Source organism: Cygnus olor, chromosome Z, assembly GCF_009769625.2.
Source record: "Cygnus olor isolate bCygOlo1 chromosome Z, bCygOlo1.pri.v2, whole genome shotgun sequence".
Classification (NCBI taxonomy): domain Eukaryota; kingdom Metazoa; phylum Chordata; class Aves; order Anseriformes; family Anatidae; genus Cygnus; species Cygnus olor.
The window spans coordinates 53,991,946-54,133,436 of NC_049198.1; the positions used below are offsets into that span (position 1 = coordinate 53,991,946).

The 141,491-nt window shown below is 38.1% G+C and overlaps 2 protein-coding genes across 4 annotated transcripts; one reads left to right on the forward strand and one right to left on the reverse strand.

The window, feature by feature from the left end:
- Positions 1 to 19,408: 19,408 nt before the first annotated feature.
- On the forward strand, positions 19,409 to 35,846 carry RGMB (repulsive guidance molecule BMP co-receptor b). Its single transcript, XM_040541584.1, has 3 exons — positions 19,409 to 19,794; positions 20,876 to 21,384; positions 31,195 to 35,846. The coding sequence occupies exons 1-3, from the start codon at positions 19,644 to 19,646 to the stop codon at positions 31,861 to 31,863; spliced, it is 1,329 nt and encodes a 442-aa protein (XP_040397518.1). The 5' UTR covers positions 19,409 to 19,643; the 3' UTR covers positions 31,864 to 35,846.
- Positions 35,847 to 54,970: 19,124 nt separating this feature from the next.
- On the reverse strand, positions 54,971 to 109,670 carry CHD1 (chromodomain helicase DNA binding protein 1). Of its 3 annotated transcripts, XM_040541183.1 has the most exons (37): positions 109,242 to 109,670; positions 107,207 to 107,410; positions 90,320 to 90,524; positions 89,177 to 89,281; positions 87,812 to 87,879; positions 85,539 to 85,688; positions 84,975 to 85,246; positions 83,270 to 83,495; positions 82,328 to 82,428; positions 81,900 to 82,078; positions 80,652 to 80,779; positions 79,879 to 80,095; positions 79,163 to 79,252; positions 78,160 to 78,350; positions 77,107 to 77,295; positions 76,635 to 76,797; positions 75,192 to 75,344; positions 74,708 to 74,779; positions 73,219 to 73,368; positions 72,482 to 72,630; positions 72,121 to 72,217; positions 71,937 to 72,032; positions 70,809 to 70,985; positions 70,486 to 70,646; positions 69,089 to 69,130; positions 68,246 to 68,376; positions 67,700 to 67,838; positions 66,788 to 66,938; positions 65,669 to 65,791; positions 65,173 to 65,313; positions 62,693 to 62,956; positions 62,149 to 62,289; positions 60,626 to 60,804; positions 59,023 to 59,119; positions 57,964 to 58,021; positions 56,716 to 56,926; positions 54,971 to 56,505 (listed from the first exon to the last, which is right to left on the reverse strand). In XM_040541183.1, the coding sequence occupies exons 2-37, from the start codon at positions 107,257 to 107,259 to the stop codon at positions 56,142 to 56,144; spliced, it is 5,433 nt and encodes a 1,810-aa protein (XP_040397117.1). In that variant the 5' UTR covers positions 107,260 to 107,410; positions 109,242 to 109,670; the 3' UTR covers positions 54,971 to 56,141. The 3 variants fall into 3 exon arrangements, with proteins under 3 accessions (XP_040397117.1, XP_040397118.1, XP_040397119.1); XM_040541184.1 differs by lacking the exon at positions 62,693 to 62,956; XM_040541185.1 differs by lacking the exons at positions 84,975 to 85,246; positions 85,539 to 85,688; positions 87,812 to 87,879; ... (2 more) ...; positions 107,207 to 107,410; positions 109,242 to 109,670 and adding an exon at positions 83,944 to 84,028.
- Between the last annotated feature and the right edge of the window lie 31,821 nt (positions 109,671 to 141,491).

The window sequence follows — 141,491 nt, forward strand, 5'->3', positions numbered from 1 at the left end:
GAGGCCTGCCTGTAAAGATTCACATATAAATGTACTATACAATTCTAATGACCTGTTTTTAAAATGCTAATTATTTTTCCTTGGGTGCATTATGTATTTTCTTGTTGTGTAACTCAAATAAGTTTCAACATCCAGAAATAAGTCTTTTAAAATATCAGAAAACCTGAAAGACATTCTAGGTCCCTTTCATAATGGAAACAGGTCTTATCTGGTGCTATAGATACAGTCATGACAGGCTAACCTTAAATCACCGAAGCATTTCTGAAACCTGAAAAATTGCAAAAGAATAGTAATATATATATATATATATATATATATATATATTAACTTAGACCATAAAATGCTAGAAATATTCATAACTGGTTACCTGAAGCTGGCCATATATGCAGGTACCAATAATACCTTCTAACTTCTCTGACACTACAATCTAGACAGGTGTGAGCCACCTCTGACCAGGTGATTGTAGCCATGTTGGAGCTGTGCTGTGCCCTGCAGACACTCATTCTGGGAGCTAGGTTATATTAGCTTGGCTCAGCATTGCAATGCCACAAGAAGCTAGAACCACTTTGTTTCCAGTGAGCGAGGATTATAGAAGGGTTCAAGGCTACAAAATCTAAGCAGAGTTAAGTACAGCCAACCTCCATATCAAAATCATGTGTTTAACATATTTTGAGTGTGATTGTTTATGCTGTGTGTGAAACCCTCAGTGGCTGGTTTGTGAAACCCATCTTCAGATGCCCCACTTTCTCCTTTACATAGAGAACTCTATTAATTCCAGTAAATGTCAGGTATTGATGTCCTTAGTATTTCAACTCATCAGTCTGTTCTCAGCCTAGTTCAGTGTTTTTGGGTGCATTCATCTCACTTAAATTTATGCATCAAAAAGATAGGTGTTTAATCCAAGTATACTTTTCAGCTCCAGTGGAGAGAGATTGGCCACTCCACAGGGTGGCACGAATCTTCTGAAACAGATATCTAACACAGAAAGAAAAAATGATCCTGTAATATCTGCTGTTTGACTTGGCTATAGAAAGAGTTTCAGAGATCAGTTTTATTAGATATACTACTTTAGGTGCCAAAAGTCAGCCAAGGTGAATCCTACTTTCTCTATCTGCTGTCTTCTGCTGTCACTAAAAGTAGGTTATTATTAACCTTTGCATGAAGGTATTACAAAGCCAAATATACAGCCAAACAATGAATGCTTGTCGTACAGTGATGGGACTGGGAAAGAAAAAAATGGTAAAAGAAATAACTGAACATGAACAATGTTTTTTCTATCAAAATGTAATCAAGAAATATACAGTGGGCCTGGACTAGGATCGTTTTGGTTATATCAAGGATGATGCTACAAATTGTCAGATATTACCATCTAGCAGTCTTCTACTCTCATTCCTTGGGATTTGTGTTCTATTGGTCAGCAAGATTCAGTCTCAGTTGTTTATAATACTGTTTTATTTATTATGGGTGGTGGGCTAATAGCTGATGTGGGTGGTGATTTTTTGAGTACTGAATGCCACATTTTATGAGACATTTAAAGTGTCCCAAATTTAGATTTAGATTGCTATTTAGCTTGATATTTGACTGATTTTCAATCTGGTGGTGAGATTTAAAACCATGGAATACCAGCAATTCCAAATCTTTCTATTCTGTGTTTAATGATTACTGGAGTTTGTCAGATGCTTAGTACTTGAATCTAAAAGAAAAAGAGGTTCTGAGGGCATGTTGTGGATTGATTTAAATGCACTGAAATAGGCTTCAACCTTTTAATTTTCTTTAGCTAGGAAGTGGTGAGATTCCTCTGAGCTTGCCCATGGCAGTGTAATCAAAACTATATGGATAGATTAGCTGATTTAAAATGAGAAGAGCTTCCCACTCTCCGTAATGTTGTTACATTACAGAAACACAGTAATTGAGGTGGTTGTGTGTGACTGGAATTTTGAGATAGAAATTGGTTTTATACCTAGGTCCATGCTATTGGTAATTAAATTGCTTTTGCTGAATGCTATTTACTTGGTAGATATGGAAAGAAGATAACATCAAAATCCAGAGATATAATTTGCTAAACTATTAAACCAATATGAGGTTGGCAACTGAAGTTGCAGGAAAACGGGAATATAAAGGACTGATTTAATGACAGTTGTATATTATCACAAAGGAAATGCTTTGAATATCAGTGTCATTTATAATGACATAAACAAAGCAGTGAGTGAGGACAATAACCCATTATGGCATACATTTGTACCTCTAGTAACAAAACTTATCATGCTTTGTTCTCTTTTATTTTGTCATTCACTGCCTGTGATACCAATACTAAATGGAAAGAAAACATTGGAAGACAAGGTTATTTGATCATGCACAGAGTCACTGTGGTTGTTACAATACTACTAGGGTTAAAGGAATCTGTGGTGGTAGTCTATCATGTAACTCAGAAGCTGTTCTCTTCTTTTGTACTATACAATCATTTCATACAAATGACCATAACACCAATATCTTCACATGAGATCAGATAAACAGTGAATAGAAACTCAAGCAAAATGCTCTCACAAATGAAATGAATAAAAAGAAGGTTATCTTTAGTCCAGATCCTCAACCTGCAAAAATATAGATAACCATGGGACATTTCCTGAAGTAAATGTCAGAGACAATCACTAGGTTGTTGTGATCTATCTAATTCTCTTAGGAGCTAGATCATTTTCCAATGGAATCAGATGTTTTGATACCTAATTAATCAGCTTGTCACACTCGTTTAGAGTTCTGTGAGCTGCAGAAGGTGATTTCACTTTCTTTAATGCCTAAGCAAGCACAAGGACAAAAGTCAGTTTCCCAGCTGAAGAAAGCCGTGAAGCAGCATTTCCAACACCACAATCCTATTCCTGTATGCTCATTTTCCTGTGGCAGGTATCCATGGTGATTATGTCCAAGGGAATCACAATAACAAAACCACATGGCTTGCACATGAATTATGTAAATCTTGCATGGGTTTATACTAAGTTGTAAGTGCAGGGAATGCACAACAATGATGAAGGACACCTTTTCCATGCTTTGTTTGCTTCCCATCCCTCAGCTTTTCTTTCCACTCTTTGCCTGTCCTGGCTGCATCTGCTTTGGGCTTCTGTATATAAAGCCCTTTAGTATTACAACTAGCTCTGTAACGACAAGATGAATCCTTGAATCCTTTCCCACCACCTTTCTATGCCATTGAACACCCTAAATTGTGAATTAACTTCGTTCATAGGTGAAGAAATGCAAGGGACAGTCCACACTTAGAACCAGAAGCTATACAAGCAGTAAAATGATAACAAGATGGTTTCCGACAGATTTGAGTTTCCTGCTGACATCTTTAAGTTGATCTTGTCTAATAAATGAAGATTTTCCCACTGTCTATGCCATGTCTCCCTCTCTTCTTCTCCTCTCCCCTCCATAAATATTCTCCTGCACCTAATAATAGTAAAACTAATCGCCCAGTGATTTCTTACTTACTTTCTTCCTTTCTAAACATCTGCTTTGTTCATTGCAGTTATAGGAATTTGTATCTTTGTGACCTGTTCCCTTCTGTTAAGTAGATTGAAACTGTCCAGGAAGGTTAGAAATAAAGTGGGAGGAGGGGCAGATAAAACTATGCATACAGGGGTAATCATGTGAACATTTTCCTTAGGAAACATGAAATGTTAAAATATTTTAGAACAGTCAGCAATTTTGACTGTTTTATAAATTCTGAAATATAAATTTAAAAATTCTGAATTCACCACAGAATTGGTGGTTTCTAGCACTCTAGATTGCAGAGTACGGGAAAACCTTATTCCTCTTCACCAAGACAGTAACTTAATGCTCCTGGGTAATATTAGGATGCCTGACAGCAAGCTAAATAGGATGCAGTGTGACAGCTGTGCATACTTCACGTGCTGCACCTGGCACTCCCCACCCCCAATCACCCCCAGGTCCCCCCCAGAGCACCACTTCCATAGCAATTTGAAATGGATATGCCTCCAATAAACCAGTGCTGCGCTGAGATCACACCATCAAGCCTCTGAAGTCTGTAGCCAGTTCAGATGCTGCACTGTGATTGCATCCATCTGGGTTTCATACAGGATAGCACAACTGGGAATGTGAAAACAAATGCACCCAAGAGCAGGTCTGAAAAAAAGCCACAAGACAAGAATGGCAGGAAGGGATTGGGACTTTAACTAAGAAAGCAGTGGAGACTGCAAAACAAGGAACCAGAAAAAAAAATAAAGCCTGCAAATAGCAGAAAATAAGTGATGCAAAATGGAAATGAGAGGAACGAGAGGGAGTTAAGGGTACAGTGGCAAAACTAAGAAAGAAATGTGAGGTTAAATGTAGGTGGAAAGGGGAATTCTTGCAGGTGAAAGAGGATTTGAAAGTAAAATAATAATACACAATTAAAAGGAACCTTGAAACAATTTGTAGAAGTATTTGGTTAAAAATCACTCTTTCGATATTCTTTGCTATAAAGAGAACAAAAAAATTTCCTCAAGAGGTTTATTTTTTCTACCAAAAGGTGGTGGGGGGGGTGGGAACGAGGTGGTCCTTACAGCCTTATTATGTATGAGAACTATACTATCCCCATACTTTCCCTGACAAGCCACATCAAAAGAAATATAGAAATATGGGAACAATGAGAAAATAAGAAAGTTACAGACAGGGGTTCCAAATGTGCCAACAAAGTGGTGACCTCCAAAGATTCAGAAAACTTTTTGCAGGATGGTTCTTGGCTCCAGTGCAAACAAAAGCCTGAATGTCAGGCACAAGGAAGCTTCGGCCCTTCCGCAATTCCAGGATTGCACCAGTAACCGCAATGGGAAGCTACAACTTGACCCTTCAGGCTGAAAACTGCACAGTAGACAGAAGGAAAACTGCACAAGGCAAGGTCTTGTTCCCATTTCAGATTCATCAGCCTAGCCTTAATGCCCTTGTACTTCACAAGAACACAGGGACCTTCAATTTATTGATACCTTTCCAGGTCCAAATACTGCAACATATGTCGAAATTGTGACAAGTGTAGCCTAATCTTCAAAATGATCTATCCTTTCCCATATGGTTGGGGAATAAACTAATTTGCAGTGGGGAAAAATATTCTTTCCAGATCCTTAGACTGACAAGCCTTTATGACACCAAAGATGCAGCAATTCATGAAGGTTGTGGATAAAATAAGAATCATAGAATCACAGAATATCCCGAGTTGGAAGGGACCCATAAGGATCATCAAGTCCAACTCCTGGCACCGCACAGGTCTACCCAAAAGTTTGGACCATGTGACTTAGTGCACACTCCAATCGCTTCTTAAATTCAGACAGGCTTGGTGCAGTGACTACTTCACTGGGGAGTCTGTTCCAGTGTGCAACCACCCTCTCGGTGAAAAACCTCTTCCTGATGTCCAGCCTAAACTTCCCCTGCCTCAGCCTAACACCGTTCCCATGGGTCCTATCACTGGTGTTTACAGAGAATAGGTCACCTGCCTCTCCACTCCCCCTCGCGAGGAAGTTGTAGACTGTGATGAGGTCCCCCCTCAGCCTCCTCTTCTCCAGGCTGAACAGGCCCAGTGAACTCAGCCACTCCTCATATGTCTTCCCCTCTAGGCCCTCCACCATCTTCGTCACCCTCCTCTGGACACTCTCCAACAGTTTCACATCCTTTTTGTACTATGGTGCCCAGAACTGCATACAGTACTCGAGGTGAGGCCGCACCAGCGCAGAGTAGATTGGGACAATCACTTCCCTCGACCAACTAGCAATGCTGTGCTTGATGCACCCTCCTGGCTGCCAGGGCACACTGCTGGCTCATATTCAACTTGCTGTCAACCACAACCCCCAGATCCCTCTCTGCGGGGCTGCTCTCCAGTGTCTCATCGCCCAGTCTGTACGTATAGCCAGGGTTGCCCCATCCCAGGTGCAGGACCCGGCACTTGTTTTTGTTAAACTTCATGTGGTTGTTAAACTTCATGTGGCTGGTGATCGCTCAGCTCTCCAGTCTGTCCAGATCTCTCTGCAAGGCCTTTCCACCCTCATCCGAGTCCACAACTCCTCCAAGCTTGGTGTCGTCGGCAAATTTGCTCGAAACAACTTCTAGTCCTACATCCAAATCATTTATAAAAACACTGAAGAGGACTGGCCCTAAAATGGAGCCTTGGGGGACCCCACTAGTGACCATCTGCCAGCCAGATGTGGCCCCATTTACCACAATCCTTTGAGCCCTGCCCGTCAGCCAATTGCTCACCCATTGTATGATGTTTTTGTTTAGCTGTATGCTGGACATTTTGTCCAGTAGTATTCTATGGGAATCTGTAGGATCCTATGGGAAAGCATGTCAAAAGCTTTGCTGAAGTCCAAAAAGATCACATCAGCAAATCAGCAGACCACATCAAAAGATCACGGTGCAGCCTCCAGTCACATCAACACGTGCAATAGGAGCCCATAATGTGACTTTACCATGGTTTCAGTGTCCACTGGATCTGAATCCCCAACATGTTACACTCTCCCACTGACTTGTACTGCAGGCAGAGAGTACAGAGGAGCACCAGAAAGGGAGTGAATTTTTATAATAATGCAACTAAGCAGTGTCCTAGGCAAGTCCCATGACACTGGTGGAGCTAAAGGGAAAATCAGGTTGCATACTTCCCATATGTATAAAATAGATTTCAACTTTCTCTCTTTATACAATCTAGAGAAGTTTGCATATCCACTTCTGGATTTTGTGCTCAGAACTTCCAGGTCCATAAGGCTGGTAGATATGCTAGTGAGGTGAGGAAAAAAAAAAAGCCCCTTAATAATGGGGGATACATCATGCCTCCTTGCGTTGCCCCCTTTAAAGTGCACACATGAAAGTAAACCTGGAAGAAAAGAAATAGAAAGGACAGCATCTTTTATTAAACAATTTTGTTGCTGTTACCCAATCCTGAAAGCAATGCCAGAGGTGAGAATTCCGGTTTCGGTTCTCCATCCAAAGACAGCTAAATTCCCTGAGCACTGCAAAGCACTGCTGAAAAGACAAGTAAAGCCTGGGCTGTTCATCACAGTATCTTAACAGTTGTGCAGGCATTATAGGGGTGTTGTGGGCAGGCCTGGAGCTCCGCTTGTTTCACATCATCTGCTGCACAGAGGAGGGTCTGTGAGTGTAATGTACCTGCTCAGACAATATCCACAGCATCTTTCCTTGAGTGATTACTAATAAAAGTACAGACGGTGAGAGTGATTAAAAAGATCTCTTGGCACAAACTCAACAAGATTGGGCTGTGCACCCTGTTAGTGAGGTGAAAGGAAGCCAGCAATGTTATGCTTGGAAGAAATCATTCAAACTTACTGTAAATGTAAGGCCTGCTTTAAAAAGCATCAACATAAAAGAGAAACTATGACAGTGAAAAGGACTCTACAGTGACTACACAGCAAACACTAACATAAGCTTTCACAATGGCTGGGTATTCAAACTGTGCCCTCTACCCCTCCCCAAACAGATCTTCTGCCCTATAAGGATTCTCTGATGTCTAATAAGAGTTGGTCCAGGCCTGCATCTGTCTCTCTGCAGCTGCAAAGACAATGGCTCCTTGTCTATCTTGGTCTCTTTCCATGAAACTTGCAAGTTCACATTTTTGCACTATTTCCTCTCTGTCAAATTGGCTTGGCAATACCAAGCGAGTTCCCAAGTTGGTTTGGAAGAGGGGCAGATACACACATATTTCTCACACCAGCTATGGTTGTGTAAGCCTTTCTTCCTCAGAAAACTAGGCTAGATGAGACCATCTGACACTTTTGTTTCCTCATACAAAGAGGGCTCAATTAGCCATTTCCAAGACAGTGATAGAGAGCTGCTCTTTCTGTAATCTGGTGGGAGTTGGATACCTCTCCTCTACATATGCCCTTAGAAATCTTTTCCTTTCTCAGATAAATAAACCAAAAACAAACAAACAAAAAGGACAATTTTCTTAGTTTCTGGCACTGAGTTTATGATATAAATCACTTAACACACTCAGGTAACAAGTACAGAATGAATACATAAAACATACAAGGGATGTTTTTTTATACATATATATGGAAGTACGGCTTTTCACAGATCCAGCTTCCTACTAGGAAGGAGCAGGGTCTTGAGGAAGTTAAATGGCATTTCTTTATCACATTCAGTAGCAGACTATCAGACTGTTACATTTCTTCATTTTCTTCACAAGTATCACTAGTTTTTTAAGATGTCCGTAAACTGATCAAAGTCAAAAAGCAAATATTTTTGTAAGCATAAATTCAGCAGGAAATCCAGAGACCCTAGCACTGTAATTTTGACATAAAAGGCAGTGGTTCCTATCCTGTGCAGCTGAGTCATTTCATTCCTAGCAGGAAAAAAATATTTTTTCCTGTGGGTTTAAGAGTCTGTCTTGAGTCAGGAGTGGTTTGCTGGCAGGGCAAAGTAGGCCTTCCATATGAATGCTTACAAAATGAAAAATTAATTGATCTCTTTCCATCTTCTCTGGCATTCCCAGCATGGACTTTGGGTCTTGCACTGCCCTCTGACGATGCCCTTTCTATCTCATGGATCAGAAAAGGATCCGACTCCTAAATTAACTACTCAGAAACCTAATGTCAGGCAGGAGCAAGTATTAGAGATTCATACTGCACTAACAGGAAAAGTGAATTAGATCATGTTTGTCAGTTTTGTGTGTGAATTAGTGTATAGTCAATTAGCTAGTGAGCCTACAGAAATACAGCAGTACTGGACTGTGGTGTATGCTGGGAGCAGGAAGCACTGACCAGCTCAAACATACTGGCACTGCCCTGCCAGTTCCTGCTAGAACGAGATCCAGGAAGTACCAGCTGCAGCCTTCTGTACTTATAGGTGGCTTATAAAAAAGCAGATGGAGAGCAACTTTTTACATGGGCAGATAGTAATAGTACAAGGTGAAAAAGTTTTAAGCGAAGAGAGGGGAGATTTAGATTAGATATTAGGAGGAAATTCTTTAATCCAAAGGTGGTGAGGCACTGTCCCAGGTTGCCCAGAGAAGCTGTGGATGCCCCATCCCCGGAGGTGTTCAAGGCCAGGTTGGATGTGGCTTTGAGCAACCTGGTCTAGTGGGAGGTGTCCCTGTCCACGGCAGGGGGTTGGAAACAGTGGATCTTTAATATCCCTTCAAACCCAGCCATCCTATGATCCTATGAAGTATTGTTTTGCCCCAACACTCCTCTTTTGCTGTGGAAAATAAGGCCAAGCACCATTTTCTGGTTCCAGTGCAGTCATTTATGGCTGGTTAAAAGGCTTTGTGGAAAGCCTGACCATCCATGTCCCTTGAGGAAGGAAGCAGGGTCCATCCATGCTAGCGGACCTGCAGTGATAACACCAGTGATGTGTGAAGCACATGTTCCCTATTAGCTGGACCTCTGAAACTCACCTTTGCCAGCATGATCCATTTTCTCAGAAATGGCAGTCTGAAAACAGGAGAAGAGTGTGCCAGCATGGAGCTGAAACTGAGGGCTCCCAGCCTGAAATCCACCCAATATCACCTCCCCCTAAAAAATCAATACTCCAGCATCTGCAAGATGTTGGCTCTTATGTAGTTTGCATATACTCTACAGATCAGTCTCAACAGCATGGAAAAAAAATCCTTTAGTAATGTTAGGAAAAAGATCAAGATTAGAAGCTGCATGTGGGACAGGGCACCAGTGCCCTTACCTCTGTGTCCAACAGAAGAAGATCCAGGCCTGCCAGCAACTATGAACAAACTAGGTGGGATGCACCCACTGGAGCCAAAGCGGAAGGGTAAAAGAGACATATTTTGAAGTGCAAAGCAGTCCTTTTTTTGCTATGTGTCACTATGTCACACCTCCTCAACAGGATCTTATTCTTCCTATTAACGATGTGATCTTCAGGGACGGTAGCTGCTTTCAAATATCATAACAGGTGAAAAAGTATTTTGCAAGCTGTGCCAATTTGGAATTCAGATTGAAAGTTTAACCTCACAGTTTTTGCAGTATGAAATCTTCAGGTAAGTTAGTATTTACTGATCAACGATTTGTCAGTATGAAGGACAGCAGGAGGAATTTTGATGTTTAGATTTCCATCTGAGCCTGAGTGCAGACTAGGAATTGCAGTTTGGTTAAATTACTGTTTCTGATGCAGTGATCTGTCCATGCAAGCTCTTGAGTCTAAGCAAAACCTCTCTGAAACGCAGGCAGATACACTCACATAGAAGCAGTTGCCAGGGTACAGGCTGAAGGGAAACGCAAGCAGCAGTAGTAGATCTACAGTTCTCTAATAACTGTATAAAAATTAGTATAGCAGAACCTATAGTTCTACTTGAAACCACCTTGTAACAGATCCTTAGATTTTTCAATAAATTTGCAATAAAAAGAGGAAGACAGAGAGGAAGTTATGATGAAATAAAAACAAATTATTCCATTCAACCTGAAGTTGAATGGCAGCACAGTCCAATACAGAACTCCCTGCCCCAGATGCTGGTCACCTGAGCTCAAAGCAAGACAAGAGGCTTCCATGATCAATTTTCCAAATGGAAATTTCTACCACATACCAGACCTTAGTCAATTAATCTCACCTATCAAGGATATCCTTTCTTCCTAGAGAGTCATATTCTTTGTGCTCTCTCTATCTCTCTTTCTCTTTCTCTGTATTTTGTTCTACTTTATTTCTCCAGTCCGGTCTACTCTCTCTTTCTCCTTTCTTCATGCTTTAATAACCTTTACAGTACAATGGGGCTATGCTTATAACTGGAACTTTTAGAGACAAAGCAGTGCAGGCAGAAAAAAATTGTAACAGCATAATTGTTTCAATAGTTCCACCAAACAGCAATGATAAACACATCCAGATTTTGCTTCCCTCCTCAAACTGGTATTGCTCCAGGAAAGCTGGTTCAGCAGCTTCAGTATAGGACTGGCATAACTGCAAGGAGAATCTCAGCCATAATGCCTGACCTGTCTCAAACCTGTTTGTGAAGCCTATTTTGTATTTAATCAAAAGCTATTCTTTATTTGTGCTACCGTTACTGCTTTCTGCTTTAATATGATCCAGTGCTTGTCCTGGCTACATTTTTTATAGTAAAAGCATATAGTATGAGAACCTGGGTTTTGGCAGTTCATTATTCCTGCAAAATAAAGAGAAAAGTCCAAGTCCCAGTGGTCACTGAGAATTTAACCTTGAGTTCGAGTTCTAGGGCTGAATCCAGAACCGTCATCTGCAATCACCGAAAGCATCTAGAGAGAAACAGATAAAACAAGCAAGCTGGCTGTGCTGAGTGGAAGAAAGAACTGAATACTGGGATCATGTGACTTCGAGTCAACATTGTAAATGGTCAGAAGAGAAAGAAACAAAGTGCAATACTATATTTGACAAGTGGTTTGTGTGTCTCTTTGATAGTGCCTTCTGTTCAGACAATATCTGATTGATTTATTTTTTATAGCTTTCTTTTAAATTCAACAGCAAACTGGAGACATTTTAGAGAAAAACAAAAGGATTGAAGCTTTGGACAATTATAAAGAGAAGTTATTCTAAGCAACAGAAACCAGGTAATCTAAAACCAAGAAGGTGGAGTGGAAATAACATTAATCTCTTTTATAGCCATATAAAGATGCTAGCATGTGTTTGGGATTGGGATACCTTCTCTCAATGACAATAGCAGTAATGAGATTTAGGCTACACTAGTTAAGACTATGAAAATCAGAGTTATGCAATGGAGCAACTTACCAATGGAGGCTGCAAAATTTTTGTCTGTGCACATATTCAAGGTTATGCATGATACTTATCAACTAGAAAAGTTTTAAGAACACAGTAATCAAACACACTACTGTACAGAGGGGAAGACTGGATGACCACTCCAGGTCTGCTTCCTATAAAGACTTTATGTATTGCTTCCACTTAATGAATACCGTGTTTACTTTGTTGCATAGAAAATATTACTATTCATTGCTTATCTGACATTCACAAAGTACCGTTTTCTGAAGTTTATCAGTCTCTCCAAGTGCCTGGAGTAGAAAGAGTGGTTGCAATGTAGTTCGGAGAAGAAACTAAAAATGACAAATTCTAAATGGGGGTTAAACAGTATGTCATCTGTCTTTTTAGGTCACCTGTCATCACGTAGCTTTCAAGACAAGACTGATCTTGTCACCTACAATGGAAAATTATTTCAAGCTTCACTGAAAATATCTCATTTAGACAAACAGGTACGGAGAAACACAAGCAGCAGCAGCAACACTCAGGGGTGTTTTGAATGTAACTATTTCTGTCTCCTTCTAGACCATTTTATACCTTCCTGCCCCTTTTTTGCTCATTTTTGCCTGCCAGGTTAGCCAAAATCTGGTTCTTCACAGGTTGTTTCTCTGAAAAGGAGGTGGGGTCAGTTAATTCTTTGATGTAGTCTCCTTTATTTACAAGGAAAGTACACAATACCTGTTTCTCTAACCATGATAGGCTCAAACAATAGGAGAATCTGGAGGCTCTCATTCCAATTCAGAGGCCTTCTGACAGTTCGCTTTCTTTTGGCTTTCTGTCAGGGCCACACTAGTTGTTGATTGTCTTTCTCTCTTCTGGTTTTCTTGTTGCTCTCTGGTTTGTTCTCCCACCCACAGTCAGAGAGATGCAGCTAATGCTACCTCAGCCTTTGGGAACAGTTTCCACATAATTAATTACTGCCAAACGAAGGGTCATTTTGTTGTTCCCCCATTTAATCTCAATGGCAGTTGCCCAGCATTTCTGTCAGGATCAGCACGCTGAGGGATCAAGTGTATGCTTTCCATCCAATTGCAAGCATAGCATTAGGGCAAGGTAACTTCAATAGCACGAAAAGCAAGTTTCCCTCAGGAAAACAGAAATCACACAGCCTCTGCCATATCTTGAAATGTAACTCTTGGAGGTACAACAGTGTTTCCACCTATGTATAGTAAGGTGCAGAAAAAGCCTCCTAACATAACACCTGGCTCATAATCTCAGGTCAACAGGCTCCCCCTTAATATTTAGTTCGAAAGACTGTATCCTTCCACTTAAGCCTAAGGACAGGAAGGATTCGTAACACAATTGCTCAAAAGGAGTGTACGATGTTTGCTGTTTACCTATCATTAAGGAAGGTTTACCTACCATTTATTTCACCACACAGCATTTCTTAGGAGATACTTTTAACAAACTAAGGGAATGAAGATCTTGCATTGTCATAATCCAAAGCAAATTGAGGTGTAACTTTCAATCACCTTCTTATTATATTACATTTTTGCTGGAAGTTCTTTGAAAAACAGATGCACTTCAGAAGTGTATAAGTGTAGCTACATACCAAAATGCATTTAATAATGTGCAATAAATAAGTATGTAGTGTACGTTTGACCCCAAAAGTGCTTTCCAGGATTAACAGCTGAGAAAGAAGTGACCTGAAGTTTGAAATAGCTTCCTACACTGCTTTGCCAACAACAGACTATCTCCTCCATCCTTTTGTCACACTTCTCCTATTTACAGTCACATTTTTTATATGAGGAATTTCTTAATGTTCTCTTGGCTCCCTTTACTATGCTGACAACAAGCTCTTATATGATGTTTATAAAGCAAAATAAGCAAAACTAAGAAGTTTGACATTTGTATAAGATTAGACTTCTCACACATAGATATTCAGCTCTCATGTTGCCACAGGAGTTGTTCAAAATGATGTCCAAACTTATCATTCTACTCCAAGCATACATTGCTTGACTGCTACGAACAGGTACCGTAGGATTTGTTTAAGTTTACTCAGACATATGGCCTTCAGCACTTCCATCACACATCATATACATCATTCACTAGACTATATTTACATAGCATGCAAGACTGGCCTGTAGACACAATATTGACATGACTACTGATTTCTCTACTCATGAAAAGACATTAGTCAACCGTGGCAAGGAGAACTTTCCTAATGCCCTCCCATTCTGAGTCTCTGCACCTAGGACAAACAGAGCACCAAAATTGTGGAGTTTCCAGATGTGCCTGCAGAAGCTCTGTTGGTTCATCACACCCCTACCATTGCCTCAAGAACTTGCTCTTTGCTTTATGAACATCAAAATTATTACACTGAATAGTGGAAAATGATTATCTTTCCATCCACAGAGGAAATTCTGGCCACACAATTTATCCTTTCAGCATACCTCTTATAATAATTCATCATCAAGCTCCAAGAATACTCTAGGTGACAATCTGAGAAGTCATCTGTCAGGTCTCAAAGATGACTCTTAAGAACTGTGACCCACAAAACACCACAAGGTCACAATTGCACGTGTCCTATAGTGCCTCTGTGAGCTGACAACATCGATACTGGCATCGAAGCTCTCAGACTTTCATATTCCAGGATCTGCTACTTTGACAACAGACTCAGTATCCTAAGAAAAAAATATAATTTTATAACTTTAACCTAGCTTCCTTCATACTTGTTATGGCATCCCTACAGAAATAATGTTTCTCTGCAGTCCAGATCATTGTATTCCATGTTGAAAGAAAATCTACTAGAAAAATGAAGTATTTACATACCGCCAATAGAAAACAATTTAGGAGTTTGGACACTAGTTCTATCTTGAGATCTCAGATATCTATCATCTTGGCTTTCTAAACCCTTAAAAATCCCTTAGCTGTGTAGTTTTTTTTTTTTTTTTTTTTTTTTTTCTCCAATCTATCTGATTATCCTTCTCTGCACCTAGTCCTTCTACTGGAAGTCATTTAGTATTTTGCCATCTACAGTCACTTAATTGCAAAAAGGCTTTCCTCATGTTTCTTCCTTCACTGCAAGAACAAATCTTGCAAAATATGACTGGATATATTACTGGGTCCCCATTTGAACCGCATGCAATATATAAAACCTTTTCTGCTTTTGGAAAGAAAGAAAGGAAAAAAAAAAAAAAAGGTCAGCTAATCAGCAAACAAGAAAAATACCCAGAATGGCATATATCCACAAAGATAGCCACAAATGCCAGTGGCAGCACAGTTATGTGTCACGTCCCAGAATATTAAAACACCTTTTAGGTCACAATCTAAGGTGTGCATAGGTCACATCCCTATCTGAAGTATCTGCAAGCTTACATCTATATTAAACACCTATCCAACATGTTTATCATGCCCATATTTCTATGGATGAATACTACAAGCCTTGGATGTTGCAGGACCCTAACATTTAACACCAATAAACCAAAACCCTTCTCACTACAATCTCCTGAAGGAGTGAATTTACCATATTCCTTACAAATGAGGGGTGGTATTTTAGAACTTGTTCTGAGCTCACTGGAGGTTGGCGTTATGCCTTTAACTGTCTAGCTTTGACTTAGAGGTGTCAGTCCTCTGCCAGCCATAGCGGATTTCTCTCCAAGAGCCACCGAGGCCTTTGTACTAGCTGCTGGGAGGCCATTATTTGGTACTTCTTTTGGCAGGACTGTGCTTGTGTTTGACTCCAATCACACATCTTCTCACACCAAAACATTGTCTGAAATTCTCAAAAAATAAACCATGGAAGTAGATGCACTCAAACAAGTAACTTTTTATTATCTGATGGTAACTGATGTTCAGAAATGCCTTGCCCATCTCCATTTAGTCTGTGTTCAGGTGTCAGTGTCAGCCCTGAATTCTCTGGTGGCAACAGGACCTTGATCAGCATTAGGTATGTCTGTCATGTCCGCTAGCAGAGGGATGCTCAGGATTAGTCTCTGCAGATGCCAGCCCTGTATGGACTGTCACTTCAGTGACAATAATTAACCACCCTCATCTGGATCAGTTTTCTTGGGCTTGTCCTCCACAGGAGGTGGCTATATTGATTCTGGCTATCAAGCTGGCCCAGCTGCCACTAGCTCTCACCCTCCAGGTTCATGCGTCAGAAGACTCTGACACACTGCCTGGCTTCAAATGCATTGGCTGCCAGGCACAGAGCTAGACCATTTCAGAGACCTCCATCTAATGTAAAGAAACTCCTTAGTTTTAAGCCTTCCTTTAACCTTTCTCCTTTCATTTATTACCCGATAGGACTGGGTGCAACTCTAACAAAAGTATATCAATGTAACTGATGAGGAAATCAAGCTGTTCAAGGAAAAATGTGCTTTGCATAGGTCTATGTCAAATAATAATGTCCATAATTTGAAAATCACTGCACCCTTAGCAGCTGCCACTACAGTCGTGGAGCAGTGGGATTTCTGTAGAGAACAGCATGGATTAAACAGTGACATTATTCAGCACAGTGACTACATTAGCAATGTGGCAATGAAGGATGCCCACCTTCCACCTTTGCCTACAAGAACACCACATTTTCTTTTGCATTTCTTGTCATTTCTTCCATATTTCAGTGGCATTTAGGAATGCGTTAAAATTACACTCTACTAAAATCTTTTCTATAAACATTGATATTTTGAGGTATGCTCTGCTTCCCTTTCATACACCCTTTGCTGACAGCATGAATGTCACGGTATGCTAAGGTTCTGCTCTTGCTGTCCCAACAATTGATGCTTGTTTAGAGACAGCAGCTTGAGAGGAAGGAGGCTGTGTGAAACTGATGGCACATATGTTATCGGCAAAGATCCTTCCTCTTAAATGCTCTTCTGCATAACATAAAAGGAGTTTGCAGGATTACAGTAATATTCTGAGTTTCAAAAAAATTGAGGGGAAAAAAAAGGTTTTTTTGTTTTTCTTTTTTTATTATTTGATGTTTTCCTCCACAGAATCTTCAGACTATTTTGTGTTCTCCCATCTACAGTGTTTCTGTCACAGCAAAGAAATGCAGTTCAGAGCAGAAGCTAGATGGGATATTTCACTTTAAATTTTAATTGGCCTTAAAAAAAAAATAAAAGTTTTTTTTTTAATATGGTCTTTTTACATCAAAATACAAAGTTTCATCAGAAAATTTGAACCTCTCTTTTTGTTTTACTTCCCTCCTCCAGCTTTGCCTCTTAAAAAAGAGGACAGTTATCACTTTCTTTGTGTTGCGACAGTGTTGGCACAACAGTGTTTCTCTACAGATAAAATGTGTAGGGGACATGTCTCAGAGAGATATTCCAAAAGCCTGTTCCTCCTTGGGAAACACTTTAAATATCTGTGATATGGAGTTGAAGTATCACTTCCACTGTCACCCGAGTCATGGTCCGAGGCACTTCTCAACCTGCTAATAATGAGCCTCACATTGAAACTACAGAGATGCTGGACTGCTAGGTAAATGATACAATACAGTCACCTCTGAAATGTAATGAAACCAAACAGCTGTCTACTCTTGCTATTTATTTTCCCTTGTTCTCTAGCACCTGAAAAAACCTGCCCTGGAAATAATAATGCTTCTTGGTGTCAAACAGCTTGGGAATCTGACAAATGTCAGAGGTGAAGAGATGTTTCCCCTGCCAGGCCCCTTGCCTTGATAACAGAGGAAAGGTCTGTTTCAGCCCCTATTCAAAGTGTTTATTTAATTACTGCATTTCTTCAACATCGGACAAGCCGGCTTCTACAACACATTGACTAACACTTTTGGAAAGAAAAGAGCCTTGTCTTGCTAAATTATGTTTGTTGTGTTGGAACTTATTCAACAAAGAAGAATGGTAAAAGGCTGCAATTGCATTAGAGAACAAATCTAAGGCCAGCTTTCTGGGATCGCTTTGAACTCTCACTCATCATTATTTTATGCATCTGATCTCCTTTGTGCTTATAGAAGGAAGGGAAGAAATGCACATGAATCTTGCCTTTAGGGCTTTTAATCAAAGCTGCAACTTTCCTGATTGCGACAGTGGATTTTCAAGCTCCAAAGCACTTTGGTAAATTCAAATCCCATGATCCTGTGGGCTGTGAACAGAGCTGTCTGAAGCACTCTTTAACAAGATGAGCCTGCTCCCACTGTCAGGAAAGGGAAGTAAGTTTTAGGGCTTCTGGGCTCTCATGGAGCTGCCCAGTGCACGGTGACAAGGCACCGCAGGCTGTGGGTACAGACTTGTGCATGGACCGAGGCCTCCCTCCTCAACCAAAGTGCCCGTGGCAATCACAAACTTCTCAGCAGGCTTTCTTCAGATCCATCTACTGCTGGACCAAGTAACAGAGCAATTTGTGACAGATGCAGCAAAAGAGGCAAAGGGCTGGTCATCTCAGTATGTCCCAACATACAGCACGGCTGCAGCCTCCCAAAACATCAGAGGCACACCTGCTCTGAAATTGTGGGTACCAAACTCAGGCTGAAATTGTGATGAAGCATAGAAAGAGTAAAAGGTTGGATTTGTAGCTCTAGCAGTAACTCAGCCAAGACTTCATTGACCACAAGGCCAAGTTTGGAATTTTTTCCCCCTCTCTGCTACCCTTTCTGCTCCAATGCTACACACTGCCTCCACATTTGTGAGTTTAGATCTCCAGTCAAATGTTGCATACTGATTTGTCACTGTTACTGCTACAGGGACAGCCTCTGCACTGGCTGCCAAACATAAACAAAAGACCCCCAGCAAGCACAGAAAGAATCACAGAATCACTCAGGTTGGAAAAGACCTTCAAGATCATCTGGTCTAACCATCCCCCTACCACCAATGTCACCCACTAAACCATGTCCCTAAGCACCACGTCCAACCTTTCCTTGAACACTCCCAGGGACGGAGACTCCACCACTTCCATGGGCAACCTGTTCCAATGGCTGGCTGCTCTTTCTGAGAAGAAATGTCTCCTAATTTCCAACCTGAACCTCCCCTGGTGCAACTTGAGGCCGTTCCCTCTAGTCCTATCACTGGTTACCTGCAAGAAGAGCCTGACCCCCAGCTCCCCACACCTTCCTTTCAGGTAGTTGCAGAGAGCAATGAGGTCTCCCCTGAGCCTCCTCTTCTCCAGACTAAACACCCCCAGTGCCCTCAGCCGCTCCTCACAGGACTTGTGCTCCAGGCCCTTCACCAGCTTCGTAGCCCTGCTCTGAACACTTTCCAGGGCCTTGATTTCCTTCTTGTAGTGAGGGGCCCAAAGCTGAACACAGCACTTGAGGTGGGGCCCCACCAGATCAGAGTACAGGGTGACGATGTCAGGCAACCTGTCGCGGGCAAAACCCAAAATCGGGCCTGCACCCTATCCAGCGGTCACCGGGTTGCACGTGGGGCGATGTGTCTGCTCGTGTGCCTCCAGCAGCACCAGCCGGCGCTCAGGGACACCAGCACCGCACCCACTCACAGGCTTTCCGCCCGCGCAGCCCGCAGCCGTTACGGCTGTTGGGCGGCGGGGGGTGTGGCCGCGCCCCCGCGGAGCGGGCAGGGCCCGCAGGCGACCCCTCACGGCGGCGCGTGGCAGCGCGGGCGCGCGCGTCACGTTCGCAACGGGGACGGGGCGCGTGCACCAACGGGAGCGCGGCGCGCGGGGAGGCCGGGGCGGGGCTTCCCTGCAGGGGCGGTGCCGCGCGGAGCCGTTGTTCCTTGAGGGACAGCGCGGGCAGCCAATGGGAAGGCGAGAATACAGGCGGCGCGGGGGGGCGGGCGCGGGTCGCTATGGCGACGGGTGGGGGGGGGCTCCTCCCTTTGTGCTGGGCCCGGCGCGCCGCCATGCCGCGCCGCGCCGACAGCGGCACCGCCACGGCCCCGCTGGAGGAGGAATAGAGGAAGCAGCAGCAGCAGGAAGAGGAGGAGGAGGAGGAGGAGGAGGAGGAGGAGGAGGAGAGGCCGCCGCCGCCGCCCGATGCCGCCGCCCCGTCCCGCGGAGCTGCATGGACGGGCATGGGGAGCGCTGCGCCCTCCCGCGCCGCCGGGGCTGAGCCGCCGCGCCACCCGCCGCCCGCCGGCCCGGGGCTGCCGCCGCCGCCGCCGCTGCTGCTGCTGCTGCTGCTGCTGGCCGCGCTGCTGCTGGCCGCGCTGGCGCCGCGAGCAGGTACCGCCGGACAGCGCCGTGCCCGGGGGCGGCCTGCGGGGGTGCGGCGGGGGCTGCCCGCCCGGTGCGGGCCCGTCCCGTGACGTGAGCAGGCGGGGGAAACGGGGCGAGCCGGGGGGCGGTGTGCGGCTGGGGGGCGCGGGGGGTACGTGCCCCTAACGCCAACCCCTGCGCTGTCACCCCGGCCTCCCTCCGCTGCTCACGGCCCACGGGTTCGGGAGCGTTTCAGTGAGGCTGCTGAATCAGCCCGGGGTTATCTCGCTTCGACGACCCCCGCAAAAAGTGGGAAGTGGTGTGAAGACAGCGGTCTCTGAGGGGAGGGGAGGGAAGGGAGTATGCGCTACATATATCGCGTTTTCCCTCTTGGGAAAATATGGTACTGGCTTTTTCTCCCCTTTGTCTTATTATTGAATTACACCATAAGAGGTATTGCTATTGCGGTGTATGGATCCCTTAGCCAGCAACTTGAAGTTCAAACTCTGGGTTTTCCCACTCTTTAATCCCAGAAAGCAAGCAGTGAAGCTATGGTAGTGCCAGACAAATAAAGCAAATCGAGCCGATGGCTTGCCCGCTCCCCCAGGTGTGTTATGTGTGTGGGGGGTGCTTCGTTCAGTCCGTCTCTGTCTAAACCCGGATCTCTTGCCACCTTTACCACATCCTTCTCAGGCGCAGGATTCTGTTTAAAAGGTTCAGTAACCATGTAAACAACTGAAAAATTAAATGGAGACTTGCATATTGACTAAGTGATTAACTTAAGCACAGTATTGAATCATCACCTTGATATCATCTGGAAAGAAATGCTGGGCTCGTACTTTGCTGGAGTTAATGCTTTTAATCCGTTGTTTGCTATTGTCTAGATGGAAATGAAGTCATGCTTGGGTCATCTCAGCCTTTCAAACCTCTTTATTGCTGTCTTTCTGCCTCATAACCTTTTTTTTTTTTCTCTAATACAGTGTTTTCTCAGCAAGCAAGCACTGTAATCTGTCTTCAAGATGTTTTCTTCAGCTCGTGTGTGTGTAGAACAAGATTTTGCTATGCCAGAGGTTTGCTTGAATTTTTCTACCTTCTGTTTTGTGCTTAGGTGACTGCCAGCTGCAAACACCTTGTCAAATTCAGAAGTGCACCACTGATTTTGTATCCTTAACTTCACATCTAAACTCAGCTCTCGATGGCTTTGATTTGGAGTTCTGCAAGGCCCTGCGAGCATACTCTGCCTGTACTTATCGCAATTCCAAAGTATGCCGTGGAAACCTGGTCTACCATTCTGCAGTGCTTGGGATCAGTGACCTCATGAGCCAGAGAAACTGTTCCAAGGATGGACCCACGTCCTCCACCAACCCCGAAGTAACCCACGATCCCTGCAATTACAGTGGCCACACAGGAGCCAGTGAACATCCTGGAGGGGAGAAAACTACCCCTACGTACCTATTTTGTGGCTTGTTTGGTGATCCTCATCTGAGGACTTTTAAGGATCACTTCCAGACATGCAAAGTAGAAGGTGCTTGGCCTCTCATAGACAATAACTACTTGTCAGTGCAAGTGACGAATGTGCCTGTGGTCCCAGGATCCAGTGCTACTGCTACAAATAAGGTATGGATTGTTCTTAAACACTGTGTATGCATGCAGAAGTAGAAGGCCAGGACAGTAGAGTAAGTCACTCGTAACAGTTAAAGGAGTGTTGCAGCTTGAGAATCTTCAATTAGGTAGTCTGAGAAATTAAAACTGCTAGGCTCCTCTTCTGGAAAAATTGCTTCTTTTCTCAGAAATAAAGCAGCTCCTTTTCTTCCCCAGGCTCCACCCTCCTTCCCCCTCTCCCCCCTCCCCTCACCCCCCCCCCCAGATTCACCGTACATATCACAATATAAACATTTAAGAATAATAAATTTGATCTTCAAAACAGGTGTCAAATTGCAGCATCTGTTTCCCTGCACTAGATAGAAATTTTAGGCAAGGAGAAGGGAAAGACAGTCTTTGCTTTTCTTAAACTCTGTAAGTTGTATAGCCATAACGGTAGAGAACAAAAAAACATTGACAAAGTGGCAAACATATGATTACCAAGATGTTGAGGATTCAGAGCAGGGAGAAGGAGGGGAACTGCAGAGAACTGAGAGGAGGTAGCAAAAAAATTACATTAACGCCAAATGGTTGTTAAAAGGTTTTAGTGCGCTGGCTCTAGAAAGAAGCAGCAGCCTGAAAATCCTGCCAAGAGTATATATACCTTTTCAGACAGGCGAGGCTTAAAATGGCTATCAGCCGAACCACTTCAATTGGCTAGAGAAGGAAAATGTGTATTGATAGCATATGTCATTTCCTTCTTTTAAGAAGAATACTTAGCTAAAATACTTAGCTCTTTCTGCCAAAGGCAGATAACAGATATACCTACAGAAGGAAGATGAGATAGAGCATGAGCCTTGCTGGGATGTCCTTAGATTTACCTTGAGTCTGGGGTAAAAAAAATGCTCTGAACTTTTGAAGGTAGCTTTCCATTAGTAAATGGAATGACTTGAATGTACGTTTGAAGCTGATGCTGCCACCTGCCTTGTTTGCTTTTTGGAGTGAAATAGCCTTTGTTTCCACTGTGGTAGTGTAGCTCTTAGAGCCTAATATACCTTGATCCTGCAAGTACAAGATTATTTCAAGACTATCTGTACTGGGGAGTTTTCACTGTATTGTTAAGTTCAGAGGTAGGTGGGAGGGAGCACATTTTCCAAGGAGATGACTGTGCAGTATTATTAATCAGTGAAAATCAGTCATGTCACTGCATTTCTGTTGGGTTCTGAGATACTGATGTATGTAATGCTTATATCAGTGAAGCAAATTTTGGCATTTGAGGGAGGGCAAAGGTTGGACCGATACACTACTGAAATTCAAAATCACCTTTTCCTAACTTGTTATTGTTCTGCAAACAGTCTGTATTGTAAGTGAGTTCTTAAGGACTGTAAAATGAAGGAACGAGGCTACACTGAATATGCTTTGCAAAAGAGACTTACACTTAGGTCCCTTGAAATCTGCTGTGGCTTTTTTTGCAAGATGCTGAAGTACAAGGAAGTTCCATTTCATATCTGCAGTAAGCTTCTTCTCTCAGTTTTGATAAGTTTTGCAGAAAGTTCTTTATTTCCTTACTTGTAAAGGTAAAACTTGGGAGCCTTTCTGTGCACAAATAGTGTGGCTGGCCAGAATGGGATGGTAGTAGATACATGATGATATCTTAACATTTTACTGGCTACATTCTAGATGTGATTGACTACAGTAGCATGCTATGCTGATAAATGTATTCTCATGCAGATAACTAAGAGGAGAACTTAGGGAGATAAATACCTGTACATACTGAGGAGAAGTACATGTATCAAAGAATCTATCTTCTGTCTTTGCTTCTACTCTCAATGGTTTTTGTTTTATTTTTGATCTGGCATTCTGGAAAAGGTGATAATATATATTTTTTTTTTCTTATAATCATGGTTCAATATTCCTGCAGGTGTACAGATACAGCTGACTACAGAAACAATTAAATGAAATAAGAGGTATGACATAGGATATCAGAAATGTGTTTAATAGTAGCCTCTGTTACGTGGTATACAGTCCTTGAGTATTTCCTTTCTTTGGCAGGTAATCAAAATTTTATCAGTTCACCTGTTTGTGGAAAATGAAGGTTTTTGAATGCACAAGTAATTTAGCAAGATAAATTTCAATACCTCCAATGCATTGTCGTCTTAACTCCTTGATTTCTTTATGAAGCAGACTATTATAACATATACAGCAAAGGCTTGTTAAAATTGCACTACCAGTATTGCACTGATGCCTGTAACATTTTCACTGCAAGTGCTCCACTTGGTGATGGTGGAATGTCTGCTGCTGGAAGTACTTTCCTTATTTTGGCCGTGGGTACATAGCTTAAGGTATCCTTAAAGAGCTACCAAAAGAATTTCAGTGAATTTTATTTACAGAGTATTTCCTCCTAGCTTAAAGCACGCAGATCCATTGTTTGCCTTCTCCATAAGAAAAGCTTCCAGAATGCTGTGCATCATTAGTCTTGTTTTCGTCATAGCCATTATTTGGATATGTCTTTAATGGGAAATAATAACAAAGGTTTATACTGATCTTAAATTATGCAGAAACCAAAGCAAATACTAAACTGCTAACTAGCCTACTTCAACCACCCTAGAGCAGACTTAATGAAAACAAAGACAAAAAGAATAGAGGTTTTAGTTTATCCTGAATGCCCATTTATTAGGGAAAGTAATTTAAGCAGCCATAGGAATGAAATGTTGTATCCTCATCCTATATACAGTATGCTTGTGAAAATGGCTTACTATCATTTAGCCTTATAGGTGGTTATTGCGTTCAGATTTATCATAGCTTTCTGGTGTACCAAGTTTTAAGGAATCAGCAAAAATTTGGCAATTTTTTGGTAGGTGTTTTGCATATTTCTGTTGCCCATAGTAAGGACATCTGTTTATCCAGAGTGAACAAAGCTATTGTATATTCTGTGGTCCAGATGAAACTTGCAACTTTTTTGGGTTTTGTTTGTTTGTTTTGTTGTTGTGTTTTGTTGTTGTTTTTTTTAGCTGGTCTGTTCTGTTTATGTCTCTTGGCATAGGATTGCAAGGCCTTTCAGAATGATAATAAGGGATTGTCACCAAGTAACTGGACTTAGGTCAATTTCTTTCTGGCAGACTTCTGTATGAGTTTTGTGTAGGTTGTTGGCATTTTTATATCTGACTTCCTCCAGCTGTAGACACAGAGCTCTGCAGACTTTGAGAGGCTTTCTGAGAATGGATGTAGGGGGCTGTAGAGGGAGCAGGTAGGAAGTATGTTGGAGAATGCGTTAAATAAAACACTTTATTGTGTGCTTTATATAAGGGCTACAAGGCTTCCATCAATATGACAGCTGTTCTCTGTATCACTAGTGCAGTTGTCCCAAATAGCAAATGGAGCAGGGATACTTGGGCTTCCCTACCAAAAACTTTCCTTGCTTGCAGTAATTGGAAATTAACTAGTTTTTCTTATCTAGGTGCTTTGTAGTGGATAGATTGAGAGTGAGAGAGTGAATGGCAGGACGGAGAAACTAAAACAAATTGGCTGTGGAAAACAAAGAGCTCTTACTGCAGTGGATTTACTGAGCGTACAGATTTTAACCTGAGGATCGGCTGTGTTAGTCGGGAAGTGTTCCTTTTCTCAGAGTCAAAACTCTTAAATAGTTCTTTTGTACCATGGTTTCTGTTGTTTTTCAGGAGAGCAGTGCAGACTGAATACTTTGTACTTACTTTTCAAGTAATATTAAAATGCTTGCCTTCCAGTTACCCTTCAGTTGTTCTTAAGTGGGAACATCAGATAACCAACCATGTGTGATTAATTCTTTCATCTTTATAGACATTCTTCCTATTGGTAAGGTAAAGTTGAATTTGGCTTTATTTCTCAGAAGTATGTGCTTCAGTTTTGTTGGAGGACATCAGTTAAAAGCTGCTTTGTCCATGAGGTGAAGCTGATTCCACTTCCTAGTATCTTACAGTGTTTCATTTCAGTGATTGAAGAATGGAGAGGACTGCGAGCGGAAGGGGAGAGTGAAGGGCCTGGGGTTTTGCAATCCATGCAGGGTAGAGCTGTTCTTGGGCATGTAGTTGGGCATAAGCCAATCAAATGATTCAGCAGGTAGCTGTGCACAGCTTGAAAATGCAGGTGCAGAAGCACCTGCAGTGGATTTGGGATATTTCTGAAAGGTAAAGGCCTGACAGTGCCTTTAAGACAAGCCCTCTGTTCTCATGGCAAGAGCCTCTTGCCTGTGCCTCGACTAGACTCTCCAAACAGTTAGCTGTTGAATGTCCCCTGAGCTGTGTCTGCACTGCAGTTAGGGCAGACTGAAACCTCCTCTCAGGTTTAAACAGTATGACAGGTTCTAATTCAGAATCCTTTTCATGCATTACAACTATAAATCTACACCTGTTGGTGTGCTTTATTTTTCTGTACCTGTTTTTTTTTTTTTTTTTTTCCATGAATAGTCATCTTCATAGAAGACAAGGTAGAAGAAATAATAAACTTCTACTGTGCAACTGTGGTTAGGGCAGATTGGTGCTTTGTTCCTAGTAATCTTTTGACCATAACCAAATGATGGTTAGTTCACAGCATGTGAAAAGAAGTAGGGTTTTTTGTTGTGAATAACGATGGATGATAGAGAAGCTCATGAGAAAGGGATGTTGGCACCATCCTGGCAGCGAATGTAGTTTTGAGGTTAGCTTCTTAGGCAGAGGCTGCAGAAGAAGATACTGTCTGCTGGGTGCTGTGTTTTTTGGTTTGAGGGATTTCCTCCATGCTGTACAGAAGATGCAGATGAGCTCTTTGGTCTTGTGTTTGCTCTTGGAACTCAGACTTGTCAGGGAAATGCAAAGCTTCATTTCTGACACAATTTCTTGCATCTATCTCAAGCCTTAGCTCTGTGCTTGTGTATTCAGCACATTCCTTGTGATCCTGTCCATCAGGAAAGGTCATTTAAATCTGTCATGGACACATTCCCTATGTGCGAAGCTTTCCTAGGGTTACTTTGATGTGCAGCACTGTTTGGGACAGTCTCAGAAGAACAACACAGAAAAACAGCCACAGCTTTCCTGGGCTTGTTACTCTCTCACTGCAGTGGAGGGAGAGGTCCACTTGAAAAAAAGAGGTAGAATGTTTTAGCTACTGTTCACATTGCTGTAGGAAGTAAAATTGTGGGTAATTCTGAAATCAATTAACACTAGGTGTGAAATGGTTCTTCAGTGATTTATGAACAGTAACTTTGAGAAATGCTTTCCTAAGTGATCTTGTCTTTCTTCTTGGAAATCCAGTGCTGAACTACGTCTTGTATTCAGATCGACTTCCTTTTTATTTCCGTTGTGCATGGAATCCATGCACCTTCTCCTCTGAAGTAATCAACATGTCACGATAAAATGTTACATGGTGCTGCTGTGGGTGACCAGCAGTCTGAAGAGGGATTGCAGTATTTTGCTTTGTAATATCCCCAGCCCTCATTGCTTCCAAGAATTTGGCCCCAGCAGCATTCCTGAAGCAGTCCTTAAATCTTTCCTGCCCTGCCCCAAGACCTCTTGCCTTCACGTCCCTGCACCCCAGTATGCATGAGAGAAGCAAAATGTCTTTTGGACTTGCTGATGTCCTTGAGCTACAGCTACTTCAGCTAATGGTGCACCACAGAACATGGGTATATGGAGAAGAGAGCTTCTGCTGCCTAGTGCTGTCTGATGGGCTGAGCAGTTATTAACATTTGGGAAGCACCTTTTGGTTTTGTTTCATCCAGAAAGGCATGCCATGCATCTTAAAATGCAGTAGCATGTGATGTAACCTGAAATTAGGATGTTGAATCCAAATTTTACAATGAATCCTTTCGGGTTTACTTTATTAAATCTCTCTAGTTCTACCTTTTGGCATGGGCCATTATTCAGGTGGTTTTCTTTGGGTGATAGTTGGTTTCTGAGATCAGTGCACATGATTCACACCTGTTGCGGGCCTCAGGAAAGAGAAGCTGTGAAAATTTCAGTTGCAGATTGGAAGGTTATTTAATGCACTGGGTTTTAAAAAATATATCATTTTAATTATATGTATATATGAACTCTGAAAGCTTTTGGATGTCATTGCAAGAGCATTTCAGAAATGTCTGGTACACTAGGGAGTTGTCTACCTACGAACTCTTAAAAGCTACCTTACACATATCACATAAAGTCCTTCACTGGCTTCCCAGGGATATTTGAAGACCACTGATCTAATATCATAAAACTTTCTGCTGAAACAACATCTACCTATTCTCCAGTGCTTGATGAAATTATTACTAAGCCATCGGGGCTGTATTTTTCTTGAGTTTCCTTCAGATCTTTCCAGAGTCACTGCTTGCTCAGTAGGTCATGTCACCTTCTTGCATGTGATACTTCATGTGTGTTTTCTAATATCTGGATGAACTCTCTTTTTTCTGTCAGCCTCTTTCCTGAGGAATTTTGCCTGCAGTAGGCATACAAATAAGCACATGCTAAACTCGTTTGAGAAAGGAAAAAATATGACATAGTCAAAAATGTCACATTGAAAACTTAAATGGGAAAAGCTTTGCAATTAAACTTGCCTCATCTCCTTTTGCAACAAGCTCTTCAATATCCCTCGGTACCAAGTTATAAGGTTGAGGTAGGAACTGGTGAGATAAGGGAAGGACCTTAGCCTGGGCAGAGAGAGAATGGGTTCAGAGCAGCCTTGATGAGAAGCAGCTGGGGCTGTTTGTTTATGAGAAGCTCAACATGAGCTGTCAATGCGCATCTGCAGCCCAGAAAGCCAACTGTGTCCTGGGCTGCATCCAAAGAAATGTGGCCAGCAGGGTGAAGGAGGTGATTCTCCCTGCTCTCGTGGGACCCTACCTGGAGCACTGCATTCAACTCTGGGGCCCCCAGCACAAGAAGGTCATGGACCTGTTAGAACAAGTCCAGAGAAGGGCCATGAGGATGATCAGAGGCCCGGAGCACCTCTCCTATGAAGACAAGCTGAGGGAGTTGGGGTTGTTCAGCCTGGAGAAGAGAAGGCTCCAGGCAGACCTTACAGCAGCCTCGCAGTACCTATGAGAAAGCTGGAGAGGGACTTTTTGTCAGAGATGTAGTGATAGGACAAGGAGTAATGGTTTTAAACTGAGAAGGTAGGTTTGGATTAGATATAAGGAAAAAATTCTACACTCTGAGGGTGGTGAGGCACTGGCACAGGTTGCCCAGAGAAGCTGTGGATGCCCCATGCTTGGAAGTGTTCAAGGCCGTGTTGGATGGGGCTTTGAGCAACCTGGTCTGGTGGGAGATATCCCTGCCCGTGGTGAAATTAGATGATCTTTAAGGTCTCTTCCAACCCAAACCATTCTGTGATTCGATGACCTTACTGATCTCTGGTTGTATTGATCTGGCTGATGGATTAGATCAATATGATAGGACAGAAAATACAATTTCCAAACTTAATGTCTTGAGTCACAATGTTTAAATATGGTTGTTCATGGCAAGTCTTAATGGTCTCTTTGTTGATTCTCTTTAGGAGGCATCCGGCATCCTTGCAAAGTATGTGGGGACCTTTGTTCACTTAGGTGTTCATCCCTCATTCAGTATGAAGCATTATTGCTGATTTTGCCTTAGGGTGAAAGCTTGTGTTCTCCCTCTCTGTCTCTGAAGTTGTTTGCATTTTGTTCTTTCAGAGGTAGGAGTTTTGGAGAGAAGACTTAGATGCTTCCTGGTAGATTTTGCTAGGTCCCTTGCTTAACTGTTCTATGAAGTAGCCAGTTCTGTCTGTCATTAAAACCATTACCTCTTGTTAACTCCAGATTTGCTCTGTTGCTAAGCAGACGTGGAGCTTTACTTCTGTGGAAAAGTAAATCATTCTTCCTTTGCAAAGCAACACAAAAGTGTCCCAGAAAGTAGCTTCTTTGTCTGAGCAGGCTGAGATAGAAATCTGTTTAATTGAAACTGTTATATAAAATACAACACCTGATTTACTTCATGAGGCCCTGGATTATGTGCAGAAGTACTATTGGCTTTTCAAATCTCAAGTATCTCTTCTCTAGGTTGGTGAGTTTACTTCAACAAGCATAAAGATGTGAGGTGGTCTTTACAACAAGAAGTGTGCTTGAACATTTTCTGAATCTTGATCGTAGGCATTCAAGCTTCACTTAGCTGCGGCTCACAGATATGTTTACCAGATCACTTGGCTGATGACAGTCTCGAACTAGCTGTATAACTGATTAAAGCAAAGGAAAACTGTTTGAAAATTCCAGACAGCACCAGCAAGAACATATGGAATGAAAATAGCTAGTGCTGTCAGTGTGGGTGAGAGACAGACACAGACTGAGTGTGTCAACTAACCAGGACGTGCCAAATACTGAAGAACAATGCAGTACTGTTTAGAGTACGTCTGCATACTCCAAAGGAGGAATTATTGCAGTGGAAGGAGGGAAAAGGGTAGACTTTTGTCTTTTACAACTGGCATGGAGGGGTGAGGCTAAAGAGATTAGAGGTTTTATTCAAATTGTCTGTAGTGCAGCTGTTTATTTAACCTCTAGCTCTGACTTCAAAGCAGAGTGGTAGGAAACAAAAGCTGTTGCGCAGAAGTGTGCAGGGTAAGTGAAATTATAATGTGAGGTTGCTATAAAGTAGATTTTAAGGAAAATTGTAATGTTAATTTGAAATACCTTCTAATGTGTTTTGGAGTACTCTGAATCTTGTGGCACAGTGCTTAAATGATAGACTAAGTAATTTTGATGTAATCAATCAGTCAAGGATGAAAATAATGAAAAATATTTATTTTTGGTACAAAATATCCTTTGACCTTTTCAAGAAATCACTATCTCGTCTGCTTCAAAACTGTAAAGGAAGAAGCATCTCTGTTTGTAACATTTCTATGTGATTCCTCAGTGTACTTTTATTTTTGAAAAAGCCACTAGGCACTCTGAATTTGGTCTGCCACATAGCCTGTTTATTCCCTTCAAGTAAGACTGGAGGACCTACTCTTTCCTTTATGGCATATTCAAATAAGTGCTAAGGTTTGAAAGGTCAGTCATAATCTTAAAAGACTGAGTAATTGCTTTGTACTTGTGGTTTTTATGTTGGAACTCACCCTTCAAAGGCATGGCTTGGAGTATCTCTCAGTGTTGCTTTGGTTCTCCATCAGCACATTACCTAGCAGCAGCAGACTGAAGTGTCAAATCTCCCAGCTGCTGGGACTGATGAATCCAGGAGCCATAAGCACTTACATGACTAGTTGTTCTTCCTGCTCGTGCATCTCATCTCAGTGCATGTAGCGTTGGTGGCTGATACAGCACCAAATACATCCATGCCTTTACAGCAGTCTCACCCTGCTAATCCTGGCAACACCTCCAGGAAGTGACAAGTCCCCGTCAGAGGTCACACAGTCACTGTGAAAGAAGTGGTGAGAATATTGTGGGTGAGGGAAGCTGAATTCTTGTGGTCCTTTCTGTGCTTTCATGCAGTTCAGTCCAGTTCTGCTCTGGCGGCTAGTAGTGCAGGAATTATTTGGCACATACACTCCACTGCGATTGCAGGATGCATTCCAAAGTGTTAAGAAACCATCAGGCAAGAGGGAGTTGTGATGCTTGATTAAATACAAGCTTTTTCCTTTCCTGACCTTGTTGCAGTTACCACATGCTAATAGTGTTGCTTCCAGGCCAAGTTAAGAACAAATTTAACAATTGCCACCTGGGAAAATATTGCTTTAAGCATGTGTGCAGGCTGTTTTCTGCTTAGCATGAGTGCGGATAAGTGTCAAGGTCTGGACTAGTGGGCAGTCCCAGAAAATCTCAACTGCAAAATGGAAAAGTGATTCAAATGACTTTTTTTTTTTCCCATGATCACTAACCTTTTTTTTTTTTTTCTTCTCTCTCCCCTCCAGATAACTATTATCTTTAAATCATACCAAGACTGTACGGATCAGAAAGTATACCAAGCAGTGACTGATGACTTGCCTGCAGCTTTTGTTGATGGTACAACAGGTGGAGGCGATGGGAACACCAAGAGCTTGCAAATTGTGGATAAAGTCAATGGCAAATACATCGAAATGCATGCCAGATATATTGGGACCATGGTGTATATACGTCAGCTTGGGCGCTACTTAACGCTGGCCATTCGCATGCCTCAAGAGTTGGCCATGGCCTACGAGGAGAGTCAGGATCTGCAGCTGTGTGTGAATGGTTGCCCTTCAAGTGAACGTATAGACGATAGTGGCCACTTGCCTTTACCCGTGAGGGGCCAGTTGCTCCCTCAGGTAGGCACTGCTCATCCCCGGTCTGTGTACACACTGGAAACTGCCACCACCAAATGCAACGAGAAGATGCTGGTGAAGGACATCTATTTTTACTCATGCGTGTTTGACCTGCTTACCACTGGTGATGCTAACTTCACGGCTGCCGCTCACAGTGCCTTGCAGGATGTGGAGGCATTGCACCCCAGAAAAGAGCGCTGGCATATCTTTCCCAGCAGCAGAGGTGGTGCTGTGGGCAAGGGTAGCAAATTCTTTGTCAGTCTTGGACTTGTGTGCTTGATCCTTGTTGTGTTTTTGTAGGTGGTGGTGTTTTTTCTTTGTCTATTACAAAGTTTTGAAATATATATTGTCATAATATATTGAGTAAAGATGAGTATATATGTATATACAATGTATATGAAGGGATGTTTTGTCTTGGGACACCCACCAGATTGTACATACTGTGTTAACTGTTCTCATGTATGTTGGATGTAGTATTCTTTGTATCTATTTGTTTTGCAGTTGGTGAAATGTTTTATAATGTCCCTGCATTGGGACCTGATAGAAAGCACTTTATTTTTTATATATTAAATATTTATGTGTGTATCTGAGTAACTATATTATACATATACAAATGTACATACAGTACTCAGTGCTCTGCCTAGCTACTGCTTGGTTTAACAGATTTTTTTACTGTATTAATTCATGGGGATATTTTCTACACTTTCTCTTACTGTAGAGACAGCACCTCTCTTGTCCTGTAATGATGTCCGTATTTTACTGGGTTCCCTAGTTAAAATAATTTAGAAAGGAATCATGTTTGTCCTAATGGTCCTCCCTTCTTTGGAGGGAGAGAGTGAAGTGCTTCCCATTAGCTCAGAAGACCATCTTGTACAACATGATTTACAGAACCTTCTATGTAATTCTGACATTTCCTACTTCCATGGCATGAGTTTCAAAATAAGCTAAGTGAATGTGTTCGAGTGAGACTTACGTAGCTTTGTAGAGCCATTGGAGAGATGATTTTGAAAGATACTAACGGTGTACTTGTGTAAGCATGTAACATTTCCTCTTCAAAGTAGCTGCTGCAGATGGTTCTGCCCTGGAAGGTTAAGTCATTCTGCACTTAGGTGTTAATTATATCAGTATATTAAAAAGGGGGGAGGGAAATGAGGCACCTGACTGCTGTTACTGAGGAACTAGGAGAAGAACGATTTGGTGGCTTAAAGGCTGGTTTTACATAGTGCCTTAATCTGCTGCAAGAAACTGCAGTGTTAGTGCATGCTACAGTAACTCCAGCTCCAAGACAGGCTTGTTTCCCTCTTGAAACTATTCATCTGAGGTTCGTTGGACTGATGCATTAGCCTTGCTCTGGGAATAAGACCCAAGTAGCATTTGCCTTTGCTAAAAAAAATTGAGCTTGTGTTTGCTTTGGTGGAGGGAGATGGACTTCATTCATGCAGCGAAAGCTCTTGTTTTTTATGAAGGCTGTTCTGGCAGGGTTAGGGGTTATTGACTGGTATGGGCAGCAGTTGTCTTCTCAAATGAACTAATTTATTCCTTTTTTGTATGTGTAACCATGTGTAGGTGTTATTCTGGGAATACTTGAGATGGAAATAGTCAGAACTGAGTTAAGACAGAATGTGAAAATTTGTTCTAGGCTAGATCCATTGGCAGCTTGTTCTGTCTGTCTAACTGTCTGATGTTTGAGCTGATGTCTGTGCTGTTTGAGCTGAGTTAGACTTAGGGTTTTATGCTGTGTCTGATTATGCGGTTCCCAGAGTTGCATCTGGTGGTGACAGGCTTCTCGCTGTTTTGTGTGGCTGAGCTTCCTCATCACTGCACTGAATTTAAAGGTCACGTGGCTGAGAGCTGATGGACAAGCCCAGCATTGCTGCGGTGATGCATGTACTTTTGGGGAAGACACTATAAACTGAATAATTCCTCTCCCTAGGTCCTGTGTGTATATACATATATACTATATATGTATATGAGCATTGAGTTGTGAGCCTCTCAGGTAAATAGTATTTCAGAAATGTAATACTTCCCCTAAAGAGTTTTCAATTTTCTTCTTCCTGCTGTGGGGATTTCTTGAGAAAATGTTATTTGCACATGTTCGTTCTTGACGTCTGCCATCGCCAAGAGAACTTTAGTTAATGCCAAACATGGATATTTTGAAGCTAGTGGATGTTCTCTGGAGAGAACTTAGGCTTACAGGGAACATTGTGGTGTGTTTTTTGTGTTTTTTTTTTTTTTTCCACATATGCTCCAAATGGTTGTCTTTTAGAAGGCTGCAGATTTTATTTTCATGCTTGGAAACCCCAAATTGTGTCAGTCTTTATAAAGTCTTTTAGATACAGTTCATAAATATACCAGTAAATATATGTTAGCGTGAAAGAGTGACTGTGCAGTGTGTAAATACTTTAAATTATTATGATAGAAGAATAAAGTTGCCTGCCCTGCTGAGGAATGACTGTGATGTGGTGTTAGTGACCCCTGGTGGGGTGCAGGTAAACTGGGAATATGGGTTAACCCACTGGGCAGGCAATCTATAAGCAAAGCCCTGATTTATTTCCTAGCCATCCTTTGTTGCACAGGAATGTGGTGAGTGCCATTGCCATACTGCCTGGCAGATGCCTGTTCCTCCTCTGCTAGATAAGCTGCATAGTGAAATCTATGACCAGCCACTGCAGTCCATGCCAGTTTATTGAGGGCACTGTGTGGGAAGCCAACAGCAGGAACCATCTCTTCAGGATCCCACTTGCACACTTTGCAGTGTTTGCAGAGGTACTCAGAAGAGCTTTTAACATGGTGGTCCTGATACTGAGTTCATCTTGATGGGTCTTTAAAAAATCCTCTTTAAAAGTTACTGGAGAGCTCTCAGATCAGAATAATCTTGGAAGAGAAAATTATCTGCTGTGAAACTGAAGAGGAAACAGACATCAAAAGCATGAAAGGTACAAAAGAGTCCATAAGACTAGATAACTTTGTATAACAAGATGATTTGGTACATGGAGCTGTAATATTTCAGCTGCGAGGCTAATCACAGTTTGAAGGAAAACTGAAAGCACCAAAGCTTGCAAAGTTGTATCAGACGCTAAGAATAAACACAATGAATATTGTTTTGCTAGGCTTCTGTTACAGTTAGAATTTGAGGGGTACGAGGTAGATAGGTCTTTGAAATGCTTTGTGGAAACAATGGCTGTAGGAAGCAAAGGGAGCTTAAAATATGTTTATGTTCAGTGTACATGAGAGAAGGCCTTCATATCTGTAAGAGCTTATTTTCAAATGTGTCGTTTACCACAACAAGCTCTGCAGAAGACAATATAGCTTTATCGTCAGTAATTTAATACAACAACTAGTAAGCTATTGCTGAAGCTTTCTTTGTCTTTAAAAGTGTAGCTGATGATTTGGATGTCAGTGGCTTACTTAAAAGATTATTTTGAGTCTCTTCTAGAACATTTTTAACCAGAGTATTTCCTAATCCTGTGCTAGCAGAGCTCTTAACAGCAGCTGAGGATAGTTCTCTGTAGTTGGGACTGATGACTTCCCTAGGAAGCATGTCACAGAACTGAGCAGAGTACTGGGTGCTTAATCTTTCATTTTTGTATATACGTATGGTTTCTGAAGGAAGCCTCGCCTTACGAAAGGAAATGGTACACTCAACTGACTGTCAAACCAAAAATTGTCTTTTTCTCTCCCACTTTTCATGTCCTAGAAAACCTGGTTGGAAGAATAGTCTGCATAGAGCACCTATTAAGTGGGACACAACCTCATGAAATGCACTGTCCGAGAACAATCTGTCTTTCAGCTGAGTTAGGCCCTCCAATATGTAAGCGCATTAGTGCATTTCCTTTGAAATTGATGCTGTTCTGCCAGAAAATAGGTCCCCAACTATTTACAGTCGCTTACCTTAGTGTTATGGATACCATGTGTTTGTTTTATGGGTTTTGAGGATGTGGAGTGGCTATTTGCTTACTTATACCCTCACTGAAGCAAGCAATGTTGCAAGCTTTGCCCCACCTCATGAGTGTTTTATTAGGGGACATATTTAAGAAAACAAACAAACAAACGGCTTGTGGCTTTCCTCTCTTGTGAGACTCATAGCACAGTTTGAAATCTTGCATTCATTTTCTTCTTCATGTAAGTATAGCTGAAGTTTTACAGTGAAGCTTTCATGCTTTGGGTTCTTTTAATTCCCATGTGTGTCTTGATTGATACAAAGTGTATTCCTTTCTGTCTTTCCCTATTCTGTCTATTCCCTATTCTACAGCTATTAAAGACTGCTACATATAAAAAGCCTAGACGTGACTAGTAATGACTCCTTTTTTTTGAAAGGTGTTCTATGTTGTTGTTTACAAGCTAAACTTTCTTCTGCGTCATGCTGTTAGTTCTCTTCATCCATATTCCAAACAACTGAAAATTATGTGGGCCAGTGTTGTTTATTAGATTTTATCATTCTTATTAATTAGCTTGTTTTAGGGAGCAGCATAGCCACAGATCAAGTACAGGTATGCAGGTAAATTTGTGATGTTGCTGGAAAACAATTGTAGCTGATCTGGTTCAGAATTCTTTTAATCTGGCTATGTTTGTAAACCAGACTTCATTGAATTAAAAGCTGCTGATTAGTAAGTCAACTGACAAATAAGACTGATTAGAGACTTTGGGTACATCATGCCGGGGTAATCTTCAGAGCTGATATCTAGCTATAAAAAAGACTTCTACCACATGTGGATTGTCAGTAGTTTTATTTATAAGAATTATTTTCATGATTATTGCAGTTTTAAAGTTTAATTTCCACTTTTTTTTTTCTCTTACACCATAACAGTAGAACTACCCTGTATATATAGGCAATGCGTAGTTTTTATTGATTACAAACATGTGATGAAGGCTGGATCTACAAAAGATTCTATACACCTAGTTGGTGTGTGAAGTATTTAAATCCAAAACAGATTCACAGCCTTCTCAGCTTGAATCCAGAGGTTTCTCTAGGTTCTGTACCTCTCTGTTTTATTAATCCAGTAAAGTCCCTCGGGGTGGCTGTATTTTTGCCACCAAGCAGAGTAAAATAACATAGTCTTGAGGGTTGTGCCTGCACCCTACCCAGATTCACGTGGTTCATCTGCCTAGTTTACTTAACAGGGCTTTTTTGGCAGGTAATTGACCTGCTCACTCCTCATGCTTGGCAGATGATGGTAGGAGTTGCTGGCAAGCTGAAATTCCTCCTCTGCCTGAGCATGATATGATCTTTCACATTTTACGGTAGTGATCATGCCCTAAAAGCCAGGAGCTATTCTCAAATAAATGCTATTCTGCTTTGCTTCAAAGTGACACCTCTGTCAAAACAAGGCCTTAGGTGCCTTGAAAGAGGCTTGACGCATACAACACTAGGTAGTTATTTCACCTCAGTTCAACAAACTTAACGTACTCAGTGGAGTCAGAGGCACTATTACAGACTGGCTTGAATTGTCTGCTGGAGGTGCTCATGGGTATCCTTCCATAGAGGTGGAACCTGGACATGCAGTTTTTGAACAGCTGATGTCAGTCAAAGTGAATCCAGGCCTGGTATGTAATGTTTAGATTCCCACCTAGGTCTCTACTCAGGGATCTACTTTTGCTAGAGACAAGCTAGATGACCCAGCACTTCCCGCCTGGCACCACACTGATCTCCCATAAGTGAGCGATAAATCTTGGCCTCTGCAATCTTCACAGCTGTCAGGGCGCGAAAACCCTGATTTCTCTTCAAAACACACCTGAGGAAGGCAACAGTGGCACCACAAATAAATAAATAAATAAGCAAACAGATAAATAGAAGCAGCAGCAGCAGAAGCCAGGGCACAAAAAGGAAAGTAGAGATTGTGAGCAGGATCATGGTGGGTAAGGCTTCTAATCTTGATTTTGGCCTTCAGTTCCCTGACCGCATTTTCCAATGAACAACACAAATGCTGTAACAGAGGTGTCTGCATAGGAGAAAGGGCTCTGTTTTCAAATTAGTGTGTTCTGTCTTTTAGGCTGTCCTCTGGTGTTTCTCATGCTGGCTCTGCTTTCTGCAGTTCAGCACTATATAACTGTTTTGCAGAAATAAGAACATTTTCAGTAAGTGAGATAGCCAAAATCCTTAAAAGCCCTGTAGCCAAATTGATAGAGGATTTGCCTAAGGGATCTGTGCTGGGATTCCCAGTCTAAATTATGTAGAGAAAACATCTAAATAAAGGTTTTCTTCCTGTAGTGATCGTTATGCTATTGCTTCTGAGAGCAATAAATGGAGGCCCAAACTCACTTAGCTGTGAGCTCTGGTGGAAGAGGGCACTACTTCAGAGCTGGAGTTGCCCAGTCCCGTGAGGAGTCACCCTGGCATTTCCTACTGGACAGCTTAAAGCTGCAAAGCCCTGCTGTGGATCCTGACCCTCAAAGTATCTCAGTTAAATGTCTGCTGGATAGCAGCACAAACCAAATCTCTGCATGCTATGCTTAAATCACTGCAGTGCCTCATTTAAGTGATTTTATAAATGTATGATACAAGTGATTTTAAAAGCCAGTACAACCCTGGAATCATCGGAGATGCCTGAAATACACCCAGAGTAAAAACTTGGTACCTGGGTTACACCTCTGCTGTGGGCTAACACCAGTGGGTGGCTGAGCCCCACGCAGCCACTTGCTCACTCCCCCCAGTGGGAAGGGAAGGAAAATTGGAAGGGCAAAAGTGAGAAAATTCATGGGTTGAGATAAAGACAGTTCAACAGGTACAAAAAAAATAATAATAATAATACAAAAAAAAAATGGTGCACAATGCAATTGCTTACCACCAGCTGACCAATGTCCAGCCAATCTCCGAGCAACAGCAGTCTTGGCCAACTTTGCTACAAGTTTGTATTGCTGATAATGACACCACATGGTACGGGACATCCCTCTGGCCAGCCTGGGCCAGCTGTCCTGGACGTGTCCCGTCCCAGCTCCTGGTGCACCCCCACCTTCCTTGCTGGCAGGGCAGCACCGGGAGCTGAAAAGTCCTGGGTTCTGTGTGACACTGCTCTGAAACAACTGAAACAATCTGCAACAACTGAAACATCGGTGTGTTATCGGCACTGTTGTGGCCACAAATCCAAAGCACAGCACCATGACAGCTACAATGAAGAAAATAAATTCCAACTCTGACAAAACAAGCACAATCTGTATTTGATAAAAGTCCTTTAACTTGGCTCCCTTTCATAAGTCTCCCAGATGGCTGATCCAGCACCTGTCCTTTACCAGAATTACCACCCAACTTTTCCATACCAGTCCACTTGGAAATACTTAAGACCTACATTCAAAGACCAGTTTAGTGTTACAGCATATCTCTCCAATTTTCTGTAGGTGGGATAGCATCTCATGTTGGAGGAATAATTCTCTCTCTAACCCTTAGTCTTTGGGTACTACTGTATCAGGAACAGCTGTGTGCAGGCTCTGAGGACTGCAGTATTGAGTCTAGGTGTCTGAAATCTTCAGTGATTAAAGGATGTAATCTCCATAAATCAACAAGCTCAACTTTGCAGATGGGTCTAGATTTTTCTCCTTGGTGTTCAATGCTGGCGGTTAGTTGGCTGGTAAAATTAGTTGCGGTACTTTTTCACTATGCAAGTTTAGATGAGTCATATACTGATGGCAGGATTTAATTAGAAGATGATAAATGGAAATGAAAACAATATGGGTTCAGTGGATGATTTCCCCAATCTGAAAAGTTTTCACAAAACTTTACTATTATTAAAGGAACAAATCAAATATTTATTTTGGTAAAGACATATAATTGCATGTAGCTTAAATAACATTAAGCAATGATACCACAGGCTAAATATGATCTTGATAGAAATGTATTTTTCCTGTTTTCACACATTAATTTCTCAAATTCTGAGTTGGCCTTATCCAACATAACTTCTTTTCTTGTCCTAAGATTAGAGAATTGTGTTTAAACCATATTTGCCAGCCACTTAGCTGGTAATTTTTTTTTTATTATTTTTTTTGCATTACTTTATTTACCATACCTGCATCTCTTTCACTCATTTATTAAAGCTAACTTCTGACAATAGAAGCCAGACAACCACACAGTGCAGCAATGATGCTCAAGACTGTAGTTCTGAGAGTGTTGTTCTCGCTGTATTCTTAATAGCTCTGTAGAGCATGCATAATGAGAAACTTTGAATAACTGTGTGAAACAGAGTTAGTTAAAGACAGGTTGGCAGCCATCCACCTGAACTTCCTTGCTTTTGACCACTTAGTAGAATATTAGAGTGTGTCCTTGGCAGTCTTCTAAAGCAACACCCAGGCTAGTAATCAAAAACAATATATCTATTGCCATTTTGAAGCTGGGATTTCAAGCATGAAGGAAAACCTCCAGTGAAGGCTGACAAATTCTTCTGAGGGATGGTGGCAAATGAGCTGTAAAAGATGACTCCTCCTCTTGGGACAAGCTTTATTCTGTTAGGTTACTATCATGTTGGGCTTGTTAATTTAATTTCTCTAGGGAATTTACAAAATTTGCAACCGTATACAAAAATGTTTAAACAAGAGCTAGGAAGATCCAGAGATTGTGGCCTCATCCAAGGAATCACCTGAGATCCCCGCCACCCATCTTCTGCCCTTACGCATGGGCAGTTCAAAGTCTGAACTAACCATTAAGTAATTTTTGCAGCATCACTTCCACCACAGGGGTGACTCAGCTGGCCTTCTTGACACCTTGTCCTCTAGAGAAAAGGGTTTGCTGTGATATTCAGGTGGCTGGTGGATTCGAAAAGCCTCAGAAAGATGAGGCTGTTGCACAAACCAAATTCTGTCTCAGATGGGGCTGGCCCTGGTCATGCCATTACATTAATGAGGTTAAGCTTTATAACCAAACTAATTTAAGATGATTTTGTTAAAAGTAGTTGAGAAGAAAAAATAAAATAAAATAAAAACGTACTGGAACAAAACCAAAACAAACAAACAAAAATTAAAGAAAAGAAAACTTTGCAGTTTATTAATTAATTTAACAATTTTGTTGATATGAGAAAAAATGACAGTATGAAAGGGGGCATTGCTTTGTAGAAAGCCGTGGAAAACAGGGTGTGTCAAAATATACTTTTTCTGAAGTGCCTAGTGACACAGTGGGCAATTCTAATAAAGTTAACTAAATAATTATAAGGTAATGGTAAATGTCCAAGCTCAGGGAGTTATCACGAGTGCATGCGTGTCCTGCACTTCTGCCCTTCCAGAGGGTATCGGAGGGGCTCAAGTCCCCGATGGGGACCAGAGCTTATGGCTGTGAAGCTCATTTCTGTTGTCTGAATAAGGATTAATCTACTACTTACTCCTGCTCAGATGGGCCATTACGGATATCCACCACAATATCACCGAGGTTGACCTGCCTACTAGCCTTGGCCCATAAAATCATCTGGCTCATCATCCATCCCTTGGAAGAACTCCATGCATCCCCACAGTTCCGTTATGTAAAGGACAAATCCCCATCTTTACCTTCTCAGCCTGTGCTTTCCAAAGAGCCATTATCCATCCAGTGCAGCATCAGTCATACGAGCTATCTCACCACATCTCTGTGTTCCCAGTCAGAACACACACCAGCAATCAAACACAGATTCCTCTTAATTCCTCCTGGTTTTTCCACATGCTGCATGGATTAGTGTACAGAATGATGTCATGATGATTTTCCAGATGGTGTAATGATGATTTTCCAGAAAGCCTGTGAGACCTGTCCCCATCGTTCTGGCCTCTTGGCACTTCCTTGTTTGTGTGTATATGTTCGGACTGAGCACCTTTCTTCTGTTTTGTTGGTGTAAAGGTTTCTCCTGTCCACATCATCCTGCACCTTTTCTTCACCAACCCAGGCCACAACTTCCTCACTTGATTGTGTCATCATCTCCCTCCCTTGCTGTTCCTAATCTAAAGCTCTCCTCACCAGTTTGGCCAGCCTTGACAGACCTGACAAGCTTTTGCTACATTAAGTTTTGCTACATTAAGTCAGGAGGGTCTTTGATCCTCAAAGATGGTCCTGCAGTCATGAAAGATGAAACCCTGCTGTTGACACCAGCTGCAAAACAGCTGTTGACCTGCAGGGTCCATCCACTTCTCCTCAAGCTCTTCCCTGTCACTGGCATGACAGAGGAGACACCACTGGGCCATGGTGCCCTTACCTTTAGAGCCATAGAGTCACTGGTGCTGTGCTTCAGGTCTCCCCGACTGCATCACTGGTGCTCATGTGGACAGGCAGCAGGGGAGAGCAGTCCAAGGGCCAGACAAGCTTTGGTAGCCTCCCCGCAATGTACCAGTCCCAGACTTTGGCAAAGAGCAAACCTCCCTTGACCTTGGCCTAGGCCAGGTCAGCAGCCAGGGACCTCTGCCACCAGAGCAAGGAGTTTCCCACTGTGGCCACCTCCTGCTGGTGCTGCTCTGGGGGGTCAGGCACAGCCAGCTGTGGCTCTTTGCTGGTTACAACTCTCAGCCCCTCATCTGCTACCAATGAACCTCCTCTGTCAGTGCAGACCTGCAGGTGGGGCAGAAGACCTCTCCTGAGACCTAAAAGACACCAGTTTCTAGACTTTGCCCTCTTGGGAGTCTCTATTTCCCACACCAATCTGCACAGACTCTGCTTGCCCCCTCTGCATCTCGGAGAAGCTGTCACATCCCTTATGGCTACTTGGACGTGTGATTATGTGAAGTCAGGCAGAGGCTAACATGGATGAGAGGCACTGCCCTAGGCCCTAAGATTTGTAGATAGCTGGAAAGACTCTCCTTTTCTCTTTCTGTCTTTTGTTCATTTTCAGATACCTTAAGAATAGCATGGTGCTATCATGATGTTATCCAGATCCATGACAAAAGCTCCATCCACTTCCTTTAACCATGAGCTGAAACATTCACTTCAAAGGTCTTCTCCTAGACTATTATTCTTTGCTCTCTCTTTTCTTCCTTTTTCCTGATGCTGTAAGCTTTCCTAGAAATATGCATTTTAAGCAGTGCAGTCAGAAACAGCCATGATGACCTCCCTGTATTTGTTCCATAAAGATCATTTTAGAATCTGATTATTTTTTCATAGGGAAAATAAAACATGTGTCTCACATCATAGACTAGAAGGATCCAAAATTAATTGTGCCAACTGTCTCATTCTCAAATTTTCAATGCTGGAATTAATTTTGGGAAGATTAGTCCCTTCTGAAACTCAAAATTGAGCTAATATATGTAATTTACATATAACTTAGATTTGAGAGAAATGAACAGACCACAGGAAATATCAAAATATCACCTGTTAAACTGAACTACTCACAAAGGTGAAAATAAATACAAAGAACTTTATGGCTAATCATCAAAAATGTTTAACATCTAATAAACAATCAAGCATCCCCAATGCTTCAGAAAAAAAAAAATCATCCTCATTAAAAGTACTCATGGTAGTGTATTCTTCAAAATTACTTAGCATTGACAGTAAGTTTAGAAAAATCACTATTTAACATTTATGTATGATTGTTCATGCAAAAGTCTGTAGCAAATTTCTTTTAACCATTAAGTTTTCCCACCTATGCCATCTTAAAACCTGGAACCTTGATGCAAATTTTCTGTAGAGAGCATTTCAGCTCATCGGCTGCCTAACCCAGCTGGCCGTTCACCTCCCTCTAGTGACTCAGGCTGCTTCCCTGAACGTCTGGCAAGAGATGGCACATCCTCTTCCCCCTCCATCTTCTACACAGGATGAAAAATGAAGCCCTGATTATAAAAACATATCTCTAATTTATGAGAAGATTGAATATCAGAATAAGTGAGAAAAGAAAGTATGCACTGTTACATAGACTACATGATTCAAAATTAATTTATAAAATAAAATGAAATGAAGCTTAATAAATAAAACAGTTTGCACTTCAGGCAGCACTTTCTGATTAGCAAATAGTGCAATACTCTCTGTTCACTCACATAAACTCTCCATATTTTCATTTTCTAAAATCATGTTAAAAGACAAAAGTAAGAGCAGCTAGTATCTAAAGAATGATTGCAAAAGCTACAAAGTATTTGAGAGACCTGAAACTACAAGCAAACATTTACAGTAGCCTCCACAGGGCTGTTTCATGGTCACTTTTGTCAGGGGAAAAATGACTGAAGAAATGAGAATCCCTGAGAACCTGTCTTTTTAGACATGTTCCAGTTAATCAAGCTGACATGCTTTATACACCATATGCATAATACAGTAACTTGTACTTATTTTGTCTGAATTGACTGTCAAAGCAATTACTTTTAATATAATACAGAATATTTGGTGTAAATGGAGAGCACCTCACTATCTCATTAAAATTCTTACTCAATAAGCTAAAAGCTCCTAACACAGCAGGTACCATGGCATACCTTTTTGTACTCCTGTGTGGGAGACACGGATTGACTCTGAAAGCACTGGAATTGGCACAGAGAGGAGAGGTGTGGTGTCCCTGCACCTGTGGGAGGCAACAACATCACAAGACATACGCAGGCTTGAGGGTGAAAACTTTCCAGTGCAGCTCTGCACTCTGTCACTGCTTTCCCTAAGGGAGAGAAAACTATGTCTACGTTAGCAAGTCATGCAGCATGGTAGGAGTGGGTTTGCAGAGCAAAACCTCTGGAATTGAGGACCCAGCATCCATACCTCACACCTTGAGGGAGAAGGAGGTCATATCTGCCAGGTTTTGATCTGGTCTGGTGGCTTGTCTGCTCAGAAGGTGTCTTCCCCTTTGGCTGCATCTGCAATGAACCTGTCCTATGCAGAGGGAAACTGCTTTACAGCGTATATCAAAGTGCAGAAAATGAAAGGGATCAGGAAATCCTCTTCAAAAACCCACGCCTTGCCAAGTTAAAATCTGTTGTAGATGCATGGGATGCGTACTGAGTATTCTCCATTTTCTGGAATCTTCTGTACACCCACAGCAGAAACATCAGGCACCTGGCTCAAAAGAGTCTGAGAATGGTGACCAAGTTTATGTGGTTAAATGGGTATTATGTCAGTATAATTACTAACTTGTGGGTGTTGTGGATATTTATCTATCTGAGTGCTAGACTTTCCATCGATGACTATAGAGCAACTTCTTCCATGGATAGCTGAAATTCAGGTTTTACACAGTGTCTCTGGAACAATTATTTTAGTGCTAGTTTACCAGACTTTGTGTCTGCCTTACAAGCAGGTTCAGTGTTTGGAAAAGGTGGAAAGATTTGAGGCTCTACAGGTTTACCATGTCATCACACTCCCAAAGCAGATGGAAGATGCACTAGAATAGTCAGCCACAATGTTTAATGAGACCACAACTAACTAAGAAAATGTTTTCCACAGATGATAGACTACATAGCCTCGAAGTTACTTACTCTATCACTCTGTGTAGTTGTGTCATCTGGGAATACCAGGGTGTATTTACACTATGTGGGACACTGACAAGGCCAGTACCTGGGTGCTCTTGTGTTTAGTTTTGAGATTACATTCCATTGTGTTCCTTCTTTACAACAGACAGGAAGAGAGAACCAAGGGATGTTTGTGGCTGTTTCACATTTGCTCTCTCACAGACACTTGCGCAAGAGCTTGAGTTGTCCTCATGACCATGACAGGTGCTTCTGTTCAAAAAAAATTGCAAAAAAGAAATTTTGTCTGAACAACACTGGTGCATTGGCATTCTGAAGCTGAATTCTAAACTTTTTGTTTAATTTAGTGCTCAAATTTTGGTATGCATGTGAAAAAGAGAGGAAGACAATTACACACAAGTCCCTGCCATGGAGAAATAAGACCACATCTGTCCCAAGTTGTTCATTTCCAGAATTTGCAAACTTATGCATAACCCAAACAGTTCTCCCTTAATATGCCTGCTTTTAGCTTTCTCATTTTGCATCTCACTTCTGCTGAAAAAAATTATTTTTAAGCAAAGAACCAGTGAAAAGATTTGGGTTAATAATCGGAATTCCCACAAACTAGCAATTTTTCAGTCAATCAAATGAGCACGTTCCACCTCCCTGCCTACCAAGTAGGATCCCCTGGCATCAGCTGTGCTCATCTTCCTGCTGGAACCTGAGGCCCTGCTTTGAGAACTCTTAAATGAGCTCGGATATTAAGTGAGAAGAGCCAAAGTAAACAATAAGATACCCACATTAAAGTATTTTGGTGCTCAAAAACAGTGGTTGTTAATGACATTTCTACTATCTAATATGTGTCTCACGACCCCTGCTGTTATCTTGGAATAATACCAGCTAATCTCACAAAAAATACATTTTTAAGTGTTTGCAATAGTAAACTGAATGCATCATAGTGTACCTGAGAAAAAAAATGATTAGATTTGAATTCAGTGATCATATACTGAATGATGATAAAATAAAATAAATAGAAATAAAATAAAATAAATATAAATAAAATAAAATAAAATAAATAGAAATAAAATAAATAAAATAAAATAATAAAATAAAATAAAATAAAATAAAATAAAATAAAATAAATAAAATAAAATAATAAAATAAAAAATAAAATAAAATAAAATAAAATAAAATAAAATAAAATAATAAATATATATCATGTGGTATTTTTCATGTTCTCTCCATCATGAATGAAGTGGACTTCCCTACAAAAAAATAGTTTGGTACTATTTGGTCATTAAATTTGCATCATGAGGATTGTATAGAAGACTCTGAATTAAGACTCTGCAAGCACACTTAGTTCTGGAATGTCCAAACATTTGAGTTTGGACATTTGCAGTTATGCAAATGTCAAGTTACTCTTACATACCTGTAAAAGAAATTGAAAATATTCTTATCAAAAATATTCTTACTTCAATTTTGAGTCCTTACTATGTAAAAGAAATTATTATTATTATTATTATTTTTAAATGCTAAGTTCTCAGTCCACAATTTTTTATTCTATATGTTTTATTACACTACAAACCTCTATATAAAATCTTTGGATTACAAATGGAAAAAGAACTTACTTATAGTTAATGTAAGCAAATTTCAAATAAGTAATTTCAAAGTATTTTTGAAATTATGGAAATATCACTTTTGTTTTTAATAATACGGTATGTTTTGAATTTTATACTTAAATAACATCATGTTCTCCCTAGTAGAATAACTTTCTACCTAACTGCAAGAGTGATCCTTACATACAAATGGAATATTCAAAAATTTAAAAGCAAATTGGATAAATTTAAATGCAATCTTTAAGATGTATCATACTTTTTTTTTTTTTTTTTTTTTTTTTTTTTTTTTTCCCCCAGTACTGTAACTTGAAAGAACATAAATAAACAAAAATCTAGTTGCTCTGTTATAGTTTAGGAGACACAATGGGAGAATATGTGGAAAGAGTTTATTTTCACTTGCATTCAAGATTAGGGTGTTTCTCTAGACTTTTAAAACTGCAGAAAGACAGTCATCTTTGTGATTTTCTGCAGCTACATCATTGGACTTCACAAAGGTAACTATTTCAAAAGATGATAGACATACCTGCAAACTGATATTTTGGCATAATGTCCCTTTTATTTAATTTTATATTTTTTCTAATAATCTTGTTATACTCTTGTTGGAGTGTAAATATTATCTCTCTTTTTATGAATTCACTTATTCAAAATAGTATGTGGAAGTCTGCATTGTCAAAAATATCACACCAGATAAAATTGCTCCATATACATTAAAATCTTGCCTTGAACATGCAGGACCTGCAGGGCAAACTATCTGTTAGCTAAAGGATGTACACTCTGAACATCCCTATCTCTCTCTCTCCAATTACTGGCTAGAGATTGTCCCAGTGGAATATATTTGAAGGGAAAAACATAGTTTTAAAACACTAAACTGAAGGAAGCAGTGATTCATTTACATTTTATTTTATTATTTTATTATTTTTATTTTATTTTATTTTATTTTATTTTAATTATTTTATTTTTAATTAAAGCTCATAATGAGGTATCTCTTTCCTGAACATGTTTCCTTGCATCAAGGTTAATGAATGACTGGTTCCTAACTTGTCAGATATAATTATCTGGAATTTGACATGACTTAGTGAACCCTCAAGATCTTGGGAGGTAAGGTTAATTTTCTAGCCCTGATTACTTTCATGAGAAAAAAAAAAAAAAAAAAAAAAAAAGAAAGACTGGATTAGAACTCACCTTTCTAGGTTTATGGTTTTGATTAACTTCAGTGAGATAAAAATACGGTTTTCTATGGCAATCTTTTAAAACTGATATCCTCCCTATTCCATTCTCCAAAGAGAATGTATCTGCAGATTTCATTACATGAAGAACAAGATCAAATCCCCCAAACCTATTTTTTATATTAAAACAAAACAAAACAAAACAAAACAAAACTGTATTTTGTATCAACAGCTTCTTTGTAAACAGTGCCAAAAAGGGAAGGAGCAGACAGTTCCAGAAAAATGAACTGAAAGGCCTTGGACTTCTGACAGCTTTATTATGGATGCTCAGCATCCTGGTAGCTGTGTGTATTGCTCAATCATTAACTACATTTTGTGGTCCCCAAATTCACAGGACCTAGCTCTTAATTTTGATACTGATAGACATAGTTTCACAGAATATAATCTTAAGTATTTCAGAACTTCTAAAGTAACATTAAATTGAGCTTCACTTAAGAGAACAATGATTTGATAAGCTCACAAATACCAGAGCTTCAAAGTTATTTTTTCCTTCTCTGTGGTGTGCAAGCAATGTTAAAGAAACATTTGATAATGTTAATTGGGCTGTGCACTACAGGTACAGTCACCTATCAGCACCAGGGTTAATACCAACCAAAGACAGTAGACAGTTTTAAATGATGAGCAAGAAGATTCTTTTCCAAATGTTCCAATTACTTCAGCAAGTACTAAATTTATTGCAATTAAATCTCAGTGGAGGTCTTTGAGTGCAGGAGTACAAAAACCTCTTTAATTCATTTATTGCATGTGATCAGATCTGTTTTTCTGACACAGGTTGTTTATTTTCAGAGAAGAAAGACTTAAAAACTGAGCTTGCTGAAAAACCTGTGACAAATAAAATATTCACCTTTTGCAAATTAATAATTCCAAGTATGTTCTTTGGGCTTCACCCTGAGTGTATGAACTCAAAACAGATGTGTATACCTTCTTCTAACAGGACCTAAAGTTTATGTTTTAAAATCTCTTGAACTCTTTCATCAGAGATTTCCGTAAGGCTTTAATAATTATTCGTTTTTTCAGATCACTTTCAGTGAAGGTCAGGAAACATACTTTCACAGTAGCTCCTCTTACAATGACAACATTCTAATTTTAGTATTTCACCCATCATCAAGCTACTCTGATAGTCTGCTAAACTGTCAAAAACAGGGCTATTGCAACATCCTTATTAAACCTCTGTGCCCTGGAGCACTCTGGTTTAACCAGTTCTAGCAGTTTTGCCAGTTGCTTATTAACAGCTTAGGAACAGACTTGCAGTACACCACATTTTTAGCCTGACAGATATTACAGCAAGCCCCCATCTTAGCTGTATGAACTTAGATCCAAGCTCTTCCTTAAGCATTTCCCAGGAACACAGCACACAATCCAGAATACATGTTCCCTTGGGATGTCCTCTTGTTCTCTTTGAAAACTTCCTCAGTAGCTTTTGGGAAACAGCAATAAGGGTTTACAAAATCCTCAGGGAAATGAGAACTTGAACTTGGGCTTTCATTTTACAGGGATGCACAGGTTTTGCCAGCTGCAGCAGCCAGCCTGGAGTGAAGGTAGGAGCTGGCTAGTGATAGAAACAGCAGCGTGTTCCAAAAATGAAACTGCAGGCTATGAAGACGAGGGCACTGGTTTGGAGGCTTTGGGTAAAACCAATTGGAGTGTGCAGTTGGCTTCTGTAGAAAACTGAAATAGAGCTGGGGGCAGATCGCCATGAGGATAGCTTTCATTCTTTGTCCTTGGTGTGGACTGACAAAAATATATGGTGAGGAACTCTGAAGGTGAAGCAGTGAGCTGAGGATTTGGGCTGAGAAAATCAAGGCCATCAGTGCCAGACTGGGCTGGGATACTTCAGGTTGGGACAGCAGGGTCAGAGGGGCTGGCAGTGTCTCAGGGCACCATCTCTGGGCTGGTACCCTAGAAATACATGCTCACCAGACTCCTCTCCCCCACAGAGTATTGCCAGGCCCCCCAGCCTGGCATGGGATCATCATTCGTCCAGTAATGCCCTCCTTTCTGTTGTTACGAACATGGTACCTCTAGCTATGAGAGAACAATTGTTCCCAGCTTCCACAATTAGAAACACCAATTTGCTCAAATTTACGATTAATATTTTTGGCAGAAAATACTAAACAGGAAAAGATTTCATATGGCCTTAGTCACTAAAGCGTATTTTCACTGGCTTTCATTTGCAAAATTCACACAAAAAGGCACTATGTGGTATTAAAGGTTTGCAAATCAATTCCAGAATAGAAGTACTGCTAGGCTGATTTTCTCGGCAAGAATGTGACATTCTGTGGTTTGCCAGCCAGATCTGGCCTATGGTCCATTCGCTGTAGAATTCTTTACCAGATGCCCTTTAAATGTGGCCCAAGATTCATCTGTACATAGTATGATTTTTTTTGTGGCAGTCTGTGTCCTGCTGTCCTTTTCCCAAAGTGCTGCGGAATCTTCTGCAGCCAAGTGGTGGGTAAATCTATCCATTTCTTCTTTATATCATCTTCTACAATCATTGCAGAAGATAACATATGCTCCCAGGAACGCTTTAAGAGGATTGGGTAAAATAGACATCCATTGACTGTCTACTGATACATCTTTTGTATGTACAATGTACATCTGTGGTAGTCCCGTGATGGAAAAAACCCAGGTGTACAGAAACTTCCACATGATGCCACATCACTGACTGTGACTGAAGGTTGTGGAATGCTTGTTTCAGAAATGTTAAGCAGCTAACCAAGGTTCAGCTACTTCATATACAATTTACAGATATTAATGTAGACCGTTGCATAGCTAGCTGTACTACTACTACTACTACTAAAGTAGTGTAACAGATCAAGATTGGACTAAGTAGGTTGGGGTTACAGTTGGGTATCAGGTGTTGACTAAATACAGAATTATAATTAATCACCATCCTGGTTTTGTCTAGGATAAGAGTCAATTTTCTTCTCAGTGGCATGTGATACTTTGCTTTGGATTATTTTCAAAACAGTGTTGGTAACACACCGATGTTTTGGTTGTTGCAGAGCAGTGCTCACACAGAGCCCAGGACTTTTCAGCTCCTGTTGCTGCCCTGCCAGCGAGGAGGCTGGGGGTGCACCAGGAGCTGGGAGGGGACAGAACCAGGACAGCTGGCCCAGGCTGGCCAGAGGGATGTCCCATGCCATGTGGTGTCATGGTCAGCAATAAAATGGAGGTAAAGAAGGAGGAAGGAGGGGTGTTCGGAGTGAACATGTTTGTCTTCCCAGGTAACAGTCACATGTGATGAGCCCTGCTTTGCTGGAAATAGTGAACACCTGCGTGCCAATGGGAAGCAGTGAATTAATTCCTTGTTTTGCTTTGCTTCTGGTTGTGGCTTTGGCTTTACCCAGTGAACCGTCTTTATGTCAACCTGTGAGTTTGCTCACTTATTTTTCTGATAATCTCTCCCATCCCAGTGGTTGAGGAGTGTGAGCAAGTGGCTGTGTGGGGCTTAGCTGCCTGTGAGCTTAAACTGCAGCAGTACTTTTTGTTGCTCAATGTGAGGCTCGAAGATGGGCTTAAGGGGCTTGAGATGATGACAGTTTTGATTGCAGTGTGGAGTGTGCTAGACAAAATTTATATATGTTGTATGTGCTAGTTGGCAGGCTCCTGCGCTTCCCTTACTGTAATTAAGAGTCTAGTGCTTGTTAGTGGCTGCGTTTGCTTCTGCTGTTTGCTATACTCCTTATAACCCACTCTGTTGCATCTGGGAACCTTTTGATAACAGCCAATGCTTTGCACTTGGACTGGCGGACTTCTTCCTGCTGCGGGACAGTGAGTGAGCAGCTGTGTGGGACTGAGCTGCCTGCCAGGGTCAAGCCAGACCAAACCCAACACCTTGAAAGTTTCTTCATAAAATTCACATAAAGCATATCTCAAAGGACTGTTGCTTGTTTTACTTTCCATGAATGATTAAGATTCATGAAGATAAGACATACTATAGAACAGAAGAAAATAAGTTCGAAACACAGTCTTGATAAACTGCAATATATGCATGCAGATTTCATTATCAGTGTAGGTATATAACGAAGTTCTGGAGTAAACTGAAAGGCAGATACTTATCCAGGACTTACTACTTTTCAAATACAAAAAAATACACCCTACTGCTGCATTTTTTTTCCTACAACATGTCATACAGAATATGAACAAACATCTAAGATCTTTTAAAAATTTATTCTCCTTCTATATTTTTGTATCAGTGCAATTCCCACTTAAAATATACATTAAAGGCCTAATGCTTTCTCAACTTTTAAAACAAAGTAAGCAGCTTCCACATTAGGTTTATAAAAATGCTACAAATAACATCACATAAAATAAAAAAAGCAGAATTATCCTTTTTGCATATTAGCTATTCCTGGTCCTAACATTTTCTTTTGAAAACAGCAATGGAGTTTCTTTTTTAACGAAAATAAACAATTATCACTAAATGTCAGTATTCACCCAAAAGTAATTTCTCATTTGTTTGTAGCTTTCAAAATTATTTAAAAAGATAGTTAGAAATAAGTTTGTAGGGTTAGCAGGCTGCAAAGACACACCAGAAATAGCCATTTGCTTTAGTATTAGCCATGTACACAGGGAAATCTTTCACTGACCGCAATCAGTGTGCTAGCACAGGGATGAAGGGACCAGAACATGCTCCTCATGACTCCGTTATTCTCAACTTAATATCTTAAGATGAATGACTGGACTACAGAGGAAAATGAAAAGGATAAGAAACATTTCATGAATTCCAGGAGTCTCTTTTTCTTTCTGCTGCTAGCATTGCCTCATATAATCAAACTTCTTCACTACCTCTTCTGGAGCATTTCACAAATAAAAGCTTGACCAGAAACTTTTAAGAACACAGCTTAAATTGCAGGTGTAACCATGCTGGTCTACTGCTTGTTGAAAGAATGAGCAGAGATACAAGTGACAACATTGTACATTTTTCATAACAAACTTCAACCAGTACAAGTGGCTGATTCATACCAGTTACCCGTTACCAATTAGAATAATAATACTATTATTTAATAGAGATAATATTATTATAGAGATAATATTATTAAATAGAATATTAATATTATTTAATAGCAAGAGTCTTATTTCTATGAAGGTAAAATAAATAAATAAATAAACCAGATGATCTCATTTCAGCCTTGGTACCCAAGAGGGACTAAGATTCAGTTAGTTTTCTGTTCAAATAAAACATGATCACAGAGATACTAGTAAGAAAAGGTCTCATCAGAAAGAAGAAAACCAGCATCATGACGTAGTATCTTTAGTCTTTAGTGTCTTTGTCTACATTCCTAAGGAGGTCATTTCCTGCCAAAAAATCTCTTGTCATTGACCACTGAGCCACTAACACATAATAAATATTGAGATTTATATTGAGAACATAATATTGAGACTGAAAAAGTGCCCCTTAAAATACATTGCTACACGAATACTTCATTGAGATTTTACACTTTAGATGGGAAAACTACAGCTAAATGGTAACGCCAGTGGAAGTAACAAATACCACTAAGACTCTTTTGTTGATGACAGAGGATAGTGCAGGGACAAAACCAAGCTCTAAAAATAAGGAAGGCAAATGTCATCAAATTTACCCAACCTAGGGAGGCAGCCCTCTCTGTTACTGTGCTGTCGTGGTCTCAGACAGCAGTAAGGACACACTCCTTTTTGTGGGAGTGCCAGGTTTCTGCAGAAACTGCCATCTTTTTGTGGCTGGTGTTTGACTCTGCAAGTCCTCTATTTGACAGTAGTGAAAGTCTCTCTCAGAAACCACAGGCTCTTTGAGTGTTGCTCAGATGACGGGGCACCTGCAATTAAGATCAAAATGGGGAAAACACAGTGACTGGTAAATGGTGACGCCATCACAACAGCAGATGAACTAACATTAACCAGTCATATAATGCATTTCTGTCATTAAAACTAACAGCAGCAATGCATTTTTAACTTTTTTTTTCCCCCAGCTGACCAGCAATCTCATTTTCTTAGGTAGTATCGGGAAAGGTATATTAGATATATGTACATGATTAAGATGGAAATCTTAAGCCTCCATGCACGGTGGATGAAACAACTGAATCTTTATCAACAGCCATACCAGGAGTTCTCTTCCAGCCAAGAGAATTCTTGCTTTCCTAAACATCTTACAGATAAGCAACACCAAGATCTGAAGCAAAAAGCTAATGCAAAATGGATGCTTCAGAACTGGTCACATTCCTCAAAGACCTTTCATTACAAATGAACAAAGGCCTTTCATTACAAAATAAAGGTCAAATATGAGTGCATACAAAATGAATCCTAAATGGCTTATCTGAGAAGGATATGGGATTCTACTAAACAGAAAAGTATACACCATTAACAGTCAGCCTTATAAGTAATGGAGGTTATCTCCATCACTAAAATTCATACTTAAGACTTAATGGGAATAAGCATGGGAAAATTTAAACCACTGTAAATGTGATTTGTAAATCTCTAAATACATTCATATAAAACCAGGCTAAACAGACAAATTACCAAAGATCCTGACCATCAAAGCCACCAGTTAAGTGTGTTCTGTCTTGCTTATTTCAGACAGACCTGAGATACCTTAAACAAAAGCAGACATACACTAATCATATCACATGAAACATGATGAGTCACAATGCCATAAGGTAGCTACATTGACAGCAAACCAGATTTGGCAGGACTGCTCTCAATGCTCTATTAATGGGTTCGTGCTTCCTTTTCACTACCCAAGCAGTAAGAATCAGGCAGTGGTTTGAGATGCTCCATGTTTTTGATTTTTGCCATTGGATGTGGAAAATGCATGACAGAAATGCATAACCTTACTAGGCATCACTGGCTGAACACTGTTTCAGCAATTAAGCTTAAAAGCAGAAAAACGCAAATCCTCCCGGACCTGGGAAGATAAAAAGCTAAGATATGAAGAAGCATTAATTGAGTCCCAGCCTACCTTAAATTAGTTTAAATGTTATCAACCTAGTGGGCAGCAACTGTACCTGCAATATGATCCCAAGATACTGGGTGGACAGATTTTGGTTCTTTATTAATGTGTTCATGTAGATCCGGTTAATTGGAAACAATGCTCAACATTGCAAGAGAAATTGGAGGAACAGATATGGATTCAACCACATGATGTCAGGCTACTAGATATCTTCCCAAGTTATCAAGTTATGTATTAAAATTTAGTATTTAAGAGATTAATATTTTTATGGTTAAAACAGAAAAGGGTACGCTGTACAGCAAAACACAGCAGAAAACTACAAGAGCCCACATATCCTTTTAGTTTAAATTTAATTTTTCAGATAGAAGTTATCTATGTACAATCAGTGTGCATTGTAACAATTCTGTTAATAAAGTCATTCAAATCTTCTAAAATATTAACTGGCTGCATAGCACATTTGACATTATTGCCCATGTTAAAGAGGGAAAACAAATGGATTTACAACAAATTTTGGCTGATTTGGGTTCTGAGGTGTTCAGATATTGAACACTCCTTCTTTAAAACCAATGCACCTGAAAAGCTTTCCAGAGCACAGTTTAGCTGGATATTTCTCACGATTTCATTACAACAATCACAACACTGACAGTTTAATAGAAAAAAAAAAAAGTATCTAAAGTATCCAATAAAAAAAGGAGCACTAAATGGAATAAAATATTCCCTTTCCCCATTTTTACATTCTGATTCCATCAAGATATTTTATTAAAACATTTAAGTACACTGACTTTCTTTCATACTTGTGACAAGAAGGCCTGAGTTGGTGGGGAAAGGAACAGTCAAAAAAAGCCTGAGTGGGGAAAAAGCTCATTTAATTAATTTACAATAATTTACAGCCATTTGTTGGTTTTGTTGTTTTTTAATTTTTTTTTTGTTTGTTTGTTTCATAAAAAGGCATTATAGCTGATCACAAACAGGAGAAATCCTGGCTATTTTACAGTTATAGGTACAGAATTTAAATATTCAAGCTTGTGATGAAAAGTGGCAAGGTGGTCGCAGTGTACAATGTAAACAAGTAGCTTTGGAAAGTGAACAAAGTCCTTGAGAATTCTTTACTAAGAAACAAAAAAAATAAACTCCTCATTCCTTCCTGAAACATGAGCACAGGTCAGTGTTTAAAAGTTCATTTACAAACATAATTTAAACTGTGTTCAGTCTAAAATCACTTTGACATGAAGAGTTTTATAGTAAGATCCAGTCTGAAAGGGGCAGTGTTGAGGTCCCTGTAAAAGTAAACATCTTCCATTTCTTAAAAAAAAGTGCCACAACATTTGCAGCACGGTGCAGCATAAACTTTAAATACAAAAATATTTTTCTTCTGTTGGGATAATAGACCTTGCATCCTGGAAAGAAGTAACAATACTGCTACTGATAGAATATCCAGTCCATATCTTTCAAGTCATGTAAGGCAATTACTGTGTTAGTTTACTGTATATGGCTAAAAGAAGGTCCAGAAAATGTCAGTCTTTGTTATGTTTTCCGGCTACTCCATGTATGTTCAGGTGTACTTTTGTGATCTGATGAGTGTTCAAATGGAGACCTGTGTCCCAGGGGAGATCTTGAACCATAAGGAGACCTCTGATCTAGTGGTGACCTTGGGCCACTACCAGAAGCTCTGTGGTCCATTTGCCAGTCTGAGTGGTACCTATAATCTCTGGAAGATTTATGATGGCTGTACTCTGAAGCAGAACGGTGATCTGAATGTATCCTGTGATCTGAATGGGAACGGTGATCTGAATGAGGCCGGCTGTCTTTTAAATTTCCTTCCAGGTTTGACCTGTGGTCTCTGCTCCTGTGGTCATCTAACTTTCTATGTTTACTATCACTGTAGTATCTAAAAAATACAAGTTTTTATATTAGATTAATGTTAACTGAACACACAGTAGTAACTACAGTTATGTCAATTCAACAGAACTGCATTAGAGATATATTCTCTTTGTAACTTTGCATTACTCAAAAAATATACTTTGGTGATTCCTATGAGCACACTATAAAAACAGGACAGGAATTCTGAAGAGATTTTACAATTGCTGGAGAAACTCACCTGCTGTCTTGTTTGTAGTGATCCCAGTCTCTGTGATCTTTTCCATTGCTGAAGGCTGAATATGGCCTTTTCCTAGAGTCACTTTTCTTGTAAGCATCTCCCTGATGCCTGTCTTTGTGATGATCATGGTATTGTGACAGATGTCTATCAGAAGAGTAACTGTCTCTGCTACTGTCATCATGATTTGTAGTCTCTTTCAGTCTTTCTACATCTGTTTAATAAATCAGAGGTTATGAGGAAGTCTCATACACTATAAATTCTCTTCTTCACCTAATTCAAACAGCACTTCCACTTATCAGATTTAAAAGAATATGACAACATTATAATTTGGCAGAAATATGATCTAAGTAGCTGAAAGACAAACACACTACTGCAGATGATGTAAGAGGGAAGCAATCTAGAAATGTAACATGTAGGGGTCAGAAACTGAGCTTCTCACCCTTACAAACTGAATGGACAGGCTAAATGCGGTCCAAATAAGGAGTGAGTAGAAATGCCTTTGGTAGAGCAATTCTAGACAGAATGGCAGCAACTTCCTCTCTAAATAGGAAAGGCCCCCAACAACAAGACGACATTTTAAATGTACAAACTAGTAGCATTACTATAGCATTTTACTATTAGCAATTTACCACAGCATTTTACTATTAGCAATTTACTACTAGCAATTACTATAGCATTACTAGCATTCCTATACTGTTCTAAAAATATGTTATGTTGATTTTAAATACATGATAATATAACCAAAATATTACATAAAAGTATTACAAGAATGCAGGTGTGGGAACATAGAAAACTGTATCTTGAAGTCACAATTGAAGTCACAGTTTGCAATTAGTTATATGGGATGTATTTTATTTTTGACAATAATGCTGTTTTTTTTTTTTTTTTTTTTTCTCTGAGGCTTTTTTTTTTTGACACTACAATGGCTTACAAATGGGCAAAGAATTTCTATGAAGTTTAAAGGTTTGAGTAGACTTCTCTACCTTGCCAAAATAAAATACAAAATGTAGGTTTCCATTTATCTTTTTTAAAGGACGTTCAACTAAGTTGCTGCTTAACCCAGTAAGTACCAGGCTCAGTCTGTGCTCTGCTGAATTTCTTCAAACTAGTTTATTTATACTAGTGTGCCTATCTCTACCAAATTTTGCAGTATAGGACACAGATCTAGGTGACAGATAAGGGTATGTGAAATGAAATATACTAAAAAGATAAGATATCTAGCACAAGATCATATTTAAGATTTCTTACCTGGATTTCTGATTACATGGGTATTCACATTGCTGCTAATATTCTGGTCATTGTGTTGCTAAAAGAGATGAGTACATGAACTTACTGATAAATCTCAGTTTATCTGAATACTTTAGAAAAATATCATAGAATCATTAAGGTTGGAAAAAACCTCCAAGATCATCTAATCTAACCACCCCCCTACCACCAATATCGCCCACTAAACTGTGTCCATAAGCACCATGTCCAACCTTTCCTTAAACACCCCCAGAGACAGTGACTCCACCACTTCCATGGGCAACCCGTTCCAATGCCAGACTGCTCTTTCTGAGAAGAAATGTCTCCTAATTTCCAACCTAAACCTCCACTGGCGCAACTTGAGGCCATTCCCTCTAGTCCTATCACTACTTATCTGCAAAAAGAAGCTGACAACCAGCTCCCCACAGCTTCCTTTCAGGTAGTTGTAGAGAGCAATAATGTCTCCCCAGAGCCTCCTCTTCTCCAGACTAAACAACCCCAGTGCCCTCAGCCGCTCCTCACAGGACTTGTGTTCCAGGCCCTTCACCAGCTTTGTAGTCCTTCTCTGGACATGCTCCAGGGCCTCGATGTCCTTGTACTGAGGGGCCCAAAGCTGAACACAGTACTCGAGGTGCGGCCTCGCCAGAGCTGATGAGTAGAGGGGGACAATCACCTCCCTGGTCCTGCTGTCTACACTATTCCTGATACAAGCCAGGATGCCATTTGCCTTCTTGGCCACCTGGGCACACTGCCAGCTCATGCTCAGGTGAGCGTCAACCGACACCCCCTTTTGTAAGGGTGTTTGTATACTTTTCCTCTGCACAGCTTTCCAGCCACTCTGCCCCAACCCTGTAGCATTGCATGGGGTTGACCAAAGTGTAGGAGCTGGCACTCAATGAGGTTCAACACAGCTAAGTGCCTATCGAAGGAGACTACTATAAACAAAAAGCAAGTGCTTATTTAAAGTGTATATGCCTTGCTGTGTTTCTGATAATCCTTTAAATCTAAATGAGTTATAACACTTGAACATTTTTATATTTAGAGAGGGTCTTAAAATATTACCTGAGACTCTTGGCGCTTTTTGATTGCATGCTTATACAGTTTGTGCAACTTTCTGGCATCAAATTCTGTAAACTTAGAGACAAAAATCCACAAGTTTCTGAGGAAGAAGAAAAGAGATGTTGTAGTTCTTACATATATTCTTTTTTTTTTGTATGACACAAAACAGCATAGATATAATTGAAATTAATTCAACAACCTCAGTAAAAAGAAACACTATAAAATCTGTTACACAGACTAGTGCCTAGTTGCACAGCAAACATTATTTAGCTGTACATCAAACGTCTGACAAATTAATTCCTGTAACAATTTGACACTTTGCATTATTTATCATCATTACTTTAGAATTCGAAGTGCATGAACAGTAGTATTATTATCAATTTCATTAATGCAATTATTTGTGGAAATGCTTAGAAATGTTGCTTTCAGTTTATGCATGCCTTTTGAAAGATCCACAATTCCAAATCCTGGTCAAAGATTTGAAAACAAATCAATCTGAAGAAATGACAGAAGTGGCATGGCTGTAACTTCAAGCCTAATCTGTCCTATGCAGGAACAAAGAAGAACAAACACTAGGTCAAGTATAGATGCCAAAACCCTAAAGAAAATGTTTGTTTCTATGATTACAGATAACTAAACTGAAGTCTAAAATTCTATCAGACTACCAAATACTACAATCCAGTAACATCTGAATTTTTCAGGCTCAGGAAGCATCAGTCTGATCCTTCACTCTGACTACTTAAGTCTTATTTTAACAATCACCAAATGGCACTGTAGTATTATTGGGAATACTAGCCCTATTATGTATTTCCACTTAAAGAAAAATAACATTTACTGAGGTGTTAGACGGGTGTTGTTTTTGTATTTCAGACCATCTTTAAAATTTTGAAGTACAGCTGTTTTTACTTGCTTAAGCATTCTACACTAACAACAGTCTGTAAGGACATTATAATGCTTAACTGACTTGCATATGGAAGTGTAGTATATATTTTCAGCCCAAGTTGTAGGATGTATTTTCAAGACTTAAGTGCACATTACGATAGATTCTTAATGCAATTTCAGTTACTTTTAAGTGTAATATAATGATGGATAAAGACATTTAAGAACTCTTTGTTTTGAAACACTTCTGAGTATGTTATTATAAATAATTTTATTATGTCATATATTATTAGAGTATATTTTAAAAAGAATTAAATATTCTACAAATAAAAATCAAAGTTCAGCAGACACATTTGAATTGCCTATTTTTAGCATGAATTAAAAAAAAAAATCCTCAAAGCTGAAAAAACAGATCCTTAAAGATAAGAACTCTTTCCCATTAAATATTTAACACTAAGTAAAAGTTATCTAGTGTTTACTTTGTGTTGTAAGAAGTGAAATTACTCCACCTACTGGATAAAATGCATTGCTATACAGTATGAAGAAGTCAATCTATTAAAAGCCAGAACCATTTATAATCATCTTGTATAACCCGTACTTAAGACAGCAGAAAAATACAAGAAAAAGAGGGTAAGAAACAAGAGAAATAATCAAAAACTATTATCATTAATACACGTAATTAAAGATTTTCCTTTTACAAAACAAAAAGTCATGCAGAAAAACTTACTTCCTCCACTGTTTAATTTGTTCTGGATTTGTGTACTCCTTTAGGCATTCAGTAATGTGATCCCCAATTTTGATTAGACACTGTCTAGTATGTTCCAGCTGTTCCCTTTCAGAAAGGCCCTTCTCTGGTCTATCCAGCTGTTTCAATGCTGCTTTGACAGGCCTCATTCTTTCTTTGCACTGTATAATGCAGAATATATATATATGTATGTATATATATATATATGTATATATATAAATTAAAAAAAACGTTAGAACACAACCCCACCCATTACTGTGATATTTATACAGACAAAACAGCATTGTTACAAGCAAAACAAAACACAAGACCTTGCTCACAGGGTGAGGGGAACGCATTGAAGAATACCACAAACAATGTGTCAACATCTATGGAGAAAAATCAAAGAGGCTGTTCCTTGAGAACAGAGAAGTTATGATGCCCCATCCCCGAAGAGTTCAAGGAAGAGAGTTCCATTGCTAGTTCATGACACTAAGCAATTAATCAGCTGCAATACATATTGACTTAGCCACAGCTTAAATTAGATAGCTTGCAGAGCTCACTGCTTAAACCTAGAAGTGATCAGAAAAATGTAAGTGTACAGAGAAATCAAATGATTTCCAGTCACTAAGCTATCCACACATCCACCTGAGTCACTTGAGGCCCATCCTGGGAATCACAGATAAGTCACTTGGAATGTTTAGTTTAAAAATATACAAAGACAAGTCAAGGACATACTCATGAGAATCTAATTTGTATGTCACAGCCAGCACCACAATAAATCCACTAAACCTGACCAGCAGAAACAGACAGACAACCATTGAAATCTGTATGATAAAACACACAGAAGAAAAGCTCACGACTGCTCAGAAGAACTCATTGGTACCTTTCAGGCTTACCAAAGGCTGCAGTTGACCTATACAACTCTACATATATTGTGTGTACATACCTTTTTTTTTTCTCTAATATTGATTCTGTTCTTAGACAGAAGTAGTAATTTAACTGAAATTCTTTTGGTGTCAAAGAGATTACTCCAGCCAGGTATTTCTAAAGGCTTTAGAATTTGTTCCTTCCTGTGTCTAATAATTTATGTCTGTGATACTGCAGGAGGGAAGTACTGAAACTTAATTTCTCTTTTTATCTTACTAAGACGAAAAGCATTTATGATCAGATGAAGCCAGAGACTCCAGCAATTGCATTATGTATTCTGCTCTTGAAGAAGCAGTATGCATAAGTTTTTGTTGAGGATAGATCTTTACAGAGTATATTTAAAATCTATTCAGCATACAGACTGCTAGGTAAGTTTTCTTACTATACTGCATACCTGCAACAAACAACAGAATAAAACTGCTGGCCTGAAGACAAAAATAACTTCAGAATAGTATCAATATCATCCATTGATCTGAGACTTTACTAGCAAGAGATTGTCTGGTACTGTGCGTAATAATGAATAAAGAATCAGAAACTTCCAATTTTTAGAATATCAAGTGTAAACTTGTAAATCAAGTTATCAAAAAGGGACTTACCACACTAAACGTCTTCTGATCTAGTTCTTCAGATTCTTCTGATATAGGAACTGGTTCACTCGTGGCAGTAATGTGAACTGGAGTATCCAACAATGGAATTTTTTTAGTTTTTTCTTTATTTTCTGATTTGATTTCATTTACCTAAGAACAAAATATGAAAATGTTTGAGTATGTTTTGGGTCTGAAATTATCCTGTAATGTATGACAATAACCATAACTCTTGCATACTCTTCAATAATAGGAAGAAAAACTATGATGGTACATTTTACTTTCTCTGTGGGATGGAAAAGGAGAATGGAAAAGGAGTAAGTTTCTTTTCTTGTACCCATGCATACTCACAATCCAATGAAGATACACATAATTAAGGAAGTAATTCCCCATTTCATATGCCTGTCTTCATGGTTGCAAGTGGTAAAAATGTAACTTTAAAAGATTTCAATGAAATGACAACTGATTAGATCCAAAATACCTTTTCAACTCAAAATCATTCACAAAAACCTAGTGGCCTTTTCTGATGCTGTATAAGATAAATAAACCTAGTTACCTTCTCCTCCTTTACTTCTTTTTCTTTCTGTGTGGATTCTTTTACTTTGTTTTCTCTCTTTTCTTTAATATCTTTTTCTTTTAATTCTTTCTTATCCTCTTTTTCTTTTTTCTCCCTTTTCAAATCCCTTTTATTTTCCTTTTCTTTTGTCTCTCTTTTTTCTTCAGCTTCCTTCTTTATACCAATATCTGGCTCAGGCTTTTCTTCATTTTCTTTTTCTGCTTTTATTTTTTTATGTAGATGTTTCACTGAAACAATCTCATCCTGCAATATGCAAGCATATATGTCACATCAAACTGAGTTTCTAGCTATACAAGTTTCGCAACCATCAGATTAAAACATACTTTTTATCTGTGCATTTCTTTTTTTTTTTTTTTTTTTTACATAGATTTAACATCTATCAAATAAAAATGGATATAGTTGTAAAGAAAAATGAGGGCTATTTACTCATTTCCTTGATGTGACACAAAACAAGTACTGATTTGGCAGTGATAAGAAGGGAGTGAGAAATTAAGTAACTTTAATTTTTGTATGCCAAAAGAAGTCTGTCCCTGTAAAAAGCTCTAAAGCACTAAAGTCACTAAGGAAGTACGTCTTGAAAACTGAGCTGATTGTTCAGGACACTCGAGTGACACAGATGTTAGAAGACCTCTGCTCTAGTTAGCTTTGTCTCAGTAACTTTTTACTGATCCCACATTAAACGTTCACAGGAGAAGGCAAGAGAGTCCCAACTTCCATTCTTTTGGAGCTGTTCTTTTTACTATGCTCAAATAAAAAGCCTTACTTACAGACTGTCTAATAGAAGCCCATTTAATTATTTGATGATGAAAAATACATCAAGTATTTGTAATTTTTGTTAATGAGGTCAGAGATGGAAACTGATATCCTTTCAGACAGAAAAATGCTATTAAGTAACAAAAGTAATATCACACAAGCACAAGAATCATCATCATCTATTAATCAATTTAAAAGATATCTTGGATAAGCTGCAAAAAAGCAGATGTAAAGACACCTAGTACGTGAATTACAATAAATTACTTAGATTAGGTATCAAGTTATTAGCACTCTGACAGTTAAGTAGTTAGAGCCAATCACTTGGGTGTTTAAAGCCTATTTTGGGATCTAGTCTTTTTTTTTTTTTTTTCCTTCAGAGGTGAAATTATTTGTCTCTGCCCAAAAGTATTCAAGTAATGCATAACCATTATTAAATACACAAAAGCATTCTAGGCACTCTCCCAAACAGAACAGTCAATCAACAGACTGGCAGTGTCTTCTGTTTTGAATGAAGACGAAGTCTGACACTTTTTTTTTTTTTTTTTTTTTTTTTTAAGTAGTCTGAAGACTTAATTTATGTTGTTTTATCATTCAGTTGCCAATTATCAATTTACTGGGAACTATGAAAACACTTCGCAGTCTTACATTCCAAACAAATCATTCAAGTTATCCTACCTACAAAATAAACTAGTCTACAAGGAAAGGTTAGTTTTTTGTTATTTATTTGTTTGTTTATTGGTACGACTTTATATTTATACTTATAACTTATTATGTTATATACTTATATAGTAAGGCTTCAGTTAAAACTTACTACTTTTTTTTTTTTTTTAACTTTTCTGCAAACTGCATCATAGTTCTCAGACCTAATCTATTTCAACTATGTATTTCAATTAGTGTATTTCAATTAGTGTTTTATCTTTACAGAAAAAGTTGACAATTACAATGGCCCGAAATAGTTTTAAATGATTATGAAAGACACTTACATAATTTGGTTTATATTAAACCAAGTAGGAATGATTTTAATGATACTTATAGATTTGCACTTACTTATTTAAACTATTTCAAAATTATAAAATTAGGTATTTAACCCTAAATGTTATGTTGTTCTCTCTAGTGGTTTCTGCTGTGTAATAGATATAAGAAATAGATCCAACAAAAGCAGAGGCCTAACAGAATACTTCAGAAGTAACACAACATAATGAAGTCTTTTTGCATAATTAAAGTCATGACATGCAGAAACTTTCACTTGCACATCTTGAAACATCATTTATTCATGCTGCTCCTTCTAATTGAGTTTGACTTTTTTTTTTCTCCTGGTCCTGAACTAAAACATACCTGAAGAACCAGTTGCTACTACTGTAGCAACACACTAGTCAGAAACATTCCATATTTGTATGTTGTATTAGATTTACATTTCTAACAGATACAATGCTGAAGTCTTTAAATAACATTGAAATTGATCAATGATACTTTTAATTAGACTACAACATTATTTAATAATAAAATTTGGAAAACTACTCATAATTCCTGGGCTACTGGGTTATCACCAAATTACAACAGATAGTCCATGCAATTGTGCTGATGGAATATTAACAGTAACAACCACAGGAAGAAGATGCCATTCAGGTGCTTCAATTTTACTAGGTCAAACAGAATATAAAATAGAAATTTCTAGCAGTCATCTTCACTATATGAAAGATATTTACCTTGTTATCCTCCTCATCATCATCTTCATCAGATTTTTCTGAGGGCTGTGGCGATGAATCACTTTTTATTTCTTCTTTTATTTTTGAAGCCTTTATCAACTTATTCTTCTTAGTTCTTGTTTTCCTCCTCTTTGAATTGCCCTGAACGCAAATTAGTACCTTTAATACAGCAATTGGCAAGCATTTCCTCACCAGAGTTGCAGAAAGATTTGTTTTTATATCAAATAGATTTCATTTTATTTATTGACAGTAATGACCACCACTGTTCTCAGGACTGGAGAGAGCACAGTGCAACAGTAGAGAATACTAATAAGAGAGAATGCTAAATAAGAGAGATTAATACAATGTGATATTTGCAATTCATTTCTTAAGTTCATCTCATGTAGTTATGATTACCAGTACTCCACAATGTAAAAATGGAGACTGAAAAAAGGAAAAGGATCTAACACCAAAAGAATATTATTTATCTTGCTACTGAATGCCAAATTTTACTTACTGCACCAGCAAGCCTTTGTGCTTCCTTTCTTGCAAGGTCTTTATTCAGTAATTTTATGAGGTAGTCTGCACGAGTCTGTAACTGCTTTGCCTGGGGTTTCTTATCTGGATCATCAGGTAAAATCTGAGGAGAATGTTGGTAGTATGAACTATGAGTACGCATTATCAGATTTCAAAGGTATTAGCCTAGAGCACTCAGAACAGAAAAAGTTTCATAAAAGAAGGTGGATCCTTCCACTTCAACTGTATCTAGCAAATATACCAGCATGCTTAAAAGCAATGGAGAATTTCTTATGTTTTCATTTTTCTAAAAATAGCAAATGCTACATCTTGGAAATTGCCTCCCGAAATTTAGAACAAACTAGACTCAGATTTCTGTTTCCACTCTGATAGTTCATTCTGGGCTCCTCTACCAGTCATCCACAGAACTCCCAGTTCAGCCTCATGCATCCTCTAAATGAAGAACTCATTATTACAGTATATTGCAGATGCCAGAAGTACAAATGGGTGGTTTAATAAAACAGAAAATGAATTGAAGGCAGAAGTATAAATCATTACTAAACAAATTTGGACAAAACCCTGCCTCCTTAAATCTCAAAGCTACAGGTTGTTCACACTGTCACGAAGTTTGCCTCACCCTAGCTTTTTCCTAAATGTGTTGCTCACTATTGCTAATCAGCTATTGCGGTACTTCAGTCTGACCAGTACAGCTATTTTCATGTCATGATTGTCCATCAACTGAAGAACCTTGGGATTAAGTGGTGGTGGAGAAACCAAGACAAATCCCTAGAAAAAACTCCCTTCAAAAAACTCAAGAACAAAACAAACCCATCTCAAACATCTAAAATAGGGAAGCAAAAGACAGAAAAGAAAGAATTCAAATGACAGAGGCCCACAGCAATAGGGAAGCATAACTGACCATAAGAAGGCAGACTTCAGCTGAATACCAAAGACTCCAAATCTAATGACACACCACACAAAGGATAGATATGTGGAAGTACTACAGGTATGTAAAATCTCTGCAATTTCACTTATCATAAAATATGCTCTTTCAGTAACTGTCACTAGCATTATTATCTAAACAAAAAAAGTCCTTGATAAAACATTGTAGATGACATACCTTCTGTGTCAAACTGAGATCAGGATCCATTTTTATCATTTCCCAGCTGCCATAGCCATATTCATAGATGCCTACTAACAGATTGGAATCATCTTCTTTACCCCAGTCTATATCAAAATGAGCAGCCTTGGTGTGGCATGGGATTACATATCTAACAGAAATAAACCACAACAACAAATAAGAGATTTTTATTTCTGAAGCTTAGGAAAGAGGATGCTGACTTACTAAGAACAGACAACACGCATCTAGTTACATCACTACGATGCTATTATACTTAGGAAAGTAATCCAAGTATCTACCACTATACTTTCTTAACATTTCCAGAAAATATTTGTTGAAATCAACACTGAAATATGTTTTAAAGCTGATCAAGATTATATTGATCATGATAGACAAAAGACATCTGTCTGTGGCCCTGGGTGGTGTCACAGAGTTGGCTAATTGTGAAGTTCTCTTGTTTTATACTTCTGTATAAAACATCATCCAAATGAAACTGCTAACTGAATATGCGGATAGTGTAAAGATTGTGATACACAAGGAAAAGAAGTTCAGAGGGTGGTAACTACCACCAACAGTTACCATCTACTGCAGTTTGACATATACTGCTTTCCCTCAAGCAGATATGACATATGGAACAGCTCATCAGCAAGCCTGACTTTTAGTCAGGATGTAGTACTATGAGTAACACAGTGAGTACAGTCCAGAAGCCAAAGCTGATACTGACCTCTTCCTTCCCTGAAGGAGGAAGAAATAATGAAAAACAAATTTGGAGCAGTTTGCTGCTGCCAGTCCTTACAGGGAATGGAGGGACAATGCTGTGACAGTTTCCTCTGAGTCCGGGTTTTCTGAATAAAGCAAATAAAGCCTGAACCATTTTCTAAATTATAACTTCCTTTAGGAAAAAAAAAATACCTTTTCCTTTCTTCTGGATCCGAAGGAATGGACTTGTGCAATGGTGCCAACTCTTCTTCATGAGAGATGACTAGCTTTGCATTCACCTGCACTCCTGAGATTCGAAATGTTGGGCCTTTAACTTTCCCAAGTCTACCTCCTTAAAATAAATGATCGAAGTATTAAAATGTTAGCTGTTACATGTATCTTATAAAAAACAAAGAAAACAAGCAAGTTCACTGGTATAGCTATACTATCAGACTTTTCCTTAACATAATGGTCTAATTAAGCTCCATAATCTCAAGGTCTATCAGATAGTAACAGATAATTTTTAAATTTCACAGTAATGCAAAAACAAACTGCACTCAGCAGTGACAATTTAAAAAAAAAAAAAGGAAAGAAGTTGTTGTCTTAGTATAACCCTTTTTCAAAATCACCCAGAATGATAACATTTGTTTTTTCCCCTAAGAATTGTTTCCTATTATGATCAAAGTGCAAGAATAATTCAGACTTCTTAACACTTTTTATTCCCCCTCACGCACACAAACACCTCCAAACACACTGTACCTGCTCTTTCTTGTCCACATGAATTGTCCTTTAAAGCCTTAATGCATCCATTATGCACAAGCTCTCCCAAACGTCTAAGGTCTGTTTCAGATTTATCAACTAGCTCAGCATCCCTAGCTACAGCATCTAACCTGTAATACAAAAAAACCATACATTTCTATAGCTCTGCAAGTTTAGCAATTGCAAATGACTCCTTCAGATTTTGAAACTAGAAAAATGATCATCTAAGTTATCAGTCACCTGTACTTGTTACCCATGCAGTTAAAAAACAGTTATATAAAAGAATATAGTAATTACAAAAAGGAAAAAATAAGAGATTCAGATATCAGAGGACAATATAACAATTACTATAAAGGGCCCTAACTCTACAGTTTTGAGATAGATTGCAGTACTTTTTTTTAAAAAAAAAAAAAAAAAAAGAAAAGGAACCATTACATATGACACGATCATATAGAATATACATATTGTCAAGGAAAATAAGTATGTTAAGTTTTTCTTAAGCTTTTTGCCTTATTCCATATCTTAAAAATGAAATGGCAAAAGTAACTTGAACAGTGGATAACAGTCACAGTGGATAAACTGATGGTCTTTCAACAGGCTATCAGACAAGACAACAGCATGCCTATCACCAATGCAGATTAAACAAGACAATAGGTAAAATACAAAGAAAATAACAAGCAATCCAGCAAAACTGAAAGGTTTCTTGATGCTAACCCAGAGCCACGTTACAGTCAAGTTAAAAGACCAAGCATATTATTTTCTCTCTAGTCTAAGGTTTCTTGGTATATCGTTCTAATTTTTATGAAAACAAGGTTTAAAGTCGCTACACAATTATAAGTTTACCTTTCAAGAGGGCCACCAAATTTCTTGTAACTCTTGATAAACCTAATAACAGAAAACAATTTTGCAGTTTAAGTGTATGCTTAACTAACTACATTAGTTTTTAATTGCTTGAATTGTCCATAAAGAATTGTATTGAAATCCTAACAATATTTTAAAACCCATAGCTTGATATATATCAAGATAACCTGCACATAGTCATAGCTCTATTTCGTTTAAGAACAGATATAAATAAAATAATAGAAGGTACAATTTACTTTTTATTAAAAAAAAAAAACATTTCTTTTACTTTCACATGACAAAATTCAGCAACTAGATGCTTTTAATCAAAAATAAAATGGAAATTTGTAAATAGAGAATTCAGACATTATGTTATATCTGAGCATAACATAAGGAGCAATCTGAAACTCAATACAGGTGATTTTAAGATTTCAGAAAATACAACGTGGAAGATAAAGGAATGTTAATGCTTTTGGGATAAATAACTGATGGAAAGAAATGAGAAGTAGCAGGATAAAGAGGGAATTAAATAAAAATAAAGGGAAAAAAAGAAATTTCCATAACAATCAAAGATTCAAGTTGACAGTGCAAGCATGTGAATACACTTGAAAGAATAAGCAATCCACTTTGTTAGATGAAACAGGAAGGCAACAAGAATCTTTAAAGGATTATTAAGGATTATTATTATAATAAGAAGTATTTTGAAAGATTTAAAATATTTTAGAGAAATGTGAACACCTAAATTTCAGAAGCAGAGTAACATTTCACAAAGACACAAAGGCAAAGCAAAGGCAATTATTCTTCCTGCCAAAAAATACTTTAGCACCAGATTTGAGACCAACTGTTCAAGATACACTTCTCAAATGGGATTTTGTATTTTTTAGCTTAAAAAGACACCTTATGAAATTAATTCAATTACAGTTTCAAGAAGCTTAAAACAAAACAAAACCCACTCAACTTTTTTTTGTAGTTATCACCAAAAAGCTGTACATGTTCTTTCTGCAACTTTCACATAGAATCATGGGAAGTAAACTATTTTTCATATGTTAAAAAAAAAGTTCACCCATTGTTATCAAATCTTTTTTGAAATCACTGTCCTCAAGGGATGCAGGAATTTAGAGTAACAATAATCAAGTAAAAAACAACCAAGAATCATTTTCCAAGCTAATTTTATCCCTTACCAAAATGGATTCAAAGTCTGGCCATAACAGTTCAACTATGTCAACACCAGAAAGTACAAAAACTGCTTTTGTACCTTCTCAAGGTAAAACATTAAACAGAAAGAAAAAAATCAAATAATTTCACAAAAATAGACTGTCTTTAGTATTTTTGAACTCTATAATGATTTAAAAAAACAACTGTTTTGCCCCTTTAAACATGCACATCACCCCATATCTTACCGCCTGATCTCTGCATCACTAAATCCTTTAATATTTTCTCGAGGAATAGTTCGTGGTCTTCCACGCTTTTTTGGACGTTTTCTTTCCGTGATGGAGTCACTATCAGATCCAGAATATCTTCTGCTCCTACTGCGTCTTCCTTCACTTCCATTAAAGCTGATCTGGAATTTCAGAATAAACAGTTCAGAACTACATTATTAACACAAACAAAATAAACTTTTACCTAGCCTGTCAAAAATATGAATTCAGAGAAGGAAAAAAAATGCAAAAATAAAAATAAAAAGACAAAACAAAAATACAAGTCAGTTAAAGCCCAGAGGTACCTGTTTTGCACAGTTTCTCATCCTTGGGAGCATATATATTTCTTCAAGTTCTTTTTGTCTTTCCTCCTCTTCTATTCTTCGCCTCTGGACTTCTGGGATGATTTCTTCCCAGTTTCTTGAGTTTCTTTCTGGTTCCAACTCAATATCGTCTTCATCCATATTGGAAAAGTTGGCCACCTTATACATCAGAACGTATGTATTTTCACCACTTAAACAAATGACTTTATTTAAGCAAAACTTAGCAAAAGATATTTTAGGAAACCTAAGTTCTTGATGGCATATTTTATGCATCTATATATTTCATGCATTTGTATTTATTACTGCTTTATAATACACATAAAATCTATACGTATAAGTTTCAAGAAACACTGTCTCTAATGAAAATATTTTCGCTCATTTATGATACAGATGTACTCCATGCAATATAGGCTCAGAAAAGATGAAAATTCTTCTTCTTTTAAAAGCTGACTAATGTAGAGCATAACAAAACACATCCCCAGTAGCTACATTATAGTTAACTTCCTTCAGAATAAGTCTAATGACATTTGAATGCCTCGGTTCATTTGAGACTGTAGTAATGCAAAACTATCCAAACAGTACACCGTAAGAATTAAAAAAGATTGTACATGAACCATCAGCAGAATAGTGATTTAATAGCCTACTGATCAAAACACTTATCATACTATATGTTTTAAATTAAAAAAAAAAAATCACCCACATGACAATATGTCTAGCTGGTGACAGCTGGTGACAGAAAGTATCTGTCATTCAAGTTTACTTCAGTGCTGAAAGCAATTTCTAAAAGTCATCAATTAAGAAATCCAGACATTATATTTTGTGTTCGGAAGTACCACAACTGCTTAACATTAAAGGCATTAATGCAACAGTACCCAAACCTCTCCTCATTAACACGTTCATAAATATCTCTTATTTTATTAGTAAAATACATTATAAATATTTTTAAATGTTTGTACTGAGGGTATAATGGAAATTATTAGAAAGAGATAGAGAGTTAACTTATTGTGGCATCTCTTTTATAAGAATGAAGGCGATAGGTACATAAAAGAAAAATAGAAGTTTTTAATAAGGGAAAGTAATTATGACAGGAGGGAGATGACAGAGCAATACCTTGAACTGTGAAAGCAACTCATCTCCTACAGTTAATGGACCTGGCTCATTTTCCCTAGTTTCAGCCCTCTTCAAGATTTCATCTATATCCATTTCCTGAAAAAGATTGAATTTATCTTTATGATGAAATAATTCATACATACTTTGGGTTGTTTTATTTTTCAAGTCTAGAAACATTACTTACCTGGGGCTCCTGTTCTTCCCCTTCAGGTTCTTTAAAAAGTTCCTCTGCACCAAATTTTAAAATTGCTGACAATTCTTCTTTATTAAAAGGTGTTGAGCTGAAATACAGGATGTTTCAGGAAAAACATTTTATTTTAGTAGACTGAAAGAATTCTCTATAACCAGGAGCCAGTTAAGCTTTCTTTTTACTGTCAATTAAAATTTGATATGGAAACAAAAATCTACAAAGACAAAACGCTTTGCAGTTTTTATTTATTTAACCTTGGTTTGCCTTTCATTAACAAAGTGAACTTACTGACAATTTTACTTACCTGTCAAATATAATTAAATACAAATTGACGTGTAAGATAATAAAAATATACCTTGAAGGAGTAGAACCTGTATGTAGTACAGTTTTTCCTGTAGTGTCCATTCTCTGAATTACTAGATGATCTAACACCATCTTCTTCTTGGCTCTTTCAAGAATATCTTCTTCTACTGATCCTTTTGTGACTAGACGATAAATATTAACCTGTATTTTAAATGTAAATTTTTGATGTATTTAAATAAGTGAGCAACAACAAGGAGAATTGTCTGTCTTGTCTACACATCATCTGAATTTTATTTATTTTATGAAATACTAGTTCAAACTTCTTACTATGGTCTTACATAAGCAGTTTAAAAATAGAGAAATAAATTCTTAAGACTTGTCTTTTTTAAGCTTCAGTGATTAGCCACAAGCATTGCCACAAGCAAAACTCTTGTATTTCTGATTATTACCCCAAGTAAAAAAGAAACCCAAAGAGAACTACGAAATACTTAAGTAATGGGAATGTAGCTGATGGAGTTATTTTCCAGAATGACATGATGCCAATGAAGGTGGGACAGACGAGTCCACAACTCTTCTCCCTCCCCATACATATACCACAGCCACCATATTATGTCTCCATTTAAGGAGATTTAAAAATATAAAAAAAAAAATTGAGCATTATTAACATTTTTAACACATCCAGCCAAGTACTAATTATTCTCAAAATACACGAATACCGCAATGGCCCAGACAGTTGATAGCCACTGTAGGGAACTGTCCCTCAGGTTTGGAGCTTACAGCTGAATGTACCTGTTTCTTCTGTCCAATCCTATGAGCTCTAGCTTGTGCTTGCAGATCATTCTGTGGATTCCAGTCAGAATCAAATATAACTACAGTGTCAGCAGATGCCAAGTTTATACCTAATCCTCCAGCTCTGGTAGACAGTAAAAAGCAAAAGTCCTGAAATCATAAAATGAAATCGTTTTGTATTTAGTAGTTCTGATATTCTTAAATGAACCACTGTGACACTTATTTATGCATTCTGTGGCACACATTAGAGTCATACACTGTCAATTCTGTAATCGTTCTATAGGGAAAGTTTCTTTGTGTATAAAGCTAACATTGATAACTATTTGCAATACACATTGATGCTTATTCCTTTGTGGTTTAAAGGCTGTAGCATCCTAGATGCCAACCAAAAAACCCAGTCGAATAGAAGACTGGACAAAAGCATGGAACTCTGCTGTTAAAGCCTTGTATGTAACAAAACTACAGTTTCCCTTCACCTACCCACTTAAGAAAACTAATCAGCCATGGCATACTAGGGGAGACATTGAGACTACATATGACCAGTTAAATTAAGAGACAGGAGGCAGAATTCTTCCTGAAGGGTCACTGCTGTTCAATATATTTATAAACAAGCTTGAGACATGCAATAAAACAACATATGAAATTTGAGAGAAAGTAAAATAGGAAAAAGAAATTAGTATAGTGACAGAAAACAGCAAACCATGACTCTCAGGAATGAGTCCTGGGAATTATGTAAAATATTTCCATGAAGATCTTTGCTCATTAATGGCCAAAAATATACGAAACGTTACAAACTTTTAGGAAAGAAATAGAAGATAAAGCAGAGAACATAATTTGGTTGCTGCACAAATGTGAAGTTTGCCTTCACTGTTAAATACCGTGTGAAGTTTAGGTTCCTCAAAAACTGTACAGTATAACTGCAAAGCTTTCAGAAAAAGGCAATGATGTCTATACTAGGGATTTAAAACAGAATTAACTTCTGTATTTAAGATATATCTGAAGTTTACTTCATGGAGTTAAGTCCTTCCTCTTCAATTGTAGCAGAAACAGAAGCTCAGCAGCAACTGAGAAATGCAATCCTATCACCAAGAAAAAACAATCACTCCCTGTGCCCCAGAAAAAGGAGAAAGATTTAACTTGATCAAATGGAACAGCTTGTATATTAGGAATGTTAATAAGCTATAAATCCTCTAAGCTTAAAAAAAAAAAAAAAGCTGTAACAGAGACACTTATAAATTCACAAGTCACGCAAAGAATCGCCAGAAATCAGTTTTTCATTGTTCTTGAAACAAAGACACACAACTTAGTTCTGTGCTTTGCATTAAATCTAAAATCTAAAAAAGTAGACATAAACCTTACACTCTAGCCAAGAACAATGGATTTTCAAACTTATTGATGCATTTCTTATTTTTCTCAACATTCATTTTTACAGAACACTTCTGATATTTCTTGGGAAAACATAAAATAGGAAAAAAAAAAAATACCATACCTCTGATCCTTCTGCATTAAAATGATCCAGTGCTTGTTTCCTCAATTCCCCTTTTATTGATCCATCAAGTCTCTAAAGAGATTGAATACTACAGTTTAAAAGTAATTCTTATGCTATATTCTCATCAGAGCAACTTGAATTCTCAACAGCCAAAACAGTAATGTGAAGGAAAAAAAGGAATGTTAGTGCTTCACATCATCTTTTTAATTCAAGGACACTCTTTTATTAAGCAAAGTGGTAAAGATCAGATAATCGCAGAGAGGCTGAGGTTGGCAAGGACCACTGGAGGTCATCTTGTCTAACACCTCTGCTCAGACAGGGTCCACTAGAGCAGGTTACCCAGGATCATGTCCACTTGGCTTTTAATTATCACAGAGAATGGAGATTTCACAACCTCTGGACAACTTGCTCCACTGCTCTGTCACCCTCAGAGTACAGAAAAGATTTTTCTTAAATTCAGGATCAAGACTACTAGGCTTGTTACCTGGAAGGGAAACTGGCGATACTTTAGGTACTCTGCTAGGATGTCCAGCATCCTCACCATCTGAGAGAAAATCAGAACTCTGTTGCCACGTTCTCTCAGACGAATCAGTAGCTTGTCAAGAAGGATTAGTTTCCCGCTGCTACGTATTAAATGCTATCAAAACAAGAAATATGCATTACAAAAACAGTTCACCTCGATACTAGTAAGTGCTGCAGGTGGTCAGACATTCTTTTAAGGTTTGTCTTCCTGTCTACTGATGTGGGAGAAAAACAAAAACATTCGTCACTCCTTATAACATACATACTTTAAAATATGCATGATAGGACTGTTGTTTGTGGTGCCTAACAGACTTTAGGTGGGTTACAATATCAAGACTTCTAGTTATTCCGAAAGGAACCAAGAACAGAAAGCAAATGCAGAATTTAACGTTTTAAACATTAGGCCTCTTTAGGTTGAGAAAGAATTTTGGAGAATGTGTTCATTCATAATTAAGAGCTAAAAAAAACTTATTAAAGTCGACCAAAGAAGTAATTGTTAAAAGTCTGCAATTAATAGAAATAATGTTTGAGCAGTTATAAGGGATTTAATTTTGTATGAGGTAGCTGTAGAGTGTGCCAAGTTATAAATGACACTTCCTTTAGCTTTAAAAAAGGTTTCATATTACAAAATAGCTTGCAATCACAATTGTCGCTGCACAAACTAGTATTTTTGGGGAAAATGTTTAAGTTATCAACTTCGAGGCTTACAGGAAAAAAATCTTTAGAAAAAGTTATGTTGATATAAATCACATCATTGATAATTTTTATTATTATTTTTTTAATCTGTTTTGCTTCTGAGCAGTTTTGGTACAAATATTAGTTAACATTTACTAAAAACAAAAGTTACAGCCCATCTCTGGTAGTAACGATAATTGTTTTCATCTGGAACAACAACAACAGCAAAAAAATCAGACAGATTTCAATGATCATTACTTTTATTTCCTTTCAGCTTGGTTGTTTGCAGGCATATCTGGTTATACAAAAAGCTTAAAAACATTCTGCAGATTGCTTTATGCTGTTACAGAGATTGCTGGTGTACCACTGCCAGTCACCTGCATTTCCATTTACCTTACATTCCTCTGTTTAGCTGCTTTATTTTGTCTGGGTTTAAAATAGGTCTTAAATTCATTTTGTGTGAAGATGCATAGCCTGACTATTTCTTTTTCGTTTTGATTGCAATTAAAAATCATTGATATTTTATTTAGTAGAGATCTGTCTAGTGTTCAGTTCCAATAAAGAAACAAAAATCAATTCACTTACCTGTAAAGTCCAGGATAAATGTTTTCAGAGATCTTGCTCTTTCCTAATACTTTAATAAGAACTAAAAAATTGCCAGAACACTATAAAATTACAGTGTGCACATTACAAATATGAATTCCCCAAATTAAAAACAAAATGACATTACCTGTAAGGCCTCCTGTTTATTATAGAATTCATTATCATCTGGTGGCTTAATGAGGTAGCAATGGTTACAACACTTTTTGAGTTCCATCATAATGTTCAGAAAGCCAGACGTACTGCCTTTTGAACCTTTACTGAGGGCTTTATAATTCCTTGTTAAAATCCACCTATGATGTAAGACATACAGTGTAAATAACCAGATGTGGAGGCAAGACAAGCTCTCAAAATATGAACTAAAAAAAAAAAAAGCAGCTCCTAGTAAAAATGTACAAATATGCCAAACAACAGAAGCAAAATAAACAGAGATTAGACCAATAAACCTTTGCTTCACAGAACTTCACTGTTGTGAAATCCTAAAAAGGTGCTTGATTTTTACTCTTTTGCCCCAAATTCAAACTGCACTATGAAAAATATTAAACCAGTAATTTACATGTAGACATATCATTAAAACATTGAAATTTAAAAAAATTTGTTACTTGTAATATTGTTTCTGCAGTGCACTCATTTCCATCCTCAGAATTTGCTCAACTTTTGCAGGTAAAGACTTTTCTACATCTTTTTTAACTCTTCTCAGCAAAAACGGTTCAAGCTCTTTGTGAAGACTTGCATAACCATACTCTCTTCCTTTGCCATGCTCCTCTTCAAAATCTTCCCAGGAGGAAAATCTACAATATAAAAGAAAATAAGTGTAAAATAGTGACAGAGTGAATGACCAAAAGAAGTAGTATTTAAGAACAATGCTAACACAATTACAAAAAAAAAAGTATAAACATTCCAAATGGATTTCTTCCCCCTCCTCTGTTTAATTTAACCAATTTCTGAATTTTGATCTTTCAAGAAATTCCAAATACTTTGTCTGTAAATAGAAGAATGGAACTTCCCAAACACTTTTACAGAATTAAATTTAAAAATAAACTACTAAATAAAAGACCACAGTGGCTTTGATTGCAAGACAATTGAACATTGCTTGGCATTTACAAGATGTCTGATATGAATGTGAGCTCTAACACTACTTCTCATTTAATCTAGGTACAAACAGAGGTCAATAAAAAATCAGATCAATACAGGAAGCTCACTTTATTTAAAACAAATGGGAAAAATAGCCACCTGACTGAAATACAGGGTATCAAGCAGCTCGGTACAAACTTGCTTTCATTTACAGTACTAGCACAGACAAGAAGATAGCCCTAATCTCATCCTATTTCCCCATAGTAAAGCTATACAGTTTTCCTCTTATGTTAAGAGTACGCCTTTTTTTTTTTTTTTTTTTTTTTTTTTTTTTTTCCTGGGCCCTTACCAGTACACCTCAATCCATGATTCTTGTGGACTACTATAATGGTGAAGTAACTACTACTGGGGTTATTCAGCAACAGGACCAGCAACAGGACTATACATCTACATTGCACAGAATATTTAAACAATCTTACAGTATTATTGTCTACCTTTATTGATTCTCAAATCACTACACTATTTCATATTAATAAACTGAACAAAAATATTTACAAGAACAATGCAAAACTCTTCCTTACTTTTCTGGCATGATGAAGTGCAACAAAGACCAAAGTTCTTTGAGGGAGTTTTGCAGAGGAGTTCCAGTAATAAGAAGTCGATGGTTAGACTTAAAGTCTATTAAAGTCTTGTACAGAAGAGAGTCATCATTTTTTAAACGATGAGCTTCGTCAACCCCTATGAACGCCCAATTTAGACCGCCAAGGAATGACTTAAAGAAATGGACAAACAGGTGAACATTACACAGATAAACATAGTACGTAATTTCTCACATTTTATAACCAGGATATAAATACCATCATTTTCTTTTTTTATTATTTTAATAAAATATGGACAGCTATATGTCTTTAGTACTAACCATCACTTTTATATTAGCCAGGTTCAAAGAAAGCATATGCAAACATCCCAAGAAAGTATAAATCAAGTTAAAAGATGAAAAAAGGGAGCACAGTCTGATCCACATTAATTTTCATAACAGAAAAACAAACAAACAAACAACAACAAAAAACTACCAACCACAGAAGCTATTGACCTGTTCTTCCCAAACAAATCAAAATGTTCTTCTCATTGTCTATAAAAATTTCCATATACTCTTAGAAGGACTAACAATAACTCTGTGTACTACTGTCCTGGACACAGTAGTAATACACTACTGTATGCATAATAATGAAGAAAAGTCATCTTGGATTTCAAAATTTTGTTTCAAAGATGTTTGGGCAATGGGCTGGGTTCTTTTTCAGCTCTTTGATGATACAAGGAAAGTACAGCTCCTGATGGGAGGAGATCATTACAGTAATGAAAAGCTCAAGCAAACTAGAAGCGTTACCTGCTTGACGAAATGGAAAAAGGCCCATCACACATACAAAAAGGCAAGAAGTGCTTGAAAAATACACACTGTCCAAAAGTAAAATCCATCACACTCCACATCCATTTAATGACTGAGAACCCAAATATGTGCAAGTCTAACAAGAGTTCTACACTGGACAAATGGTTTCATCTCCCTGAAAAAGCTAGTGGAATTACCTTATCCTTCAGCAAAATTTCATATGTTGTCAGAAGTATGTTAAACTTTAGTCGTTTGGTCTGTGGATGCATCCATTCATGAGTTCTTATCTACAAAAACAATTAAGTAAACAGTAAGCTAGAGAAAAAAAAATCATATCAATCAATGAGACATAAGCACTACAGCAATATAAATGTTAAAAGATGTTCAATAATCTGATCACAGAACAGAAGCACAACACACAAACTGAACTTCCACAAGACTGAACTTCAAAGCTAAGCACTCCAACCCACTTTGTTAGCCTCTGAATAAACAGCAGAGAATTTGTACAAAACAGTTTTTGCTTTAATAAATAAGATTACTAACATTGAGAAGACAGATTAAGAAAAAAACAAAACAAAACAAAACAAGAACCTTTCAGAAAATAAATTAAGATTGTGGTTGGCTTGCATACATATTAGTTTTTATTTTATCCACATAAATAATTATATGGAAGAAGACAACTTGTTTTCAGGTGCAAGACTACATTTTTAATCCTGTTTATTATTAAGAAGGATGGAAATCTTTCATGCACATTTATATAGGATCATAACCTGACCTTTCAATTTGCATCTTAAGTGTTTCAGCAACTATTTGCTCACTTCTAACCAAAATATTGGAAATTAGTGGAGGACAGGAATATGAAATGAATGTGGTTTACAAATAAGCTTTTCTAATGATGAAGGGAAATACTCACCATATTTCTGCTGGTTATATCTCCTAAGTAAACTACAGCATTCATCTGAGGAGCCCAAGTTTGAATCTCTCTTTGCCAAGATGTCAAAGTAGAAAGTGGCACAACCAGCAGGAAAGGCCCATACAGTTGATGTTCATGAAACAGGTAGTTCAGAAAAGAAATTGTTTGTATTGTTTTACCCAGACCCATTTCATCTGCAAGAATACAACTATTCCCTCTAAAAAAAAAAATAAAATAAAAAAAAAAATAAAAGAATGAGGAAGAGGGGGATGAAGGGAGAGGAAGGGAATGGACAAGAAGACATTATTATCTTGAATACAGAAACTACTTGTACAAGTTTTCAAGATTTTGCAACTATACATTTTGAGAAGTTTATGTAGATACTATTTCCTTAAATTAACAAAATTAACAAAAAGCCTGGAAGCATTCTTAAGGGGTCTATCTTATAAGTGTAACACTAACGTTGGCATTTCAGAAGATTTTGCTTTGATTCTTTCAGTTTTGTAGTCTTAGTTATTTTTTCTGATTGATTTTAAAAAATATGACTTACTCCCACACAGAAAGTAAAAGCAAAACAACAGCAGAGCTTAACTGTTTTTTGAAACAAACCATGTAATTAACTTTAGTAGCTTTAGTATTTCTTTGAGCAAAAACAGTCCTTTCTGGACTCTACTTTCAGCTTACTGTAGTAAGCCATCTAGCCTCAATAAATATAGAAAAAAAATAACGAAGTTTTTATGAATGCTTAGAATTTACAAACAAACTATACTTACTTGCACCATGAATGAGCAAGCCAATTCAATCCATTTAACTGATAATCTCTTAACTCCAAACTTTCCTGTCCTCCAATGTAAGATGGCTGCTTCTTTAGTGCAACAAATCTTGGTCTCTGTTTTAGAACCTGTCGAAAGCAAACTGAGCATCAGTTTTACTACTGACTGCAATTACCAGAATGGCTTTCTATAGAAAATGTAGTAGTAGGCATCTGTGGGGTCACCAAGTCGTCTTCATCCACCACCAAACACTAGGCCATGTGAAAATGAGTAATTTGAAAAAAAAAAAAAAAAAAAAAAAAAAATCAATTTGCAAGCTAAAATCAGTTTGATTGGTCATCTGACTTCAACAATGGGAATTATGTTAACCCACTGTTCACTAAGTTTACCTTTCAAACAAAGTAAAATACTAAACAAGCCATTTGAATGCCAGTAAAAAAGCAGGGGATTAATCACTATGAAAAGCCATTCTTAGTAGTAGATGTTTGACACACACATTGCTATGTATCTATCATTACTACTGGTCTCAAACAACCTTCAAGAACATTTTGTAATATGTAAAATACTCTTGATGCATAAGAGACTTTCACTTTTTTTTTTTTAAACCACTGTACAGTTGTTTGGTTTGAACAAGGATGGCAGAGAAAACTGAAATGGCAGAAGTGAGAAAAAAATTGTCGATCATGACAAAGACAGTTTACTAGGTGAAGGAAAGAAAAAAGAAAATATAAAAGAAATATAAATATAAAAGAGCAACAACAACTACAACAAAAAAACAACCAATCACACGTGACCTCCAGCCAGCAGACCCATTAAGTCTCCAAGCAAAGATCACCATGGAACTTCTGATTTTTCCCCCTCAGTTTTAATGATGAGCATGACATTACATGCCACTCTTTGACCAGTTTCGGTCACCTGTTCCATCTTGACTATGTATGCTCCCTTTCAAACACTTGCCCACCCCTAGCCTGCTTCTGGGTGGAGAAGGGGGAAAGGAGGGCACAGCGAAAAACAAAGAAGACCTGAACAGTGTGCAAACACTGTTCAGCAACAGACCAAACAATTGTACCTTTTCTACATTAGGAAGAATTTCTTTACTGTGAGATTGGTCAAACACTGAAACAGGCTTCCCAGCAAGGTGGGACCTACATCTTTGTAGACGTCTTCCAACTAAACTATTCTATTCCAACTTTATCACAGCCAGAGCCAGTACAACTTATTATAAATCCATTGAAATTACATACTCACCTTGCAGTCCTTAAAAGGAGTGGTTTTGGATTGATTTCTGCTAAAATACTCATCAATGCGTGTCTGAAACTTTTTGGCAATGAGAGCACCATCTTCCCAGCTACATTCTGAATAAGGTAGACCCTGCCATTTGCAATAGTAGTCTGGATAACCAGCTGCTGACTTTTGATTTGAATGAGCTGTAGAAACGTATTAGAGATACCAAATTAATATTTTCCTTCTGTATTTTAAGAATACATTCATTTTAGGTGATAAGACAACATAAATTAGCTTCACAGTACAACTTCTCTTTACCCAAAATTTTGTTTTGAATTAAAAAATAAGTTAGTAACATTCCACATTTTTACCTACAAACGCAACACACGAGCAATGAGCATAAAATATTCTCAAAATATTCTCTGCTTTCTGTCTGCAGGTTTGTAACGTACCAATTATTCTTTCCACTATCTGATACTGTTTATGTAGATCATCTGTAAGCTCCTGCTGGCAGTTATAATATTCCACGTCTTCTGGAGAAGCATTTTTCAGCCTGCAATAGGAATTTATTTACAGCACTTATTACATTGTGTGGTTCTAAAACTAAGAAAATCTAGCAATAAACCTCTGAGTGTAACCACCACAGGAATACTGCTTTGAGCATTTCTTTGAAAGGGGCTACAGCTCAGACATTCCTACTACAGAAGTGTTGCATCTGGCCTAGGCACCTCAACATTAATGACCAAGGATGGTTGTCGAAAGACACAATTACAATCACAATCTGATAATTCAGAATACCTGTTCTCAGCAAGTAGTATACTTTATAGGGTATTTTCAAGGAACAGTATTGAGGGTAGCTTATTCTGTAAGAATCCATCTCACTTGAGGTTGCTGAAAATCCCACCAGTGTTCATTAAATATATTAAGCATTGTAATAAATTGAATACTAGAAAGATGACACAGAAATGTATGGATTTCTTCAATTCTTGGTTCTCAGGCTTGAACAGAGATTCAAGCCAAGAAAATTAAATTCTTAAAAACAATATGAAATGGCTAAGACAGCAAGAAAACATTAATCTATCTCTAAGGCAAAAAACCTACATAACTGAAAAAAGTTCAATAACAAATTCATTATTATTATTAAACACTACCCATCTTGTTAAAACTTAATTTATAACAGATACATTAAAATCAAGTTCAGATTATCTTATGGGATCATGTTAAGGAGGCTTCAGCTTTCAAAGTTTTTGTCTTCCTGTTGTACAGACACTTGAAACCTTGCCCTCATAAAGAGGTAACAAGTCTCAGAAGCATAACTGTTACAAAACAATTGTTATGAAACAGCCATGTTGTTACAAAATATACAACATAGAAGTCCTCATAAAAATATTCACCATCGTTTTGTTTCCTGATCTTTTTTCTTGTAGTTGTCCAGTTTCTTCATTCCTTTAACATTTTGTTGTTTCAGTGTTTCCTCAGTTTCCCAAGTGTTGTGGATGTGTGACCAGCCTTTCCATTTAATAAGATACTGTATTTCTCCTGGCTCCTTTGACTTTTCGAACCCAGCATTTGGGTCGCCATCTGCCTCAACTGCATAGATGGTGGTTGCGGCACCAGTGGCTGAAAAAGAAACCATACCAGAATCCTTAATTAAGTGTGCACTGTCATAAGTTAACCAGTAAGACAGCAATTACTGATACTTTTATATAAGCATGTAACTGGACTCATATCTACAGTTCTCATGTTATTACATTTCTTTGAACAATTATGTAGATATGTTAATACATGCACGGTAGTCAAAGAGAATCACAAAAAGCAATCCAAACTTCTGTATCTAATCTATGACATCTAATCATTTCTCATGAGAATTTTCTTTGAATTCCTACTTAAATCAAAGTGATTGCCAGGGAATGCTCCACTAACACTGCTTGTTGTCTTCTCTGTTACATTATTCTCATCACTGAGCCTACAAAAGGCAACTGAGACATCAGTAATCATAGCTTATGATGCTATGAATCTATTTCTCCCTAAATGTGTTCTACTCCATTTTCTGGCTTTGGAATCTTACCTGGGAAAATTATTAAGTACAGTCTGTATCACAACCGAACCATCCTAGCAGCAGGAAACAGGCTCATTTCTGTGAGGACAGCCAAGTAAGGAAATGAGCCCGGCAAGCTGCAGTGACCAGATAAAGCAACAGAGTGGCAACAACAATATAAAGCACAAGCAGCAATAGCATGTGGGCAGGTAGAATAGAAGACTTTGAACACAGCAGCAACACTATGCACTCCTGGCATTGGGAAAGGATATGCTAGAACTTAGGACAGCATGGGAGAAGAAAGTTGAGAGGAAAGTGCAAGCTCTGAGACGGGTCAGAAATTTAGTGACTGGGTATAACCAATGGAGAAAAGAAGCTCTGAAGTGCAAGGGGACCATTTTATATATTTTTATTTATTTATCTACTTATATAGATAATTAGAAGTCTGTTTTGCATCCTCAAACTCAAAGCAGAACTGCTGGACAACACATGACAGCAACTGATGGAAATACAACATGCCTACTATCCTTCATAAAAATACATGTAGAACTTCACATGCAAGTGAACCATTTAAATTCTATATCTGTTTTGTAGTGATTCCATGTATTGCACTGTATTGAGACAATTTGTACAGCAATAACTGAAATCACAGTCTCAGTGGTTCATCCTTCCCAACAGTCTTTCAGAGCTGAGGCTTACTGGTCAGCAGACTTGTCTATCTTGTCTGCTTTCTCCACTCCAGTAAATACAATTTATACAAATCAATTACCAATGAACTGTGCAAACAGTGGTGTAAAAATATGATACATATTTATACAATATGAAGCTCTCTTCTGATTATTTATTTTTCCTTCTACTTAGACTTTCTTCTACATTTTACTTTGAAATGCTTAGAAGAGCATTTAAAAAGGAACATCTTTATGAATATAAGAAACAAAAGATGACAACTTTCCGGTATTTTAAAATGATTGCTGTTTTTAAACATCAGAGACTTACAGCTAAGAATGCTAAAGTTGCACCACAATGCACTCCAGTATCTTAAGAACATTGTTAAAAAGTACCTCCTTTTCGGCCAATTCGACTATCCATAAACTTTTCTATAGTTTCAAATTCATCTTCTTCAGTTTGCGGGACATCTTCTCCACAAACTTCCAGCAAATCATCTGAATCTGTCTTGGTTTCCTCAGCTTCTTTGTAACTAATGTTGACTGTTGCCTGGCGACGAGATCCTCTCTTATCATAATCCTCCTCATCATCCTCCTCCTCCTCCTCAGATGAATCAAGTTGCCTCTTTTTCTGTCCTGCACTCTTTTTCCCACTTTTTGGCTTAATTCTTGAAGACAGTAAGATACAACACAACAATGGCGTATCAAATTGGACAACCAAAAGTCTTCTGTGATACTTTCTGAATATATGTGTTTCTTGAATGCCCAGTTACAACACTTTTAGTTACAGCAGGCAGGAAAAGGCATTCAGTAAAAAAGTACCGGTATTAGTAATATCTTTGGTAGCTTTAAAAAATATAAATTTAAAATATATGTTAATGATTTTATTTGCATATGTATTAGCAGTACAATACTTAACTGCTTGTTAGACATTGTACCAGAGTATAAAGGACTTCTTACCTGCTTGGAGGTTTCCGGCTTTTGACCTTGTTTTTTGGCTCATAGTCTGATTCACTTTCGTCACAACTGCTATTATCCCTGTCTTCCTCTGATTCAGAATCAGAACCAGTTCCCGATACTGATCCTGACTCTGACATTTGCCAGTCTTCGCTGTAAAATTGAAAGACAAAAGAGTAATTCAGTTTGTTTTTTTTTTTAAATCAGATATTCAACCATAGTTATCTATTGTAATTCAAGCATTCTTCACAGAAATAAAAGTTATTTTAGCCGATGGACAGAAAGTTGTAAAAATTATTGTCATGAATGATAAACAAAAATGCCCAGTGGCTTCAAAGGGAATTGAACTAAGTCTTCCATTATCGAGAAGTAGGGGTAAAATTCAAAACAACAAAAATGTGGATTTCTACACACATTTCAGCTTGAAGTAACGAGTTAAGAATGACATTAAGAAACCAAAGAACTTAATAAGTCTAACTAGAAAGATACATATTTCTCAGAACTTACACATACTCAAATCATAAAACCTTGTCATGTACATTCTGGAGAGTCCTGTATTTTCTAATACCTATGTTCCCTGTGCCTCATGTGAATAATCAGCAGCTTTGGCACAAAAAAAACAAAAGATAATGCAGAAGCAGATTTGAGAAACATGCCAAAATATTTGAACTGCAGCACCTGTGAGAGGCACTGGCTCCCAAAAGCTCCCACTGAGTTCCTAAATCAGAGCTTCACAACCAGACAGCATACTATGAATAAGTCACTTGTGACTCTGAGCAGAATCTCCTTGCTCCTGCTTAGCAGTGATCAACTTTGCAACAGAGAAGATAATGAACAATACATTTCCTCAGACTCTAACTGAATATAGGCAAATTAATCTCAATATCTTCATGAAGAAGAAAAAAAATGGTATGCATTGTTGAAAGGTTGCTAAATCTAACATCAGGTTTAGGTTTCCTTGACCAAGGTGCTAGAGCTGTACTGATGTTTATCAAAGTTGGAATATTACCAAAAAATTCTCATCCATAAAATTCCAGTAAGGAAGCCTACGAACCAGTGCTTTGACCTCTCTCTCTCTTAAATATGCATTAGGCCCTGGCAGAAATTACAGTCCCATTGTTCTGGTCATCCAAGACTTACGTATGTAAGCATATGGTACAGATGGTACATGCACAATGGCAAGAAATCATGACTTATACTTTTTCTGCAAGCATTAAGTTAAAAAAAAAAAAAAAAAGAGAGAGAGGGAGAGAGAGAAGTCCAAAACATACATCTATTTGGAAATACAGACCACAGTTATAAAGCACAATCCTCTTAGGCTTGATCATGTACCAAGTTACATATTGAGAAATCTCTGATCTGCATATCATATAGCAACTGCAGACATACTTGTTCAGGAGAATTGTAGGACAAAATTAAAGCATTGGGTATATGAGGTGATTTGGTTATCGGTTCCTAAACTTAAATATGCTTCTTGTACCGGAGGGTGTTATTAGGTGCAATCAAATTTTTAAGTAGCAGAAGACTATGAATAACAACTCATCATTAGAAAAGTACTGTTTTGCATAGGATTTTTGCCCTTTTTTTTTCAACTACCATTTCATGAAGACAATATAGCAGCAACCCTGGGAAGCGCAATGATTCATTAATTGTGAGAAGAGTGATAGAACAGTTCCATTTCTACCCAGCATTCACAAAAAACACAGGTCACTATGCCTATTCACTTCTCATTGCTGTGTGACATACTATAATGCTTCTCACAAATTTTTGGTCTACCACTTAACTGATCTAACAGAACAATTTCAATGAAACTTTGTTTTCCAGTTAATAAAGCTAATTACTGTCAGAATTGTAACAACTTTTGAACTTTTCAGAGGAAAAAAAATAAGAAAAAGTTGGCACTGACTAAGAGATTCCATCTTTAATTTTATGAGACAACCTAAGGAGTTTCCAATTTCTACAAAAACTTTTAAGGAGGGCCTTACACTCAAAAATATGTTGCAACAAATTATTTTAAAAATAAAAGCACTAATGAATGTTTTTGAACAATGCTGCAGACACTTTTGCTCAGAAATGAATATGATATAGATATTTCTTTAAAAGTTTTTTTTTTTTTTTTTAGTATTCCAAAATGTCAATCAAAATTGAGAAACACAAGAACAAGATGAATTAGAAAGAGAACTTAAGCATTTTCAATGTGGAAAATAAGGTATAAGTTATGAGTACACATCACTGTGACAAACAATTATGTGATATTACTTATGAAAATATCTTACTCTTTATGTTTTTTCTTCTTGGTTTCACTGGATGAGTCATCGGCAGAATCTTCACTACTGGATGACTCCTGCAGATGAAGAAAAAAATATACTATTCATTACAATGACAAGAATGAAATACTTATAGTATTCAGCTCCCGCATTCAAATTGACATCATATTGTTCATGTTTTACTCTCTTCATCCCCCAAAGGGACTAATATAGAAGACTAAGATAAGGACTGCTGTTGTTTTAGTATCTAACCATCTATGAATAAATTGTACCAGCAGAGCTCTACAGAACATCACGAAGAAAAGTCTTAAAAAATAACTATTATGCCTACATAAAATAAAGCCATGGCTTCAGATGCTCCAAGTTAATCAATTTGATGGTTCTACCAAAAAAATAATAAAACCTCCTAACCTTTCAGAGCTCTCCAACCTTCTATAATCTTTCACATTTAAACACCAGTTTAAGAAAATTTTGAGAATATTATGTTTGTTCTTCTCTCTACTCTCAGAAAAAGAAAAAAAATCTTCTCAAAATTAGATTTTCCAAAAAAACATTTCATAGGGACAAAGTTTAGATCATTTTTATCCTGAAAAACAGCTTTCAGAAAGAGACACTTAGAAACAGCTGTAAATTAATGTTTTATTGATGTGAGATTAAGTTAACAATGAGTAGCTAAACCAGACAAAAGCAGATCTAGCCAAGTAAGTGTGACCAGTGTAGTATTTCCAATGAAGGAGAAAAACCTGATTTGTAAGTACCATTTCACTGTCACTAGCCTCCTTAGAAGATATTCCTGCTGCACAAAGTCAAGTTTAGCCAATGGCTTAGGTATTAAAATATCTAGAATTCAGGTGTGGTTCTTAGAATACAAGAATTATTTTGTAGTAACTGTACAAAAATATGTAGTTTTATATTCCATACCGAGTTTTTGAAAAACATGGCAGCTACATTTCCACAGAAAGAACAGTTGAACAATCTTCTATCATTTTTAATTATCTTTAAGAAATGCAATAGGTCAAAAATACAATGCTTGAAAGTGTGGCTTGAAAATTTGAAAAAAATTTGTGGCTTGAAAATTTTGTCCATACATCACAGAATATCTACCTGAAGATATTCATAAATCTAGGCTGCTATAATTTTGGCATAACTCATCTGAAGACAAGTAACTAGAACTGTTTTCACCTTTCCTTATAAAAAGGTCAGTTATTTGAACATTACTTTTACAGACTAAGACTATTACAGACTTATTTACAGACTAAGACTATAACACGCACTTACAGAATACAGCTTGGCTCTAAAAAATTGTAATCTATCATATGAGGCAACAGAACAGGCATGTTTACATGGTAAAGAAAACTAATGTATATTATTCACCTCTTCAGAAACACTGTCTGATGATACTGCCTTTTGTTGTTGTTGTTGCTTCTTGAGCACTGCTGATCTCTGTACAGCAAGTATACTTGGACTGGACTTCCAAAACTGAGTAGGAATTGAGATGTAAGTCAGTTAAACATACTGAAACTCAAGATTATGACTAATTATTATGACTAATCTCAATTTTATCAATATTATTTATATCAATATTATTTATATCACAACAAAATACTGCACACACTAATAATAATGGATACCATTTTAAAGCAGTGAGATTTCCTGAAAACAGAAAATTATGTAAGAATTTTTGAGACAGTTCCTTCACTAAGTTTAACAATAGTTGTGTAGGCATTGTTAATGTAAAACTTTTATAAAGAAAATTTTTAAGCTGTTCCAGATAAACCTGCTCAGACTATTTACCTAATACATTTTTATTTCATATGAGAATAGTGAAATACATTAACAAAAGTATAAAGACAATCCATAACAGTCTTTGAATTTTATACAATGATTACATTATTGCCTTTCATATCTATAATACAATATATATATAATATAATACTATAATAACATATTACTATAAAATATATTATTAAATACTATACTATAATATATATAACATGTATATATGGATGTTTATCACCTAAACAAATCCATACAACAGAGGAGAGTGCAGGTAATTTTGGCCCACTTGATTTAGGAGGGCAAAACATCACTTTTTCCTAAACTTAGTGAACTTTTTGATACAAAAAGCCAGCTGTACGTAAGCTTGAATTTTTTGTATGACTATTTATTGATACAAGGAAACTAAGTATTACTGAAACAATGTAAAAATAGAATTTCAGAAACAGCAACATTTCATCTGACTGCCTTTGGTAAGGTTCAAGTAAGTTAGTGCTTCTGCATGACAAAATTTAGGTAGGCATCTAACTCAAAATGCCTACACAAGTGAGAATTTAAGAACATCAGTTCAAGTACTTGTCATGAGAAACTGAGACAAATATTTAAGACAGCTGCAGTACATGCAATTAATAACCAATTAAATTAAATTCTAAACACTTTTTATTTTAAAAGAAAATCTCTTTGAAACAAGAACAATGCTTTTTTTCCCCATAAAGACTTCATTTGTATGTTTTGTTTTACCTCAGTTCCATCAACTTTTGGTGGTTTAGCTTGTACTTGTTTCTTCTCTCTAGATGTGTCGGACTCCGATTCTGATTGACTGCCTGACTCTGAACCAGAGTCAGAGTCACTGCTCCCTGACTGGCTGCTACTTCCATCGCTACTGCTTCCAGAGCTTGAACCAGATCCAGAACCTGATGCTGACCCAGAATCATCATCTGATCGACTGCAATTAGAAGACAGTAGGATATTACAAAATGGCTAAGGTATCTAAAACAACTTCGGCTTCACCTACAAACCAACTATTACATTAGACCAGATACATGGGTAGCACACAAAAATATTGAGTTGATGAAATAAGATGAGATGAATAAAGGTCAAAATAAATAAGAAACAAGAATTCAGAGTTTAATCAGACACTTTTTCTGAAACCTAAAAAAGCAAGGATTAAAACAAGAATATTCTGATTAACATGGAGAGTCAAGCAAGAGAAATAAAGGTGATACAAATGTTTCTCACCTACTCACACTTTCCACCCCCACATCCAAAAATGCTTGTTTAGATCTACCAATTTTTTTTATATATATATATATACATATATATATATATATATATATATATATATACACATACACACACACACACACACGCACACCCCCCCCCACCCCCCTTTGGACAGTAAGTATACTTCACACGTCTTTACCTGTCCAACTAAAATATAAAGAACTCGATTTTTTATAGATCAGCAGCCCCCCTTATTTATTTATTTATTTATTCATTCATTCAAAGGAGAGCACATCTCTTTAAAACAAATGCTACAATCTTATTTTGTTAAAAATAAGAACAGTAAAATTCCCTATGCGGACAAACCTGAATTTGTCACTGATTATAAGACTTGTGCTGAGGCACTTTCCTTATTTTTGAGCCTCCAAATTACTCCACCTAATTTTTCCACCTGCACTTTACACCAGATTTAACATACTTTGAAATCACAATATTTCAATGTTTATTTTATGACCATCCCAAAATATAAAAACATTTTTTTAAACAACTTCATAAAGGTGCCAAGCTAAAGTTTTAATCAGGTTAATACTACCGTATTTCAAAGATATCGTGAGGAAAAATATTGTAATCATGCCACCACAGAGAAAATTATTTCATATTATTTACACATTGACTGCAAGCATTGGAAAAGCACAGTAATGACACTGACAAAATCCAAAAATGATAAAAGCTGGTATCAAGATCTACCCCTACCTCTGTCAGCACAATTCACCTGGCTGACAGTCAGCTGGGGATGGGTATACCTCAAACAGCCATATGCACCTACCCGCTTTGAAACAAAGAGAAAGAAACAAACCATGGTGAAGCTTCCTGGTTCTGAAGAGGGTGTTGAATATGGAGAAACCCAATGCTTCTGGCCTTCCTCACACTTGTGGAAGAGAAAACTGTGAAGCAACAAAGCTGCTCCCAAACGTCCCTTTTCTATCATAGAAAGCGGATCTCCAGGATGGTGCTTTAATTCTAACCTGACCTGCAAAATCAAGCAAGGCTGCCTCTACAGAAGATGAACAGAGTTTAAACTGTTTACCAGAAATTAAGGGCAGTCCACCATGATTTACCGAAAAGAGTTTAAATAGAATAGTGTTCTTGTACACAAATATTATCTTACCTTTAATGCTGGGTAAATTACATTAAATTACAGTATTACAAGCAGGTTATTTTATTATAAACTTCTGCAGCTTTGTATTCTCGACCTGTTAGAGCAGGTCCAGAGGAGGGCCACAAGAATGATCAAAAGGCTGGAGAACCTCTCCTATGAAAAGACTCGGAGATAGTTGGGATTGTTCAACCTGGAGAAGAGAAGGCTCTGGGGAGACCTTAGAGTGGCCTTCCAGTATCTAAAGGGTGTCCCTCAGGAATGCTGAGGAGGGACTCATTTGTCAGCGGGTGTAGTGACAGGACAAGGAGTAACGTTTTTAAACTAAAAGAGAGTAGGTTTACATTAGATATTAAGAAGAAATTCTTCACTCGGAGGGTGGTGTGGCACTGGCCCATGTTGCCCAGAGAAGCTGTGGATGCCCCTTCCTTGGAGGTGTTCAAGGCCAGGCTGGATTGGGCTTTGGGCAACCTGGTCTGATGGGAGGTGTCCCTGACCCTGGCAGAGGGGCTGGAACTAGGTGGTCTTTAAGGTTCCTTCCAACCAAAACCATTCCATGATTCTATGATTGTAAAACAACAGCATAGTGAGGTGCTGTAAGTACACATAACAAGAACTGCAGATGTTAGCACTAACTACAAATGAAGAAAATAGAGAAAAGAGAAACCTTGAGAGACAAGTAAATACCAGACAGACAAGTACATGACAAAAAGGCAACAAAAATGTGCAAATCCTGCATAATCTTGGAAGAGAGAAAGGAAATCAAATATCTCAATGCAGGACAAAGCTTGCTCACAATTTTCACATGGAAGGCAATAATAAGGTACATTACCGTATTTAAGAAAGATGCAAAACATTGTGCCACAAGGATGACAATCAAGTTAGCTTTCCAAACAGTGGTAAAATATATCATACATAGTAACACAGTGCTAACCACAGGTTCAAAAGCACATAGAGCCAAAGGCAATCAAAATAATGTACCTCTATTCTAAGGTTCCATGGAGGAATTTGTTTCTAGAATAAGCCATCTAATGCCAAACAACTTGCCAACATTATGAAAAACGTCTAATTCCACTACAGGGTATAACAGTGGAGAGGTCAAAGGAAAAATGTATTTCCAGTCAATTTAGATAAGCGAGAAAAAATTATGTCAGTCAGATTCACAGTTGATGGGAAATTTTAAGTAATTTGATGTTCTTCATGATAAAGCACGTGGCAAGTTCAAAAACAAAGGGACCGTGAGAATAAAAAAAGTCTCACAGATACTGCTAGTTGTTCTGGAGTGAGATATTAAAAAAAAAAAAAAAGATTCCAAATTGTTTTCCTTATGAAAAGATCAACTAAATATCACTTAAGCTCTCTGTTAAGTTATAAAAACCCATCACCAGGTTCCAGAGTTGTCTAAGAATGAATTCCAACGAGGCTTAGTAGCAGGACCAGCAGAGTAAGAGTTCTCTCATAAACCCTGCTTCTCACAACAAACTGATTTGTTATCGACAAGAGTAACCTAGTATGACTCAGCTGCAATAGTAACTACCTGATGAGTAAAAATCTTTAAGTCAATATTCAACCCATTTACTAATAATGTAAGACAATAAAAGAGATTTACAGCTTAAAACAAAAGGATGGGAAGAAGAAGAAAGGAGGTTACAAGAAAGAGGAAGAACAAATAATAAGGTTCATATCAACTGATTTAGAGCTTTCCTAATGATACCATGTACAAAGGACAATGCAGGATTACCACTGACTCATTGGTACATAGAACAGAGAAAAACAGTAAGATAAGATAAAAAACTGTAGCAACCATCGCATTTTACTAAACAAAGTGGAATAAAAAATAAACAAAAAATTAAGACAATACAACAAGGAGATGGGAAGAGACAAAGTGACTAGCAGCAAGTAATTTTAAATTAGGGAGAAGATTGCAATTTGCTCTTTTAAACAATAATGACTTGGTAAAGCATTTATCAAATCTTGAAATGGTATGGTAGTATTCATACTAGTTAATCCAGAACTTTTAAAAAATATGTAAAAAGCACTATGGGAGTTCAAGAACATAAGACTATGGTGTAGTGAGCAGAGCTTCAGAGTTTACTTCAACTCTAGTCATCCAAATTAATGCAGATGCGTAAAAATACACTAGAACAATTCCTTGCGTGCACCATATGTTCCCAGAGGTCGTGATGCAACCACCACACATAAAAAAAAAAAAAGTGAGATAAATAGATACGACTTTTTTTTCTACTGATGCGCAGAGAACTTAAACTTAACTAGCCACAGGACAAGTATAAGTGGTAGGCTCTGAAGGCTACCAATACATACTCATTTCATCTCATACTCTCACTGCAAAAAATTATCCATTTCAATCCTGAGCTTCAGTATAATTTTGACTTGGAGGTGCAACCTCTATAAAGACAGTGCGATAACCCAAACCCATTAGGTTCTCTTTTGCAAAGGAGGTAGGGAATGGCGTAATACATGAGTAAGTTCTGCATAACTAGAATTGCATATGCAATGAAGATAAACCATGCTGACACTACACTGTCAAAATATAACTAGAAACACACTGAGGCAGTGGTCTCCAAAGCAGTGTGTGCACAACCCAGGGGGTGCTCAAGACAATCCACAGGAACACAAAGAAAATGCTAGAACTCCTATTTATTTTTAATCTAAAGAAAGAAAAAATCATTTAAGTTTTACAAATATTTAATATATAGATTGACATTGGTGACCTCACTGAGTCTGTATGTCAGAGGGTCACATACACTGGTTTGAGGTGTCCTGAGGAAGAGTACGTGCTCCACAATGCAGAGGGATGACAGAGGTGGCCTTCGCTTTCATTTGCCTTCCATGTATGCACATAATGCAGCCTACGTGCACCTGGTTAAGTGGGTTTATGGATTATATTACACAGTTCTAACCAAACCAAGCCTTACAAAATGGAGAAATGACTTAAAAGAGTTCCTGCAAAGGAATAATGGACTGATGATAGATAATACTGTAAGGACAAGTGAACAAGGAGAAAATGACAGTCGACGCTTCTTTAAGTCAGTCACATTGCATGGTAAAAAACAATGACAGTCTAATCAGATCTGACCAGAAGTTGGCCAAAAGGAAAAGCCAAAATTATCGAGAAAACTATCTCAAATATGTATTTACATCAACTATCATTAACAATGAACCTCACTACAAGTGCATAGAGTGTCTTGAGATACTAGCTAATGATATTATGAAGTCATCACAATTAGCAAGACATTTAAAAACTACCAGAGCATGAAGACAAACCTCTGTAACTTTTTCAGTCATTTTTCAAGTCATGCAATACTTGAAAAGTCATGTGACATGCTTGGTAGAGAACCATGAGACAAAACCCTTGAGGAAAGAGGGGCCAGGTTGGATGGGGCTTTGAACAGCCTAGTCTAGTGGGAGGTATCCCTGCCCATGGCAGAGGTTTGGAACCAGGTGGTCTTTAAGGTCCCTTCCAACCCAAACTATTCTATGACTCTGTGATTCCATTCTCAACCCCGTACTTCACAAAATTTCACTAAATCTAACGATAAACACTCAGAAGGCCTCTTTTAAGGTTCCTTATTTAACAGTGAAATACTAAAAGCCACAGACTATTGGGTCATTTACTTCCTGCTGCTGCAAAAATTGCTGAAATAATGCACGGAAAGCAATATGGTCACAAACTAGCACACATTCCTTTGTCAGTAGGTACTACTGAAAGACACACAGAAAATAATCATGAAGATTTGAAGACATAAGCATTAGAATGAATTATACAGAGCGCAAGTTTGCTAGATGGTTGGATGAAAGTACAGATGTTTCTAACATCTCCTCTCATGGATTCTGTTTCAATGATGAAATACAATAACTACTTTTTTTGAGAACCACTGAAGGAAAGATGTACCAGAGAAGACGTGTTCTCAAAAGTGAATGAATTCCTTAATAAAAATAATGGAAAACCTGTGCTAATGTAACCACTGATGGAGTGGCTGCTTTGACTGGAATAAAACAAGGATTTGGGATAAGGGTTATAGAGATAGTACCACACATGAAAATCATCCCCTGTATCAATCACAGGCAAGCCATTGCAACAAAGAATTTGGAGCTAGAACTGCACAGAGTGCTGAAGGATGCCATTAATGTGGTTAATTCAATGAAAACAAGACATTACAACACTTTGTAATGAGGTGGGAACCGACCATAAAAATCTTTTGTATCACAGAAAGCTTCACTAGCTGTCGGCCAAGTGCTTAAGTGTGATGAACTCAGGCTAGCTTGTTTGTTGTATAATGAGCGGCCACCAGTACTATGCTAACTAGCAAATATCTTTGAAGAATGTAACACTTATGTATCCCTTCAACGTAAAGGTGAAATTCTAACAGTAAGTGAAATAGCAGCTGCATTTTGAATACAAATGTCTGGAAATGTTTCCATTACTATGTGATGATATAGTGGGGTGCATTAGGAAGGCTGTTGCCAGCAGTTTGAGAGAGGTAATCCTCCCACTCTACTCAGCCCTGGTGAGGCCACACCTGGAGTACCGTGTTGAGTTCTGGGCTCCCCAGTACAGGACAGACATAGAGCTGCTGGAGACAGTCCAGTGGAGGACTTTTAACAATGATTAGGAGACCGGAGCATCTCTCTTACAAGGAAAGGCTGAGAGAGCTGGGCCTCTTCAGCCTGGCGAAGAGAAGGCTGAGAGGGGATCTTATCAATGAATACTCATTGAAGTATCTTAAGGGAGGGTGTCAAGACGACAGGGACAGACTCTTTTCGGTGGTACCCAGCAATCGGATGAGAAACAATGGGCACAAACTGAAACACAAAAAGTTCCAGCTGAATATGAGGAAAAACCTCCTTACTGTGAGTGTGACAGAGCACTGGAACACGTTGCAGAGTCTCCTTCTCTGGAAATATTCAAAACCCACCTAGATGTGATCCTGTGCAACGTGCAGGGGACCCCACTTGAGCAGGGTGGGTTGAACTAGATGATGTCCAGAGATCCCTTCCAACCTCAACCATTCTGTGTTTCTGTGATTTTATTGCCAAAAGTGATGCTCATCACCTACAAAAAAATACTATATCTGTACTCTTAAACTTAGAAATAAATTTATAACAGGTTAAAAAATCTTCCAAAGAGCTTCAGTGGGTTTTGAGCCCATTTGTTGAAAGTATGCAACACCTTCTGATTAATTTGCAAGAACATATAGATACTAGGGAAGATGGAAATTTACTAGCCAAATTTCAAGAAAAACCTTTGTATACCTAGTATATGGGATTAAAGGTATGTATCAAGACTTAGTAGATGCAGCCAATGATGTGTTTCTTCGATTTAGATCTAAAGATCTTAGTGAATCACCTTTATCATCTAAGGCAGCCATTAAAACAAAATATTAAAATAAACTGATCTTAGAACCAGGCCTTCAAAACACTATATTGTGAAGCTTTAAACCAAGATTTTAAAAAGTAATGAAGAATGTTATATTTTTAGTGAGAGCAAAAAGGCTTTTTGTACCATTAATAAATCAAAATATTTAAAAAATATTAGCTTTAGTTTATTCTTTTTGATTTCTATATTTTGTGTTTTATAAGGTACTTGTTAGTGCAACAGCACATGTACATTCATTTATAAATTAATACACATACATTGGAGGTGTTTGCTTAAAACATCTTTATTGATAGCAGCAGTGTACTAACAAAGTATTTGGAAACAACTGCATTATAAGATTCTAAAAAAAGAAAACATAACAGAGAGAGGACTCGCTTTATCCCTAACACTGACACTTTAAGCAAACCTGGGCTATCAAGTATGAACATAAATCTGTAACCCTTTTCATGGGATTACCTGTGACCCTCTACTACATGAGCAGTAATTCAGATTATAACCTAGTATGCTAGATGCTAACCCTAGAAGGTGCACACACACAAACACATTTGTGCATAGAAGAAGAAAAGTTAGATCTATCATCTCCTCACCAGTAATCAGGGAACTCAAGAAGAGGGAATTTAGAAATTTCTCTTTAGATCTTCCTACCTTGATTCAGAATTTCCACAGTTTTCACGCAATTTGAACAACGGTACAGGCAGTAGTATAAACTACTATCATTTGAAAACATCTTCTCAGTCCTCACCAACGTATTCAGCTGTTGGTGAGGGTTCTACAAGATTAAGTTTTGCTGACATCTCTACTGCTACCCTCTCCAACCTTGCCCCAGCAGAGTACCCCCCAGTGGTGTCAGCAGAAGAAACAGATTCAGGTTTCAAAACCCTATCAACCTAAAGGGCTGACAGAGCAGCAGAAGAAGCAAGCTGGAGTGAACTGGTAAGTATTTCTTATGACTGCTATCCTGAAACCAAAATATAAAATGATGCAAATCAGTCCAGAATTTAAAAAAACTAAGTCAATTTCAAGTGAAAAGGTTTTGTTTTTTTTTTTTTTTTGGTAATTTTCTATTTCAATATGCATACACTCCACATCGCATCATGATAGACTGCAACTTCTTTTCCAAGTGCCTAAAATGTTGTATTGTCTACTACCTCCTCCCCTTTCTCCACACAAAGCATCACTGAGTTTAGAGCGCTAGCACGCCAGAGTTTTTAAAAATACAATTGTTGGAGTTTTTGAGGTTTACAGGAAAAGACAAACAGGATACCGAAGTTTCATACAGATTCTTAGTAGATCAGATGTAATTTTCTCGATTCACTGAAATGGATGTCTTTACCAACAGTTATAAACAGGGCAAAACCCAACCATAATCAACTCAAGAGAAGTCTACATACTTCTTAGAATTTTGAGAATACAAGCAATCTCTCACTCCAACCTGTATCAGCAGAAATGGTTTAATCCATCTTGAAGTCGAAAAGGAAGAAAGATACAATCTATAAAGAAAATATGTTTACTTTCTGTAAATCATTGGAAGTTAACAAGTGACAAGTGAGAGGCATTTCATTCTCTTCGCTTTGAAGTTTGACTTTAAAATTGATGTTCCATTAAAAAAAAGGAAAGAAAAAAAAGATCTGTATGACAGCCAGTTTAATTGCATTAAAGAAACAGGACCTAGGTTCTATAATAAGGATGTTAAAATATAAGTTCCGAGAGATAGTAGCTGTCAGGTATTCATAATACCCTTGTCATTTTCCTTTCCACATTTGTGGGCTTCTTTAATTTTCCCTGCATTTCTTGAGGCATGGTCTACAAGCAATTCCTTCTAACTAAAGAGCGTGAAATATTATCTGATGTAGTCTAGCCAGTGTCCATAATTTTTCTAATTTTTCTCACAATCAGTAATGCTCATTAGTGCAAAGTAGCACTGCTGACCTCCAAAAAATTCATCACCTGAACTGGCACCATTAACTACTGAGATTCTGGTATCAAATCCCTAGGAATAGGACACAAGGACCATTAACAGTGAAATATTTCCTTAACTTAGAATACTGTTATAATTACCTGTTACCTACTGCCTAATGCTGGTATGTAAATAACATCTCAGAAACAGCAGTTCCGGTCTTCTGCTCATCAGAGTTCCCCTTGCTTAAAAACAAACACAAGTGCCCTCTCTCTCGCCCCCTTCTCTTCCTGTACAGCCCAGGGTCATTGCCTTTGCTTAATATGCTTTTATTGGAAACAGTTCAGCAAAAGGCAAAAGAGAACACCATACTCACCATGCTGTGGACACCTGAAGTAGCATAAAAGAGAGGGCTTGGGTTCAACACAACCAGCTTTTTGCATGTGCACCTCTAACTTTTTTTTTTTTTCCCTCTTCTAAAAAAAAGCCTAATTGAAACTGGAAAATAGGAGGAAATCTCTGCTATCTTCAGGCACCTAGCATAAATTAGAATACTGTTGACTTTTCCTTACCCTTTCTGAATATGGTCAAGCAAGAGACTCTGCTGGACAATCCAGAGTTATGGCCTTTCTTCTTTGGACTCTTTCTATTGAAAAATCATCCATATCTTACACATAATTAGTGAAAAGGGCAGTAATACAAGGGTTCACTCTCAGTTAACTTTCATCTGAGTTTGTCAGTTTACCCTATCCCACCCTTCATGTTACTTCCTTTTGCTCTGGTCTTGCACTGCTGACCTTCTAGCCAACTCTATCCTGTAGTCTAACTTGCCTTTTTTCCTACCTTCTTTACTGAGGAAGGCGCTTCCAAGATACAAACATCAACAGAAATTATAAACACTATCAAGACTAGAATATGATGTGTTCATGGAAAATAACAGGGTTAGGCAATAGAAGCTACAGAACAGAGGTTCTGTTAATATAATCTATAAATAAAGACAATATTCATTAACTGTTGAAGAGCATTTGTGCTCCTCTAGGCACTTAGTTCCGTTACTTAAAACCGAGTTCCTGCTTTTGTAAATCTCTCTTTTAAATTTAAGAGTATGTCACATAAGCCTTCTACCCCTTGCTCCAAGCAAATTATAGGTATTACTTGGTGATAGATGAGTGGGGGCAACAGTAAAATGAAAACAGCATCATGTGATAAAAGGTATTCCTTAATAAGAAATCATTCATTACATACACTGTACTTTGTTCTACTGAAAAAAAAAAAGACAGCTATACACATGGCTGCACAAAACAGTTACTGGAGCATCATAGGAATATGAAATAGAAGCAAGTGTGACGGATAAAGCAATAATGATGTTCTTTTTGGTATTGCTTGAATGAGACTCCTTCTCTACCATGCAAACAAATCACAGCAACGACGACAAAGTGAACACACAGTAATAACCTGCAGTAGCAATTGTATACATTAAAAATGAACAGTAAATTCTCAGGATACGATTTCTGTGTGAAGAAGTGTAGTTTCATGCATGCTGACAAAATGAGGTCACGTTTATAAAGTGTAGTTTTCAAAGCATATAGTCAAGAAGCCTCTCTCACCCCTAGTCCTTGAGTCAAGTAACTGCATTTGTACAGTAGCAATGTCAAATCTGATTTGGTATGGAAGACTGACACTGTGACACTTTTGTTTGTTTCTAAAAACACTAAACAAGCAAACAACAAACAAATGAACGACAACAAAACTGTCTCTCCAATATATTTAAGAAAAAATGCATCCCTAAATGCAGTTATTTATTTTCAAACTACTTTGCAAGAAAAAGTAACACAGCTTACTCAAAGTACCAGATTTAATAATTTTTGCACGTTTCTACCCGCTAATTTTTCAAACTCCCTGTAAATACCTATGAAATGAAACTAGAGAATGCTTTGGAGAGATAACAGGCCTAAAAAGACGAATCGTTAACACCGAAACAGACTAAAACCAAGTATTGTGTCACAGAGTCATTAGTTCTTTTCAATACCCTTAAGTTTAACTTCACTAGCTTACCCCTTAAAACAAGGTCCATCTGATATGAACACACAGTGACGAACAAAGACTGCTAATTCACAAACAGCACTTGGAAGCCCTGGGATGAAAAGCAACAGAAGTTATGTTGCAAAAGAACTATCTGAGCATTTAGACCTCTGTGTGAGGGCTAGGTTGACAATGGACCCAAGAGATGACAATTTATCACTGCTGATTTAGAGTGCACTCATTAGGTTAAGCTTCCATAAGAGTCTTCTGTTTTAAAAACATCAGGAAACAGAGTATCGATTTAAGCAAAATAAAAGTTCAACACACTAAAAAAAAAAAAAAAAAAGTGAATTTCTGCAGGGTCTTCGAAAAACATGTGAGATGACGGTGGACTATTTTTTTTCTTTTTTTTTTTTTTTTTAATAAACCGGAAGTTGAAGGAAGACAAGAAATTAGATATAAAAAGGCCAATCAGAATGAGCAAAAGTAATGCTAAATGCCAAATTCTTAAAACTTAAAGTTCACATTTAAGTTTCTTCAGGGAAATGTTATCTAAGATATCTTAAAAAATAAAACAAAACAACAACAACAAAACCACTTGCACTCAATTTGATTTAGATGCACAGAGAAGAATTACCTTATTCATCAGTACCAGTAAAAAGCAAAAGGGACAATAAGTACAAGGTTCAGGCAATCAAACATTATTTCCCGTCCTCAGCCACTAGGAAGCCTGAACTCAAATTAATTTCCTGACAAATGCCAACAACTCAAAGGACAGTAAAAGATACACTGCATTTGTACATAGTCCCACAGCCTCTTTGATGCCACTACTATAAACTTTACCCAAAGTAAAGGTATCAGAATTGTATTCTCCATCCACCAACTTTCACCTCTCTATGAACCACATCGCAAGCCTTTCTCTAAGAGCCACAACTCACAAATCTTAAGAGCACAAAAGAATTCTGGGAATACCTCACAGGCAGGAGGAAATATCAGTGGTTCCCCAGGGGAACCACTGCACTGCTGGGCAACGGAACTATCCTTCGATATGCAGCTGGTGCTAGCTGCAGCATGTCTCTACCGGGAGAACCTTCTGAATCACCAGCAAAAAAAAAAAAATAGTATTACATCGAAGTCAATCCTGCCTCCCCCCAGTAGTAAATAAATAAATAAAAAACATTGAGATGCTCTGTCTGGTGAGGTCTGGTGTATGCACTAGCTGTACCATAATAACTTAATTCTTAATGCTTCATTCTGTATTAAGGAATGTGAAAAGCTGGTATCATCTAAAATTTTGAAACTCTCAGAATGGTGAAACAGAAGCACGTATTTGCCAGCCCAGTTAGGTTAGACAATGACTGGGACATGGAAAACTCAGCAGGTGTCCTAATGTCAACTCTACACCACATGCACAATGAAAGCTGTACTGTGAATTTAGAATTTCTTCTTTAAACTGGAACGGTTTCCAGACAAAACAAAACAACAACAAAAAAAAAACCTTTGGATTTGATACATATTCTGTCCGAACTTTTTAAGATAAGTGAAAAAACATGTTTAACTTAGATTGGGATACCTTATCATGCTTTAGTGTGTTTTATTCCACAAAAGATAATTCTTGATAGAATGGCAACTTACTAATCAAAGAGCATATTACTAGTAACAGAAGAGAAGCACTTACTTTATACCTGCTTGCCCTTCACAGTAAATTCTACAAGTAGTTTACTTTATCTTTCAAGAATTTTTGTTGATCTCAGAATTTGCCTGCACTAAAGTATATCTTTATATGCAGTTTAAGGTACATACTCTCTCTCGCTATATACACACATTTTTCTTAATATTACCTATTAAATTTCTACCAAAAGAGAAGAGAACAAGAGGGGAAAAAAATCTCTCCAAATACATTTGAGAAGTATCTGTTTAACTCCAACTTATTTTTCTTGAAAGTAAGAATATGGAATAGTGTTTTTTAAATTTATCTGTTCAATCTTCCAGAGAAGGTATGAATTTATACAGCAATCTGAAACCTGTTGACAAAGTCTTTAGTCTTTACTTACACATTTTTTGTGGTCCACAAACTACTACATGCTTGAAAATATTTAAACCCACAGAAATCACTATCTCCTGTTAACATCAGCTTTCAAATGTGTAAAGAATGGTAAAATTCTTTGGTGTAAGCAGCTGCTTACTGGACTGCACCCCAGCCAGCCACTTTCCAGATAAGCTGTCCTGAGCACATCAATTTCAGCCTACAAAGAAGGAAGGTCTGCCCAAGTCCTCCATACCTTGTTCTACAGGAAACATAGGAAGAGCAAAGAGACAGGAAATCAGATTACTATTCAATTAGCACCAATGTTTCACTTTCGCAGTCCCTGTTCTACCTGGAGCTTGTCTTGCTGTTCAGGTATAACTGCCCCTCCTTGCTGATTAAGCTTTCTTATTACTGGGTAACTAGTATGCATTTACTTGTATTCAAGTTTGCAACGAGAATGCTTTCAAGAGCACTACACAAAAAATGCATTGCCTAACTTTAAGAGTCAGCTTCTCAGAGAATTGCCATTAAGTTTTTACATCTAAACGCACTTGCTAACTGGATGAACAGTACCTGTAATATTTTACCTTGAGCTACTTAAAACATTCCACAGTAGTAATTTCTAGTAAAGAAGAAGCTGGAGACTAGACTCTACTGCAATTATCACACAGAAATCAGAACATCAAGCAACAAGATTAAATGATAGTGTTTATCTTAGTCTACAAACCTCCATCATGCCTGGTACTAGAACTGAAACTGATTTATAGCTTCACGGGTTGCTAACGTAGGCAAGGAAAATCCAAACAGTGCCCAATTTATTCAACCATGAAAACATGAGAGATGCACTTTACCACCTGTAGCAAAACAGAAATTCAGGCTCAGTACCTACAACAACAGAAAGCGTTCTGCTCATCTACCAGACAGATGAATATACACAGCAGTGGAAAGGAGAACAGCAAATCAGCTATTTCTTTCACCAGCTTCAGAAATGCATCCTCTTTACTGCTAGTCGCAGGGAGCAGAGGACAGCTACTGTTCCTCACCACGGTGCTGGCAATGTATGAAATATAAGGCTTATGGCTGGTCCTTTCTCCAGCCCTCCTAATGCTGACAGTTCTACAGGCTTTCCACACCTTCTGCAAGTCAAGGTATTCCCTTAAAACAGTATCAAGCCAAATCCATGAGGCCTGTGTGTTTTTGTTAATAGTCTGGATCCACTGCAGTTCTTAACTTTGCAAAGCAGTGCTGGTGGCTCCCACAGATCAGGCTGTATTTCATAGTGACCAGGGCTGTCACTCCAGAATGACAGCTATGCAAGTTTACAGGAGACATCAAAGAGGGGCAAATGGACATACTACACTTGTAAAGTATCATATTTGTAAACTGACATAATTTTCAAACATTTGTTAATTATCACCAATGCTACCGCTTGGATTATCACTGTATTCACCTCCATATCTTCCTTTCTACCTGTTCTTGAAACTTTGATCTTCTTTGCAGTTTCTTCACAGAAGCAATTCTCAATTGCTTTCTCATTTTGCTTCTCTCCCTAGTTTAGTTAAGGAAAATGCACTAAGCCCAGTACTACTTTACCACTGATCTTCCATTCTGTAGAATTCACACTTCCGGATTTAAAAATTAAAGACAGCAACACTTCCCTGATTACAGATGGGCATTTGTTTGCAGTAAGTTGCAGTTGACTTAGGCATTTCCCTTTCTATTAAAATAAATAAATAAAAATATTTAGAACTCTGGAAAGTTATAAAGATAACAAAAAGAAAAAAAAAAAAAAACAACACACACACAAAAAAGACTAAACAACTGAGGCAAGTCAGCTTAAGGTATCCCATAAGTGGCAAACTCCTTTTGCAATGATTATTTTAATAATGGAAACAGGCAAGAAAGAAAAGGGCTCCATCACTTAAAATGGAAAGTTTTCATCTTTCATTTACAAAAACAGAGTTTCCTGATGATACATAGCAAACATGCAATTAGGCTTTCCAATACATGCCCATGAAATAGGCTGCAGTATTAATAATTGATACAAGTCTAGCAAAAAAAAAAAAAAGTTTTCACAAAAAAATGTATAATTTTTAAAGATGGATTCAGTAGCACCTTTAAGATGAAAAACCAAGTCTTGTGACTACCAGGTTTCAAGTACTAGGAACATTCCTGATATTGCAACAAAATTGCTGGGAGGTTTTTATGATGGTTACTTGTTTTAGTCTTATGAATTGCTACAGCTTTTAAATAACCTTGGTATTTATAGGCAAAGTTTGATACAAAGTAGTTTTCCTACTTATCCTTGGCAAGGTGGCCTGCCTGCTTCATATAGTAAACAAATTACACAAAAATTCATCAGAGTTGTCCCCGATAAGTTAATGTTTGAGATCTTAGAGCTCAGAAGACTAGCCTTGCTCATGCCATCTTTTTTGTTCATGTTTCCCTTCTCATCTGACAAGGCTTGTTTTATTTTATTTTATTTTTCAAAGTAACCAGCACTATTTTGCCACACCCTAGAAGAAACTCCAAATTAATCCACTAACTAGAACAGTTTCACCTTTACTGGAAGCACAAATCTTCAAGAAATACATATCAGAGAGTACAAATTATTCACAGGATAGAAAGGTTATCATCTTTCTAGAACATTACTTCATGCAACAGAAAGCTTGAAATAAAAATACCCAGAAGTTATTGAAGTTTATTTAGTTTTACTGATCATCGGTGTCTTCTGAATGTCACCTGAACACTTCTCTCTTCCCTTGCTATCCACTCCACCACTCACTGTGGTGTGTGCAAGCTTAATGGGCAGCCAGTGCTGACAGCAGGCAATTACCTCCTTCTTGCATTTCTTCACCTGAAGCAATAATTCAGACTTCTCTCTCCTACCCAAGTGGATGTTTCCACAATGTCCACAGAACTCAGTTTTCTTTATGACCTTTAACTTATGGAATGAACTAACAGGCTGTGATCAGAAAGACGGGCAGCATAACAAATGGGGACACTAACAACAAGGTCACAACCATCTCTTAGAAGAGAAGTCTAAAACCACTTTTTGTTAGCAAGTTTGCCCTGTTATCTTAAAATTCTAGCATTTACCACATTTTCAGTTTTAGAAATCTGAACTTCTTAGTGCAGGAGACTCTTGTTGAACTTCACATCGTTCTAGTAAGAGAACTTTTAATTCCACCCCTACAAACTGTCTGCCATCCTGCACAGTGACAGGGAAGTTCTAACGAGGGTATTCCAACCAAGTGAACATTCCACACATGCTAGAGCACTACCATTCAGAATCATTCCGTATTAGAGGTCTGGCTTTTTCATTTGTTTGCTTTGTGATTTTTTTTTTCTTTCAAATTAAAAAACAGCTGGAAAACTGGACTTCCACTTTGGAAAACAAATACATAGTCCACATTTTCAGTAGTTATACTGCTTTGACAACACCATGAAAAAGGAAGCCTCATGAAGTACTACATATCAAAAACTAAAATAACAGACTACTACTCCTGCTTTAGAGATGGTCTAGCAAAAGTTTTTTACAACACATTATGTATACGTGCCTTGCACTTTCACAGGCACTAGCTTTACTTTATCTTTCCAATCCTGTTTCAGCTTTTGACACTTCAAACATTTTGTTCCCTTAAAAGTGTAAGGCTGTTCTGTTGGATGCTGGAGCAACTTTTTTTCTACTTAAGTTTTATCGTGTAAGTTATCAGCATAATCATTACAATTAGTAGTTGAAGCAACGTGAACGTAACATGCAGATTAAGCATGGCCAGTCCTCCTAACTATGGTCTGCTTGCTAACCAGGAAGCTTTGGCACAAAGTTCAAATGTAAGTCAATTTTAGTAAACAAAATATACAAGAGTACACATCCAAGAATAACTGAAATGAGTGCTTACCTTGACTCTCCACTGCTGTTTCTTACACTTTCTTCATCACTGTGCCCATTCATTGTAAATATTAAGGAGTTTAAAAGATAAATAAAAGTCCAGTCAAGTTACAAGGTGGATGTCAAGAATCCACTTCCTGGTACTGTATGTTTTCCGGGTGATATGTATGGTCTACTGTTCTCTGCAGATAGTCGAGATTTTTTCCCCAAATACCTAAAATGGTAAAGAAAAATATTAACAAAATTTGAAATGAGGTTTTCAACTGAAAAACTACCAAAAACAACTTGCTGTGCCACACTAATACTGAAAGGGGGCATCTATCACATTTGACATTACATCTTTTTAATCAAAAAATAGCTTTTTGTGTTACCCATTCCTAATTGTTTGCTTTATCACCATTTCTTATCTGAAAAGAAAATCTTTCCTGATGTCTATGAAAATTAGAAATGATTCTTCTCAACAGGTCTTTTTATCAGCTACACTTAATTAAATATATATATATATATATATATATATATACAGAAAGAACCAGGATACACAAAATGCACAAAAGGAAAGACCTGTCTCGTCTTTTGCCCAACTGCAGTCAGGTCCCAGCATACAGGCCCTTATGCTCCTTTATGTAACTTTTCATTGACATTACTACAAAGATGACAGCTCTGCTGAACCACCAGCTGCAGAGCATGAAATGTTATGGAAATGAACCTCTCTTCAGCATTGTAGGACAAGAAGAATGGTTTACTGTGTGTTTGCACCACACCTTGTGGCATAACTTTTGCCATAGTTCTGACTTCAGGAAAAACTCGATGTAAATTTTTGAGGAAAGCTGCCTCCCTAAACATATAGGTAAAGAACAGGGACGTTAACAATCTGCTTGCTCAGTAAGACGCGTTTCATGCAGGCAACAACCGCAGTGGAAGCACTTCCAGATACACACACACATAATGTTTACATCCAGCTGGGGGTAGAGGCAGGAAGATAAATACTGCCCTGCTTTAAAAAAAAAAAAAAAAAAAAAAACACGACTGAACTAAATCAAACCAGCCAGCTCTCACAGATGGAATGATCCTCGCCTCACATGCGAGATAATCTTCAGTCCGATCACTGCAGTATCAGATGCACCCGGCGAAAGTTTAGGCTCACGGTAAACCGGCTGCACACATAAACTCACGGGATAATCAGATAAAGCGCAGCACCTCGCAGGTCTGGCCGCGTGAAAGCGATCAGGGGCCCGCCTGCGGGTTCCCTGCCCCCCGGCGCCCTCCTTGGCGTGCAACAGCCCCACATCGGGGCCCCGCTCACGGGGGCGAGGCAGGGAGGGAAGGATTGAAAGGGGGGGGGGGGAAGCCTCGCTGCGGGCCGGGAAATTCCCCAGGCTCACGCAGCACCGCCGCAGACACCCGGGCCACCGAACAAAGGCGATGACGGAGCGAGAACGGTCGGAAGGGGCCCGGGAACCCCCGAAGCGCGGCCGGGGACCCCCTGCCGGCTGCTCCCGGCCGCCCGGTCCGAGAAGGCCTCGCTCCGCGCCGCCCGGGGCGCGAACAAACGCTCCCCGCTGCCCGCGGGCCCGGCGCTGCCGGGAAACGCCGCCAGCAGCCGCGGGGCTCCGCCGCTTCCCGCTGGGCCGCCCCGCACCGAGCTCCACTGGGCGCCGTCCGGGGCTGCCTCCCGGCCCCCGGGCCGGCGGCGCGGCCTGCGCGGGCGCCGCTCCCGGCCGCGGCTCTCCTGCCTGGCGGCGTCTCCAAGGCCGCCGCTGTCCTCCATGCTTCCCCCGGCGCCCCCCATGGCCGCAGGAGAGCCAGGGCCGCGCTCCGCCGCCCGGTCGGCTCGGCACGGGCTCCCCCCGCAGGAACCTGAGAGCTCCGCTCGACCCCGGCTGCCCGCCCCGGCCGGCCCGCTCCCTCCTCCGACGGAAAACAGCCCGGAGGCCCCGCAGCAAGCAGCCATCCGCACCCCCCGCCTCGTCGCCGCCCGCCCCCGGGAACCGCACGACCCCGCACCGGCGACCGGGGGAGAGGAGCCATGGCGGGCCGCTGCCTACCTGCGTGCGCCCGGCCCAGCCCGGCCCAGCACGGCAGGGCACGGCCTCGCCAGGGCCGCCCCGGCCCGAGCCTGCGCTACGCCCCGCGGGGAGCTCCGTGCCGCAGCCCTGGGTCCGAGCCGCTCCCGCGGCCGCGGCGGGGCCTGCGCCGCCGCCGCTCCTCCCGCTGGCCGCCCTCGGCCGGCTCGAACAATGGGGCCCAGCAGCGGGCAGGGAGGGGCGCGGGGAGAAGCGGGGCTGGGCGCCGCTCCGGCTCCGGCTTGGCTCGGCTCCGCTCCGCCGCCGCTCCTCAAGTCCTGCCGACCGCCGCCATCACGCCGCCGCTCCGCTCAACCTCCCCCTCCCGCGGTCGGATGGAAACCCCGGGCGTGATGTCAGCCCTGCGCGCTGGGACCGAGCGGGAGGAGGAGGAGGAGGAGCGGGAGGAGCGGGAGGAAGGCGGGGAGGAGGAGCCCCGGCCGGGAGGGCCTGATCAGCGCCACCGGGGCTGCCGCAGCGCCTCCCGTCCTCGGACGGGGACGGGGCCGCCCGAGGGCGCAGGGCCTGGCCCGGAGGGGCGCCGTGGTTAGCCCTCTGCGCAGCGCGGCAGTTTTATTTTTTTACTATTTTTTTTTTTATTATTATTTTTTTGTGTGTGTGTGCGGTTGCGCTAGGTTTTCCCGTGAAAATCGCGGCCCGGTAGCAAACGGGCGCGCTTCTCGCTCACCCTGCGCAGTCACGAGTGGTGTCGGGGCGCCCTTGGGAAGGTTTGGCTGGAGGCAGACCTCCCTCCTGCCTGACACCCGCTGTCTCGAAGCAGCTTATAAGGGAGCCGCTTGTTTACGGTGGCTCGTGTTCCTTCAAAAAAAAAAAAAATAATAATAATCGTGGAAGTCCTGCTTCTGCGGGGTTCAGAACAGGGCGACAAAGGGACGCGGGGGCAGCCGGGTGGGCGCTGCGCCACAGGCAGCAGGGCTCCGAGGCTGGGCACCCGCTGGAATGAGGAAGCAGCTCACCTCCCCTCTGCTCCTCGGGTTCACGCCTTCGCATTTAGTCCGCCACACCTCTGCGAGGTTGGTGCTGTTGGAGATGTGGTGCCAGAGCTGGGCATTTCTTCAACACCCTGCAAAAGAAGTCAAGATTAACATGAAAACATAATTGGCCCATCAAGGCAGGGAAGACCAGAAAGAAGAGGGTGGCTGCCTGGTTGCAGTAGAGCAAGGTGGTTACAGTAGCTGTCAAACTAATTCAGGCATGAAGAGCTGTGTTGGCCAAGGGCCAACATCTGAGCCACAGTCAGTCAGCTGGAGACCTCATGGGCCCATGGCTTACCTCATGGTTGCCCTTCAAGGGTGAGTAAAGCCAGGCGTCTCTGTGTTCACTGGAGGGTGGACAGCCAGTGCTCCTGCGGCCCCTTCAGCTGGATGGCTGCGGTTTCCTGGAGCTGCTCCTTCAGCTCAGCACATGGATTGTGCCACATGCACCAACTCTGAGAAGTGGCAAAGGCTAGATGAAGCATATCCACCAGCCTGTCTTTCAAGCAGCATAGGAAAGTAAACCAAAATCTCAGGGGCTGAAGGCAGAATATATATATATGTTTTCCCCCCCTAGATCTGCATCTTAAAAGATGCACCAGGAATTGCTCAGTCAAGAAAATGTCTTCCAGGTCTACAAAAAGTCTATATCAAACTCTTTTGCTCATTGAAGCATTTATGTCTCCCTAAGTCAGCTGAAGGAAGAATATTTTTGTGACAGACAAGGGTGCTGCAAGATCAATAGACTGAAGTTTCAGTTCAAGTGTCAGAATGGAAATAACTTTTAAATCAGGGTAATTAATTAAAACAACAACAGCAACAAGAATAAACCTTTACCAAGGAAGATTCCAATCCTAATAGTTGAAGGATTTTTATTACTTTTCTGGATTTGTTAATTTTAAGGAAAACCATAGGAAACCACTGCTTTGTTCAACCAGCAGTTACAGACCTTACACAGAAATTTTGGAATAAAGCAGTTACCTGCAGCAAGCAGGTGACAGCACCAAGTTGATAAGAATTCTGAAACATGCTACGTCTTAGGTACACAACTTATGTGGCTTATGTAGATGAATAATTTGAATCATATATAGGTGATGAACAATAATCATAATAGTTTTCAGAGGGTGTCCTTAGAGCTAGTTGCAAAACTTTTGTAGGTCAATATAGATACATAAATACATACTTTACCTGTATGATATCAATATGATCCACAGAATCAGTAAAACCTCTAATAATGAAACCACACCTAAATAGACATAAAAGGAATACATGAATTTAGCATCCCTTTCTGTTTACAGAATCTCTCATACAAACTGCTACACACTGTCTAGCTGGAGATATATTAAAAGTGCTCAGGTAAGAAAGGAAGTAGGGGAACAAAACAAAAGAGAACACCAAATAAATTCCAGCAATTCTAGTTGCTTAGCTACAGAATGCACTCAATTCTTATTAACTATCTAAAAACCTAAACATCATTAAAGGGCGTAGATGTTAGTCAAATTCCTCTATCTTTGCTTCCAACTTCCTCTCTTCATGATCCTAATTACTCACAGAGATAGTCTTTCTTTTTCATCCTTCCCTTTTCTTCATTTCCCTTCCTTCTTACTCATTTGTAAGAAGTCATGTAAAGAAAATAGTTTTATTCAGCTAAAAAATATCTTTCCAGGTTGCTGTTTAGAGTTATGTGCAAAAATCCATTTTGATATATGTTGATTTTTAATCTATCAACAACAATAATGTTTCCTAGAGGAAAAGACAAATGAGGAGCAGCTGAGGTCCCTTGGTTTGTTCATCCCAGAGCAGAGGCGGCTGAGGGGAGGCCTCATGGTGGCCTGCAGCTCCCTCACGAGGGGAGCAGAGGGGCAGGCGCTGAGCTCTGCTCTCTGGGGACAGCAACAGGACCCGAGGGAATTGCATAGAGCTGGGACAGGGGAGGGTCAAGCTGGGTGATAGGAAAAGGTTCTTTACCGGGAGGGTGGCTGGGCACTGGGACAGGCTCCCCAGGGCAGTGGTCACAGCACCGAGCCTGCCGGAGTTCAAGAAGCATTTGGACAATGCTCTCAGGCATATGGTTTGATTTTGGGGTGGTTCTTTGTGGAGTTGGACTCAATAACTCTTGTGGGTCCCTTCCAACTCAGGATATGCAATGACTCTGTGATTCTAATCAACTCCTGTTGATAAGTGAAAGTCAAGTACTATTCCCATGAGTCCAATATGTTGCTTTAGTCATTAGTACAGAAGTTAACAAAGAAATCTCTCTTCTTTCAGGTTAAAAGTCAAGGCCGAATGTCCAAGTTTGTTTGTTTATTTATTTATTTATTATTTTGTTTGTTCTTATTTGTTTGGTTGTATTTATTTATCTATTTACTTATTTTTCTGGTTTCACATGACAACTACTAATTTGTCTTTTGAATGGTTAGAGTCCCTTTGGTGACAGGTCCTACATTTAGATATCATTGATCGATCTGCACATAAACAGTTTCCCGTGAAGGTTAATACCCCGAATCAGTGAAAATTTTTAATACATGCACAATTTTCTGGCATTCTCGGGGTGCTTTGGGCCTTTGTTTCATTAAGAAGGTGGGCGTACTCTTTGAGATTAACTACACAATAAGAAGATCTGACTGTACTTAAATTAATTGCATTTGCAATAGCTTATTTTAGCTATCAAAAGTAACACTGAAAATATGATAGAATGAGTATTAGTAGAAATTAATAAACTGTGTGAGTGCTAAAGAATTCTACCAACAGTACTGTCAGGATTGTAACATCCTATTTCTGGTGCCTTTTGCAGGTGCACAGCACCTCTATCAGCTTTACAGTTAAATCCAGCACAGCATACCAGCTGTCTTGGAGAGCTGCCCTGTGGTTGCTAAAAGGTTCTGGAGTGGACAATGCTGTTTTAGATTAATTAAGCAATAACGCACATACTTGCACCTGCTACGAATACCTATTTGCCAGGAAGGCATTTACATGTAATCTTTACCATAATTTGTTACTATTGGAGAGTGTGCTATAAACTGTGCTTTTATTGCCAGGAGTTCAACACCGGCAGTTTTAGCATTCAAATTAATAAGTTTAAACCTACCTCCTTTCCAATGAGGATCAATCTTTAGCTTGTTTGTACAGTTCTGTATTTTAATTAGAACTGTGAGAAGTCTTTCTGCTTCCTGTCTAGCAGTCAAACTAACCCGTGCTTTCACTAATAGAAATTGTTTTCTGAACACAACACTTAAAAATACTAGTCTACACTTTGCAACCGAGGAGATAGTCTCCATTTCCTAAGTCTTTTACACATGTGCAGTTCTCTAGGATGTGTACTTGCACATATCCTTTCATTTGTGTTTATGAAATGAAGGTGCCTCATATTTTCTAACTTCACCTGGTATCACTGCAATACTAGGCAAGATTAAGATTCAAGTAGAACAAAGTTCTGTTTCAGCAAGACATTAATCAAACTCCTAATTACAAAACCCAGAAGTCTCCATTTTGCTTCATGTTTTTCTTAATAGTCTTCCTAGCTTCCTAGCTTCCTTCACCTAAATTCTTTCAGTAGAATTTCTCAGCTTTCTGTAGCTTGCATTACAATTCATGAAATGACATACCCTGCTCACCTCCTCAACAATCTCTTCCTACAGCAAGCCTTTTTGTTCAAAGAGTACTTCTAGGGTACATGAGAAATTGACATCCTGGCCTTCCTTGGAACCAAGGTATGGTTTCACAATGGTTTAAATGAACTGGAGTTAGAGATGCTGTGATCGCATCCTCCCTTTTTCCATGCCATTCAAAGATTAACCCCTTTCAAAAATGATTGCTTTCTGGACATTTTGACTTTCTGAACTAGGTCACCACACAGTTGCACATGCAATGATCCATGTGTAATAAATCAGCAGCAATTGTGATTTACAGTGGTTAGAAATTGCCACAACTACCAGGAGATTTTTCTCCACATCCCTGTGAGAAATGGATTTCTTTCACCTTAGAATTTGTTTGTATTACAACTCAGTCAACTCCTTCTTGCCCAGATGGCACAATAAAGTGTGCATGACCTTCCTATCTTAGCAGCTTTTCACACCATAAGTAATATTGACTTCTGTTAAACATATCTTCTAGTCTGTATCAAGCAACAAATACACGTGACACACAATGTTTTAAGGACAGTTGCATGAAGCTTTTTATTATGAAAGGAAAGCTAACACCTATGGGAATAAACTGTCTTTTTTCTGACTGTGTATTACAGGTTTCTCGCATCTAAGCATGCCTCCAGGATGTGGGTGAGAATATTGTGCCTAAAATGTCACTGATTTAGCTACTCCCAGCCTCTGGCTATTCTCAAGCTGGATTTGTGCTTGTAAACAAAATATAATCAATACACAATCCAAGTTAGGTGCACTGCTAAGTATTTAATACAATCCATTTCAATAACTATATTTTCAGGTCATTCATCTTAATTTAGTGGTGGCTAAGCTAATAATCTTAGTCATCCTAACTAGCAGTGGTGGCTAAAGTTTATCGTGGTATCTTTACATTAAAGAAAAAAAATCTTCACTGTTATGTTTTTAACATATAGTTCTTCTGGGCAAATAAGCCTTTCCATTTTAAATTTGTGAAGCCTTAAGTACTGTATCTAGCAGTCTTTAGTGATGTAAGATATACACATGAAATATCCTGACTGTTTAACGTGGTACTTAATTACATACTTAGTGTTTTATATCCTCTTTCTTATTTGCTTTCTAAACAACTTTCCTGTCCTACTTAGTGCTTCTATTTTAATCCTTTCACTCTTCAATTAATTCTAAAACATTTCCTGAAAAGCTCAAATACTGCAAAACCAGGGGAGAAAAAAAAAAGAAAAAAAAGAAAAAAAAAAGTAGAGATTAGTAGAGTTTACACGCAGAGCAGGGATAGCCTAATTTACCTGCTTTTCACTTATCCCTGTTACTTCACTTCATTTTGTATTCTCCCTTCTACATTTAAAATATTCACTAAGAGATCATCAATAACAATTTATCATCCAATGATATTGTTAAATAAGTCATCATCCTGCCACTTTACTTCTACAGCTCTCTTGCCTGTTCCTTCCCTCCTTCTAGCTTTTTCATTCACCACACCCAAAACCTCTTCTCACTTACCTCACCTCCCCCACTGGGGCCTCATCAACCAGCCAACTGCACAATGCTGAGGATTAGGGAGATTAAGGTTTAGTAGAAAACAAAGGTGACAAAAATATCTGTTTTTATAAAAATTGCTATGGGATCTATTAAAGCAAAATCAGTAAGAACAAAGAATAGGATTGGATTGTGTTTCTCTGTTTCAAAAAGTGAGAAAAACAAAATCAGTTCTTGTTTATAGGAGGAAAATCTAGTCTAAATTTCTTAAAAATTTAGCCTGTGGGTCACTTGTAAATTACTCCTGCTAGAAAACAGTTTAGTTTGCATCTGCTACTCACTTAGCTCTTGTCTTCACAAACAGCTGATCAGAAATATTAACTTCTAAACATTTTCATGTCTACTTACATTATAGTAAGATACAAGCTTTGTTAGGCTTAAATGTCGTTATCCTGTAAATATTTCAAATGCCTGCAGATTTGTTAATTACAGAGCAGGGAAACTGGAAATATGGAAGAAATCATAACAGAATCCTAGTGGCTAGTTAAACAAAATGGTTTAATTTGGCCAATTAAGTGTAGGTTTTTGAATAATATATTTATATATATATATATTTATATAATATATATATTATATATATATATAATTATATTATATATTATATTATAAAATTATATATATGTAATATATATAAATATATAATAATATATATTTATAAACTTCTTAAATTATTATGCTATCCCTTAAAAATAGGTGCATCAGTTTAAGGTAAATGATTATTTATAAGTTACTGAACAGCAACATTAGATCAATGTATTGGCTGAATATTTTGCTGAACAGATCAAAGTAGTAATAATAGCATTAGAATTTCAGTGACTATAAGGAAGCTTCAAAGTTAGCATCCATCAGGAGAGTTGAGAAAAGTTCACACTTTTCTTTTTACTGCTTTTTAGTTTGGTCTGCTCCTAAATTACTGTTGGCTCACTCTAAAGAGAGCTAAAAAGAGCCAACTCTCTAAAGAGAGCCGTTAACTCTCTCTAAAAGCAGCTGAGGTGTGTAGACCTTGACTGCCTTATAAGCATGGTGTTCCTGTCAGCCTAAACTTCTTGATGCTTAGCTAGACAAAGTATAAACTGAGATTGAAGTAACCCTCCCCATCCTCCTCACTCTTAGACACTCTTGGTATTTTCAAAATAAAGATAAAGCTATGACTACTTTCTGCAGAGACTATGGTAGGCACTTTTAAACTATATTTTAGACTAGCAGAAAGAAATGAAATCCTCAAGATTTATTCCATCACAATTCCATCACTTATTTGAGTAATAAGTCTAGCATCCAGGCCTGAAGAAAAAACTTACAATGATGATCCTTCAAGTCATAAGTAGTATTTGTATAAATAATTGTCAGGTGATAGTCTTAAACATGGCTATATTCTTACTCATATATATATATATAATATATATATATATATATTTTTCTTTAAATTCAGACTGATGATACTAATTCTTCCAGAGGATATTCAAAATAAACAAGGAACTTTTCTACTGAGAAGAAGAGGACCTTGTCATTCAGGCAGTTCTAGAGTTTTTGTTCACTTAGGTTTGGAATCTGATAATGAAAAAAAACGAACTGTTTTTCTTGATAGCATTTGATAGAGATTCTATGATGATATCATTCTGTAATGATATTGCCAGTCTTTAGTTTCATACAGTTTTTGTGTGTCTGGAAGGAAAAGCACATTTTCTGATATGAATGGGATATGTATGGCCTCTGGTCTGTTCCCTCCCCCCCGCCCCCCCCTTTTTTTTTTTTTTGGGGGGGGGGGACGACGACGACTATGCATTCAGTTCTTATCACTGTTTTCTAAGATCTCAGATTGTTCTGCTAGAAAGCGGTACCTGCTCTAACAGTAATTTCTACTGAGTTCTGGTTTATTGTTGTGTATTATGCATATGTATATTGAATTAAAGTTAAACAAAATTTTAAAAGGACAAAATAAATACTGCAAATGCCCAGGTGAAATGAACAAGCCCCTGTAAAGATGTATGATCAAATTAGCCTTTGCTTCAATTAGTAGACTTTTTGGTGTCCTATTTGATACTGAAACCAAATACATTGTTTCTTGATACTAGTTATCAAGATAGTAGGTAGGTAAGTAACATTAGTGAAATTTCTATAGATGGACCAATATATCTCCAGTATATTAACCCACAATTTGAGGTTCTAATATTATTTGTTTTCAAATGGTATCATTTTCTAAAACGATACTATCCACAATTAACTAATTTTTTTGTGTTCTAAATTTACTTTCTCATTCTAATTTTTGTTGAAAATTAGTTCATAATTTCAAGATTAACAAGTTTGCCATTGGCATATCTATTTTTTGGCCTAGATCAAAGGAATCAAGAGAAGCTGAAGAAGGGTGGGAAGCAACAGTCAGCTAGATAAAAATGACTTCAGACTATTGTAAGCTCCAAGCCTTACTGAGGCTACTCTAATTTGCATGTGATAATCATCACTATAAGCAGCCTGGTAATTCCTCATCTGCAGCTGTACAAGTGCTGTGATTATGTTTCCTGTTGCTGTACTCCAGAGTGGGTGGCAAGCCATTGCTGAGCAACAGGAGCATCTTCAGGGTATGTCTCCTTTTGTCACACTATTTTTCCTTCCAGACAGGTCGTGTTTTCTTGCAATGTTTTTTCTGAGTGCTTCGGTTATGCAGAAAAAGTGTATGGGTTCAGCAGCAGCATCCAAAACATAATACAGCTCCAAGACATGATACAGCTTATTTTGATTCTCACCTATTGATTTGCAAATCAGTATCTTAATTCAAAAGAGCATTTTGTTTTTAAAATCATAGGGGCTTTGAATGTAAAATCAGAGCTGGTTATTTTTAGAAAAGAAAACATGATGACATGAGCAGGCCCAGCCATAACCACAACAGCTAATAGATATCCTTTCCTTGTTTACAGAGTGATATTAGTTAGCTTTGTTACATGTTCAGACTGTACCTGGCAGTCTCTGAATACTTCAAATAAGAGGGGATGGGGGGAAGTATTTTGGAAACAGCTAAGAACTTTGTTTCTGCATACTTGTATCCTGTATATCACCATCACAATCTCTGTTATGTTCCATGACCTTCCTCAGTCTTCAACAATTCAGGTTTGTTGTCATGTCTGCTAACTGTCCTGAGAATGTGAGGTGAGGGAGGGGGAAAGCAAGAGGCAGCAGATTTGGCTTTGCCAAATACCAGATGAGCTCAAACTACAGCTCTTTTCCTAAGAAGCATTCTTTTAGATTTCTCTTTAAAATTACAGACTATATTTTCAGAGCCCCAGCACTTTTGATAGATTTGGCTGAACTTGCTAGCTGATCTCAAAAGTTATTGTAAAAGAAGGTGAGGAATGGAAAAGCAAATCGAGACAATGCTCTTGTATATATACATTAAAAAAATAAAAATTAAATTAAAAAAAAATAGAAAACAGTACTAGAAGTTCCAGTAAAGCACTGAAAAGAAACTACTCAGTCTTTCAAGGACACTCTATACAGTCTGCTTACAAAACCCACCTGAAAATTTAAGTTTGAAGTTAAAACATTCATTGAACAGTCCAAAACTGTCAACTTTTACATGTACACTTAAGCTATTGTAAGGCTGTTTTAGAGAGCTGTTATACTATTTCTAGTTTAGATTTAATTCTTCAGGGTATGCTGCACAAACAACATACAGGTCTTGTTCATCTGTCCCCTTTCTTGCTCTTTTTTTTTTTCTTTTTTTTTTTTTTTTTACAGGTCACCCCTCCCACAGTCAGCCTGTTTGGTAGAGTATTGACAAGATGAATGTGTCAGATCACGTGTGCCACAGAAAAACCCGGGCAACTTTCAGGGAATATATACTTCTGATTGGTGAACTACTACCAGAGGATATTTTCCGAGTGACAGGCCCTTCTCTGTGACCATGCGTTACTGAGATCCTGTTCCTTATTTGATAAGTGCTATCATTACATGACCTTATGCACAAAATGTCTGTTCTTTGTAAAGTGTCACTGTAGACTTACATGTTGCAATTCAGTGGAAGTTAGGAGGTGTAAAGCCACTAGGTATATGGCAGTATGTGTAACACTGTATTTGTACCTGGAACTTATGTAATTAGGAATTCTGAGTCCTTATCTTGGACAGTTCATTAACATATTGAAATGTAGGTTTCTGTCTTGGAGTCTCACCTGTGAGTTAGGATAAATGTTCTTCTGAAATTATCAGTATCAAGTTTTAACTCTTCTACCAAAACATAACAGAGGTTATGACCATAGGGATGAGAATTTACATGCCTTCAGTGACTAGCTGTCATCCTCAAGTTGAATGAAAGGATGGGTTCCACTCATAAGCATAATCATGTAGTCAAGGTTTGCAAATACAGGCTGAAGTTTCCTAATTTTCCATCACGATGGCATGTAAGAAATAGCTGAGTGTGTGCCATAGCTCCTACAATACATTTGACAAAGCTGGAGTTAGGTGATGAGCATTTTGCACTTATAATCATACTGAAGGTTATCAACATTGTAGTAGGGAACCTGAAGCATGTACTATGGGGCACAAAGATTCAGTCTACCAGTTATAAGATTCTCCACAAAGCAGAGTGAGATTTGGGTAGTTTGGCAGCATGTTCCTCAACTTAGTCACTATTTTGTCATGTAGTATTGGTATAAAGTTCACATTAAAAGAAATACAAGCTCAGACGGGCGAGTACCATTAACACTTTTCTTAATGAATCCTTTCCATAGTGGATTAATGATGAAACTACTGCCTCTCTAGCAGAAATAAACATCTTCGGGCCAAGAATCTGTTAGCTGAAGGCTAAATCAACCCAAAGAAAGGGAAGAGAAATATCATTCAGTTTCACTGACAAACAAGCTATAAGGACAAAATAATTTGCTTACTTAAAATTGTAGATTGTAGCAGAAACCAATGAAAAAATGTAAAAAGTCACCATACAAGTTCTCCTTACTTACTCCAACTTCCAAGCAAGTCTCTGAAGCTTTTTAGTTCACCTCTACTATGCAATGAATTCACAGAACTCTATTTTCTATTCCTTTTATCAAATACAGCTTGATATATTCCAGCACATAATGTAAACCCTGTCTTTCACTTGTTACCAGACAGAAAAGTATTAAATGATATTCAGACAGTAACCCCTCTATCTGACTGTTCTGTTTCTTCTTCATGGTGACAAATTTAACTACGTGTGGTGGGCTTACCTTGGCTGGTTGTCAGACCCCCACCCAGCTGCTCGGTGTGTTCCCCTTCCCCCCAACAGGATGTGGAGAAAGTAAGATAAGCTCATGGACAGAGAAAAAGATGGGGAGGTAACTTAATACCACCACAAGGAAAACATAATTGACCTGGGGAAAAATAATACAAATTGTTGTCAATTAGAATAGAGTTGGATGGTGAGAAGCAATGCCACAAACAAAACAAACAAACAAACAAACAAAAAAGACAACACCTGAACACCTTCCCCCCACCCTCTCACTCAACTTCACTCCTTAACTCTCAACTCCTCTACCTCACCCTCCCAACCCAAGTAGCACAGAGGGGATTGGGAAGGGGGGCTCAATTCATAACAGGTCCTCTCTGATGCTCCTTCCTCCTTACATTCTTCCCTCGGTTCCAGCCTGGGGCCTCCCATGTGGTATAGTCCTTCAATGTCAGCACAGGCATTGGTCACTCATGTTCTGTAGTTCTTTCAAGATAAACCTGCTCCATTTTGTGCCCTCCACAGGTGTCAGTGTGGATACCTGCTCTGCCATGATCTCTCCACAGGCTGTAGGGGGAACTCTGCTCCACTATGGAGTGCCTCTTCCCCCTTGTTCCCCTCTGACCTTGGTGTCTACAGGGCTGTTTCTCAATTTCCCTCTCCCCTCATTCCTCAAACTAATGTGCAGCATTTTTTACCCTTTCTTAAATCCGTCTCCTTCAGGTGTCACCATCTTGGCTGCTGGGCCCAGCCATGTCCTGTGGCAGGGCCATGGGAGCCAGCTGGAACTGTCTGCATCTAGCACAGGGCAGGCCCTGCCTCGCCTTCCAGAGGAGCCCTGCATGCTGCCCCAGCTGCCAACACCTTGTCATGTAGGCCCCAATACACTAAGGTATCTTTCACAGTAACCAGAACTCTGGAATTTCAGAAAGGTTTCAAGTTGTACCCCTACTTCAGCTGCTCGGGCTGCTGGAGAGCTAGTGCTCCAGCACCCTAGAAGTAAGTTTTATCCAGTGGTTGACAGTGGGTATTCACCCGGGTGATAGCTGCACTCCTGCACCTCCAAGGGAATGTATAGTCCTTGTTCCAGTTCTGGATAGTCCTGCCAAGCACAGCTCAAGAGATATAACAGGGCTGATTTTTGCCCTATAGAGGGCCATGAGTTATGTGTTTTCAAGAAGTAGGTTAAGCAACAGGAATTTAGCAATTACCTTTCTCTTTTCACAGCCCTAACAAAGTCATTTTCTGAGATGCTCTTCCATTTCCTGAGGAAGTCCTAGTAAATTGCTAGCTGTGTGGCAAGACTTTGAGGGATCCGATGACTGGAAATAAGAACTCTGTATCCTGCTGCAGGAAGCTGTGCTGTTATAACATTGCACTTGTGTAAAACAGAAAAACCTGCATAGAAGCAGAAAGCTGGAGGTATGGAGCTGGTTGTAAACACAAGCAGTGCTCTGCCTGTTGTTCCAAAGTAGGAGTTTGGGAACAACTGGCTCCTCAACAACTGACAGAACTTCATGTCCTTCTTTAAGGCATATAAGGTCTGGAGGAATCTGGCAAAAGGTGTTCAGTCTGTTTCAAACCTGAATAAGAATCACTCTTTGAAATTTAAATCATCCTTCCAAAAGAGAAGGTAGTAGGAAAACCTGCAAGGTTTCACATATACCTTTATAAGGCTGGACTTGTGCTTGTTTATAGCATGATATTCAAGACAACAAGACTAAATTAATGTGTTGAGTTGCTGACAGATCAGATCCTGGGTTTTTCAAATTAGGCTTGCAAAATACTGGACATCTTATCCAAGTTTCTGCAGTATGGGTCTCCAGGTATAAAATGGAAGTAAAAGCATTGCTATACATCATAGAGACTTCACAGAATCACAGAATCATAGAATGGCTCAGGTTGAAAGGGACCTTAAAGATCAACTAGTCCCAAGCCCCCTGCCATAGGCAGGGATGCCACACACCAGATCAGCTTGGCCAGGGCCTCATCGAACCTGGTCTTGAACAGCTCCATGGATGGAGCATCCACAGCCTCTCTGGGCAACATGTTCCAGTGCCTCACCGTCCCCTGAGTGAAAAAATTCCTCCTAACATCTAATCTAAATCTCCTCTCCTTTACTTTAAGACCATTCCCCCTTGTCCTATCATTATTTACCCAAGAAAAGAGTCCTTCTCCATCTTTTTTATAAGACAACTTTAAGTATTGAAAAGCTGCCATAAGGTCACCCTGGAGACTTCTCTTCTTTAGGCTAAACAGCCCCGGTTCTCAGCCTTTCTTCACAGGAGAAGTGCTCCAACCCACTGACCAAATTAGTGGCCTTTCTCTGGACCTGTTCTAACAGCTCTACATCCTTCTTCTGCTGAGGGCCCCAGACCTGGGTGCAGCACTCCAAATGGGCCCTCAAAAGGACAGAATAGAGGGGGAAAATCACCTCCCTCGACCTGCTGGCCACCCCTCTGTTATGCAGCCCAGGATGCAGTTGGCCTTCTGGGCTGCAAGCACTGCTGGCTCATGTCAAGCCTTTCATCCACCGGAACTCCCAAGTCTTTCTCTGCAAGGCTGCTCTCAATGAGTTTGTCTCCCAGTCTGTCTTTATGTCTGGGATTGTCCCAACTCAGGTGCAGCACCTTACATTTGAAGTTGTTGAACCTCATGCAGTTCTTGTGGGCTCACTTCCTAAGCTTGTCCAGGTCCCTTTGGATGTCCTTCTGTTGTATCAACTGTACCACTCAGATAGGGGCCATCTGCAAATTTGCTGAAGGTGTATTTGATCCCAGTGTCTATGTTGTTGATAAAGATACTAAACAGTACTGGTCTCAGGACAGACCCTTGAGGGACATCACTCATCACTGGTCTCCACCTGGACATAGGGCTATTGACCACCATTCTCTGGGTGTGACCTTCAAGCCTATTACTTATCCACTGAATGGTCCACCCACCAAATCTGCATCTTTCGATTTAGTAGATCAGGATGTCGTGTGGGACCTTGTCAAAGGCCTTACAGAAGTCCAGGTAGATGACTTTGATTGGTCTTTCCCTTGTTAACTGATGCGGTCACTCCATCACAGAAGGCCACCAGATCGGTCAGTTACTATTTGACCTTGGTGAAGTCATGGTAGTTGTCTAAGGTCACTTCTTTGTCTTGCATATGCCTTTATTTCATTAAGCTTAGTAAACAAGATATATTATTTATTTATTTATTTATTTGTTTGTTTTAAAGAAAAGTCTCAGAGGAAATTAATACTTTTATATTGATGGCAGGAGTGCATTTGTTTTTTACATGTTTTTGAATGGAGAACTTTCAGTAATGCAGATACCAAACATTCCTGTCCATACTACGTAAAGCAGCAACGTTGTCTCATTTCAATATGTGAATATGTCTCTAAGAGCTCATAATCATTTAAAGTAACTGACAAATTAAAATTTAAAAAATGTCAGATTCAAGTATATACAGATATCCTAAATGTTATTTTTTAGTTGAGAAATTCATACATAAATATATATATTAGAAATTCCATTGAAATATATCCATAGTTTTAGGACAATTGTTATTAAAGTAAGTTATTTTAATGTAAATATATACACATATTTCCACTGAAGAGGTAAGGAATACAGTAATATAGCTAAATTCATGAACTACTGTTTTCTTCAAAAAATCCACTCCCTGATGTTAAACCATTAGTGCCCAATTAGTTGATTACCCTGATCTTTATCTGCAGCATATAGTATCATGATGCTTGTCACCATTATTACAAATATAAAAACTTATAATCATTTTAAATGAGACAACTCACTTTACCTGTTAACTCAATGTGCTTCTTTATTTATGTATTGATAGAAGTTACTTTCGAACATGAGGAGTTCTACCACATCCTTCTGTACACAGAAACTTTAAATACAGAGTCTGCCCTGACCCCTCTCTATGTCAAGTTTGCTTAAAAAAAAATCTATTGAATTGTACTATTGAATTTGCAGTAGGCAAAATAGAAATGTTAAGCTTCATTGAAGAAAAGAAAAAAACTCTGAGATCAGAATAAAATGATAATTACAACAGTCCAGGAAATGTAAGTCCACTAGTGCTTTTAAATTTATTCCTTTTTGGTTGTAAATGATAATTAGGCAATATTAAGAATTCTGCCGGTTTAAAATAAGAATGAATGTTATCTTCAGTTTCATTTCTTATGTTATCTTGAGCAATTTGATAAGTCATTTAAAATATATGCTGATTTTTTTTATAGTATTAAGGCAGCACATGTTCAAGGGGAGAAAACTATTTACTTATTCTGCATATTGTTAAATTTTATCCCTGAGTTCCAAAATGAGATCAATGTTAAGACTTGTAGGGAAGACAGAATACTTCAAGATATAGAGAGAAGTATGTGCATGTCTCTTGCTTTGATACATTCTGTAGCTATGAGAAAATTCCTGAGTTGTATTTATGAAAGTGGCAAGATAGTGATTGTGAATTGCTTGAGATCACACAGCTGTCTGAGGCTGATCTGTTAATTAAGCAAGTTTTTCCTGAGTACAGGAATAGAGGTGGATTATGTTTCATTGATGGTATGAGACATCCTGTGGTTGACAGCAAGGATTTACCTTCAAAAATATGCAATTTAGGATTTCTCATATAAATCATTTATGATTTATAAAATCACATATCTTAAAACTGTTTTTCAAGTTGGTATACCAGAATCATGTGAGGTGAAGAAAGCTTCTTACAACTTATCATTCCAAAACAAGAATAATGATGTTGGAAAATGAAGATACTGTTTTATAGCAAGCAAACTGAAGAACTGAACTGCTTTGTTACAAACGCTTATGTAAATCTAAATAAATATGTCTTAAAGTCATCATGCCTCTAGGCAGTATTTCCTCTTGCAGTGTATTGTTGTTGTTGTTGTTGTTGTTGTTGTTATTATTATTATTATTATTATTATTATTATTATTATTAGTAGTAGTAGTAGTAGTATATAATTAGCACCTTAAAAAAGCTTAGGAGCCCATGCACAGCTTTTGAATGAGAGAAATAGTATGTATCTTTGTTCAAGAAGCCTAAATGGATGAATGTTTCTTCCTTCACTGCACATTAATTCTTTCATGTCTTTAAAGGATCCAGGATTTTAAATTAGTTATTAGATGCAAAATGGAACATTGCTGGAAGTCGCTTACAAAAGATTATATTAACTCTGGTTCTTCTCTGTATTTACAAAGCCTGTCTTCTCCAAAAAATGAACCAAAAGATGACATAGTTTCTTCTTTTTGGAAGAAAGAATGCTAGAGAGACATCTAGGGGAAATAGATAGATAGATAGATAGATAGATAGATAGATAGATAGATAGATATTATTTCTTTGTATAAGAAAGGGAAAGGTAAGATTCATCAGAAAAAATAGGAAATCTATATTTTGAATCCTCGATTGACTCTTAAAATATCGACTCAATTATTTTCTCTCTATCTGATTCAGAAGTGGAGCAGCTGATGCTTTTTGTTTTCTTTGGTGGGGATGGGAGGGTGGGGGGTAAAAAAAAAATCCACTGTGCAGCAGCTCCACTTTGGGAAGCTGTAGTTAAATTAAACATAATAATCCTTCACTTATGGATTCTTGATTATTGTGTACCTGTTGTGCAAAATTCTAATCAGTGCATTCTTGTGCTTCTGTGTGTGTGCAAGATGAAATGCAGTTGTTAGTAATAAAATAGCAAAGTGTGAATTCATTGAATTAGTAAAAAAGTAGTCAGCCTTACCTAATGCAAACTCAGCCTTACCTAATGCAAACAATTTTCTTTATTAGCCAGCCTTCTTTGGAATTTCTTGAGGTAGCTGGTTGTTTAGTAGAATTTTACTTGGAAACTAATTTCAGCTAGGCAGCTTTTCTGTATTTTAAAACTCTTCTTCAAATATTGAACTACTGATTTTGAGTTTACAAAGTTGTATGAAGGCTTAATTTATCTGAATGATGTTATGAAAATGATGTTTCTGTTACGAAATACTAGTAAAAATTGTGGGAGTGGGGGTAGGGAGGGGAACAGCATTATTTACACCTGCTTGGAAAGAAACTCTAGGAAACCATAGGTGGAACATTCAGTGTTTGTAACACATAGTGTCTCCTGTGTCAGTACAAATTTACCAACTATAAAATTGGTATCCTCCTGTAAGCTTGGAATAGTTTACACTAGCAAGGTGTCTACACTCTTTTATTTGATAATATCTAACAGCTTATAACTATAGTACTTTGAAGGTCATCTTCTTTGGTTTATTTTATTTTATTTCTTTTTTATTTTTTGGAACCAGCTTCTTTCAGCTGCATTCTTTCCTCTGAGATGGGCACTATTCATACTGTATTAGAACAACTTAAAACAATCATGCTAAGATTATGCTTTTGACCTGCAAAAAAAAAAGTATGGGGTGTTTGACAACATCTAACACAGCAAATTATCACACCAACTAAAATAAAACTAAATTGATAATACAGCTGCAACAGTTAATGATCTTTGATGAATATAATCTTTCTGAAGAGAGGAATTACAAAGTGGCATGTTAGCATCAAATCATTCCTTTCAAATAATAGTAGTATTGTTTGTAGTAGTTTTTTACATCTGATATTTTCAGCACTGATAAAGTACAATGTAAGATACTACTGGTAGTTGCATTTTTACACGAACTAAATGTATTATTTGGAAAAAATTATGTTCTAAAATGTTCTCATGTTTGTATTGGTGAAACTTGTTTTTGTCTGATTTTTCAGAGTACAGCAAATAGACCACAAGTGAGAATATTATTTAACTGAAATGTCAGTATTCTTTTAAAATATTAGTTTTACATGTAATAAATCTCTGCATTCCTGAAGTAGTCACAATTGTCACTCAATAACAGTTACTGTTCTTTAGAAGGTACTTATTGTATTATATAACATGTAAGTCCATTCTGTTGATAACATTTTTTTTTTTTTAACTTTGGATCACTATTATACTAACATAAAAATGGGAAGATCTTTTTCCTTTCTGGAAGGATAGGACCAAGAACTCTACAGATAGTTGAGAATTATTTTCATTAAAGCTTAGTAACTATATTAAGATCATAGAATCCGAGAATCCTAGAATCCTAGAAAGGATTGGTTTGGAAAGAACCTTAAAGATTACCCAGTTCCAGCCCCCCTGCCAAGGGCAGGGTCATCTTCCACTTGACCATGTTGCTCAAAGCTCCATTCAGCCTGACCTTGAACACTTCCAGGGGTGCGGCATCCACAACTTCTCTGGGCAACCTGTTCCAGCATTTCATTAGGCTCAGTAAATAATTTCTTATGTCTAGTTTAAATCTATCCTCTTTTACTAAAACTAATAATAATAAGAAAAAATAAAACAACCTTTTCAAAATTTTATTTCAAAAAAAGTCAAGACCATCACCCTACATCTTTCATTGATGATCTTTTTGATACTTAAGACAGATACTAGAAAGTGTCAACAAAATAGGGAGATTAGATACTATTTTAAAAAATGAAATATTTTCACTTTCCTAATCATTGAGAACACAATGGTAGATTTGTGATAGAATAAATATTTTACTAATACTCTCTCCTTCAGAGTAGGATCATGCTTTTTGTTGAATGAAGAACTTGAACAAGGACTGCACAAACAAGGCATATCAATGACACAAAAGTACGATATATGTTAAAATGCTGTTGGCATTAACAGTGCAAATTAAATCATCAATAATTATACATGGAAAGTCTTTGTATGCTTTTTATTCTTTACAAGTTATGCAGTGTTGGGTGGAGTTTCATTATAATGTTTTGAATTATTTGGAACTTAAAACTGTGCCAAAACAGAGTTAACAATTTTGTTTGAAGCAGTCACTGTCCTAGTGGAATAACGCAAGATACTTCGCTGGTACTTGCTATTATACATTTTAAAAAATGTGATAGTGAAAGACCTTGCCTACAGGTAACCTTATGACTGAATGATCATATGCAACTCAAGTAAGAAAGTCTTAGAACAAAGGTATTCTGGCAATCTCTAAAATAAAACCTATCCCCATCAGAAATTCAGCTTTGTTCTTTTGTTGTTGTAACTGAAGTATACAGTCTTTTTAAAGTATTGGTTTAGTAATAATAAACACTGAGTACTGGTGAAGTAATAAGTAAGGGTCTGGAGGACTAAGAATCTTTGTATATATAAACAGAGCTATCAAAATCCATTGAAACACAATGAAAATTGGAACCTCTCTGTATCCATCTGAGGAAACTAAAAAAAAAAAACAAAAAAACTTAACATTTACAATCCTGGATTAAAAGAGGTGCAGTTTTAATGAATATTGGAAATGAAGGTCAGACTGAGTGACAAGTTTCACATTTACTAGCACCTATAAAATTTCTGCTTGCCTAACGCATGCTGGATTTTTTAGTTAGCGCTTGCTAATGACTTGTTAAAAATACGCTTTTCCTACTATGTTTCCTACAGACATTTTTCAAATCTTTAATTTTTTTTTTTTTCTAATAGTGTAAAAGATGAGGAAAATTGCTTTAATGAATCATTCATTTCTTTCTTTCATGTGAAGAAATGTGAAGAAGTTGCATATTCAGTTGATGTATAAGATAAATAAATACCAACCCCCTCCTCTGTACTTTAATCCATTTTTACTCCCCAGGTGTGTCATTCTTTAGCTTCTGCCACTTAAGTTGACATGATTCTGTTCCACCGGTAAACTGTCTTTTTCCCTCCCCCCCTCCCTCCTCCCCTCCCTCCCTCCCTCCCCCCCCTTCTTCCCCACCTCCCCCCCCACTTCCCTTCCTATTTCTCTCTCTCTCTCTGAATATATATATGAGCTGGGAGGAAGGAAAACAAATTTGAAGAATGTGAATGAGAGCAAATGGTTTTCACCATATTAGAAATTTTGTATTAAATATCAGCCTATGTTGAAACCACTGTCATTTTAATTGCAAATCAAAATGATGCTATAAAAATACAAAAATATAACAGCTTGCAAAGATCTCTTTGCAATTTAGTATATGAATAATGTGACCTTCAGAACTGATCTAGTATTGAGGTAATGCAGCCTTTTATTAGGCAAGAACACATTAATTGTCTTAAAAAATCTTTCTTTTTAGTAATCAGCAACTACCCTATGTATCATTTTAAAAGCATTTGTTAATCAAGTAGCTCAATATTTACTGGGTATAGCAGGTGCATGTGCAGGGCAGGCACAAGCCTTGATGAAAGCTTTAGAATCATTGCATACACTGTTTGTACCAAAGTGGAAATTTAACTGGTTTTGGTAGGTTGCATGAATCACATTGAGCAGCTTCATGAGCTATGAATGGCCTCTTCTGCCCTATCTTGTGTAATCTTCCAGGAATTTCACATACATAAATTTATTATTGATGAGACTTTGACAGAGTGGATGGATCTGACTTGTGAATACTTACTGCACGTTCATGGAACTGAGATCTTCCCAGACACAAGGTAATAGACATGAACTAGAGCTTTGGCTTTATCAGACTTATTTATGAGCTAAGTTTAATGCTGAATGAAAACACAGAGTTGCTAATGTGACAGATGAACTTTCCTTCCTTACTCTTTGTTACTTCTCATCACGGTTAAAAAGTATTAATTCTTCAACCTTGTAAGAACTGTATAAGAAATTCAAAGAAAATCAACTTTTTTTTTTTTTTTTTTAATTAAAACCTCATGCCAAACTTGATAGTTCTGTTTACATGAGAATACAAGCTCAGCTAGGAATTAAATTCAAAGTATGGATTTATCAAAATTGGCTTATATTGTATTCAGCTGTACAAAAAAAAAAAAGAAAATATTTAAGTAAGTTTGTAGTAGTATACTTCAATTTTGTTTAATTTAAGTGACAACTTAGTGAGAACACTCTTTAAATAAATGATCAAAGGAAATTTTTATTTAAGGAGACACTTATGAATTGATTGAAAACCTAGAAGTGATCTACACTTTTTGACTTTTTGACAAACAATTGTCCCAATGCAGACTTTAAGCAGAAGCTGCAACATACACCAAATTCTAACTTTTGAGGTCTGCTCTTCCTGAAGTTTTAACAAAGCCAATCAGTGACAGATTTGCATGGGGTGTAGTCCCATGTCTGCAAAGGACTAGGGGATTATTTCTAAAGTATTCATATGGTGTGTCCAGGATAATAATAAATCTTACTATGTCTGACCAAATTATTTGCTCTTAGCCTTCCAAATTTCAGATGTTGGTACTTTCACTGATGTTTATAATATTGCTGTATATTATTAATTTGTTAGAACATGGAGGAAGTGGTTCAAATTTCAGGGAGATTATCTTTAGCATATGGTCATAGTATATATCTTTTTAACAGGAGGGAATAGTACAAAATATATCTTTAATTGGAGTTTGGGTAGGTTTTTAGCTATGACAATTTGTCTCGAAAAAAGTTATTTTATTAGGTAGATATTTAATTAGGTAGCTGACAAACAAAGGGCCAAAGTAAGAAGTGTGCCAGTGATGATTAATTTCAGTGATGATTAATTATTGTCATATGGGGACATCAGTCTTCTCATACTATAGGTGTGACTAGTGTCTTCTACAGCAGCCAGAAAGGATAGCAGCACTCCCTTCATCTTTTGTTCAGGAGAGTGTTTTCTGAAGTGAACTCTGCACATATTTCAGGGTTCCTGACACACAGACTTGATGATCCTTGTGGGTCCCTTCCAACCTGGATATTCCATGATTCTATGATTCTATGCTCTTCAGTCACATCAAGAGTATAAAGTGAGGATTTGAAATGATGTTAAAATGACTTGAAGTTTTAGAAATAATATTTAGGAATAGCCACCTATTCAGCTTCTTTGAAGTAAAAGTTAAGAAGGAATTTAATTATGGTCTAAGTATATTCAAGGACAGGATTTTTCATAATGAAGAGAGGTTTGGATTAACTTGGAGCAAAGAATCATTTTGAGATCCATTGGCATGGGGCTGGGGGGGGCAGGGCAGGCTGAAACTACACATTCAGACTAATAGAGTAGCTTTTACTAATAGATCAGCTTTTCAACAGTAATTTCTACATAGTATAAGGGGATCACCCAAAAATTCCTGGTGTTGAAGCGCCTAATGTGCAAGATAACCTTGCTTGCAAAAGTCTTAGACTCTGTCAAATGACAAACTTGACACAGAAACTGCTGGTTAGTTTTGGTTTGTATAGCTTAAAATATATGTATATGTATATGTATAATATATATATGTTATATATATATATATATTATTATATATATGTTATATATATATATAATATAATGTTAAAATATATGTATATGTATATGTACAGCTTAAAATATGTATAGCAGCTGACGGCTGCTCTTCAGTTATGCTTTACTCAAAGCAGTTTTAAACTAAAGTTTAAACCATGTTTAAACTAAGTTAAAGTTTAAACTAAAGTTTAAACCATGGTTTAAGTGAAACATACTGGACTATTTACATATGTTTGCTAAAATAATGAAAATTATGAGAAGAGTCGATTTAATGTCCACCTGTTGATCTTCTGACAGAACAGTAAAAATAAAAAAGGGATGTATTGACTTCCGTTTTAGCAAGTGATCTGTGAATGCACAATATTTTCAAAAATAGTTTTCACATTCCTAGTGTTCGCTGCTGAACCTCTGTTTTATCTTGAATTGCACACACAAATCTAGTCATTATTCCTGATATTACTAAGTCTAAAGTATCTATGTCTCAAAACCACTAGGAAGTGGAAATTCAGCAAGACGTTTTCTGGATTGAATTAGCAAGATGGTTAAAAACATGTTTTTTGCTGTTTGGATTAAGCACCCAGCCAGCCACCCACTTTCCTTGTCCCTCCCTCCCAGCAGGACAAGGTACAAACTTAGAAAAGCAAAAGTAAGAAAAAATTATGGTCCGGATAAAGACACGATGTAAGTGAAAAACAGAGGGGAAAAAAGAGCAAGTGACATAAATGCAGTTACTCCACCATCTCCAACCAGCAGACTGATGCTCAGACAAACTCTGAGCAATGGTTACTTTGGAAAAAACACACACAGTTTTTGTTGCTTAAGTATGACATTCTATGGCATGGAATTTCCCTTTGGTCAGTTAGGATTGCCTGTCCTGGCTATGTCTCCTCCTGTGTTTTCTTCCAGACTCTTGCCCAGCCCTTACCTTCTCCATAGAGGGGCAGAGTGAGAAACAGAGCCAGCCTTGATGCTGTGCAAACACTGCTCGGTGATAGCCAAAGCACTGGTGTGTTATCAACACTGTCTTAGTCACAAATCCAAAAGAAAGTTAAGTTCATCCCAGCCAGAGCCAGTACAGGTATATGCTGTATATATTCCCTAGTGATGTTTTTGGACTATAATGTGTAACTGAATTATTATGAATTATTATGATATTATTATGAATTATTATGATAAAACACACTAGACAGTTTTAGCATCTTTACTTCTTAGTTGCTGCTTCCTATTTTCTGTACACACAGAGCTTTATTAGAACTCTAAAATGCTTTCAAGCACAATTCAGTTATGCAAAGTAAGTTACAGTTTTTGTACACTTCACTGAGACAGCTTCCTTTTAAATGATCTCCCTTCATTACATTTATATTGAGACTTTTGCTGTACAGAGGTGAATGATGGAAAGCTTTTACTAGTGTGCCTCAGAGGTATTCTAGACAAGGAATTTGTATAAACAACCAAGAAGTTAGAGTGCTGCTAACTTCACTAACACAGTGAAAAGGCCAGAATGACTGTCACAAGTCCTTAGAGAAGAGGAACTGAAGCTGGAACTAGTATTTACTTATTGTGTAAGATGCTGATAATAGATTTGCAGTCCAACATCATCCTGATCTGAAAATTGAAGAGATTTTTGGTATTGAAGTCAGTATTATGAATTACTTTTTTTTTTTTTTTTTTTTTTTTTTTTGCTATGATTAGAATTGGACTTCTTTATAAAATTTTAAACAAATGTGGCCTGGCATTAATTCCTGTTATCTTTAGGAAATTTGTATTTTTAGATCCATTTTATTTAAAAATTTTATTGAAATCAGATGAAAATCATGTTAAAACTTTTCAGACATGTCACTGTTAGTTCAGAGCACAAATGCAGTGCAATCTTGACATCAAAGCCTACTTTCAGTTTTGAGGAATTTTAACTAGCTTAATTTAAACTATGTTAGTTATCTGTGCTGTCTATATGTTGAAATACCAAAACTTTAAGAGTTACTTTTCTCTGGTAAAGGGCAATTACCTTCCTTTCTCTCACTCTCTCTCCCTCTCTCTAATCTATTATTATTATTTTCCTCCCAGACAAAGAGATTGAATGACAGGAAAAAAACATTTAAGAAAAAAAATATATGAAACTGACTAGGGAAAAAAAAAAAAAAAGCAGTGTAGGAAGAAACACCTAAAAGATGTCTTGATGTGGGCAATTAACATTAGCCCTGAAACACAGGATGGCAATTTCCTTCTTTCTTCTTTCTTCGCAGACAAGAAGCATGTGTTGCTTTCAAGACTAACCAGTTGAGACAAGCTGAGAAAGAGATTCTACCTTCTTTTTTCCTTCTTTCTTATTCCCCTTATTTCTCTTTCATATGGTAAATCATCTAAAGACAGAGCAATATGTGGTGCTGTATATACTGTGGCTGATCTGAGCAGTTCTTAGTTCTAGATATCACCATAGTTTTCATATAGCCAAAATTAAGTAGGAAACAGAAGAGCATGGCAACCTGGGTAACAAATTAAAACTCTTTTGCATCATATATATTTTAGAAGGATAAAGAAGATTATATAAGTGAGAAAAGTAAATATATGTTTATTAATTTTATTTTAATTTATTCATTTATTGTTATTAATAACTTAAATGTTTTAGTATTCTGAAGTTACTTAGAAAAAAGAAACAACAAGCAACAACAACGACAAGCTCAAACCCCAAAGCCCTCAAATTCATTTCCTTCATCCTATGTGTGAAAATTTTTCAAAATAGAAATTGAATTTAGTATTGCAACACTATTGGAATCTTCATACACCAATAAAAGTGTATTTCAGGTTGGAAATTTTTTCTCAAAAAGAGTAGTAAGGCATTGGAATGGGTTGCCCTGGGAGGTCTTTAAGGCAAATTTGGATGTGATGCTTAGGGACATAGTTTAGTCAATGATATTCGTGGTAAGGGGACAGTTAGCCCAGATGATCTTGGAGGTCTTTTCCAACCTTTATGATTCTATGAGTTCTTCACACTATCAAAGATATGTAAAAGATCAGTATTACTCAGCCTAAAGGAACAGTTAAGCATTCTCCTTGTTACACTAGAAATGAATACTATGTTCTCTAGCTGCAAGCTGATGGACACTAAGCAAATTTTGGTTCTGTGGATTCCTGTTCTTGGTGAATACTGCCTTCAAGTTATTATAAAATGTACTGTTCAGCAATACAGCACCAACATTTTTAGCATGGATGATCTTGTAAAAGTCTTCATTTGTTCTGTACAAAATTTCTTTGGAAGAACAAATGTAAATGTGTAATGAGGAAGGAATGACTCTAACACTGAGTTTGTTGTGGCTTTTGCCTTCCACTTAATCAACATCCCTGCTTTGCCTTGGGTCCTCAGAGAAACTGAGTCCCAAATGTGCATATCCAGTGCCAAGTATTAGCAATGCATTGTAAAGTTAGAGTATGTTGTGATTTAAGCTGTCACCAAAAAAAGTGACAATGAGAGACAGTCCTGTTCTGAACATGAATTAGTACACGAGGTGATTAGGTATTAAGTAACTTCCTTACAAGTACTAAGATTAAAATGCGTAACTTGTTGCTGAAAAGCAAGACTTTAAGTTTTTATACTTAAACTCCTGTAAACTTGTAGCAGTAGGACTAAAACAGTATCTTTTAATTTCCTCCTGTTTGTCCTGCAATATTTTATTTTTTATTTTTCCTGAATTAACGTGTTTAGCTTTATCGCACTACCTGCTGATTTGGGACTGAACGGAAAACTTCAGTTTTGGGTCGTGATTACGTACTTAGAGATTTTGGCTCCCTCTAGTGGAAAATTGCATTTACAGTCGATGAGCGAGTTAAATCAAAAATTCAGGGACGAGAAAGGGAAAATCGTTCAAGGATGCACTGTAGCCCCCGGATCTGCTTGTTACAAAACACGATCTGTGCAGTACTTTGCTGACGTAAGTATCAGTACTGGATGATCTCTGATAAACTATAAAGACATCTCTTTCTAAATTTTCCTTCAGGGGATTTATTTATTTATTTATTTATTCATTTATTCATTTCTGTAAAGTGCAGAGAATCAAAACCTACTTTTAACCACTTGGTTAACTGGTTATTATTTTTGTTGTTGTTTTTGTTGTTATTATTATCATTACTACTATTATTGTACAGCTATTCCTTTTGTATTAAAGAGTGTTTGAACTCATTAAAACAATATAGAGAATGGGGAAAGAGAATTAGGCAGAATAAGGAAAAGAAGGAAGACTTAAAAAAAATAAAGAAGAAATGGACTTGGGTACACCTTTGTTTCAACTTTTTTTTTTTTTTTTTTTTTTTTTTTGGAAAAGAAGAAAAAGTAAGAGCAAAAATCAAAAGACATAAGAACAGACTGTGTGTAAACAGGAAAATAACACTGGCAAAAGAACAAGACAATGACTACTGTTGTCAAAAGTTCAACTGAAGAACAGCTTGTCAGATCTCAAGCTCTTTGTATCATTAGAACTACTTGTTTCTCCTAGTTAGCATAGTTTTGCTTAAGGTGATTATAGAAACCTCTCAAAAACATTCAAAACACAAAACCTTTCAAAATACAACACAGTACAGTAAAACATCTTGATTTTGAACTCTTGGATACTGAAAAAGGGAAGTAAAAGGAAGTAAATGTTAGAATAATATGTGTGCTATTATTCAGCATCAACTTTTCCCAAAACAAAATAAAACATAACAAAGGACGACAACAATCTCTTTTCTTTCTCAAGACAAGAAATATCGGGGAACAAGGTTTCTCAGTGTTCGATGTTGTTTGTCAGCTTGTTTTCAGCAGTTAGCTACTAGTAATAGAAAGGCTTAAGAGCACTTCATTCATCACTTCATTAGCATAATGAGTTTATAGACTATATCTATAGACATATCTGAGAAGTTGTAGCAGTTTTGTGAAGTTCCCACTGACTGGAAGAGGGGAAACATAACGCCCAGTTTTAAACATGGAAAAAAGAAAGACCCGGGAAACTACAGGCCAGCCAGTCTCACCTCCGTGCCTGGCAAGATCATGGAGCAGATCCTCCTGGAAACTAAGGTCCATGGAAAATTAGGAGGTGATTAGTGACAGCCAACGTGGCTTCACTAAGGGCAAATCATGTCTGACAAATCAGATGGACTTCTACAACAGAGGTACAGCACTGATAGATGGGGGAAGGGCAACTGGCATAATCTGCTTGGACTTGGGAAAAACATTTGATACTGTCCCCCATGATATCCTTGTCTCTAAAATGGAGAGACATGGATTTGATGGATGGACCACCTGGTGGGTAAGGCACTGGTTGGATGGTTACACTCAAAGAGTTGTGGTCAACAGGTCAATGTCCAGGTGGAGATCAGTAGTGAGTGGTGCTCCTCAGGGGTCGTTATTGGGAGCAGCACTGTTTAACATCTTTGTCAGTGACATGCACAGTTGGATTCAGTGCACCCTCGGCATGTTTGCTAATGACACTAGGCTGTGTGGTGTGGTCAACACACTGGAGGGAAGGGATGCCATCCAGAGGTCCTGGACAGACTTGAGAGGTGGTCCTATGTGAACCTCATGAGGTTCAACAAGGACAAGTGCAAAGTCCTGTACCTAGGTCAGGGCAATCCCAAGCACAAATACAGTCTCGGTGGAGAATGGACTCAAAGCAGCCCAGAGGAGAAAGATCTTGGGGGTGCTGGTTGATGAGGAGCTCAACATGAGCCAGCAATGTGCACTTGCAGCCCAGAAAGCCAACCGTATCTTGGGCTGCATCAAAAGAAATGTCTAACAGGTCAAGGGACGTGCTTGTCCCCCCTCTGCTGTGCTTTTGTGAGACCTCAGAGTACTGTGTTCAGATTTGGGGCCCCCAGTATAAGAAGGACATGGACATATTAAAGAGAGTCCAGAGGGTCAGGAGAATCATCAGAGGGTTGGAGTACCTTTCCTATGAAGACAGTCTGAGGGAGTTGTGGATGTTCAGCCTGCAGAAGAAAAGGGTCCAGGGAGGCCTCATAGAGGCCTTTCAGTATCTAAAGTGAGACTACAGTAAAGCTGGAGAGGGACTCTTTGTCAGGGAGGTAGTGCTAGGACAAAGGGTAATGACTTTAAACTAAAACAGGGTAGGTTTAGATCAGATATTTCTAAGAAATTCTTTACTCTGAGGGTGGTGAGGCACTGGCTCAGCTTTCCCAGAGAAGCTGTGGATGCCCTATCTCTGGACGTGTTTAAGGCCATGTTGGATGGGGCTTTGAGCAACCTGGTCTAGTGGGAGGTGTCCCTGTCCATAGCAGGGAGGTTGGAACTAGGTGGTCTTTAAGGTCCTTTCCAGTTCAAACCATTCTATGAGTCTATGATTCTATAATAGCCTGTCTGTATGTGCTTGACTGCACAATGCACGGACCTGCTTCCAGGAAAGTTATTGTTTCTTCTTTCACAGCAAACAGGAGTAAGAATGCACAAGAAGACATGTCTAGGTAGCATTTTTCTTTGGGTGAGACAGAAAATTTGAGCCCATACTTATAAGCAAAATAAATAAATAAATAAATAATAATAATAATTATATATATATATATATATATATATATATATATTAGGACACTGCCCACAAATGAATGTGTCAGTAAAATAAGTTCATGTCTCTGTTTATCTATGGATGGCGATATATATATATATATATATACATATATATATATATATATATATATGTCAGTAAAATAAGTTCATGTCTCTGTTTACCTATGGATGGATATATATATATATATTTTTTTTTTTTTTAAGGAAGAAATTTGATTTGTTAGTTTTACTAGAAAAACTGGGAAAGGCTTAGAAGATTGTTGATTTTTGAAATTTGAGGGTTCTGCATGTCTCAGGAGTGGACTGCACATGACAAAATGTCTCTTTTAGGCAAAGGTACAAGACCAAACTTGAGAACGGCTATGTTCTCTTCAGACACAGAATGACAGTGCCAGGTTTTCCTGCTGTATGGCTAGGGTCAAATGCAATACAAGGAAATGAATGCAGTAGGAAATATAAGGTAGCTCGTTCAAAAACTTTGCCTGAAAAGATTATCAGTTTATACTTGTTCCTCAGCAGCAGGCAATTGCTACTGATAGTAGTGAACAAAAGATGAAAGTTAAAGAAGATAAAGATAAAGAAGAAGTAAATTCAATTGTGAGTTTGAATTCATTGCAGTCAGTGATAATAAACATGAAACAAAAGAAGCTTGTTCTGACAAGAGAAATGTTCAGAGTTAGTGGGAATCAGGGAAGGTGTTGAAATCTTTGTGTGTCATACTGAAGCTAAATTGTAAATCATTTTGTAACTACCACAGCACATTTTAAACTAAGTAAGCCTATTCTAAGATGTTTTACGTGGCACAGTATTGCGACAATTTGTAACACTTTTTAGGACTTTAATAAAACATCTTGCCTAAAAGCCCAAGATCCTTAATTGTATCCTAAACATTGTGAAAAGGATTTTTTTTTCTCTCTCTATTGTTTCTAAACTTCATGGTGCATCTGGATTACATTTTCTCCATAACCAAGGGAATAAAACTACCCCAAGGAAACCAAAAATAGAGTTTCAGAGAAACGCTAAATGCAGCCCATATCAGAATAAGTGAATGAATGAATGAATGAATGAATGAATAAAAAGCCATGTTAGTAATTCAGTTACCAAAACTAGGACACTTGTGCATGAGTGCAATAATTCCAGGTCTGCAAATACCTGAAAGGTATTTGTGGGGAGCTGGGGGTCAGCTTCTTCTCGCAGATAACTAGTGATAGGACTAGAAGGAATGGCCTCAAGCTGTGCCAGGGGAGGCTTAGGTTGGAAATGAGGAGACACTTCTTCTCAGAAAGAGTAGTCAGGCATTGGAATGGGTTGCCCAGGGAAGTAGTGGAGGCATATAAGGAAAGGATGGACCTGGTGATTAGAAACATGGTTTAGTGGGTGACATTGGTAGCAGGGGGTTGGTTGGACCAGATGATCTTGGAGGTCTTTTCCAACCTTAATGATTCTATGATTCTATGATTTTTTCTCTATTCAGAAAACAAACCCAAGGTTGTATTCATAATCACTGTTTCTTAGAATTAGAGAATCACTTTGCAATCAGGGGCTGCTTTTATAATGACCCTAATTAAATTCTAACTGGACAAAGTTCTGAGTAGCTATTGACATGAGCCACATGGGTAATTTCCTTCCTATGATTTACCATAGTAAAAGAAAACACAGATTTTGTAATTATAAATTTTAGCAAATTCTGATTTTATTTTTTGAGGAATGTAAAAAAATTGAATATTACTGATTTACATCCTGAATGTCAGCTCATAGAAGGGAGGATGTCAACAAGTTTGGATGTTATTTCTCAATTGAAATGGGAGTTATAGGGGAATTTATTGTATCTGAGGAAAAATGAAGCAAGCAAGAAAGAAAGATGAGAGGAGACAAAGCTAAAAGGAAAAAAAAAAAAAAAAGAAAAAGATGCAGAGGTGATTAAAGCCCTGAAACTTTTTAGAAGCCACATATCGTTAAATCTAATATGCAATTTAATTGAGGGAAAGACATATGGTTGAGATGAAAGACAAGTGTTATTTGTTTTAAGGACTACTACGAGTCAAAGATGCTGTAAATAGTGGGGGTTTTATAATAGTGGGGACTATACAGTTTGGAAGCAAAAGAGTTCATGTTCTGTTTACATTTTGTAGACTACCTCATTAGAGCTGGATTAATTAATTAATTAATTAATTAATTTACGAAAAATGAATTCTCAATATGAAATAAGATATCTTTTTATACCAACGATATGAAACAGACGTAATAATTAGATATCAGTATAATATAGAGCAATGATGTTTCAGGAGAAAGGGAACAGGGTGTATATTTTCCTTCTGGTTATATAAGGATATACAGTTGTCTTCCAATTTACTGTCTAAACTTATCTCACTCCACAGCAATGTAGATTTTAGAATATCAGTGAACCTGCACTATGGTGGCATTTTTAAGGGAACGTGAACATAGAACTTTCAGAGTATACTTACTGGTATTTCTTCAATAGTGTTTTTTGTTTATTTCTTAGGTTTTATTTTATTTATTTATTTTTGTAAACTACCTTAGATATTGAAATGAGATTACTAGTTATCTTAATGTTCTATAGTTTCTCAGCTGTGAATATAATATTCCCTTCGGAAGAAAATTTTGCCTTTTTTTTTTTTTTTTTTTGAACAGAAAATATCTAGTTAAAAAATAGTTTGCTACTGGTTTGATCAATTAGTAACAATAGTGGGATGCACAGCAGAACACAATCAACAGGAGCTTTGTTAGAGTGAAGTGTTTACTGCTGTTTCAAAAAAAAATGGTATTTGCTGTTGCTCTGAAGTAAAGATGAAATATGGGTCCCTGTTCCTAAACTTATTTATTGTACAATATCTACGATAATCTGTCAGTCACTGCCTAACAATCCTGAGACTGAAATTTAGACACGCTCTACTGTATAGTCAATTGATGCTTCTGAAATTGAGGTTTTGTTTTTCCTTCCCTGCCACCAGTCTTGCCCTTGTCCTTGTCATGGCCCCTGAATCTTCACCACCTTGTCCTAAATTGCTAAAATGGCAGGATATCACCCACTGTTTTGATGAACTAATTCTCTATCATTTTGATTGTTTAGACCATTT

Excerpts from the sequence above, each read along its gene's own strand:
- RGMB (XM_040541584.1), top strand. The coding sequence starts at position 19,644 with ATGGGGAGCGCTGCGCCCTCCCGCGCCGCCGGGGCTGAGCCGCCGCGC. Across the intron at positions 19,795-20,875 it reads CGCGCTGGCGCCGCGAGCAG|GTGACTGCCAGCTGCAAACA; the intron begins GTACCGCCGGAC and ends TTTTGTGCTTAG. Across the intron at positions 21,385-31,194 it reads GTGCTACTGCTACAAATAAG|ATAACTATTATCTTTAAATC; the intron begins GTATGGATTGTT and ends TCTCCCCTCCAG.
- CHD1 (XM_040541183.1), bottom strand. The coding sequence starts at position 107,259 with ATGAATGGGCACAGTGATGAAGAAAGTGTAAGAAACAGCAGTGGAGAG. Across the intron at positions 85,689-87,811 it reads AAGAAGAAAAAACATAAAGA|CGAAGACTGGCAAATGTCAG; the intron begins GTAAGATATTTT and ends TCAATTTTACAG. Across the intron at positions 72,033-72,120 it reads GGGAAGAACAGGAGCCCCAG|GAAATGGATATAGATGAAAT; the intron begins GTAAGTAATGTT and ends AATCTTTTTCAG.